Source organism: Castor canadensis, chromosome 8 (genome assembly GCF_047511655.1).
Source record: "Castor canadensis chromosome 8, mCasCan1.hap1v2, whole genome shotgun sequence".
Taxonomy (NCBI): Eukaryota; Metazoa; Chordata; class Mammalia; order Rodentia; family Castoridae; genus Castor; species Castor canadensis.
In genome coordinates, this window is record NC_133393.1 from 75,751,026 (window position 1) to 75,895,204 (window position 144,179).

The window sequence follows — 144,179 nt, forward strand, 5'->3', positions numbered from 1 at the left end:
AACAGAATAGGACCCACTTCAGATAAACTTCCTACAGAATACGTCTGAGGGCTATATACACTGCCAGGTCTTTTGCTTAAGAACAGAAAGATTTTTTAAAACAAAATATAAATTATTGGGTTTTCATGAGACAAACCTTACATTCATTCAACAAAAGAAGCACAGTCCACGAGGGTGCACATGAAACCTTTGGAAATAGGTTCACAATTCTTAGCAACTCCCTGTTGAGATATATGTTAGTCTGGAAGAAAAGGTAGCTGACAACCACTGACCTCCTTCCACACATAGCCTCCTAGTGGACCTTCTAGGTGAGTCCCAAAAATTCAGGTTCCATTCAGTCTGTGCCATCAAAGACTGCAGACAGCCATTTTTAAATACCCTTGCTGAATTGATGCCAATTCATCTATCTACAAGGAGTAGAAAGGACATGTGGAAATGACCTTCAAGGAAAGAGCAGGAGGGCATTCCCTGCCCTCTCACTGCAAATGGCCTCAAGGAAGCAACCGTTTGCTTGCATTTAAAGTGCTCACAGCAGCCTGGGAAGCAATTTGATAAAGTGATCTGACCCAGCAGTTTAAGATATTTGCACAGGTGACCTCTTCCCAGGAAGAGAGCTCCAGAACCCATTTCTGAAAGATAAATATCATTAAATCCCCTGTCTCTACCAACCCAGAAGTCTAATGTGTTGCCTTCCCGTGTGCTCTGGGTTCTTCTTTCCCAAAGTTGTCCAAAATCTTTACATTCCATTTCAGTAACTCACATTATTGCAAAACTCACATCTTTTTAGTCATTACCAATTGGACCTTTTACCCAAAATGCTGGGGTGTGAAAGACAAAAGAGATGCTGCACAGAAATGTTTTCATACATTTTAAACATATAGGCAAACTGGCTTGAGGTTTCCTTCAGGAGAAAGATGGTAACATTATGATGATACGGGGAACCCACAGATTGGAATCCATACTACTGCATTGCCCCAGAGAGAGAGCTTGGTCTACATGGTGCCCTCCCTGACCCAGGCTCCTGCTACACAGTGTCACGTGGGATGCTGGCAGCCAAGAAGTCACCTAGTGACTTGTTCCTACTGCCCATTCCAGCACTGTGAACCAACCAGATGACCTTGCCACCTTATAAAGCTGTAAGGTGTCTTGCCTACTCACCATGGCCTCATTCTCCATCACCTCCTAAGGTACTAAGACATCCTATCTACCCACCTGCAGCCCCAGAAAGGGGAACACCTGGGCAGCCCCACCCAGCAAGCAGCCAAGTAGCTCTACCTAAGCAGAATAGCCCACTGAAATCTTCAGGGAGCAACTGGGTACCCATCCTCAGCCCCGGTAAGCTGCCAGGCAGCCCAACTTGAGTGATAGGCATGTTGAGACTCTAGGAAGCAGCTGGGTGGCCCTAACCCCACACACTAGGCCCCAGGAAGCAATGAGGCAGCCCACCCTAGCAGTTCAGTTCCTCAAGGCCACCTGAAGTCACTTGCACAGCTGTTGGACATCTATTGGCACCCCATCTGCATTCACTGGTGAGGTCCAGTTTCTGTGCAGCCCTCAGACACTGAAGTGCCCTGATACTACTCTTGGGCAAGCTGAAATATGGGCCACCAAAGTGGTCCATCCCCACATGGTGCTCAGAAACTGGCAAGTCTTACCCCAGCACTGCCACACTAGTGGCTCCATTCCCATGCAACCCTTGAAAATTGTCAGGCATATCACATTGGGTATGCACCATACCCAAAAAAACTGCACTGGTTGACACCTTTATTCCACTTGGAGAAGTAATCCCACAAGGCCCTGTAGCCTAGGCCACTGAGATACCTACAAACATTGCCAAAATTGAAGATAGAATAAGAAGATACACCAACACAACACTACTGCACCCACCTAGAACAAAAGCTGACTCAACCAACCCAAATGACACCCTAAGACACATATCCAAGAGATTTATTACCATATAATATTGGTACAGGCAATTTGTCTATGTAAGGAAATGAGACGCATAAAAAAGCAATGTAACACAATACTTCAAAAAGAATACAGTAAATATCTTACAATGACCCCAAAGAAAAGGAAAGTGACAAACTGCTTTAAAAAGAATTTAAAATCATTTTAAACTCAGTGAGAAATAAGGAAATGCAGACAGATAATTCATCAAAAGTAGGAAAATGATTTGAGTGAGAAAATCAGCACAGACAGAAATCATAAACACAATGAACCAAATAGAAATCCTGGAACTGAAACACTCAATAAATAACATAAAAAATAGTCAAGATCCTCAACCAACAACTAAATAAAGCAGAAGAATTTAACTATTGAACGATTAATTTATAGCTTGAAAATATGCCTTCTGAAATAACACAGGCAAAAAAGAAGAAAAACATGAAAAGGAAAGAAAATGAAAAGAAAAGGAATGAAGAAAGCACATGAGACTTAATCAGACACCAGTAAGTAACAAATGTTTTTTGGATATGGCCCTGAAAGTACATGCAATGAAAGCAAAACTGAACCAGTGAGGTTATATCACACTAAGGAGCATCTGTACAGAAAAGAAAATTAACAGCAGAGTGAAGAGATAACCTGCAAAAAGGGAGAAAATATTTGCAAACTATCTACCAAGATTAATATCCAGAATATGCCAGAAACTAAAAAAAAATTCAACAATAAAAATATGAATATGTAATAAAAACAGGAAAATTATCTGAATGGATATTTCTCAAAAGGAGACATGCAAATGGCCAATACATACATGAAAAAAATACTGAATATCATGAGTTATCAGAAAAATGAAAACCAAAGCCAGGACAAGATAGCCTCTCACCCCAGTCAGAATGGCTATGTAAAAAAGATGAAGAATAACAAATGCTAGCAAGAATGTGGGGCAGGGAGGTTCTCATTCACTGTTGGTAGAAAGGTAGACTAGCACAGCCATTATGAAAAACAATATGGAGGTCCCTCAAAGTATGAACAATAGAACTACCATATGATCAACTCTTCTACTACTAATATATCCAAAGGAAATGAAATCAGTGTGTCAACAATATACCTATTGTCTCATGCTTATTATAACACTATCACAATAGTCAAGATACAGAATTAATCATGGTGTCAATTATCAGATGAATCAACAAAAATTGTTGTATATACACAATTGAATATTATTTATCCATTAAAAAGAAGAATATCCTAACATTTGCAGCAAAATGGATGGAACTGGAGATTATGTTATATGAAATACACTTGAAACAGAAAGACAAATACTGCATGCTCTGTCGTAAGTGAAAGCTAAAAAAGTTTATCACAAAATAGGAGACATTATATTAGTGACTATTATATGCTAAGAAAGTAAGAAGGGAGTGGGACACAAGGAGGTTGAATAATGGGCACCAAAATACAATTAAATAGGAAATAAGTCCCAGTGCTATCCAGCACAGTAGGGTGACTATAGTTTATAACAGCAAAACTATAAAGAGAGAGAGAGAGGAGGTCTAATTACCTTGACTTATCTGTTTCACATTTTATAACTAAATTATCATAGTATATTTGTACAGTTATTTTATATCAATTAAAAATAAATTTTAAAAGATAAAATGAAAAGAAACTAAAACTTTAGAGTGCTAAGCCAAATGCCATAAGGTAAGCAACAGCTTCTAAGTGGCAGATAGACCTTCAAGCAGACATCTCTCTGACTAGATTCTTAGCTGCTCCTGCTGCTCAGAGCAGGGACCTCAGAAAGCCTAAGAAGGAGACAGGCTGAAAAGTCTTGGAGGAGGTAAATCTTTAAAGATGCCTAACAAATTTCTTTTGGACTTCCATTGCTGTACAAAAAATGGAATAATTGGAACTGGATTTATCCTCTTGCTTAAAACAATGAAAGATAAACATAATGTATAAGCAACTGCTCAAGGTTCTATGTGCTGGGCAATGAATGACAGTGTCTTGAGAGATGGAAAACAAATAGGACTAACCTATGATTGTCCCAAGTATATACCATGAAAGGCATGGCACGGCACAGAGAGGGGGAGCCCAGTCAGATGTCAGCAGATACAGGAAAGCTATAGAAAGGTTAGAGAATCTAGACTCCAAACACTCATAATAAAATCTAAGGGCCTACAGGATACAAAACAACTTTGAAAAAGAACAAAATTGGAGGACCAACTATATATGATTTCAACACTAATAGTACAAAAGGCAGTGTGACACTGGCATAAAGACATACAAATACAATAGAGATTTCAGAAACGACCCAACACATATAAATGATTGACTTTCGACAAAACACATGTGCAACTAGTTGAAGAAAGGAGTTTTCAACAAATAATTCTGGAAAAATTAAATATCCAATTACTAAAATGAACTTCAATATACACATCATATAATACTAAGATTAACTAAAAATAAATTGTGTAATTGAATGCAAAACTCAAAACTGACAAATTTCTAGAATTTCTGACAAGAAAAAACATTGAATTAGGCAATGGTTTATTAAGTATGATATCAAAAGCACAACCAATAAAAAAATTATTAATTGGACTTCATTAAAATTAAAATTGTGTACTTTTCAAGAGATACTAATATAGGAAAAATATTTTAAAAGCATATATCTGGTCAATAACTGTATTCAGAATATACAGGGCATTTTTTTTCTTAATAAGAAAACAAACCAATAAGAAATGTGCAAAGATTTGCAAAGACATTTCATCAAAGAGAATATATAAGTAGTATATAAACATATGATGAGAAGACACTCATCATTACTCATTAAGTAAATACACATTAGAACCACAATGATATACTAATAAATGCTATTAGAATCAAATAAAAATGGTTGTTGTATCAGCGAGTATTGAGAATGTGAAGGAACTAAATTTTTCATACACTGTTGGTTATAATACAAATCAAGTACTGATATATGACAAAATGAATTAATCTCAGAATAATAACACTGAATGAATAAACCTATGCAAAAAAGAGTACATATTGTATTATCCACTTCTATAGAATTCAAGAAAGTACAAACCCATCCACAGTGACAGAAAACAGAACAGTGGTTGTCTAGAGAAGTAAGTAAAGGAGGAAGGACGGGCTATAAAGGAGCCTCTGGAGTCAGTTGGAGGGTGACGGTTGTGTTCACTATCTTGATTGTGGTGATGGTGTCATGGACCATATTACATATGCCAAAACTTATCAAACCATATACTTCATACGGTTGCACACCAATTATACGCCATAAAATCTTAATGAAAAAGAAGAAGACAAAAAAGAAGGAAAGAGATTTAGTCAGAGAAATGTCCTGGTGAAATAGATTAGAATTGCAATTTGATCGAGAAATACAGAAAAGCCTCAATAGCTATTTTGTAATTGCTATTTCAAGTAGCTTCACTGGTTCTCACATTATTTTGATTCTAGAAAATACCTACATTTTGAATACCTTTTCAAAATAGTTGCTCTGATTTATATCTAGAAAGATCGAGTTAAACTGAATATAAACCAAAGGTTTTCCATGGTTAGCTTCAAACCAGATTATAATTGATCCAAGCCACTCTATTGCAAGGATATCGCTTGCACCATTGTGTGAAATTTACTGGGATGCAAATTAGCTACCTGTTTCCAAGAGAGTGGTTACACTGGCTTGTCAACTTCAAATTCATAGCAATTTCTTGGGATGGCCCATTTTAGACACCCAGAAGCTAAAGAAAAAATATATAGAAATAGCAAAAGGATTTCAAATTTCTCAGCCTTTACCATCAGTTATGGAAGATGTCAGAGACCTTTAGAGAGGCAGCAAATATATTTATTGTTAGAATAAATGCTGAGAATTTTATTATTCTGTTTCCATACTGATCTTGTACTTCGTGCCTTATTTTTCCATCTGCGCTTTTTTACACTATCCTACACAATTCTGTCCACTACCTAATCCTTTGCTGTGGTCAAAATCTCAGTACAAAACAATATGATCTCTACTTATCTATCCTTCAAGCCATAAAGGGTCAACCCTCCTGAAGAAAAGATGGGTCAAATCATTAACTGAAGGATAGAGAAAAGGAGAGCTTTTGAAATATCTGTAATGGTCTCAATAAAATGTAATATTTATGAGATTATATAAAACATTAACATTTTCAAGCAAATAGAAGATGGAGTATAAAAATCTGTTCATGCATTGCCCAAGCAAATCATTTAGTTTTGACAGAAAACTTCCTTGCCTACATGAAAAGCAGACTGATAGAAAAATCAATCCTTATGATTTAGAATCCCTGTCCATGGGATTATTTTTTCTCACATTTTTGTCTTGTAATTTTAGCTCATTGTTTTTCTGGGCTGGGAGATTTAATACATGTGGTGTGTCTCTTGACATTCACACTTTTCTCTCTCACTTTATTGAAAGATGCCTGTCAGCTATTTGAGGTTCATACTCCTAGGCTGAATTCACTATGTAGCCTAAATATTAAGTCAGATCATTTGAAACTTAGGATCTAAATCTGATGAAAACCCAAGTAGGTATTTTCAACCCTGGTGGTATAAAATGCAGACGGAGATCCGAGTTTTATTTTTTCAAGCGTATTAGTTTGATGGCAGATCTGAGGGGTGTAATGATGATGTACCAACTGATCTCATGTATGACTGACCATTCAATACCAGATGGGCAAGCAAGAAGAATAAAAGTACCAAACAAATATGATAGACATCCCAGAAGGTACTGAGGGGTGAGACTAGATATCCTAAAAGGAGAGCATTCTTAAAGTTAAAAAGGAATTGAAAGAAATCCATGATGCCAACCAGTGATGCACTCCCTGGTGAACGTTCCTTACTCAGCTCTCCTGTGAGAAGAGGTTCAGTAGCCACTTTTATTAAGTTTGTTGTGGCTGCCATAACTAAGTATCACAGACTGGGTGGCTTAAACAGAAATGTATTTTCTCACAGTTCTAGGGCTTAGAGATAAAGTGTGAACTACCTTCTCTCTGTGTGCTCACGTAATCTTTATTCTGTGTTTCTCTGTTTCCTAATCTCCTCTTCCCATAAGGACACCAGTCATAGTGGATTAGGACTCACTTATATGACCTCATTTAAACTTAATTACCTTAAAAGGCCCCATCGCCAAATACAGTCACATTCTGAGGTACAAGGGTAAAGATTTCAACAAATAAATTTGGAGGAACACTATTCAGTATACTACACCATTCAATGTGCTAGCCCATCCCATCTCCAAACACACACATCACCTTCCCAGTCAGTCAACTAAGCCACACTCCATTACTACAAATAATATAAATAATGCATAGTGCTATTGATAAACAGTGCATGGTAAATATTAAATGAATGAATCACAACAAATTTAATGCACTGAATAATTTGGCTTTTTTTCAGTAAGTATATGATATTTTTATATGTCTTTGAGAACCTCTCCCTTGTTAATGGTCAACAAAGTCAGAAAATTTATCAATGTATAGAGAAAGCAAGAGGAAGTGTCAAATAATAATAATAATACTAACAGTAATAATCAGCTCAATCACATTCAGTTTATTCTGCCAAACTAAATCAAGTCTATAAAAATTATGGGCCAGGACTGGAGGTGTGACTCAAATGGTAGATTGTCTGCCTAGCAAGTACAAATCCCTGAGTTCAAATCCTAGCACTGCAAAAAAAAAGTATAGGCCAAAACAAAACTGTTGATTTCCCCTCTCTTTGAAATCTGACCGTGTGTCTCTTAGAAAATAAATCTAATATTTTTATTAATCTCAGAATTGTCCCTGAATTCCTGAATTTTCTCACTCTCAACATACCTTCATTTTATCAGTGAGTTTCACCAACTATATTTCCAAAATGTATCCCAAAACAACTTGCTTACTGCTTCTTATTTCTACCACTTTTGTAACATAGACTTTTCAAATCATTGTCCCTCACTCAAAATCTATTATTCACCTGAGAGCCAGGTTATCCTGCTAAGTATTAATCAGGTTATGTCTCCCCCATTGAAAACTCCCTAGTATCTTAGATAGAATCCAATCTTATTTAAAAGAAAAATCTTTATCCAGCCTCTGCCTTCCTCCTAGGATTTCCCTTTCCATAATATGCTATAAGAGTACACAATGACCTTTCTCTTATCTACTGTGTAAGGTGAACTTTAGGGTCCCAGTTGCAGACAGAACAAATCCACTAACTGTTCTCTCCAATCAGAAACTTCTTCTACTGAATCTTTGTAAGTCAGAGGTCTTCATACCATTAAGATCTTAGCTTAAATATTGCCTCCTCCAAGAGGTCTTTTTGTCATAGCCTCAAATCACTATACATATCTTATTACAATTTTCTACACAGCACTTAACAACTGTATGATATTTTTCTTATCAGTCTTTAGTTTGTGCATCTTCTATTTTACCTTACATTGCATGAAAATTTGAGCATCTCAGAACAGAGAACAATGCATAACTTTTTTTTATTTTTTTTATTGAAAACATGCATGTCCAGCTGCTCTTTAGAATGATAATGTGAGACTCTTGACCTTTTAAGATGATCATTAAAAATCACCCTATAACTTCATCTCTGTAGCTGCCCTAAAGTGTCTCCAAATCACCTACTGGTTCCCCAAAGGAATGAATAAAGGTATGCCAGCTATAAATATCTTTATTTCTTTCCCTCTTGAGGGAAGGCTTTGCAGCACACAGGAAGATTATTTTTTATATTTGACCCTTAAGAGCTCTGATTAGAATCCATTTTGCCTGATTCACTGACTTAGTCACTAATGACTTTTGGCAGCACAGACAAATGCCCTAAAGGACAGAAAACTCAGGAAATCATCCTTATCACACTGAATATTCATGAGCTGCTTGTGAAAGTAACTATTAAGGGCTGGACAAATGAAAAGGAACTTTGTATACAAAACCACAGGAGAGACGGGCTTGGTGGTACAGGCCTGTCTGTAATTAGTCCCAGCACCCTTGTCACATGGGAGGCAAAGGCAGAATTATGAGTTAGAGGCCAGTTTGAGATACATAGTAAGACCAAAATTATGCAAGAACAATCACAACTCAAACTAGAATAAGAGATTTAACTATTCTGGGGCCAGGCCCAGTAGTACATACCTGTAATTCTATCTATTTAGAAGAAAGAGACTGGGAAGATTGCAGTTCAAGGTCAACCAGGGCAGAAACTTAGTGAAACTCCATCTCATTCAGCAAGCAGATCATGATGATCTGCATCTAAGCTATGATCCCAGCTAAGCAGGAGGCATAGATAGGATCATCATGGTCTGAGGTTAGCCCTAGGTAAAAGCACAACACCTTATTCCAAAAATAACTAAAGCAAAAGTGGTCTGGAGACATGGGTCAAGTGGTAGAACACAACAGGTGTGGGGCCCTGAGTTCAAATCCCAGTATTGGGAAAGGGAGACTGGGAAGAATTTATTCTGACTTCTTATAGACATTTCTCCTACAACTTTTTGACTATGGTAGTATATTAATAAGCTTGAGGTAGTGAAAGAAAAAAATTGTATTCTGTATAGATTTACTTCTTTAGAAAAGTATAAGGAGTCAACAGATTTCCCTCCCCAGAGACAAATCATGGCAAACTTCAATAATCCAAGAGAAAAGTGTCACATGACCCTCTCAATAATACCCAAGCTTTTCCAGGATACATAGAATATAAGGAGCTCTTTGAAAAACCACAGAAGAATTAAACTTAAATGTACTGGAACATCAAAAAAAATTATTTGAATTGGCAAGACATGTCATTTGAGGAAGAATTGGCGTTTTTTGGTACTTAGTTTGGAGTACAAAGTTGAATATGCTTTAGTGTTATTGATCCTTTTCCAATTGATAAATCATTTCCTGTCTCCAGTCAATTCACTTTGCTTTGTCTAATCAAAGGGCATCATGGTGTATTTTACTACCAACTAAGCCATCAATATCAAATAATGTAAGATTCTAAAAGCTTTCTTTATTTTTAGGTCAAATTATAATCTTACAGAACTAACATTACAGGCCAGTCAGCCATTATTCACTATCCTGCTGACATTTTCTGGTAATGAATCACCACTATCCACTTTTGGCTTTCCTATTCTATTTTAGTCACTCTGCATCTTTACATTGAAGTGCGACTTCTGTCTTTGTCTAATTCTCCATTCCCTTTACCCATGGTTGCATTTTTTGTGTGTGTCAGAAATATGTATTAAGATTCATTCTTTGTTTATTACACAGAAAGGTGGATGTCATTGGTAAGAATGTTCATAGTGCTATTTTCATAGACATTCTTGTATTATAAAGCTTAAGATACATGCAAGGAAATTCTTTATTTATTATACCCATTCATTTAGCTTTTCTTAGTCAAACAATATGAAATATATGGATGACACTAAATAATTTTGGTCAGTATTTCAATTAGAAATTTGTTACCCAAACAAGGCTTTCAGGTTTCAGATATTAATTAGCTTTCAGGAAGTAACAGTGACTATACACACTAAAGTGTTTAAGGATTTTTTAAGGAAAGAAAATCTAGGCAGCTGGGCTCTCTACCACTTAACAAAGGTCAGGCCTCTGTCTCTAATTCAATAGCACAACTTGACAGGAAAGACCTTATTGTCACAATTGCTCATACTTGGTGGTGTTTTTCTAACAAAATTAGCTTTTCACCTGAGGACATGTTATTTCACATGAATAGTACTGACTCATAGGAGCTGGGGAAAAAGGGAAGCTGATAAATTTCCTGAATACCTCTGCCTATTGCTCACATAATTACCATTCTACTATACACATCATTTTATATTCAGGTGACATTTTATTGAGCACTATTATAAAATGATGGGTGACCAAAAGGAGGTAGCCCTTAATTTGTGCGAGAAGTAGAAAACCAAATGATATGCAAAAGCTTTAGAGTCAAATAGTTTGATTTGAAACCTAGGTCTCACAAGTATTAACTATGTTTCATTTTGAAAATAATGTAATTTCTGAGTTTTAAAGCATGGATAACAGTAAGAGTACTTACTTTCTTGAGTTCTTGAAGGGATAATGTTTTAAAAAACACAAATAATCCATGTTATGGCACATTGTAGAAGTTTTTTTACATATTGTTTTATAAATAAAGTTTTTCTGTTATTCTTATCAAGAATGTTGACTACTAGCTCACTAAGCTATTTAATGGTATATAAAATGAAACTAAGAGGATTAAATGATTTGTCCAGATCACCTATAGTTAATAATAGCCAAGATGAGATCCCACACTCAGAGTTTATGATTCAGTATTTCCAATTTGGATCCTAAGAATTTTTATAACTAAAGAAATTTTCTGGTAATGCTGATATCACTGGTCTAGGTACTAGATTTTGAGATCTACTCATCTGTGATGTTGAATTTGGAATAGGTAGTTTAAAAAATGACAAAGAACATATCAGATCATGGCTCTGTTCACCATCCAAGGCTCAAACCAATCAAGCTTCACTAGAGAAGTTAACACAAATACATTCTTTCAGGTATCACAAGTACAAATCAACTGTATTGACTGAAACATTCCATTGATATGGTGGGACACAGTAGCTTCTTAAACCCAGTCTGCAAAAGGTCTCATCAGATAGATATTGATTGAAGGATATCATTTGCTATTAGTCCCCAGAAACTGAATACACTAATTTATTGGTATTATTTCAGATGTACAAGGAACATCAGATAATATAGTAGCCATTTTTCAAAATAGAAATTCAGAGCCAGGGAGGTTGCTTGAGATCTCACAATTGGTTGGTGTTACAATTGAACTCCACAAGATCCCCTTACTCCAAGGATGTAAAATAAAATTCTCTAGCACATAACAAATGCACCCTAATGTTTCCCATTTGAAGCACATGTTCTTCAAGATGTGAATTACAGCATGCAATTGGGGGAGAATTCCTTCAATATTCTTCTAAAATTACTGAAGCAGCAGATGAATTATTTCTTACCAGAGTACTTAACTCACTCAACTAATAGAGGAAAAAGAGATGGAGAGAGAGAGATTTTACTGAGCACTTCTTTTTCCAGATACTGTTCTATATTGTCTCTCCCATATCGTTATGTTTCATCCTTATAACACCCTATAAAGATGAAAACCCTGGACCCAAAAAATCGTATCACTATTCCAAAGTCAAACAACTAAGAAACAAGAGAATTGTTTATTTTATCTCCAAGTACCAAGCTTTAGCACTGTTCTTAGCAAGTGAAACATTGGGGAAAGTAGTGAAATAATACCTGAGTGGAGAAGTCTTCCAAAAATTTGGAAGAAAGACTTGAGATTGACTTGGTTTGTCTGCTCTGTAGGACACACAAAATCAGCCTCATCTTTACATTGTACCTGAGCTCAAAGTTCAATTACCTACTAGACTGACCTATAAGTATGTACCATAAGCATACTGTACCAAAAATGTAAACGCTGAAATTGTCTTTCCTCCAAAATGTAATCCTTCTCTCTTAGGTCTTATTTTAGTAAATGGTACCTTCCCTTTAAGAAATGCTTGAACCTGGGAGTCATATTAACTCTTTCTTCTCCCACACCAATAATCCACATCTGCTACTAACACCTTTCAACTCTACCTTCTACGTCTTAACACATTTATTCCTCTCCATCTTAGTTTTTTTTTTTTTTTGCCAAAATTCAGAGTAATTAACTGCCTTTTACCTTGATATATTAGAATGTTTTGCTAACTGGTCTTCAGATTTCTAGTCTCACCTTCCTATAATCATCCGTGGTGCTACCAAAATATTTTCTTTAAAGTCTCATGATCCCTGTTGAAACTATTCCAGGAACTAACAGTTTTAGGAACTATTCCAGGGGTACTAAAAGAGAATAATGGAGGGGGTGAATTCAACTATGATATATTATAAGAACTTTTGTAAATGTCACAGTGTACCCCCGGTATAACAATAATATGATAATAAAATAAGTTTTAAAAAGAAAAAAAATAAAGTTTCATGATTCCCTGACATAAGGGTCATCTCTACAAATTCCAAGCACCCTAAACAGATTATTTACCTTTTCATGGTCCAGTCTCCATACTTTCTCAGCCTTGATTCTCTGGTCTTTACTAATCTTACTGAAGCACACTAGGGTCTTGTACACAACATGCTACTTCACACTGTTTTATCTTAACTAGCCTTCCTGAAGAGCATGAAGTGTACTTCATAGGTCTTGGGTAAATGACTTTTTTGTTCTCTGGGAAAAATGGACCCTAATCAAATGCATTATCAAAATCTCATGAAAGATTTCTCAAGAGAAGTTTAAGTCTGCAGATCACAACAAACTATAGTCATAACTCCAAGCAGAGGGTTCCTATCAATTCCTTTCTTTTGTTTTCTTTCTTATTTAGAAAGGTTATCTACAGCTGAGTCCTCAGCTCTGGAACTGATAGTAGAGTTACAATGATTTTGAAGGACCTCAAAATCTATCAGAATAGAAATAAACACTAAGTGCCTACCTTTGGCCAGCACTCTTAATGCCTACAGTCTAAAGGAACACTTTGCAAATTTTTATATGCATAAGAGTCAGCACTAATCAATCTGGAATAAGGCCGAGAGTTTGCATTTTTATCAAGCTTTCAGGTGATAGTATTGTTATAGGTCTACAAGATATAATTTGAGTAACAAGACTCTATTACACATGTCTTGTGGATGTGACATTGAAATCCTCACAATTATTATCCCTCAGAAAACACCCTGAGGCATTCAGTGTCATATTTAGAGGTGATTTATTCATCCATTCAGGTACAAAGTAAATACTGGGGCAGACAGTGGAATATGTACATTTTGATTGGCAGGAACAAAGGTAATGGAGTTAAGATAGGAAGGGGGCAACAACGCCTTACAAGAGGACATCTGAGGAATGCAAGGAGAACATGGTCACCTATTACTTTGTGAACATCTGCTACGAACCCAGGTATGAACTTCGCATATATCTCATAACACACAGAGCATTTTTAGAAAAACTACCACATTGTCTACTTTGCAATATGGCCTAAGACAGGCTTTGATTAAAACATACATGAATCATTTTTCTTTACTGCTTCTATTTGGTACAGAGAACATTTAGAATGTTTTATTTATATAAAATAAGTAAAACTATCCTTTCAAGGCTAAGCTTCAAACATACTGTTTTGCCTCAGAAATGCCTTTCATCTACTGACTGGATTGTAAGCATGATATGCTGCTTGTCGGATTTGCTGCTTCATGACTCCCAAGAGCAGATGGTTGGCTATTTTTGCCCCAGGGCTGAAACACTTTGATTCCAAGGAGGTGCATCATGCTTGGATGGCATTTTATTTTTCTCACTGACCCCAGGTTGAGTACCTTTTTTCAAAGAGCACACTATATTCTTCATTTTCAGTGAAACAGAAACAGACAAGATGCAACATTTGTGCCCCCATCTAACAAAGATCACTATAGAGATGAATGCATTCTAGTCCTTGCTGGTTTTTTTGAAAAAGCATATGTAGACATGTTTTTTCTTAAGAGTTTCCAAAACGCTTCTTGGAAAATCAAATACCGCTGGCAGTGACAGAGCCCTGAGGGAAAATCAATAAACTAACATAGTGGCTGGAGTGTCTTCTAGATGCATTTCCAGTCCCTTCAGCTACTCAACAAATATTTAACAAAGTCTAAGGCTGTGCAAGACCCTGAATCTATATCTGACTTTGGTTACCTGTCAGAATTCAGCACCTGCACACTGGTCCTTCTTACAATACTCTAGCAATGTTATGCAACTTGTTGTTTCCTGAGTGTTTCAGAAAATTTATTCCTCTGCCCTTATATGTGGCCCATCCTCTCCTCCTGGAATGTCTCCATATTTTTTCCTGGGTAGATTATTTCTTTTCATCTTTCTAACTGTAGTACCTAATATAATACTCCAGAAATATTTGTGAAATGTAAATTGAACTGAAGGACCTAGCAGAAACTTCAGTAGAATCCAGTTCACTGTTCACTAAGCATATTTTATTTTTATTTTTGCTTTGTTCTGTTGGTGTGGTGCCAGGGAATCCAACCCAGGGCCTCATGCATGCTAGACAAGTGCTCTACCACTGAGTCACATCTCCAGACCCCAAGCATCTTTTAGAATGGAAAAAAAAAAATTAGCAATCATTTAATTCAGCAGTCTAATTATACAAATAAAGAAAATAAGGCCTAGGGACATTTGGTGATTTGGTAAAACTCAGTTGTTTAATGATGTAGTCAGAAATAGAATTTACTTCTAGGTGACTCAAGTTCACCACAAATAGTTTTTGAGTGTGCAAACAAACGCAAGAATATTTATCTATCGATGAATATATCTTTTGAAGTGTCTCACACTTTCATGGATTTGGTGCTATAATTATATCTTGCCTTATGTAAGCAATGAGCTTAAATCACTTATATACAATGTTTTCCCATGTAACAATAAAGTGGTAACATTAATTTTGGTTTTATCCTGAATAATGTATATAGTGCGCCCACATAAAGTGTCAAAACTCATAAATCAATGCATATATTCATTATAAGCAATACATGCTCCTTTCTTATTCAGTGCTGTGTGACTTTTTGGTTCCATTTATCACACTATGACAGAAATTACCTTCATATTAATTGCTAAATTGTGAGTATCTACAGTAATGTCTCACTAATAGTCTTAGACTCCAGTTAGGCAGAGCAAAAAGAGACGTGTGACATTAAAAGGCCATCAAAAGCAAGGTTCCCCCCTTTCTCTACAGAACCAGGCACAGGGCGGCAGAGTGGCTCAAGTGGTAAAGATCTGCCTAGCAAGCAGGAGGCCCTGAGTTCAAACTCCTGTACCACCCTCCCCCACACAAAAAGAAAGAAAGAATAAATAAGAACAAGGCTCACAGAAGAGAGGGAAGGGATCTGACAACAACAGCACATCCCACTTGCCTGGCAACTCCCTGAGCAGAGGTAATACAGAAAAATAAAAAGGTACAAAAGGTTAATCATCTATGGAAATCAGAAAACTAGTTCCTAAGTCCTAGAATCTCTAGTCATGTGCATAAAGTACCCCCTCATTTTCAAAATTTCTCACATGTAAAATAGAAAAGTCAGACGATATAATTGCGAAAGATCATGGGATGTCACAGTCATTATGTATCGTGCTCGTTGGGTATTTTTCCATTTAAAAGTATGATCACCTCTGATAGTTCATATGAATGTCCCCATCTTATCCTGATATCCTGAAGATGTGCTGGAGATAGGACTCAAGCCCAGGTTTGTCTAACTCCAAAGCCCACATTCTTAACCATTATGCTTTACTATCTCCAAAAAATATATTTAAATGGAACTTGCAAATCAGCCTGAACGTATATTAACAGGGACATCACAGATATTCATTAGTGTTATTCTGGGGAGGTAATCCCCCATTCAGTACTCTAAGTTTATACAAATTACATCAAACATGCTGAGTATACACATAGAAATATGTACAGCTGCAGCTTCACTCAGCAGCACCAGGCAACCTCGTTCTTAGAAATCTCTTTTGACTAAAGTATAGCTGTTGCCCAGTTATGTCATGAGTGCAAAAGGAAGGGAGGAAACCAAAACCTGAATTGGGAGCTGAGAAGTCTTTCTTTCTTTGTGCTTAGATTCCTTACTTATGTGTAATCACATTTAAGCCACAGCTTTTCTTTAGACCTGGTTTCTGTTCGTTATGTTGTGTTATATTTGTATTGTTTTGTTTTGTGAGACAGGGTCTTACTATGTAGCCCAGGATGAACTCAAATGGAGATATTCTGCCTCAGGCTGCTGAGTGCTGTGATTACAGGTAGGTACCACCACCCTGGGCCCCATTTCCATTTGTAAAATGATGAGATAGTCTAGATGATTTGTAAAGGCTTTTTCATTTGTACTTAAAGTAGGTGTTACATTTGTGTTAAACAAATGCACAGTTAAGTGTGAATACTGAAGGCTGCTTATGTGTTGTGATTTATTGATTCATTCATTTCAAAACTACTTACTGAAAGCCAGCTAGGCGCTAAAAGCTTTCTTATATTATCAGATTAAGAAAATAAAACAATTTATGTTTCATTTTATGTTACTATAGCCTTTATTTTCAAATACTTCACAGAAATAATAATCTATGTGTATTACTTTTGGAAATCAAAATGTATCAAACAAATGAGATCCCTTCCTAAGTATCTGGACCATTCTATTTCAAGAAACTGGTTTTAGACATTCAGTTCCTGAACCTCCTGTCTATGCCAAGGGAAGTGAGTCAAGCCGTAACGTGCACTTCCCTCAGAAACAAACTATCTTTCAACTTCCTAACAACAGTAGAGTTTGCACCACTCTGACCGACTGGGGCCGCTGTCTTACTTGTAGTGGTTTCCTTTTTCACTGGCTGACCGGGTCATCTCCACCCAGGTCACCCAATTCCTTCATTTGTCCACTGTTAGGATTTTGGTCAAAAATTTTCCTGAAACTTTATCAACTCTGCTTTAAAATTCTCTGCTATTCATGTCTTATCACATGAAGAAACCATTCACATCAGTCAGTCAGTAGCTATCACTTATGAAGGAGAAATTTTTTTATAAGAAAGCAATGATACAAGCTCTTTCTAAGGGATTAAAAAGCAGTGTTGGTGAAGAAGATACCAAGAACTTGATCCAAGCCATAGATTCACCACTCTCCCCTCTACATGACTTTGGGTGTGTTGATCTTTCCAGAGCCATGTTTTTCAGCTACAAAATCATCTATAGCTGCTTTCTCTTCCTTTGCAAATTGTATGTAAACCTCATACTCTTTAGCATTGTAAATGTGTATTTTTTTGGATATAAGTGATATTATTTCCCTTACTAGTATACTTGAATATATTCAAATAAAGTGAAAATAGTAAAAAAAAAAAAAAAAAAAAAAAGAAAAGTAAAGAAAAGAAAGAAAGAAAGAAAAAAAGAAGTACCATAGAGAGAATCAAATTTTCAAGCTGTGAGAAAGCAATCAATTTTTTTCTCTCTTGATACTGGAAAAGCAGCAGACAGAGCCATCCTGAGACAAGCAGGGTAATTGCACTATTTGCAGAGCTAAACTTGTTTGTCGGAGGAAACCATTTCTGTCCCCAATAAAAGATAAATTAGCAATTTGTTTGCATAGAGCATTATTTTTAAAATATAGCTCTTCTGTGTATCTCCTTCCACTTCCACCCTAGCACTTTACTTTGAGAACTCTTCCCTTTTCAATATCCCAGGTTCTCCAGCTTCTTTTCTAGACCAAATGTGTCAGTTTTACTTTTTCTGTTTTTTAATAAAATCATAAGCTACATTATGGAGCTGATGAACTAATAAACCTTTTTTCTCTATAATTAATTACCCAGCAAACGTCACTGGAAATGTAAGAAGGGGGAGAAAATACACTTGTTAGAAATCCTTTCTAAGTGCTCCAAATGTAATTGTATTAATGCTCCTTTACTGCCATTTAAATTGGAAGGAAGGGAGCAGAGTGAAGCCAACTATCCCTCCTTATACCCTTCTGAAAGTCTTTCTCCTGAAAGGGGATAGGAGAATGGGCCCTAAACTACCATGTAAGGATGCCATCAAGTATCAACAGGATTATATTCTTTCAGGAGGCTTTAGGAGAAAATCCATCTCTGTGAACTTTCCAGAGGTTCCTGCATTCTTTGCCCCTGTTCTCAAGTCCTCTGATGTCTTCTTTGTCACCAGGTCCCGTTCTCTCATTCTCACCTTCCTCTGTCCATCTTATAAGGACCTTTGTGAGTATGTTAGCCTACTAAATAATCCAGGGTAATGATCCCATATCAAGATTCTTTACTCAATCCCATCTGCAAGGTACCTTTGCCATATAAGGCAACCAGTTCACAGATTCCAGGGATTAAGTGGTGGACACCTTTAGAGGAATCATTATTCTTTCTGCTATGCTCAGTGGGCTATTCTGGAGTAAAAATAACTTGGATTTATATCCAGAAACTGTAAGCAAGTTGCTAAAGCTAGATTCTACTTCTGTATCTATAATAATGGTGACTATAGTTTTATATACCTCATTGGAAGTGAGAATCAAATAGTTGGATTAACATAAAGACTACATGTTATTTGCTAAAACAGTATTTTTCAAGTCAGAGTGATTATTGACGCATTTTTAAGGAAAAATAACATCTTCTAAGCATGAATAAAATGTTTGAATTACAAAGGCACAACATAAGCTGGGTAAAACTCCCTTTACTTATAGTTCTTAAACAAATATACAAAGCAAATTAATAGAACTAATCACTACTTGCAACCCAAATTGCATATTTGACACTATGCCATTGACATTTTCAGTAAGAACTTCTTATTTAATAAGGACAGCTGTATTATCATTTGAGCTTCACATGTTGCAAGTCTCATGAGAAACACAACATAAAATCCAAAAAAATGTTTAGATCACATGGCAGTACTCAATTCTAAGAACAGTTGAGTACAGTATTGGCTACTTGGAAATGTTTAAGCTTAAACTTAGTATCTTCAAATAGCACTGGTTTACAATACAATTATTCTTTTCAGGTTATTGTTCAAACACAAAAAAATTTTTAAATTTATAAAAAATTCTTCCTCCTTAGAATACATCCATGACCTTCAGGGGGTTGAAAAACTGCCACTTAAGAAACACTATTGTAGATAGCAGGTATTGAGAGGAGTTACTTCTATTTTATTCAGTATTTTTCTCCTAGTACTTAGCACTTAATAAACACTTGTTGAAAGGCTGAATTTCTAATTTAAAAAGCAAGCAATGTATATAAGCTGTGGTTTAAAACTAAGAAGTTCTATGATAGAATAAACATATTAAGGATAGAAGATAGGACAGGTAATATAAAGTTACTAAACTTTAGGTTAATTTATTGAACATAAATCCTGTTCACATACCTCCTTATCCCTCCCACAGTGCTTATTATAAATAATGATAAACATGAAATTAGAGGTCTGAGTAACTTTTCTTACTTATGACATTATATTTCACATAATAACCAAAAGATCACACAAGAAATCACCACATAAATTTGAGAAGCAAGTTAAAATTTTAATTATTGATATACTATGAAGATTGACCATCAGTTATGAAGATTGATTTTGTTTTCTTATTCTTACTTGAACAGTTACTATGACAAAAAAAACTGCACAAACTCTAGGACAACATCAAGGGTACAAAATACATGTTTGTTGTTGATACGAATGCCTTTGCATACATCCTAATCTTACTGTCAAGAATCACTGTTTCCATATTACATACAAATTGAAATTTTAGATATTGAATCCCTCTTTAATCAAATGAGAGCATTCACTATGTAAAGGAACTATAACTCTTTCTTTTCATAGTACTCATTTTGTTTGCACACAGTGAAACTATTATATAATTTGAAAAATTACCTTTATGCTCTTTGTGTCATAAATACGTGGTTCAAAAACTGTTTTATTCCTATACTGATAATTGTCTCAACATTTCATCTTTATCTTGTCATTCATCTTCACATGTTGCCATTTTAAGAACCTTCTTTAATCGACACAACTCCAAAAGATTATTAATGCATGTATCCTACTTCATGGAAAATAAGGTATTTCATTACTTAGTTCTTTGATTTACAAAAATTACAGATTTTATTGGAGATCCCGTAAATGTGCCTAGTGAAAAATAATGGAATACTTATATTTCTCTTGAGTAAACCCTAATATAATATATTTGTACTGTGAATCTGAAGGGAACAGTCTAAGACTGTATGCTATCAAAATGCAAATGTTAACATCATTTTGCCAGGAACCTACTCTCTGCAGCAGGAAATATAGACCACAATAATTTAATTCATGCTGGACAACTATGCTTTCCATTTGTGCAGATTTACTTTCGAAAACAGAATAAAGTGTTGATTTAGAAGTAACCTCCATCCTCATCTTTTGAAAGATTCAGTTTCCCTTATTTAGAGTTCAAGTGCTTCTGAAAAGTATGTTAAGAAATAGCTATGCCTTACCTACCCACATCAGTTTCAGTCAGCACAGTTTGATGTGAAAGAGTGGTAAAGTAGGCTTGACTGTGGGTAATAAAATATGGAATACATGAATATTTTTGTGAACCAATACCTCTTAAAGAACTGATATGCCTTTCACTCATCTTAGAACCAGGAGCAGTATAGATATCCTGGAACAAAGTGATATACTTAAGCAGATGGCTGGCTGCTATGAAGATTTAAATGGACTATGACTTTTAAAATTCTATTTGTCTATAATTTTCTTGTTAACATATAATTTGGATGAACTTCTTTGACCCTCTCGTGGTTTCTAATCTGTTTACTTTCTCGTGTGCTGATCTGTAGATAGAGAGCCTCTTTCACCTCCCGTCATTTTGTTGACATCTAGCTAGATGTTCTTTTTTAAAAAATAGTCTAAGCATCTTTGTGAAGCTTTGTCTAACACTGAGAATAAAGAAATGATTCTCATTTGTGACTGTTTTTACAGGTGCATCAGCTTTCTCAAAAATATGTCACATGAAAGAGCAGAAGATTATAACACAGTGGTGGATTACAAGAAGCTTTTTTAAAACAAAATGCTCTAAACTGACTTTCTGTAAAGTATGTTCTTTGTGTTTTATTTGTACGTTTCATTGATTAGAAAGCCAGTAGTGTGGTGTTTTAGAATTTTCTTTATGAGCAGGCCAATCTAAAACTTAGAAGAGCATTTTTGAAAAGGCCTGAGATGCAGTTAAAAGTTCTCCTTTTGAAATGCAAATTAAAACCACGCTAAGATTCCACCTCACCCCTGTTAGAATAGCCATCATCAGCAACACCACCAACAACAGGTGTTGGCGAGGATGCGGGGAAAAAGGAACCCTCTTACACTGTTGGTGGGAATGTAGACTAGTACGACCACTCTGGAAAAAAATTTGGAGGCTACTTAAAAAGCTGGACATCGATCTACCATTTGATCCAGTAATACCACTCTTGGGGATATACCCAAAAGACTGTTACTCCAGAGGCACCTGCACATCCATGTTTATTGCGGCACTATTCACAATAGCCAAGTTATGGAAACAGCCAAGATGCCCCACCACTGATGAATGGATTAAGAAAATGTGGTATCTATACACAATGGAATTTTATGCAGCCATGAAGAAGAACGAAATGTTATCATTCGCTGGTAAATGGATGGAATTGGAGAACATCATTCTGAGTGAGGTTAGCCTGGCCCAAAAGACCAAAAATCGTATGTTCTCCCTCATATGTGGACATTAGATCAAGGGCAAACACAACAAGGGGACTGGACTATGAGCACATGATAAAAGCGAGAGCACACAAGGAAGGGGTGAGGATAGGTAAGACACCTAAAAAACTAGCTAGCATTTGTTGCCCTTAATGCAGAGAAACTAAAGCAGATACCTTAAAGCAACTGAGGCCAATAGGAAAAGGGGAACAAGTACTAGAGAAAAGGTTAGACCAAAAAGAATTAACCTAGAAGGTAACACCCACGCACAGGAAATCAATGTGAGTCAATGCCCTGTATAGCTATCCTTATCTCAACTAGCAAAAACCCTTGTTCCTTCCTATTATTGCTTATACTCTCTCTACAACAAAATTAGAAATAAGGGCAAAATAGTTTCTGCTGGGTATTGAGGTGGGGGGAGAGGGAGGGGGCAGAGTGGGTGGTAAGGGAGGGGGTGGGGGCAGGGGGGAGAAATGAACCAAGCCTTGTATGCACATATGAATAATAAAAGAAAAATGAAAAAAAAAAGTTCTCCTTTTGGTAACAGTAAGTGGTCTAGGTGTGACTGATAAGTTCTTTCAGGTTTGGAACAACTATAGTATCCAGGAAAATTACTACTAAGATACGGTAAATGATGTCAGGCTATGTTTTTCCAAAATTGTAGAAATAGTACCTGCTTATATTACTGAAAAAGCAAATCCCAAGAGGACTGATTTTACATCACCTGTTCTGCATGCAAAGGATCCATTCACAAGGGGCTTAAAGTCACTACAATAGAAAAACAGTTGTTTGGACTATGCCACTTAATGCTGCCATCTCCACAAACTTGATTTCTGATTTAGTTGTTCACATTAATAACATTAAGACCTCCCAAAGCAAAGATTTATTATACATTCCAAACAAGGCAATAAATTTGTTGATCATAGTTAAAACCATCATAAATAATTAAAGTTAAAATTCAACCTTCAAAATAAATAAACCAAGAAAATTTGTAGAACTGTGACCTTGGTTTAATAGCATAGAATTTTTTAATCATGTATTTGCTAATCAAAAAACTGTTATAATCTTTGATGGGTTATCTCTCAGTTCTAGTTTATTTCCTTATTTTAATAAGACAGGATATATTTGTATAAAATGTTATTTAAGTTGTATTAAATATTCATTAAATAGCAACTGGGTGCATGTCCAGTCAAGGACTCACTATTCAAATTTCACCAAGCCTTTTTCTAGACTGAATTAGTTCCAGATTCCTGGGCAAAGGGTATTGTAGAACTGAGCTAAGGCCTCCATGGAGTTCCCATTTTTGCAAGACCCCAACCTATTCCCATTTCCTCAAAGAGCATCTGGTGATTTTAACTACTTTTTCTCCTTTCCAAACAAAATCTGGTGATACATCCCATGATACCTTTCAATTTTCTCTTATTTATTCATTTATCTATTTATATATTCATTCAATAATTACAGCATGCTACTGTGTGTTTGATGCTAGGTTAGGCATGGAACATGTCACCTGCTATCAATGTTTACTTGATGCTTTATTCGCTTTTGTGCTACTATAGCAAGGCACCTGAAACTGGGGTCTTTAAAATGAGAAGGGGTTTATTTAGCTCACAGTTCTGGAGGTACAAGAGCATGCATGTGCTCAGTTTCTGGTGAGAACTTCACTGTGGTTTAACTCATGGATGCAAAGCAGAAATGGGGAAGTGGCCATTTGTGGGAGAGTGTGTGCACTAGAGAGAAGAGTAGGTGCTAGGCTCGGTTGATAACAAATCACTCAACCAGTTACAAATCCAGTCCCATGGAGTATAACTTATTCTCTCAAGCAAACCATTAGTCTCCTAAATGCTCAGCTGCCCCTCAACAGTTCTGTTGGAGACCAAGTCTCAACATAAATCTGGTGGGAACAAACTATGTTCCAACTATAGCACATGATAAAAAAAAATATCAGCACCACAATAAATTAGGTAGTATTACAGCAGTAACAACTTTAGCCATAGGTTGGCTCTACCCTATATGAATTCCTAGCCCAGAACCAGGCTGGAGAGACAGCTGTTGTTTATGACCTAACATTCTCATGGCAAAGGAAAAAGAGTTGCAGCTAATTGTACAGAGGCTTTTAACATTACTGACTGGATGTAACACACAGTTGATTCTCATTATTGGCAATAGTGATGTTCTATCGAGAATATCACATATCAAAGATACATTATGAACAAAGAAGTTGGAAAGCTAATGTATCGCCACAGAAATTCTCATATTCCCAGAGCTTCGTCTCAGCCAATAACATTCAGTGTAATCTTATTACAAACACACACACACAATTGGTCCAAATGCATTTGTCATGATTGAATATTTTATATTAAGGAAAGCATAAGATATTCTCAATAAATCTGTCATTTTTATCAGACTGAGAAACAAGAGGGTTATAAATAAGTAAGTTGAATCAAAATCACTTGGCATATTAATTAGTTCAACTTGATCCAGCTGCTTGGATTTGACTAATTAGCAAATATAGAAAGTCTGTTTGGGAGTCTTGCACCCATATCCATGAAGGATTATAAATAGAACTGTGCACACTTAAAATGAATGAATTTTTTTTGCTTCAATTATAGTTCAATAAAATTAATTTATTTAAAAAAAAAGAACCTGTATGTAAACATTTTAAGTTGTAGCAATGAAATAAGTTTTATAAAAGGTCTTGGTGGTCAATATTATTGCTGTCTAAATTAAGTGAAGAGATGCAAGTGGTATAACATGGCATTAGAGGTGCAGAAGTATTAATTCAGTTTCTTTTCACTTCAAAAACAAAATCTTGCCTCCAGAGTTCATTGCCAGGTTTGACATTTGAAATGTAATAATAGTGTTATGGTTTCAATAGGAAATATCTCCCATAGGTTTATGTTAAATGCTTGGTCTCCAGCTGGTGGCCCTATTTTGGAAGCTTCTCAAAACTTTAAGAGACAGGGCCTACCTGCAGCAGGTAAGTCACCAGGGGCGTGTCTTTGAAGGCTATTCCTGGCCCCCCTCTCCATTCACTCCCCCTTTCTCTGACTCCTGTCCACCATGAGGTCAAGAAACTCCTGATGTCATGCTCCCACCACCATCATGTTCCGTCTTCCCCTTCCCTTCAAGGTCACTGGATACAGTGACCTAACTTCCTCCCACCAAGCCCCACCTATTAAGATTTCCACTATCTCCCATGAGTGACTGGCTGGTGAAGGGCTGGTGCTCAGACTGTTAAACCCTCATGTCTGATATCTCTCCTTTTAGCTTCACTGCCTGCCTACTGCTTCTGCATTTCATCCCTTGTGTAACCATGAAAGCAGCACACATGTCATTCTTTTCCATTTTCCAGCTAGAGAAAATGAGCCTCCTGTCTGGTGTTGGCACATGGTAATAACCTGGTTGTTATAGTAACATGCAGCAATCTCTTCACTTATATGATGAGATTTATATGATGTAGGGGTCCATGTGGTACAGGCACCCTGTGGAACAGCAGGTGACAGATATTCACATCCACATCACACTCTACCCCAGCATCCTGGTATTTCCAAGTCAAGCAAACAGGCACTTATCAGTACACCATAATGACATGTAAGTCCTCACCTCTGGACGCCTTCCTTGGGATGTCTCCTTTAGACTGTGGCTTTTTGTCCATCCTGCTACCTTAAAAATTAATCTCTAGAGATCAGAGCCCATATTCAATGTCTTCATAATTTCTGTGTTTCCTGAGGTTTTCATATAGCAGTTAATTAGGAGAGAAAATAATAATACAGACACAGAAAAGACAGATTTAAGTTCCATTTAATCATTTTTCTAAAACAGCAGTTTTTGGGACTGCATGAAATTTAAAAAGCTTCTGTACAACAAGACATGATCTCTAAATCAAAGACACCACCCATAGAATGGGAGAAAGTCTTTGCCAGCTATACACAGACAAGGGATTGATAACCAGAATATACAGGGAGCTCAAAAAACTAAACTCCCCCCCCCAAAAATCAATGACCCAATAAAGAAATGAGCAAATGAAGTGAACAGAGCCTTTTCAAAGGAAAAACTTCAAATGGCTAAAAAACATGTGAAAAAAATGCTCACCATCCCTGGCCATAAAGGAAATGGAAACCAAGGCCACACTCAAGTTCCACCTCACTGCTGTTAAAATGGTTATCAAGAACACAAACAGCAACAAATGTTGGCAAGAATGTGGGGGAAAGGAACCCTAATACACTGCTGGTAGGACTGTAAGCTAGTACAACCACTATGGAAAACAATATGGAAGCTCCTTAAAAAACTAAAAATAGAACTGCCATATGATCCCGCAACGCCACTCCTAAGGATATTCCTGAAGGAATGTGAGTCAGGTTAGAACAAAGGCACCTGCACACTCATGTTTATTGCAGCACTATTCATAATAGCTAAGCTATGGAAACAGCCAAGATGCCTCACTGCTAACAAATGGATTAAGAAAATGTAGTATTTATACACAATGGAATTTTACTCAGCCATGAAGAAGAATTCTTGTCATTTTCAGGTAAAAGGATGGAAGTGGAGAACATCATCTTAAGTGAAGTTAGGCCCAGAAGGCCAAAAGTCACAATTTCTCCCTCATATGCGGACATAGACTTAAAACAAATGTAGCATGGATCACACTAAGGGGAGGCTATGCACAGGAGGGATAAGGCAAGGAAAGGAAACTAAAATTGTGGTCGATGTGCTCACTATACAGGAATGAATATAGAAATCTTAAACTGGTCGGGGCCACCATGGGAAGGGGACTAGGGAGGAGTGAAGAGGAGTGGAAGAGATGAACCAGTTGGGGTTATAATACATATAAGTATGGAAACAACACAAGGAAATGCCCTGCGCAGCTATCTTTTTATTTCAAACTAGCAAAAACATCATGTTTCTCTTTTTATCTTTTATGTTTTTCTTCTACAAAATCGGAGAACAGGAGGGCAGAACAGGTTCTGTGGGGGAGGGGGGTGGCACTAGTAGGAGGGGGGAGGTGGCAGGGAAAGGGGTAAGAGGATGAATATGATGCAAATAATGTGTACACATGTATGTAAATGCGAAAATGATACCTGTTGAAACTGTTCCAGAAATTGGGGGAGGGGGATAAAGGAGAGTGGTGGAGGGGGTAAATTCAAGTATGATATATTTGATACATTGTAAGAACTTTTGTAAATGTTACAGTGTACCCCACCCAGCACAACAATAAAGGAAAAAAATACTGCATTTTTGAAAGCAATATAAGTAGTTAGAGAAAAATTAAAGTTAAAGGGAAAATATGTTCAACCATGTCATGCCTCATACCAAGTACTCTGCTACTTAATATTCATGTTCTCAAATGGTGTTATGCAGCAGAGACTGACTTCTGATGGGGTGTGAACGCTGAAGGCGGCTCAGTCCCATAACTCCTGTGATCCACCTGGAGTAATGACAATGACCTGAACACATCAGTATCCACCCACTTGCCCACTGAGCTCTGTTGCCTTCCTTGCCTCTAGGGTTTGGGTTGTGTCCCTGACCTGGAAGAAGAGGGCCTGTTGTTTGCTTCTAGAAGATGATTACCAGTGTCCAGGGGGTTGGAGGAGGTAGGGTCTGTTCACAGAAGAGGGACCTGTGTGTGAGTCTGTGGCCAAGACTGGTTCCTACTCCAGCCTGAGCTCTGGGTGTTGTCCCTGGGTTCTGGAGCCACTGTCATGGGGGTGTGTTCATGTGTCAGTTGTAAGTTCCACAGACTATGAGGACTAGAAATGAGACAGGATGGAGGGAGCAAGGGTCAAAGGGAGCCTTCGAACAGATGTTGGCCAATGCCAGTTTTTCATGGGAGGTCATTAACCATGAGCGTGTATGTGCGAGAGTGTGAGTGCATGAATAGGTGTATTTGTATGCATGTGTGAATGTGAATGGGTAACAGACAGTGGGTGTGTAAAATTGAGTTTGAGTGGGTTTTCTGAGTGAATGTGTGGATGGCTGTATGAGTGATGTGTGTAAGTGAAAATGTTTGGTGTGAGTATATAATAAAGGTAGTGGTTGACTGTGGATGGTGAGGCTGTGTGAGTGTGTGCATGTGAGTGCAACATGCTTCTCCCTGTCCCTCTCACTTCAGTGAGCAGGGATGAGGCAGGTGACTATCGATCCCTACCGATTTTCCTCACTAGCTCTATGGGAGCAACCCCATGGAAGCCAGCACACCCTCTTACCCAGACCACAGAACTCTTTAGAATTAATTACCTCCTACATATCAGTCTTATGCCCAGTGTTACAGGTGAGTGGAAGTGTGTTGGGTCCAGTCCCAGTCCTGTTTTTGAAGGAACTAAGTCCCCTTGTGGATAGACACAAAACTCCACAACAGAAAGTGGTAGTTGCAGAAGGGTAAATGCCCACAATGTAAAGTTTTAGAGGGGAGACCAGAAAACTCAGATGATGAGAGACAGTCAAAGAACAATGTTAGAAAACTCCCCCATATGAGAGTACAGCAAGCATTTTAAACGTGCAGGTATAAGGAAGGTGGCTGATTCATCCCATGGTGATTTTCCTTACCAGGGCACAGGAGCACTCATATAGTTCAGGAGAGATCGCTTCAGGCACACGGTTGCCAGGGTCACTGCCAAGGCTATGATGACCACAGGCAGTGACAGTGGGCATGGTGTAATCCAGGTGGGTAAGGCACAGAATCTTCTCCCCATTTCAGTGACGTGAAGGTGAGACCGAGGTGGCCAGGAGAGCCTATGGGAGGCTAGAGATGGGGGCTTCAGCCCTCCCATCTTCGACACCCCCCAGACATTATTATTAGAATGACTGTCAAGCTGTCAGGCTTGTGCCCATGCTGGAGGCAGGTGAAGAGGTGATGGGTGCAATCTCAGCCCCACTGGGTCAATGGTGCTGGGTCCCGCCCACAGTGGTCGCCTCACTTTTGACCTCCTTCAATAAAAGAAGGACCCCAAAAGTCCTTTGCCTGGGCAGGTTATGGAGATCAGTATTTAGGTTTTGAGAAATTAAAATCTGTAAGATGCCACAATCCCATTTTAGATTCTAGTTGAAGAATTTGCAATTCATTTACCCTCAATGATCACTTGAAGTCTACACATAACACAGATTACTTTCTGTTAGACTTATATATGCAATATATTGCTTTTGCTTTACATTCTGACTGGCCTCTAAAGATGGTATAATCTACCTGACCCTCACTATAAGATAGTGGTGTCCTCTTTTAAAAGATAGTAAAGCACATTACTAATTTCCCTCAGAAGAATTGGGTTTCTCTTCCCAAACCTGGAGGTCAGCAGGAAATGGGGGAATAGATTCCTGTGGTGATTTTCCTCACCCTCAGGGCCCAAGGGCACTGGAATTTCAGGAGAGATTGCTTGAGGCACACAGTTGCCAGAGTAACCACCAAGGCTGTGATGGCCACAGTCAGTGACAGTGTGATCTAGGTGGAAAAGACACAGAACCCTCTCTAAATATCAGTGGTATGAGAGTGAGACCTAGGCGGCCAGGGGAGCCCTTAGGGAGACTTGGGAGGGGGGCTTCACCTTCCCTTCTTTGCCAGTCCCCAGGCCTCATTATTAGAATCTCTGTCTAGCTGTGAGGTTTATGTCTGGGTCAGAGGCAGGTGAAGGGGTGATGGGTCCAGTCCCAACCCCACTTCAGAGGGACTTGTGGTCCCATGGAGTGTAAATGTGACACTCCACACCAGACAATGGCAGGGGCAGAAGGGCCAGTACCCACAGAGCAGGGATTTTGAAGTACACAACAGAGAACAAGAGAGAGTCATGGAGCAATGTTGTGAAGGTCCTCATATCCAAAACATCTGAACCTCAAATGGTGAAGGTCTCTGAGGTCTGGGTTGTGAATTCATAGATGAATGCAGCTCACAGAGAACAGAAGGCTTCTCTTGTCCCCTCCCCTGTCCAGGTGCTAAACCGGTGACCTCTGTACCAGTCTTGCCCTGGGGTTGCACTCTGGCTCATTGGGAGCATCTCAGTGGAGATAGACAGTGGGGTGGTCACCTGCAGCTGAGCCTCTGTCAGTCCCATGTCTAGCTGACAGTTGGTCTGAGCTTCCCCTTTATGACTGCATTTAGGGCAGAAATTGCTGCCCCAACATGCCTCAAGATGGTTGTCCCTTCACTGGGAATGTTCTCACCTCCCAGACCTAGCCTGGCTGCCTATGACAGGGCTCTCAGGTCTGAGCTCCTCAGTGACATCTCAAAGAGGCTTTCCCCAACCACTCTGTCCTCTTATGGGGGTGTCCTCAGTGTCCCCCACCCCAGGGCATTCTGAGGACCACCCTCACACTACTTCTCTGGTTCACAGGACTTCACCATGCTATTTTAAGGGCTCCCTGGGCATAATTAGGACAGCTGACAGCAGTTAACATTCCCCCTGGTCCTGCTTCCCATGATACCATTGCTGTCTGAAGGACACTCACAGGGTTTCCTTGTCTGCAGCTCACCACCTTGCCCCTTATATGATTACAGCACTTGTGATCATTTGCTGCTGTTGAGATGGCCTTGAAAGTCACTTTTGGGTTTACTGCTGGTACCGCATCACTACCCACTGTTCAACTGCAGATACAAAAGACAGAAGCACTTCAGATCATTTTTTTCAGGGCATCAATTTATTATTAGATTTGGGAGAAACAGAAACTTATTAGGAACCATGAGAAAAGAGGACAGAGAAGAGCAGGGCAGGGGAAGTGTCCCAGCAAAGTCTCTGAGGCTGCTCCCAGGTATGGCAGAGCGGCTTCCATTCTCCTGGTAGCTTTGGGAGTCTTTCATCTCATTGTGCCCATTATTAAGTGTTGCATGAAAAATAAGAACTGGTCAATCAATAATTTTACATTCAGCGTAACTGTCCTTTAACAATGAGGGAGAAATTAAGATAGTCCTTTGTATAAACATTGAAGGAAATGTGTGGGCTTGTTACTTGTTGTGACATTTTGTATACTAAGTTTCTCTGTTACAAACATCAGTGTGGTTTAGCTTTAGAACTTTACATTTTATCCTGATGGCCTCCCCAAAGAAAAGATATAGAATATACCTAAGTGGAGGTAAGAAACTCATCCATAAAAAGCCCACTAAATGAAAAAGGTATAGGAAACAAGGACAAAAGCTAAAAATTGAATAGAAAAGAGCAGAAGGACAGACGTAAGCTCTTCCTTTTCAGTAATAACTGTAAATATCTGTTTATATCCCCCTTCATATACTCAGAGAAGGAATGGTTCTTTGCTTTTGTGGCATGTATGTTTGATATTAGGAGTTAAATAATTCACTGAAATGAAACAAATGAAAGCATTTGATGAAGTAATACATCTGTGAATGACCTTGAATAGCACACTCTGGTAAGACCTGAAGGAGATTCGTGTGTTTTCTTTCCTTTTCTCATTTTGTTTGCTTTTTGGTGGTGCTGGGGTTTGATCTCGAGCCCTTGCTCTTGCTAGGCAGACACTGTAGCACTTTGAGGCACACCTCCAGTCCAATAAGGGGTTTTTTGGATGGAGAGGTCAGACCTGGTCTTCTCCTGAGTGAGCTCCAACTGAAACCTCCACTCAGATAAAGAAACAGTACCAGTACCAGTACCAGTACGGTGTGGGGTTTTGTTAGTTTTGGTGCTGAGAACTAAATCCAGTGCCTCCTACAAGCTCTGTCACAGAACCACACCTGAAAGTGCTTTTTATCCTGTATTTCACAGTCTCTAAGAGGAAGGAGGAGTGGTGACTGACCCTGTCTTACAGACAAGGACATTGAGGCGCAAGGTCATATGATTGCTGAATTCTATGGTTCTTTTTGGCCTCTAAAAGATACACACAAAGTAAACAGGTCTTGGAATGTCCAAGAAGGAAACCAGCTAACTGAAAAGAACACGTGCTGGTAACAGAAAATCCAGCCTAGACCAACTGAGACCCTCAGGAAGGTGGTTGGGATGAGCTACCCTAGGCAGGTCCAGGATCCTGACAAAGAAAGGTAAAACCTTTGAAAATGGGGGGATGAGTGGGGATGGCTCCATCCTGTTTGAATACTGGCTGGCAGACTAGTCCTCAGCTATTTTGTCTCAGTGCTCAGTCATTTGTCATAAGGGCCTTTGTGGCAACTCTGGAGCCCCAGCCCTGTTTCCTGATGGTAGAGGTGGGAGAACCCCATAACCTTACCTGCAAGCTGCAGCAAGCAGGTGCTATCTTCAACCCAGAGAGCCAGGCCTCACCAGTTCCCAAGTGTGAAGACAGCTTGATCTTGACCTTCATAACTGTGAGGAGTCAATGTCTGTTGGTCACACACTACCCAGTTATAGAATTTTTTACAGTAGCTCAAAGAACAAATCTGTAACTCTGAGTACTGGAATGGTGTCCAGCACTATGTGTCAGAATCATGATATTTGGGATGGGTTAGGTTAAAGAACATGCAATATGAAAAAATCACCTGTTACTTAAAGAAAGTACATCTATGATCAGAATTCAAACGTATTATCAGAAACCTGTAACAGATTTTCAATGTTTTTTTTTTCTGATATTTTAACAGGTTGAAGGCTGTTAACATTTTAAAATATGGCTTTTTAATAGTATTGAAATAGAGATGAAAAGGTAGAGCACAGAGGATTCCTAGGGCAAGAATGTTATTCTGTATGACATTATAGTGGTTGGTACATGTCAATAGATTTGTCCAAACCCTCAGAACGTGCAACACCAAGAGTGAGCCCTTAAGTATGAACTCGGATGGTTGTAATATCCATGGATAGTCTTCCATCATAACAAAGGGACCTCTCTGGCAGGATGTTGATAATGGGAGAGGCTGTGAGAGTGTGTGTGTGTGTGTGTGTGTGCAGGCTGGGAGGAACTGCTCACTTTTGCTAGGCACCTTAAAGCTGCTTTAAAAAACAAAATCTGTTCAAAGTAATTTCAACTGAATTGTTTTGCCATAGCAACTAGAAAATGAAAATGTGGCTCATGTTGTATTTCTTTGTATGGGGCTACTGAGACCTCTGTCTGTCTTTGGCATAGCATTGTCAAATAGTGTGTGTGACATGAAAGGGTAGAGTTTGCAGCCGGGCTCTGAAGGAGGCTAGGCCATCTCAGAGGCAGCTTATGGAACAGTAGGAGGCCCAAAGGGAGAATTTCTGACCTTTCCAACTTGGACCAAGGTAACTCTACTCTTGGTCTGTATTTATTGAGACTCTGTCTGAGATTAGTTCCCTGCTGAGAAGGAGCTAGACAAGAGGTGACTGTCTCATTGTCCCTGTATAGAGATTTCATAAATTGAACTTACCATAAAGGAAAACACTGATAATTCTGAAGACATAAGCATAATAGTTTCATAATTATTTTTAAAAAGCAAAAAAAGTCACCACATGAGAAAAAATATCTTTAAAATATCAAACTAACAAATGGTTCATATCTTAATATCATTAAAACCTCTATAAATCAAAAAGTAGAAAACAAGTTGATTTTTTAAAAAATGGGCAACTGATTTGAATAAAAGCTTCTTAAAAAGAGAATGTATATTCACATAACCTGGGAATAGATGAAATGTCCTTATTTTCATTAGTCATCAAAGAAATGCAGATTCAAAACACAATGAGATGCCATTGTCTATGTACCATGATGAGTAAAATAAAAAAATTATCAACACTAACTATGTGCAGGGTAAGACATGAAAAACTTTCATACACTGCTTGAAGAAATGTAAATTAGTACAACCACTTTCAAAAACCATTTGTCAACATTTGAACTGGAAAATGCACAGGTTTATGATGCAACATTACAACTTTAGGGATTTACTCTACAATGTGTATTTAGGTTATATAATGAAGGAACACACACACACACACACACACACACACACACAATTGCATCAGCTTCAAGTTCTAGTAAAGGTCTGCTTGTGCTTTGCACTAAATATTAAGCCATGGGTGCCAATGGTTTTCCTCTGTGTCCCCGCTCTCTTCTCAGCTTTCAGCAGACCTTCCTGCCTGTGCCTCAGACAGGAATCTCTCCATGATTTGCCCCTTGGAAGCAGTGGACTGCTTGTCACTCAGTGCCACACACTGTGGTGTGAGGTAGGAGATGGGTTTACTGCTCCTGGCCCACCTTTAGTGGTAAGCTGCCCTGCATGTCTGTTGGTTGTGTTGTCCCAGCTCCTTCTGTTATGACCGTTTGCCTCTGCTGTGCAACTGTAGAGCCAGCAGAATTTTCTGCCTCTTCCCAGTAGCACAGAGCTCTGCTTTGATTAGCGCAAAATCCTGGGCCTGAAGGATTCCATCAGGGCAGAACGTTTTCATTTCTCTCCCTCCTTCAAGATCATTACCTGAGTCCTGGGGTGGAAACATCTTTTCACCTCCCCCAGGGGGTCTAAGGCTTTCACATCACGTGATTGAAGGCACCAGGAAAGAGTGCAGTGTTATCTGCCTCCCCCCCCCCCTCACATACTTGAATCTGCCAGGCTTTCTAGACCCTTTCCTACTCCCAGTATTTTTTGCTTGATAATTTGACTGTGGTAAGACATGTTTAATACAAAAAATAATAGTGGTGAATTAATATGATAAACTTGTAAAACTCACACACTCAACCATCCTGAATAGCAGCCTTATTAAATAGATATTTGAGCACTGACCAATAAGCAGGACTAAAACACAACTGGAATTAGCATAGGAAAGGTAGCAGATTGGTCCTGATTTTGTTGAAGACGTCAGCCCCCTCTAGTGGAAATAGGTTTTTAAAAAACACTTTAAAAGCATAGATTTTCTAAATAGTCTTGTCTCCATTGAAACTAGCAGTTACAGAAACTACATCTTAGGCAGTAATAAAGAGTTGTATTTCATTTTATTGCACTACATAAGTGTAAGTTCCTTAAAATAGCTTGTTCCACTCAGAAAAGCAATCCAAAACAAATCAAAAGCAAAAAGAAATATGAAAGAAGTATAAGGATCACAGATTAGAGAATTCCCATAAAATGTGTGTGCTTTGCCTGGTGAAAATGAAATCTATATGAGGATTTTGGGATTTACATTTTATTAACGAAAAGACCCTCTAAGTCATTTCATACAAATATTTAGACATAGTATTTGGAATGTATTTCAAACTTTAACTCTGTTTCTAAAACAAAAAGGGAATTAAATTCCCCTCAGTAGTTCACATCAACTTGGGTAAATATTGTATTTCAGTGATAACAATTGTATGGTTAATCTCAGTCCAAACTCTGAGATTTTAAAATTACTCAGATTGTTAATGGTAGTGATGCAGCCTATGACCAGAAGACTTCCAAATTCTTTGTGTCCCCTGTAAAAGAATCCATAGTAGGACAAGTAGGTGTGATGGAGTTTATTTAAAGTTAGGGAGAGAAATTACAAAAGGGGGCATGGTGGGACTAGGTGGAAGCTGGAAACAGAGAGAGAGTCTTTCTCTTTTCCAGGTGCTTTTAAAACTTATGCTAATGTATGGGAAGGGAAGAACCTGGTGATTCCCAAAGAATAATCAATAAGTGGGGAGGTAGGGTATGAATAACCTATGCACATTTGCAATTGAAAAGAAGTCTCAGAGAAAGAGGACTGTCCAACCTGAAATACAATATTAACTCATATTTTCTAAAAGTCCCAAACTTTCCCTCAAGATCTTATTACTGCCTGCCTCAAGATCTTATTACTGTGTCTATTAAAATGTAAAAATTACTTTTAAATTAAAATTAAGCCAATGTCTTCTCTTCTCACTCTTCACTTTGGCTGATTTAATGGTACTGCAATTTCATTATCTTAATAGCCCAATTCATTTAATAAACAATTCATGATACTCTTAAATTTTATGTAGCTTAAAGGCAAAGGACCTCACCACGTTTCTTTTTCCTGCAATGTTTCTGATCAAGCTGATGACAATAGCTATAGAATGACTATGATTCATGTACCTATTTTATAAAAAGCACAATTTCTCTTCATATAAAGATTTTTTTGAAAGAATATAATCTGTCCAAATATATATATGGCAAAAATATAAAAATGTAATATTAAACTCCTTTCTGCCTGAGGACAAAATAATCTATACACATGTTGCTTGGCAATAAACTTTGTGTTTTGTAACAGGGTAAAGCCTGGTCATGAAGAGCTAGAGAGGCCAAATTCCTCCACATGAAGAAAAAAGGATGGAAAAATACCAAGAAAATGTTCTAAAGAGGGGCCAAGCAGTTTGGATGTTTAGAAAAGCAAGGGCAATTTAGAGGACTGAGTGTTCTCAAAATTTATGTGCATCAGATTCACCTGGGAATGTCAGCGAATCATAACTGATTATTAAATGAATGCTGAAACACAGATTGCTTGGCTCTATCCCCAGAGTTTCTGTTTCATTTGGTGCAAGGCACTTGGCTTAATACTTTGCATTGCTAACAGGTTCCCAGCTGAGTCTAATGTTGCTGGGCCAGGGAGGGCACCTTATGGAGGAGGATGTTTTAGAAGCTTTCCTTTGGGTTATATCATGTTTCTTTCTAGCTGGCTAGTCATCCCTGTTTATTTGAGACTAGGGGATTTCTCTGGCCTGAGACTTTTCAAGCTAAAACTGGAAAGTCTCCAGAAAACCAAGAAGATTTGTCCACCATGGCTTATTTTCAACATACTTATTGTAAAATGTTTGCTAACACTTTTAAACCAAATTTTGGTGTGTGCTTCCTTTTATTTAAAACTTTGCTGTAGGTAGAATTGTCATCTAAAACCGAGAAACATCACTGTAATTATCCAGTGGTCAAGGTTTTGTTTCAGCAACAAGTAAAAAAGGGCTCAGTTAGAGACAGGATGTTACTTGGACTAACACTTCAAAGTCAGAAACTACTCACTCAAATTCCTCGGTTGTCATACTAGCAAGCTTTGGGGAAATCCACTATTCAAGAATGGTTGTTTCACAGGTTGAACAGTGCTATGTAAATTCATCAATTTAAGAATGTCTAAATTGGTCAAGACAGGCTGACTTACATGGTGCTAATAAAAGCAAAATCTTGACAACTTCAGTCAAACAAAGCTTTATTTCTTGCCCATACTACCTATTCTGGAAATCCCAACAGAAATGATCCATTTGGCCATCACTTTTTGTATCATAATTCAAGTAGATAGCACAAAATAGAGAATTTACTTGATGTTCAGTGATGGGGAGATTGTTCATCCTAGTGATAATTCCTTTCTCACAAAATAAACATCCAGGGGAAAAGGGCATGAGAGGGTGAATATAGTGCAAATACTGTGTATACATGTGTATAAATGAAAAAATGATACCTGATGAAACTACTCCAGGAATGGACATGGTGAGGAGGGATAAAGGAGAATGGTGGAGGGGTAAATTCAAGTATGATATATTTGATACATTGAAGGACTTTTGTAAATGCCACAATGTGCCACCACGAAGCACAATAATAAAAAAAAGAAAAACAAAACAAAATAAACATGCTTGGAAAATGGGGTTGGAATCCTTAATGGAGAATATAAGTTGAATGTTTTAGAAGATAGATCTAGTGAGATATAACTTAACTTCATTAAAATAACCAAAGGTTGCTATTATAATGGGAAGTCTTGATTTAAGGGCAAAACTTGGGAACATTTTATAGGTTTTGAAGGATGTGGATAAGTGACTATAGCTTCATCAATTTGTAGATTGTAACAGTAACTCACTGACAAACTAGGAGAGCATTCTAGGAGGATCTTCTTATTAGGCCCATAGGACTTCTTATAGTCTTAGGTGGTAGGTTTGACTTGGATGGTTTCCAAGTTTGATGATGATTATTCAGTGGTTTGAGAGAGTACTCAGAATCTAGATTCTTTTTTTTTTTTTTTTTGCAGTCCTGGGGATTGAACCTGGGGCCTTTTGCTTTCTACCACTTGAGTCATATCTCTAGTCCTTTTGTTTTTATTTTGCTTTTGGGATAGGTTCTCTTCCTAGGCTGGCCTTGAATCATTACCCTCCTGCCTCAACCTCCCAAGTAGCTGGGATTACAGATGTCTACCACCATGGCTGTCTAGAATCTAGTTATTTTACAATGCTCTGCAGCATGTTTTGATGTGAACATTTTTTTTAATGAAACTTGTATTTTTCTACTTGGTTGATGAAAGCAGAGGAAGATAGAATGTAAACTTAAATGTATTGAGACTAATGAAAAAAACCATTCGGTTCCATATAAATTGTACATTATTTTAAATCCTAAAATTATGGAGCTATTTTAGTATTTTTGGTCTGATGTTCTAATTCCTATTCCTTGCTCAGACAGTAATTTCAGGCAAATCACTTATTTAACTTTAGCTTTTTCTGTAAAACGAAGTTAGGTATATAATTAATAAAAATCCCTAGCAGTTCTAAAACTTCATACTTCTTGAAACTTTCCAATTAACTCAAACGAATATATGGAGTAAGTAAAGGGCTCAGAAGTTTAACATAAGGTCTTGGTAGCATTTATTATGAGAAAAATGTATAGCCTGAATGTCTACCCTTCTTCTCCTGTTACTGGAAAGTTTAGCTCTGGTGTGTACCTTGATTCTTGTGTCTGGCAACAGAATTCAGGTGAGACATGAAGATGATAGTAAAGTTTATTAGGAAAGTAGTAACTTTACTAGACTAAATGCTGGTCATCTCTAGAGTGAGAGTGACAGTATCAGCATTTGAAGCTGGGATATTTACTGAGGAATCCTCAGCCCCAGGTCCATCTGGGCCCTAGGATGAGCTCCTGGGCCTGGTTCTTAACCCTTGATCTATCTGTGTGAAATTCTATCTGATGGAGATTACCTGTGTGAAACTCTCAGCCCCTAGTCTATAGCATGCCTAGGATGTAGTACATGGGCCTGAGTCTTAATCTTGTTAAAGAGGGAGGGGGCAGAGTGGGTGGTAAGGGAGAGGGTGGGGGCAGGGGGGAGAAATGACCCAAGCCTTGTATGCACATATGAATAAAAAAAAAAAGAGATTATGGGTGTGAAACTCCCAGCCCCAGGCCTAGTTGATGTTTAGGTTGTAGTTTTACAATGGATAAAGAAAGGACAGACTTCAAAACCTCCTGTGATATCCCTGGCCTTGACTGGCTACTTTGATCTTAACAGAGACTTCACCAATAGAATCAGGAAATTTAATTATAAGGATTTTCTTCTCTTGGGCCACTGCTTATGTCTACTTATCTTAAATAGATAAGTATAGCAGGGATTCAATAATCAAACGGAAGATAATGTCAGGAAAGCTAAGCATCACAGAGTAGGAACCTAACATAGTTTTATTCAAATATTTTCTTATTATTATTGAGAAAACTAAGTAGAGACTAAATGGGGAATCGGTTACCTTTGAGAAAAATTTATTTAAATTGAAAATTTCCTTAGCGTTGAGGGAAAGAACTGAACTGAAAACCCTGAGGTTTTCAGGAAATCCTGAAACTCTAAAGCAAATCCTGACTACTTCCTGATGTACTGTTGCCAAACTCAACCTGGTCGAGGTTCCTAGAGATCACTTTTCTACAAAACACTGCCAACTCTGCTCAAGGCAAAATTACACAACATAATTTATCTTCAAATAATTCTTCACCCCTGCCCCCAACCCCAATCCTAGAATACAGAACTGTGCCAGATCTACACAGACTACAAAAGTCTACACCTTTATGTGAACACCAAGGCTCATATTCATGATTAGGAGAAAACGGACGCTGCAGTGGATATTAATGACAACCGAATTTACACGCACAGAATTCTCCCTTACCTAACTTACCTCTAGTTTTAAAATCGAATCCCCCTCCACCTCCTAGAGTGCTGAAATCTGGCTATCAGAATGCACACTGAATGCTAATTTAGCTAAATTCTGTTTGACAGCGTCTACATTTTGAAACCGTCTCTTTTAACCTAAAAAGTCCTGTAAGTGGTGAAGTTCTTTCGGTAGTGAAGTTTCCAGTTCCTCCAGTTTTCATCTGAAAGTATCAATCTTTGCTCTCAAAATCTTTGCTCCTTTTCTGCTCTCCAAAGTTGATGGAATGAAATGTGGAATGAAGGTCTTAGACATTCAGATCACTGGAGAAAGGGAACAGAATAACTGGATGGGAAATGCAAAGTTCTAGAGCTTGGGGATTGCAAATGTGGGGCAATCTCGCCATCTTCTGGTGAGGCATGGGAACCAGTAGGAAAAAAAGCGGATCGCGGTTTTAGGACTTGATTTCTTTTCAAAACACCAAACCCGCAACTCCCTCGCCCAAGAACCGCCCCCCAGCACCCGCCCCTGCAGGAGGCTCTGACCACTCCGTGCGCCCTCGGTAATATGATTGACAAGGCAACAGTCCGGTCCGTTACATAAACTCTTCACTCCGGAAACAGTGACCGGATCCTTCCGGCCCGCGCTCTCCCGGCATCCTTTGCCTTCCGGCTCTGCTAGGTCCCGTTCGGCCAGTCCCGCCTTGCGCGCCGGTTTCGAGCCGGAGTTTCAAGCTCTGCTTTCGGGGCAGGATTTTCCAGGCCTGGGCTCTTGGACAGTAGCTGTGGGGGCAGGAATGGCGCAGCTGGAGGGCTACTATTTCTCAGCTGCCATGAGCTGCACCTTTTTAGTGTCTTGCCTCCTCTTCTCTGCCTTCAGCCGGGCGCTGCGAGAGCCCTACATGGACGAGATCTTCCACCTGCCGCAGGCGCAGCGCTACTGTGAGGGCCATTTCTCCCTCTCGCAGGTGGGGTCCCCACCCTGTCCCCACCCCGCGACAGCTCAGAGGCCCAGCATCCCCAGCACCGCCCATCCTTTATCCTTAGTTCTCTCCCGGTCCCACCCTCTCAGCCTCGGAATGGGAAAGGAACTGGGTAGTCATGTTGTGCCTGAGATCTGTGAAAAATCTGAACGGAATCAGTGACAGGTGACCAGTCTCTTAGCAAAGAATGACGTGAGAGAATAACCAGTGGGGAGCGCAGCCATGGCTCCTCCCTTTGGCAACTGACAGCACCTATCCCTTTGGCTTCCCTTGTCCCAGGATTAGAGGCTTTAGGGCGGTGCTTGAAAATATCGGAAAGCCGCTTTAGCTTGCCTGTAAAGCACCTCAATCTTGAGTAGTGTGGAAGTGGAATGCGAGGATCTTCAGCCACCAAAGAGTGACAGTTACACTAATTTCGTCCCTGTAAACATATCTCTCCTTCTGATGACACAGTATGGGGTAGTGGTTTGAAATATGGTCGGAAGAAACCTGATTTAAAATCTTAGTGCTGTTGACATTTACTAGTTTAGTACCCTTGGAAATTTTGTGAGTTTCAAGCTATTCACTTGGAATATGACAGTAATAACAGTATCTAACTTAGGATTGTTGCAATATTAAAAACAGAAGGTTTAGTACAATTCCCGGAATAGTATGTGGTAGCTGTCATTATGGAGTCTATAGTGCAGTCTCTTCAAACACTTATGTGTCTCTAAACCCACCAGTATTCCAACTGATGTTTGCATGGTTTGTAAAACTGGAGCCGTTGCAATTTACTCATCAAATACAGGCTTTCTAAAGAGCAGATGTGGGAAAATAGAAACATATTTTACCCCATTATCTGTTGGTTGCTGATATCTTAGCAATTACAAACAGGTTGAGGGTCAAAAAAATAAGCAAAACTTTCCCTTAGTGGAGGCATCTAATCTGTCAATACTTATTTAACCATGTCATAGAATAAGGTCTCAAAATTCTTCATCGTTGGTACATAAGAAACTTGAATTTCACATATTTGTGTCTATTCTGTCAGCATGACCTCTTGCTTCTTCTTCATTGTTGGCCTTCATTTTTAAGTGGGATCCCATGATTACTACATTACCTGGCTTGTACCTGGTGTCAGTTGGAGTAGTCAAACCTGCCAGCTGGGTCTTTGGATGGTCTGAACATATTGTCTGCTCCATTGGAATGCTCAGATTCGTTAATCTCCTCTTCAGTGTTGGCAACTTCTATTTGCTATATCTGCTTTTTCGAAAGTTACAACCCAGAAACAAGGTATGTCTCAAGATAATTTATTACAAGTTTATGCACAGCCAGGTCAACAATTATAAATTGGGTTTATGAGATTTATTAAAAAATGCCTAACACTTAACATCTATATAATTTTGTAAAGGTAAAGTGAATCCTCCATCTCTGAAGAAATTTGTATTTAAATACTTGAGTAACTGTTTATAAATCTAAAGTAGATATTTGCTAGTGAGTTAAACCAGTTAAACAAATATTTACTGAGCTTACTCCATGTACTAGGCACTTGGGCCACAGAGACAAATGAGACAGTCTCTTCCTTGTGGAATTTTTATCTTATTTAGGGGAAACAGACATTATCTGAGGAATCTTGATGTGACTTAATAACACAGGCTCTAGAGGTGGATTGCTTGCTTTTGAATTCTATCCCTGCCACTGTTATGTATGTTATCATGGACAGATTACCCTTTTGTGAATCTATGTCTTCATCTATAAATAGGAATAATAGAGTTTACCTCATTAAATTGTTATGCAAAGTAAAGGAGCCAAATAAATGGAAGGTGATTAGGCTAGGACTGCCTGACATAGTAAGGATGCAGCCTAAGTCATTGCTTATTGAAGATACTAAGACTTAAGCTCAGGGGACGGAGCCACCCACATTGTGTCCTGGTCATCTTTCTGTTCCTCAGAATACTCAGTTCAGTGTTTTCCACCCAATAATTTCTTAGGTATTTGTTGAGCGATTCAAAATATTTTAAGCCTTAAGACCTTTGGCACAACATGCATTGTTTTAGTGCTTTCAGCTGACAAATGTAACTAAAAAGTACTAGAAGATGTGTTCTTATAAATATATATTGTGGTTTCGCAAAGCCAAAAATAGGATTAATATCGCACAATTTTCTTTAAATAGGCTGGAGTAGTTTTATTTTTTTTAATTTTTTCATTTGTTCAGCAGGAATACTATATTTATTTTGTCATGAAATAATTTTAACTGCTGTGTGTGGTTTTCTTTTCCCCTCCAAGGCTGCCTCAAGCATCCAGAGAATCTTGTCAACATTAACACTAGCAGTATTTCCAATACTCTATTTTTTTAACTTTCTTTATTACACAGATACAGGATCTGTGTTCTTTACTCTTTTTGCCTATTTGATGTGTCTTTATGGAAATCATAAAACTTCAGCCTTGCTTGGATTTTGTGGCTTCATGTTTCGTCAAACAAATATCATCTGGGTTGTCTTCTGCGCAGGACATGTCATTGCACAGAAGTTAACTGATGCTTGGAAAACTGAGCTACAAAAGAAGAAGGAAGAAAGACTCCCCCCAATTAAAGGACCATTTTCAGAATTCAGAAAAATTCTTCAGTTTCTTTTGGTATATTCCATGTCATTTAAGAACCTGAGTATGCTTTTCTTTATGACTTGGCCCTACATCCTTCTGGTATTTTTGTTTTGTGCTTTTGTAGTAGTTAATGGCGGAATTGTTATTGGTGATCGGAGTAGTCATGAAGCCTGCCTTCATTTTCCTCAGTTATTCTACTTTTTCTCCTTTACTCTCTTTTTTTCCTTCCCTCACCTATTATCTCCTACCAAAATGAAGACTTTTCTTTGTTTGGTTTGGAAACGTAGAATGCAGTTTTTTGTGATTACCTTAGTCTCAATATTTTTTGTTTGGAAATTCACATATGTTCATAAATACCTGCTAGCAGACAATAGACATTATACATTCTATGTGTGGAAAAGAGTTTTTCAAAGATATGAAATTGTGAAATATTTGTTAGTCCCAATCTATATTTTTGCTGGTTGGACTATAGCTGACTCTTTAAAATCAAAATCAATTTTCTGGAATTTAATGTTCTTCATATGCTTGGTCACTTCTACAGTTCCCCAGAAACTGCTAGAATTCCGTTACTTCATTTTACCTTATGTTATTTATAGGCTTAACATACCTCTGCCATCCATATCCAGACTTGTTTGTGAACTGGGTTGCTATGTAATTGTTAATTTTTTAACTTTTTATATCTTTCTGAATAAGACTTTTCAGTGGCCAGATAATCAGGACAGTCAAAGGTTTATGTGGTAATATAAGAATATTTTGAATTTTAGAAGCAGACTTGATATTTGTACTGTTCCCACAATGAATAACTGAATACAGAGAAATTACAGTATTTCTTTTAGGCACAATGGTAATCCTCACATCACATCAGATTTTTTGTATATGTTTTCCCATATATAAGAAATCTAAGATAGTTAAGTGTAAAGAGCTGAGAAAATTTGCATCCTGCCTCAAAAGCCTGAAAAATGGGAAAATAAAATGTTTACAATTATCTCACGATAGCTCTGATATTGCTAGCTACTCAGAAGGCTTGAACACTTTTTGTATATACAAGTTTAGAAAATTGGGTATGCTTCATAGTATTGTAACTAATGTACTGATGAAGAAGGAAGAGCAAAGTATTTGAAAAATATTTACAAATGATCCAGCAATACTTGTGATTGAAAAGTTGTTTGACATTTCAGTAAATATAATTTTAATCATGTTATAATAGAGTTGCATCAATAGTAACTTGTAAACTAGAGGTTGATGTGTTTATTTATGAATCAAGTTGTTGGTTTTTATTTAAAAATCTAGAAATGATGAAGCTGTTTCACTAATTACTAATATGAAATGTATAAAGGCCAAAGATAAATTGTGTTGATTATAATACCACTTAAAGAGATTTTCTTTCTGAAATACATTACTATATTAGTTTACTAGGGCTGCTGTAAAAAATGACCACCAACTTGGTGGCTTAAAATATTTTCTCTCACATTTATATGAACCAGAGTGTGAAGTCAAAATGTCAAGCACAGGTTTGGGAACCATCTGGAGACCCAGGTAACTTCATTATTTTTATTTATTTATTTTTTGCTATGGACACATCAATCCAGGCTCTTTCTCTACCTTGAATGGCTTTCTCCCTCATTTTCTTTCTAAGGATGAGGTCATTGGTTTCACTCCAATACAGGGTGATCTCATCTGGAGATCCTTTATTAACTATAATGACCTCTTCCAAATAAGGTGACTTTCATGGGTTCTGTGTACACATCTTTTTGTGGGGCAAAAAAGGATATTTTAGGATAAATCTCATGAGGTTTTTAGGAGATAGTATCTTTGTTGAGATCTTCTAAATAAAATTTTGTCTTTACTGAGATGTTTAAAAAAAAGACTTCCAAGATTATATAAATGTAAATCAAATTGATACTTGATTCTGTTATCAAAAATGTTAGAATTGAAAGGTAAGAAATTATTTGATCTAACTTTATTTTGTAGATTAGATCATACAAAAGGGTAGATTTTTTTATGTCATATTTTGGGTTCTGTGTTTACTAATTTCAGTGCACTCATTAGGTTGTCATTTTATTATAGGAATTCTATAATACAATGTTAACTTTGACATGTAAACTTGCAGCTGTGAATGCAGCTCATCTTTTAACTTAATTTTACCTTTCTGTACTTTAAAACCATATCTATAGATACAAACAAACCACTTCTACCTTTCATTGTTGGATTATGCTTTCTCTGGGTTTTAAGTAATATGTAGACTTAGAAAGTATTTGGTGTTTATAAGTATAAAATTGTGTGCAGGTAAAAATTGCAAATGTAGTCTTGAGTAAAACATAGAGAGCATTATTTTACGTACTTTACTTAGAAAGTAGATTGACTCAATTATAACTGATTATAACGACAAATGTATGTTCTGAGAGTAGGAGGTCAAAATTGAAAAAAATATATATTTTAGGAAAACCAACTTTCTTGTCTGATACTATTAAATGCATGGCTTTTGTATTTAGAAATATTTCTGAGAGGAAAAGCTTTCTACTCTAACCTTCTCCAGCAGATACAGGGAGCCCACTTAAAAACTCATGGTTGGAGAAGACTACTTTATTCATTTTTAAGTGTTGAGTCATTTCTGTTTTAAGAGATGTTTTGGACAAACATTATGAGGTAAACTGGTGAATCTTCTCCATTTTCCATAGAATATGTAATAAAATATAGTACTTAGCATTTTATAAAAGATTGCCATGAGTTAAAAGGTGCTATTTTAATTTTTAAACAGGGATGCTTATCAGTACTTTTGAGTTTAAGATAGATGTTTTGGTTAGGTTTTCTTGACCAGTTAGAAGATGACCATTTACTGGTGAATTTTTAAGATCTGTAACAGATAAATGAGTATGTGTGAGAGGCAAGCTCACTGTACCAAACTCATCCCTGTGAGATCATTTCACTGGAAAAGACTCAGAGGCTTTACATCCTTGCTTTTATAAACTTTCTAAGTTATGTTTCTGTTTTAAACTTTTTTCAAGAGTTATCAGGTAAATATTTTTGTCTTGAATTTTAAAAATTATACTTAATTGAATTTCTTGATTAAAAAGTGGTTATGAAAAGTATATTGCCCTGCTGGAGAGTATGTGAAGCCTTATAGTCATTGTTCTTAGTCTATGAATGGGATTATTTTAGAGTTCATGGAAAAATCTAGTCCATAAATTGTTTCAGGCTTAGTAATCATTTTGAGCTAGTTCTGCTCTATGTGAAAATCTATAAATATAGACTATTTTAGCATTAGTAAGATTCCAGTATACTGTATGTTTACTCACATTTATGTATTGTCTTAGTAGTTACTCAGAAATCTTTTATAACTGCACCCAATTATATATCTAAATGATTCAGAAATACAGTGCTTCTTACTTTAAGGATAATGTATCACCTTAGCAAGACAAATTATTTTAGTTTTCTGGCTTGTTCTCAGATTCCTTTGTGGAATTTGCTTAGCTTGTTATAAAATACCTTACTATAAGTAATGTAATTTATTTTAATAAATAAATTACTTAATATACAATGTATTTCGAGTTTGAATTTAACTGCCATTTGGCTTGACATTATCTTCTTCATACCTGACTAAAGAAAAGAGATCCACAATTTTTATTTATATCCTGTAAATAGTGGGCTAATATTTTGGACCCACTTATAAATAAAAAATGTGTTCCTATAAAGACATAAACTCATGTTTATTAGGTTAGAAATCATTTTCATCCTTGAAGCAATTAGAATTTCATCAAGTAGTAAAACAAGAAGTGTGATGTAAATATGACAGTATTTTTTCTAATAGAAGTCAAAATGAGCTTGTGGAAAAAGCATCTAACCTGTGGGTTAGGATTTTTGTATTTGACTATGGTTCTGGAATCAGTAAGGCATGTTGTTTAAGACTCAGTATTTGGTTCTCATTTCAAATGAGTACTATTTGTCCCAACTCTGGTTAATGTTTGTCATGGGTCTAGCCTTATTTCAAAATAAATTCATCCCCTGCTATGTATTCATAAAGTTTATAGACATGTCAAGTGATAAACATTGAGTAAGTGTATACAGAATGGAGTTTTAGAATAGAATGAAGCAAATATCCCAGGAAAAATAGCCTGTAGAACCATAGCTAATTTTAGGAAATAAATCATTTCATAATGAGAACCATATTTCCACCTAATTTTCTGACAGTGTTAAAATTTTTTCCTATAGTATTTAATACTTATGCATATGTTAACTTGTAAAAATGTTGTATGTGGTTTTTATAATAGGATATGCTTTCAAAGTTATTGCTATTTAAAGTATGAAAAGTAACTTAATCATTAAATTACAACAGTTGAATTTTTGATGGTTTATAAAACTCAAGGGAAAAGAAATTTCAGCCAATTTTAACTATTTTGTGTTGTTTTGTTAACCTGCATTTACTACCCTAAGAATAACAGTTTTCTTTTATATAGGGTTTTTTTAATGTATTTAAATGTTGATGACACACATTTTCAGTATATATATTGAGAAGATTAGAGGTCCAGGATGTATTTTTAACATATATCCATAAGCTCAACACTAAATTCTTTAAGGTTTGAAAATTATTTCTTAGGTCAAGTGTATTTGATGATCTTGCCAAAGGAGCATAGATTTGTCTGACTTCCCAAACTATGAGTTTTTGACTATGCTGCTCTGCCTCATTGTGACAGTTGTTCATTAATAGCAACTTTTTTGTACTGTATGTCATTGCTAAAAATGCCAGAAACTTTTAAAAGGATTCTGAACAAAATTATGAGTGCTTATAGTTTTGTTGCAAGATAAATGGTGAAAAAATATGTATGGGATGCTGCCAAGCGCCAGTGGCTTAGACCTGTCATCCTAGCTACTCAGGAGGCAGAGATCAGGAGGATTGTGGTTGGAAGCCGACCTGTAAAAATAGTTTTCAAGACCCTATCTCAAAAATACCCAACACAAAACACGGCTGGTGAAGTGACGCGAGTGTTAGAGTGCCTGCCTAGCAAGTGTGAGGCCCTGCATTCAAACCCCAGGGACCACCAAAAAAAAAAAAAAAGAATATGGGATGTTTAACTTGGAAAGGCAGAGATTTGCTGGCTTAATAAACTCATATTTGAAAAGTAATTCTTTGAACGGATTGAACTTATTTGATATAGCTTGAAGTATAAATCAAGGGCCAATAGATTTCAGCTCATGAAAGGAGCACCCCAAATGTAAGTTCCCTATTTATTGGAGATAAAATTTTAATTATCAGAAATGCTTTAGCAGACAGATTCAAATAAGTTGGGTAAAATAGCTCTTAAATATGTCTTAAACCAGTTTTAAATTCGTAAATTTGTTAAACTTTTTATTGATCGGTAAGTCGTGGTAAAGTATTTCTGGTTACTTGCATTCTGTCTTTGATATAATTAAAATTTCTGGACAAAACTACTTTCAACTGTTCAGAGACAAATTTGAGGTAAACAACCTAGTCAGAAGTATCATAATGTTTCAATGTACTGGTCATATAGTATTTATTTTACATGTATTTTTTAAGCCCTCTTAAATCAGTGGAAGAATATGCTTTTTGAGAAGGTTCTCTTCACCCTATTGATAAATAGGCCAAGCAATATTTAGGAAATTTTAATGCAGTGTTCACTAGATGGTGATATTGTGCTGCATTTCTGAGTATTCTTGTATTAAACTTTTTTATTATTCTGAATTAAGCTTTTTTTATAGTTTTTTAATTGTTTTGAACCTGAATATTTATAATCATCCATGTCTATTGATTATGTTGTACTGGAAATTTTTCCTGAAACTAAGGTAAATGTAAAAAAAGCAAAAAGTTTTGTAATCATATATTAGATGATGTAACCTAACATATATTTTCCCATGTAACATTTTATATAAAGCATCTAGGATCATTTTCCACAAATAACAAGTGACAATTAGGATAAATTTCAAAAGTGATATAGCAATGTATTGTCCACTATATTCAGTGCTTTGTCCACTTAATCTCACTTAATTCTCAACGATAATTACTGTTGTCAGCAGCCCTGCGCACATGAGGAAACTTAGTATACAGAGAGAAAACATTTGCCCAAGATTACAAAATAATTGGGTATTTTGAGCTGAGATTCATGCCTAGGCAGCCTGACTAGAATCCAATGTTCTTACTTTCTCTGAATCTGGGGGAGAAAGGCATAAAGTATGCCTTCAAATTTTTGATACTTTAGAAAGAAAAACTGTCATGGAGAATGTAATTATACTTCCCACTTTTCTAGATCAGAAAAATGAGACCCACACTAATTTTGGCTCTTCCAGAGGTAGACAGTCTTGCATCTTCATTGTGCTTTCCTCCTCTGTTTTTGACACAATGTCTCAAATTGGTATGTGTGTGTATTTGTGGATTTGAGGGAGCAAACAGCAAAACAACTCAGTACTGAAGTCTTTGGCCATCTTAATTTACCTGCAAGTAAAGATCTTTGTTAAAATTAGAGGGTGCAGGTGTTTGAAAATATTTAGTTTCTAAAGAGACTCCTACTTGGAAGTAAATTGTTGGTTAAACATGAACTACTTTGGATTTTTAAACTTCTGTCTGGAAGAACGTACTCTTTTGTTCTAAAAATACATAAGCATATGTTCTGGATACTTCTCTGAAGTTTTTCATTTTGTTAGATACTAGACTCTAAAATGGAACTATTTATTTGAAAATATTTCCAAAATTATATTGTTAGTTCATGTCATTGAAAACTCTTTTTAAGTAAACTTTATAAGAATAAAAAATGACTTTTTCCTTTTAAAAAGTTTGTTTGAATGTTTTAATTTGTAAATAAATTCATATTTTATAATATTTTATATTGTGTCTACTTAGCATTTTTCTTGCTCTAAACTGAGAGCTAATAGCTTTCTCCCCCTCACTGTATACTACTAGCCATTTGTTCCTGTCTATGTCTCATCTAATCCTAATGTATTAGTTTTCTTGAAATAATAGAATTGAGTATGTTTAGGGATCTGTAGTGAGTGCCCATCACTAGCCTGGGTATGTATCATTTTCCTTTTAATTTCACAGTAATAGAGGATGTTATCACCTTCATCTTGTGGGAGCATGGGTTTCTTTATTAATCTAGCTTTATAGAAAGCCTACAGTACTTACCAGCACCTCTAACATGGGAGAACTTAAACCTCAAACTTTGGCGTTTGTAAACAGATGAAGGTCTCTGTGTTTTTGACTTGTAGCTCCTCCCATTGGGGATGGAATTTCTGCTCATACACAGCTCAGAGGTCAGCCAAGAGCTTACATAGTTCACAGATTTGGGGATCCCTCAGTGAATGGTCTTTTCTGGAATTTCCCTTCAATATTTACAGCCACTCTGGCATCCCAAACTCCATTCTCTCACACTAGTCGATCATTGAAAGTTTGTAACTCTAGGGTACCATGTAAACATGAGTCCATCAAGTGAGATCTTTGAAGTATCAATCCTGTCTAGTTCCTGCCTGCTTTTTTTTTATTTTATTCATATGTGCATACAATGTTTGGGTCATTTCTCCCCCCTTCCTTCCACCCCCTCCCTTCTCCCTCGTCCCGCTCACTCCCCCCCAACCCCTCGCTACCAGGCAGAAACTATTTTGCCCTATCTCTAATTTTGTTGAAGAGAGTATAAGCAGTAATAGGAAGGACCAAGGACCTAGTTGAGATAAGGAGCTATACAGAGAGTTGACTCACATTGCTTTCCTGTACATGTGTGTTACCTTCCAAGTTAAGAAAGGTTAGTTCTCCTCCAACTAACCTTTTCTCTAGTTCCTGGTCCCCTTCTCCTACTGGCCTCAGTCGCTTTAAAGTATCTGCATTAATTTCTCTGTTGAGGGCAACAAATGCTATCTAGTGTTTTGGGTGTCTTACCTATCCTCATACCTCCCTTGTGTGCTCTCGCTTTATCATGTGATCAAAATCCAATCCCCTTATTATGTTTGCCCTTGATCTAATGTCTGCATATGAGGTAGAACATACGATTTTTGGTCTTTTGGGCCAGGCTAACCTCACTCAGAATAATGTTCTCCAGTTCAATCCATTTACCTGCGAATGATAACATTTCATTCTTCATGGCTGCATAAAATTCCATTGTGTATAGATACCACATTTTCTTAATCCATTCGTCAAGAGTGGGGCATCTTGGCTGTTTCCATGACTTGGCTATTGTGAATAGTGCTGGAATAAACATGGGTGTGCAGGTGCCTCAGGAGTGACCTGTGTCACAGTCTTTTGGGTATATCCCCAAGAGTGGTATTGCTGGATCATATGGTAGATCTATGTTTAGATTTTTAAGAAGCCTCCACATTTTTTTTTTTTTCAGAGCGGTTGTACTAGCTTACAGTCCCACAAGCAGTGTATGAGGGTTCCTTTTTCCCCCATATCCTTGCCAACACCTGTTGGTGGTGGTGTTGCTAATGATGGCTATTTTAACAGGGGTGAGGTGGAATCTTAGTGTGGTTTTAATTTGCATTTCCTTTATTGCTAGGGATGGTGAGCATTTTTTCATGTGTTTTCTGGCCATTTGAATTTCTTCTTTTGAGAAAGTTCTGTTTAGTTCACTTGCCCATTTCTTTATTGGTTCATTAATTTTGGGACAGTTTAGTTTTTAAGTTCCCTATAAGTTCTGGTTATCAGTCCTTTGTCTGATGTGTAGCTGGCAAATATTTTCTCCCACTCTGTGGGTGGACTCTTCAGTTTAGAGACCATTTCTTTTGTTGAGCAGAAGCTTTTTAGTTTTATGAAGTCCCATTTATCTATGCTATCTCTTAGTTGCTGAGCTGCTGGGGTTCCATTGAGAAAGTCCTTGCCTGTACCTATTAGTTCCAAAGTATTTCCTACTCTTTCCTGTACCAACTTTAGAGTTTGGGGTCTGATATTAAATCCTTGATCCATTTTGAGTTAATATTCGTACAGGGTGATAAACATGGATCTAGTTTCAGTTTTTTGCAGACTGCTAGCCAGTTTTCCCAGCAGTTTTTGTTGAAGGGGCTGTCTTTTCTCCATCATATATTTTTAGTACCTTTGTCAAAAATAAGTTTTTCTAGTTATGTGAATGCATATCTGGGTCCTCTATTCTGTTCCACTGGTCTTCATGTCTGTTTTTATGCCAGTACCATGCTGTTTTTATTGCTATTGTTTGTAATATAGTTTGAAGTCGGGTATTGTGATACCTCTGGCTTTGTTCTTTTTACTGAGTATTGCCTTGGGTGTTCGTGGCCTCTTGTGTTTCCAAATAAAGTTAATGGTAGATTTTTCAATCTCTTTCATGAATGGCATTAGGATTTTGATGGTAATTGCATTAAACATGTAGATTACTTTTGGGAGTATAGACATTTTTACTATATTGACTCTACCAATCCATGAGCATGGGAGATCTCTCCACTTTCTATAGTATTCCTCACTCTCTTTCTTCAGAAGTTTATAGTTTTCCTTTTAAAGGTTGTTCACATCCTTTGTTAGGTTTACACCTAGGTATTTGATTTATTTTTGAGGCTATTGTAAATGGAATGGTTTTCATATATTCTTCCTCAGTTTGTTCATTATTAGTGTATAGAAATGGTAACGATTTTTCTATGTTGATTTTATACCGTGCTAACTTGCTATAGCTGTTGATGGTGTGTAGGAGCTTTTGAGTAGAGTTTTTTGGGTCTTTAAGTATAGGATCATATTGTCTGCAAATAGGGATATTTTGACAGTTTCTTTACCTATTTGTATTCCTTTTATTCCTTCTTCTTGCCTAATTGCTCTGGCTAGGAATTCCAGTACTATGTTGAATAGGAGTGGAGATAGTGGGCATCCTTGTCTGGTTCCTGATTTTAGAGGGAATGGTTTTAATTTTTCTCCGTTAAGTATAATGCTGGCTGTAGGTTTGTCATATATAGCTTTTATAATGTTGAGGAACTTTCCTTCTATTCCTAGTTTTCTTAGAGCTTTTATCATGAAATGATGTTGGATCTTATCAAAGGCTTATTCTGCATCTATTGAGATGATCAAGTGGTTTTTGTCTTTGCTTCTGTTAATGTGGTTTATTACGTTTATTGATTTTCATATGTTGAACCACCCCTGCATTCCTGGAATGAAGCCTACTTGGTTGTGGTGAATGATCTTTTTAATGTGTCGTTGAATTCGGTTTCCCATTATTTTATTGAGGATTTTTGCATCAATGTTCATTAAGGAGATTGGCCTATAGTTCTCCTTTGGGGAGGTGTCTTTGTCTGGTTTTGGGATAAGTGTAATACTGGCTTCATAAAATGTGTTAGGCAGTTTTCTTTCTCTTTCTATTTCCTGGAACAGTTTAAGGAGCGGTGGTATTAGTTCTTTAAAAGTCTGATAGAATTCAGCAGAGAATCCATCAGGTCCTGGAATTTTAGGGAGACTCTTGATTGCTGCTTCAATTTCATTTTGTGTTATAGATCTATTCAAGTGATTAATGTCCTCTTGGTTCAGTTTTGGATGATCATAAGTATCTAGAAATCTATCCATTACTTTAAGATTTTCAAATTTATTTGAAGTTCTCAAAGTAGTCTCTAATGATTTCCTGGACTTCCATGGTGTTTGTTGTTATCTCCCCTTTTGTATTCCTGATTCTAATTTGGGTTTTTTCTCTCCTCATTTTAGTAAGGTTTGCCAGGGGTCTGTCAATCTTGTTTATTTTTTCAAAGAACCAAGTTTTTGTTTCATTAATTCTTTGTATGGTTTTTTTTGGTTTCTATTTCATGGATTTCAGCTCTTATTTTTATTATTTCTCTCCTTCTGTTTGTTTTGGGATTTGCTTGTTCTTGTTTTTCTAGGAGTTTGAATGTATCATTATGTCATTGATTTGGGATCTTTCAGTCTTTTTAATATATGCACTCATGGCTATAAACTTTCCTCTCAGGACTGCCTTTGCTGTGTCCCATAGGTTCCGGTAGGTTGTGTTTTCATTTTCATTGACTTCCAGGAACTTTTTAATTTCCTCTTTTATTTCATCAATGATCCATTGCTCATTAAGCAATGAGTTATTCAGTTTCCAGCTATTTGCATGGTTTTTGTCTTTACTTTTGTTGTTGAGTTCTAGTTTTAATGCATTGTGATCAGATAGAATGCATGGTATTATTTCTATTTTCTTATATTTGCTGAGGCTCGCCTTGTGCACTAGGATATGATCTATTTTGGAGACGGTTCCGTGGGCTGCTGCGAAGAATGTGTATTGTGTAGAAGTTGGATGAAATGTTCTGTAGACATCAACTAGGTCCATTTGGTCCATAGTATATTTTAGATTAGGATTTCTTTATTGATTTTTTTTTGGATTACCTATCTATTGATGACAATGGGGTGTTAAAGTCTCCCATGACTACTGTGTTGGAGTTAATATATGTGTTTAGGTCCTCCAGGTTATGTTTGATGAAACTGGGCACGTTGACATTGGGGCATAGAGGTTGATGATTATTTCCTTTTGGTCTATTTCCCCTTTTGTTAGTATGGAATGTCCTTCTTTATCTCTTTTGATCAATGTACGTTTGAAGTCTACTTTGTCAGAGATAAGTATTGCTACTCCTGCCTGTTTTGGGGGGCCACTGGGTTGGTAAATCTTCTTCCAGCCTTTCATACTAAGCCTATGCTTATTTCTCTTGGTGAGATGGGTCTCCTGTAAGCAACAAATTGTTGTGTCTTCCTTTTTAATCCAGTTCCTCAAGTGGTGCCTTTTGATGGGGAAATTAAGTCCATTAACATTAAGTGTTAGTACTGATAGGTATGTTGAGATTCCTGTCATTTAGTTGTCTTAGTTATTTATAGGTTTGGTTGTGTGTACCTAAATTGATGTTACTCTCTACTTTCTTGCTTTTTCTTTTCCTGTAGTTTGGTACTGCCTGCCCTTTCATGGTTGTGTTGGGTTTCACTTTCTGTGTGCATAATCCTTTGAAGAATCTTTTGTAGTGGTGGCTTTGTGGCCATATATTGTTTTAGTTTCTGCTTATCATGGAAGACTTTTATTGCTCTATCTATTTTGAATGATAGTTTTCTGGGTAGAGTATCCTAGGGTTGAAGTTATTTTCATTCAGTTCTCGGAAGACCTCACCCCAAGCTCTTCTTGCTTTTAATGTTTCTGTTGAGAAGTCTGCTGTGATTTTGATGGGTTTACCTTTGTATGTTGTTTGTTTTTTCTATCTTACAGCCTTCAGTATTCTTTCTCAAATATTTGTACTTGTTGTTTTAATGATAATATGCCATGGGGTGGTTCTATGTTGGTCAGGTCTGTTTGGTGTTCTGGAGGCCTCTTGCATCTGTATGGGCATAGATTTCTGTAGATTTGGGAAATTTTCTGTAATTATTTTGTTGAATGTATTATGTATTCCCTTTGCTTGCACCCCTCTCCATCTACCATGCCCATGATTTTCAGGTTTGGTCTTTTGATGTTCAGTAAGTTCTTGCATTCTTGCATTTTCTTTTCACAGGTCTTCAGTTGTTTAACTAATAGTCTTCAATTTTTCCTTTTATTACCATTTAATCTTTGAGTTCTGAGATTCTGTCTTCTGCCTGTTCTATTCTGCTTGATTGGCCTTCCGTTTTGTTTTGCATTTCTGTTTCATTCTTTTTTCTGAGATTTTCCATATCCTGAGTCGCTTCCTCTTTAATTATTTATTTTCATCCTGAGTATATTTATCTCTTTATCATGTTCTTTGTTTCACTTTGGTGTTTATACAGTGCTTTTATAGTTTCTTTTGTTTGTTCTTGTGCTTTCTCAAATTCTCTATTTTTGTTGTCTAGGAATATCTTGAGTGTCTCCTGTACATTTTGGTTGACCATATCCAGTATCATCTCTATAAAATTCTCATTGACTACTTGCAGGATTTCTTCTTTCAGGATGTTCTTGTGCGCTTCATTGGGTTCTTTGGCATAATTTATCTTCATTTTCTTGGAGTCTGGATCTGAGTATCTGTTTTCTTCATTTCCCTCTGGTTCCTGTACTAATTTATTACTGGGGGGAAACTGGTTTCCCTCTTTTTTCCATCTTCTCATCATTGCCCTTGCTATTGTTACTGTCCCTGTAACAATTAAGTATTTTCTAGCTTGTAATAATAACAATGGTAATATCTAGAATGGAGGGTGAGAGGGGAGAGAAAGCAAAGAAAGTAAAGATAAAGGGAAAAAGAAACAAACAGCTAAAAAGAAAACAAAATAACAAACACCAATAAAAAAATCAGTGCCAAAGAAATAAACAGGGAGAGATAGTGTACTAATCAATAGTAAGCTAAACAGGCATTAGAGAGACAGAGAGAGGATTAAAAAAAATCTCCAAGTTCAAATGCAATAGAGTTTCAGGCTTAATAATTTTGGTGTTAGTCCCTCAGCCTCCAGTCCTGGAGATGGTATCTCAGATGTAGTTCTGTCATTGTCTCATCATAGGGAAAAAAAAAAAACCAAAACAAACAAAACAAAATATCCCAAGTTTATATGCAGTACAGTTTCAGTTAGTCCTTCAGCATGCAGTTCTAGTTCAGTGGCTGTCTCATTAAAGGAAGAGAAAAAAAGAAAAGAAAAAGGGTGTGGAGACATTCTGTGAATGGCTATCTGAGGCTGCAGCTCACCTGCCCGCTGCTGTCAGCCTGCTGTTGCTTGCGACGTTATTTATGCAGATCTCAGGAATGAGGTTAACACTCACCTGGCCCCACAGGCTTTGTTTACTCAGAGTTCTCCTGTGCATGAGCCACTGTTAGAAGCTTTCCCCTTTCCAAGCACACTGGGGGAGGTGGCACTACACCCACCTTCTCTGGACAGCATGTTTATTTACAGTTCACGTGGGAAATGTCCTTTCCCACCCTTTCCAGTGGCGCTTTCCTCATGACAGCCACTTTTACAAGCTTTCCTACTCCAAGGTTGCTGGGCATGTGCCACCACTCCTGCCTTCTCTGGCTGGCTTGTTTATTTACAGTTCTGTGAGGGATTGCTCCTCCCTCCTCTTCAGCTCTCAGGGTGCCCTGCCCTCTTTGTTACATGTCTTTTTGTTGTTGTTTATTATTCAGTTTGGTTTTTCTTTCTCTTTTTTCCCTGAGTGGAGGTCAGTCTGTCCAGGGAGCTATGCTGATCTGGCCCAGGGTTGTTTGTGGGAGTACCACATGCCACTTAGCTCACTGGTGGTCTGCTTCTCTCAAACCAGTAGGAGCTGGTGTCTGGCGGTGCAGGAGCCCTCCTGGTTTCTCCATTTAACATGGAGTGGGGATGCTATGTGTGGGCTGGGGGTGTGGAGGAGTCAGAGTTTTGCCTCTTCTCGGTGGTTTTTCCTGCAAAGTGTTTCTTCAGTGTCTCTCCAAGATTTTACTTTAGGAAGCACGATTTCTGCTTCCTCCCTCTCTTCGCCATCTTGGAATGCTCTACTCTCCTGCCTGCTTTTATTTTCTGTTCAGTGCTTTCAAATATTCTCCCTTTAAAATATTTAAACTATGAGAGTTAATATGAAAGTTCTTCTGCCATTGCCTGCTTTGTCCTGACTGTATCTGGCGTGTATTGTGTGTAATCTGTCTTTATGGATGAGAAAGTTGGAGTTGTTACTTTTGAGAGACTAAAAGAGTTCCTGAAAATGGGAACAGTAAGGTTTTAGAATATGGACTTCTAAAATTTGGTCCCCTACATACTGTGTCATAATATTTATAATGAAATCCTGTGGCCACTTGAAGTTACCTTGTGAAAAAACTGGTGTCAAACAACCCAAAAGTGACTCACTCCAGACAAGAGAAGTCACTATTACTGGGTTACTAATAAAAAAGATAATATTATCATATCATGAGGAGGAAGGTAAGAACTAGGGTATTTACATGGAATTGCAATTCTCATCTGACTGAAAGGAAAAGGAAATATTCCATGGAAGAATTATAGAGATCTATGGAAATATTATGAATAGCATTCCAGTTTTAATAAAGGGACATAAATACAAATTGCACAGTAAAATTACCTTACACTTGAGAGGTAGTAGTCACTCTGGCCACACTAGTCTAAGCGTTCAACATGGATTAATTTAAGTCCCACTAAGACCCCATGAGGCAAAAATTAATGTGTTATATATTTTATTGGTGAAAAGTGTAAGGAACAGGTAATTGAAACAGTTTGCAAACTTTGAAAATGTGGCTCTAGAAAATACTCTCTTAGGTCAGGCATGGTGATAACTGTAATCTTGGCTACTCAGGAGGCAGAGGTAGGAGGACCATATCACCATCCAGGTCAGCCCAGGAAAAAGCACTGGGGATATGGCTCAAATGGCAGAGAATTTGCCTAGCAAATGAAAGGCCCTCAGTTCAGTTCCCAGTACTGAGAGAGGAGAGGGTGAGGGAGAGATACATGAATGGAATGGCTTTGTGACTCCTCACCCTCTATTGTGGGTGGGACAAGGACCTGAGGAAGGGCTCTCTTGATTAGGCCTGTGAGCAGTTCTGGGGCTTCCCTATAGCATGTATCCTGAAAGGTTCTGAAGTCAGAAGGAGAGATGTCTTCTGAGGAAAGGCACTTCATCCAAGGAAACAGGTACCATCAGCCTTTCTTAGTAAAGACTCTTGTATAATTTTCACAGTTTCTTTGACAGCTTATCACTCTCCAAAACATCTGATAAGAAAATCAAATTCAAATGAGGAAATGTAGCCTGAGTTGGCATTTTAACTCTTAAGTGATTCCTCTGCATCTGTTGGGGCTTGTGACCAAATGTACTGTAAGGTTTTGGAGGTGTTATCAGGTCTTGGGCTTGGGAACCATGGAAGGGGATCTAAGTAACTTTTAATTAGCTCCACTTGGTAATCTGTCTTGGTCATAAGATTTTTGTCCCTCTTTGTAATAGAGAGGAAAATAACCTATTAATCAATGAAATATTTTAATACCACACATAAGTTCAAATATTTCTTGAGATAATGAACATGAGAACATTGGGAGTGTTGCTAGCAAAAGAAGACAGAAAACTGAAGACAGAGACAGAGCCAAACAAAAGAGTAGTTGGGGACCAGCAGCATTCTTTTCATATAGTGATGACTCTAAGAACCATTTTCTACATTAAAATATTATCTCACTTGGGATACAGTTGGAATGAATTACAATACTGAAATGGAAAGATGGAAGAGTATAAATAGGATCTGGCTGCAAGACCATGCTGCTCTCTGCTTCATTTGCTTGTATGATAAGAATTTAGAAGCCAGGAGCCAGTGCCTCATGCATGTAATCCTAGCTACTCAGGAGGCTGAGATGGGGAGGATTGCAGTTCAAGGCCACCCCAGGAAAATATTTTGCAAGACCCCCACCTCTACAAAATAACCAGGGCAAAGAGGACTGGAGGTGTTGCTGAAGTGGTAGAGTACCTGCTTTGCAAGTCCAAAGCCCTGAGTTCTTAGACATCTTTTCTAATTGTTAATCTGACAGAAACTTTGTATAATTCTATTTATCTTTATAATGTCTCAGATGGTAATGATTTTTTGTTGTTATTTGAAAAGCATTCTTTGAACATGTTTGGCTTTAAGCAAATCGATTTGATTTTTTCCACTTGAGTATTTTGAAGCTTTTTAAAATTTTTTGTATTTTTTTTATTGTTTTATTATTCATATGTGCATACAAGGCTTGGGTCATTTCTCCCCCCTGCCCCCACCCCCTCCCTTACCACCCACATCACCCCCTCCCTCTCCCCCCCACCCCCTCAATACCCAGCAGAAACTATTTTGCCCTTATCTCTAATTTTGTTGAAGAGAGAATATAAGCAATAAAAGGAAGGAACAAGTGTTTTTGCTGGTTGAGATAAGGATAGCTATACAGGGCATTGACTCACATTGATTTCCTGTGCGTGGGTGTTACCTTCTAGGTTAATTCTTTTTGATATAACCTTTTCTCTAGTTCCTGGTCCCCTTTTCCTATAGGCCTCAGTTGCTTTTAAGGTATCTGCTTTAGTTTCTCTGCATTAAGAGCAGCAAATGCTAGCTAATTTTTTAGGTGTCTTACCTATCCTCACCCCTCCCTTGTGTGCTCTAGCTTTTATCATGTGCTCATAGTCCAGTCCCCTTGTTGTGTTTGCCCTTGATCTAATGTCCACATATGAGGGAGAACATACGATTTTTGGTCTTTTGGGCCAGGCTAACCTCACTCAGAATGATATTCTCCAATTCCATCCATTTACCGGCGAATGATAATATTTCGTTCTTCTTCATGGCTGCATAAAATTCCATTGTGTATAGATACCACATTTTCTTGATCCATTCATCAGTAGTGCAGCATCTTGGCTGTTTCCATAACTTAGCTATTGTGAATAGTGCCGCAATAAACATGGGTGTGCAGGTACCTCTGGAGTAACCTGTGTCACAGTCTTTTGGGTATATCCCCAAGAATGGTATTGCTGGATCAAATGGTAGACCAATGTTTAGCTTTTTAAGTAGCCTCCAAATTTTTTTCAGAGTGCTTGTACTAGTTTACATTCCCACCAACAGTGTAAGAGGGTTCCTTTTTCCCCGCATCCTCGCCAACACCTGTTGTTCGTGGTGTTGCTAATGATGGCTATTTTAACAGGGGTGAGGTGGAATCTTAGTGTGGTTTTAATTTGCATTTCCCTTATTGCTAGAGATGGTGAGCATTTTTTCATGTGTTTTTTGGCCATTTGAATTTCTTCTTTTGAGAAAGTTCTGTTTAGTCCACTTGCCCATTTCTTTATTGGTTCATTAGTTTTGGGAGAATTTAGTTTTTTAAGTTCCCTATATATTCTGGTTCTCAGTCCTTTGTCTGATGTGTAGTTGGCAAATATTTTCTCCCACTCTGTGGGTGTTCTCTTCAGTTTAGAGACCATTTCTTTTGATGAACAGAGCTTTTTAGTTTTATGAGGTCCCATTTATCTATGCCATCTCTTAGTTGCTGTGCTGCTGGGGTTTCATTGAGAAAGTTCTTACCCTATACCTACTAACTCCAGAGTATTTCCTACTCTTTCCTGTATCAACTTTAGAGTTTGGGGTCTGATATTAAGATCCTTGATCCATTTTGAGTTAATCTTGGTATAGGGTGATATACATGGATCTAGTTTCAGTTTTTTTGCAGACTGCTAACCAGTTTTCCCAGCAGTTTTTGTTGAAGAGGCTGCTATTTCTCCATGGTATATTTTTAGCTCCTTTGTCAAAGATAAGTTACTTATAGTTGTGTGGCTTCATATCTGGATCCTCTATTCTGTTCCACTGGTCTTCATGTCTGTTTTTGTGCCAGTACCATGCTGTTTTTATTGTTATTGCTTTGTAATATAGTTTGAAGTCAGGTATTGTGATACCTCCTGCATTGTTCTTTTGACTGAGTATTGCCTTGGCTATTCGTGGCCTCTTGTGTTTCCATATAAATTTAACAGTAGATTTTTCAATCTCTTTAATGAATGTCATTGGAATTTTGATGGGAATTGCATTAAACATGTAGATTGCTTTGGGGAGTATAGACATTTTTACTATGTTGATTCTACCAATCCATGAGCATGGGTGATCTCTCCACTTTCTATAGCCTTCCTCACTCTCTTTCTTCAGAAGTTTATAGTTGTCCTTTTAGAGGTCATTCACATCTTTTGTTAGGTTTACACCTAGGTATTTGATTTTTTTTGAGGCTATTGTAAATGGAATTGTTTTCATACATTCTTTTTCAGTTTGCTCATTGTTAGTGTATAGAAATGCTAATGATTTTTCTGTGTTGATTTTATAACCTCCTACATTGCTGTAGCTATTGATGATGTCTAGAAGCTACTCAGTAGAGTTTTTTGGGTCTTTAAGGTATAGGATCATGTCATCTGCAAATAGGGATATTTTGACAATTTCTTTACCTATTTATATTCTTTTTATTTCTTCTTCTTGCCTAATTGCTCTGGCTAGGAATTCCAGTACTATGTTGAATAGGAGTGGAGATAGTAGGCATCCAAGTCTCGTTCCTGATTTTAGAGGGAATGGTTTCAGTTTTTCTCCATTAAGTATAATGCTGGCTGTAGGTTTGTCATATATAGCTTTTATAATGTTGAGATACTTTCCTTCTATTCCTAGTTTTATTAGAGCTTTTATCATGAAATGGTGTTGGATCTTATCAAAGGCTTTTTCTGCATCTGTTGAGATGATCAAGTGGTTTTTGTCCTTGCTTCTGTTAATGTGGTTTATTACGTTTATTGATTTTCATATGTTGAACCACCCCTGCATTCCTGGGATAAAGCCTACTTGGTCGTGGTGAATAATCTTTTTGATGTGTTGCGGAATTTGGTTTGCCATTATTTTGTTGAGGATTTTTGCATCAATGTTCATTAAGGAGACTGGCCTATAGTTTCCTTTTTGGAGTGGCTTTGCCTGGTTTTGCGATAAGTGTAATACTGGCTTCATAAAATGTGTTTGGAAGTTTTCCTTCCCTTTCTATATCCTGGAACAGTTTAAGGAGGGTTGGTATCAGTTCTTCTTTAAAGGTCTGATAGAATTCAGCACAGAATCCATCAGTTCATGCACTTTTCTTTTTGGGGAGACTCTTGATTGCTGCTTCAATTTCATTTTGTATTATAGATCTATTCAGGTGATTAATGTCCTCTTGGTTCAGTTTTGGATGCTCATATGTATCTAGAAATCTGTCCATTTCTTTACGATTTTCAAATTTATTTGCATATAGGTTCTCAAAGTAGTCTCTGATGATTTCCTGGACTTCAGTGGTGTTTGTTGTTATCTCCCCTTTTGCATTCCTGATTCTACTAATTTGGGTTTTTTCTCTCCTCATTTTAGTCAGGTTTGCCAGGGGTCTATCAATCTTGTTTATTTTTTCAAAGAACCAACTTTTTGTTTCATTAATTCTGTGTATTTTTTATTTCTATTTCATTTATTTCAGCTCTTATTTTTATTATTTCTCTCCTTCTATTTGTTTCGGGATTTTCTTGTTCTTGTTTTTCTAGGAGTTTGAGATGTATCATTAGGTCATTGATTTGGGATCTTTCAGTCTTTTTAATATATGCACTCAAGTATTTTGAAGCTTGAATTAGATAATCACAGCTGCATACCATTCCCCATAATTGAGAATATAAAGAAAACTTTACAGTTTCTATTTTTCTTTCCAATTGGAATACCAGCCAAGCCTGGAGTTTATAAATAATTGTTTCACATGGAACGTAGTATGAATGTACAATGCAGAAGGGTTCCCGAAAGCTTCTGCTGATGGAAAATACTTGTTCTGCTCCTTCTGGCCTTTAGAAAGGCAGCCAGCCATTCTCTGACAGCAGTAATATACAACAAGTTACCAGATAAGGAAAGAAAGCAAAGTAATTGTGTTTGTAATGCTACGTGAGTGACATTGAAGGTGTATTTTAAAAAATAGCCATCCATTTTTCACCTGAAATAAATGTAATTTGGGAGTTTCCAACCAGTCACTCAATGGTTTTGAGGTGTGCACTATGTGACTTGCCATCTAGATTTTGATATGCTCAAATTCTGTGTAGCTAGAAAGCTGACAGACTGTGGGTCTTTTCTGTTTTATAAAGTTTGGTATTACCATGAGTCTTTTCTGGTGGTGTTTTGTTTTTTGTTATTAATATATAAAAAGTTCTGTGGACTATTGATCATTCAGGGAGATTTTCTCAGTCTCAAAGAGATAAATAAATCAGTTTGGGAGCTCCTAATTTGCTTGCATATAATCTGTGAATCTCTGGATGTACTCTACTCTTTTTTTCCATTAGTAAATTCTCAGTTAAATGTTTGTGATTCAAATGTAAGCAATTAGTGTAACTTTACTTTTTTCTAACCTAGTTTTCCACTATCTGAAACAAATTCTTATCAAATTAAAATAATGGTAGTTTGGGGAAGAAAACTACTTCATTATGAGAAGTAATTAGCAAGCATCTACAAAAGAAAAGTTCTGATCAAGTTTGACCTTCATATTTCTTAAAGGTATGGCAATTTGAGCTTAAATTTTGATAATGATAAATTAACATGATTATCAGACTAAAATGTTTGAGTTTATAACACCATTTTTGTAGTCATTGAAATAACTTCTCTCTAATAAATAAAAAAAATGGAATAAAATAAAAATAAACCAACTTTTTACTCTTCACTAAATTCTGATAAACTGTCTTTTGTCTGCAGGAGTAAGGCAGCTATAAAATATAGACCTCTGGAGCTGGAATCAGAAGACCTGGGTTCAAGTCTAGGCTCTGCCACTAAAATGCTATTCAAAAGTAAGAAAGTGAGGCTATCAAGATCAAATGAGAAAACACATTTGGCAATTATGTGACAGCTGTAATCACACACAGCGCATAGGTAAGGTATCATTTACTAAACGGATCTCAGTCTGTTCGTCAAATTGTTTTATTAACTTGTAAGTTTTGTATTAGACAGTGTATTTGTAGAACTTGTGAAAATATTTTACATTATTTTAGATGGAAATCCCTCCTTTAATTTGAAAAGATATGTTTTCTTAACTTTTTTTTATTCTTATAAATTATTGGAGTTAACAAACTTGTTATCTGTGGTTGAAAGAGTAGTTTCAAGTTAATGACCTAAAAAACTATTATATGGTGCCTTATTTAGAGTTACATTAGTTGGACTTTAAATTATACAAGGAGAAGATAATGGCAGTCATTGAGAGCAGACAAACATGAGTAGGGAGAGTGTGTTAGCTTTTCATCATTATAACAAAATACTGACATAATCACCTTACAGAGAGAAAAGGTTCATTTTGGCTCACAGTTTTGGGGCCTTTAGTCCATGATTGGTTGTCCCCATCACTTTGGACCTGTGGTGAGGGAGCACTTCATGGCAAGAGCATGTGCAACCACTCCCTTATCTCTAGGAAGCAAAAGATAACAGAGGAAGAGACTGAAGTCCCATAATCCCTCTTGGGACCATAAGACCAGGCCCCACCTCTTAAAAACGCTACCACCACCCAATAGTACCATCCTGGGAACCAAGCCTTTAGCACATGGGCCTCTGGGAGACATTCTAAGACCTACACTATAGCAGGGAGCATATCATCTTCCCATCTATCTAGTTCCCCACTGTGGGACTGAGTATTACAGGCCTAGAATGTATAAGAAAGTTCTGCGATAAAATCTTAGTTCAAGATTCCCACCTTCCTTTTACTTTCTGTTTCTTCCCCCATGTCCAGACACACAGAGGTCCTAATTGGATTTGTTATGCTCCCACTCACAACACACTGTAAGGAGGCTTGCATTCTCAGCCCTGTGCACTCCATGTAACCCATAAATATCTTCCCTTGACGGGGAGGACAATTGCTTGTCTCATTAGTCATGACCAACACTGCAGAGTAAGTTACGTGAAAAACTAAGTCACATGTGGCTTCAACCTCATGCAGAGGCACCCTCTTACAGCTGCTTTCACAAAGGCAGTATGAAGAGGCATGACATCCATGGATACATCACATTTTATTATATCAGGAACATTTTAATGTAATACAGGCAGGTACAGATGGTTTGACTTTTCTGCTTTTCTTCCTATGCCTCCACAGAAATGCAAAACTGAATCCAAAGCTCCACATTCACTAGAAGAGCACATATAACTTAATGCATGCTGAGAAGATGGTCTGGAAGGGATAGATTCAGGACAAATACTATTTCACTGAATGTTTTCCTGCATTTGAGCCATAATCACACCAGGTAAATTACTACCTTACTTGTCTGTATTGATTTTATTATTTATTCATTTGTAGTACTGGGGTTAACTCAGGGCTTTGTGCTTGCTAGGCAAGTACTCTATTGCTTGAGCCACACCTCCTACCCTTTTTGCTTTAGTTTATTTTTCAGATAGGGTCTTGCTTTTCCTAGAACCGTCTTTCTACTTCAGCTTCCTGCACTTGGGATTATAGGCATGAGCCACCACACTAAGCTTGTTTTCTTGAGATAGGGACTTGCTAACGTTTTCCCCAGGCCAGCCTTGAACCATGATCCTTCTATCACCACCTCCCAAGTAGCTGGGATTACAGGTGTGTACCACCACATCCAGCTTGTTTTTTGAGGTAAGGTCTTGTTAACTTTTGCTTGGACTGGATTTGAACTGCAATTCCTTATCTCCACATACTGAATAACTGAGATCACAGGCATGTGCCCCCACACCTGGCCTTATTTCTCTATATTCTTTACTAGACTATGAGCTTCATGAAGTTGAGGATTGTGTCTGCCATATTCACAAGTGTTGGACATATAAACATAGTAAATGTCAAGAGATAGTTCTTTAGTGGCTGCATGAATGAGTATGAAAAAATGACCAAGGAGACTGAGCTAGAACAATTCTACATCCTTCAAGTGTAAAACTGTAGTAAAGTGTAAGTCTGGAAACATTTTATGAAATTCTCATTTCCTTTCTTTTTTTAAAATCTGGGACTCAATTACTTTTATACTCAAATATATTTTTCTTATAGAATGCCTTGATTAAAAAAAAAAGAGCAGGGAAGTTATGTGTTAGAAGAGACTATTTAAATTCACCAAGGTGCAGATCTTTTCTGGATACCGGTATAAGCAGATAAACTTCAAAAATTATAATTCATTATAGGAAATTTAAAACACTGATAATATTGAAGAAATACTGTTATTTTTAGGCATGATAACAATATTTTGGTTATCTTTTCAAATATAGTTCTCTCATAAATAGATACTGAAATGTTTACCAAAGCAAGAATGCCTTCTCAGCTTAAAATGAAAACGTAAAATTTCCACAAATTTAACATATAGAGATTTTATGTTATTAATGCTTTAAATATTCCTTTTATATAAATGTGTTGAAATATTATTTAGAAATGTCTTATTTAGAAACATTTAACATTTAGATATATTTAAATAAACATTAATTTATAAATATGTATGTGCAGTTTGTGTGTACATGCACTCATGTGCATGTGTGTGTCTTGTGTACAGTAGCTATAAAAAGAAAATCCTTTACTTTGTATAATAATTACAATTAGTTATCATAACAGTTTGGTGATTCATAGCAATATCAAACATTTGGCAAAAATAAGTGGTAAATATATGAAAGTATTTAAAATATTCTCACATATAAGGGCATATCAGAAAATCAAGACACTGGTTTGTAGAAAGGAAATTAAGGTTATGGATAAAAGCCATCACTGTTTGCAAGACCAGCAGTCACAGGTGCCTCTCTGTTCCCATCCTCTCCTGCTCAAAACTGTGCCCTTGCAAATATATTGATAAATTCTGAAGGCAGTCAATTCCAAAGCAGCTCTCTGAGGATGTGTTGGAGCTGTGAATCACTAAGGTTTAATTTGAGTTTAAGTACTTGGTGTTTATTTTACACAGTAATGGAACATTATTTTAAATAATGGAACATTACATCTAAATGTTTCTCTTAAATCTAGGTACATCAAACAGTAAAAAATACAGCATTTATTTTGTTCTCATTTGTTTTCATAAAGACCTTATATTGCTTAAATGTAACTTTTGTGGTTATTTTTATTGATGCAGAGGAAGGAACTAGTTCATGAACTCCTACTTTTCTGTCTTTTAAAAATTAATTAATTCATAACTACAATTGATATTGAACACCAGCTGGTATGTTAAACAGCAAATGCTTCTGCTCTCTTATGCTGACACATCATTAATACTGGCAATTTAGCTCACATCCACAGTGTTATGTACTTTGTTTTTTATAATATATGAGCTTATTTACTACATTTCATTATTTACTCATGCACTATTTTTTGACTCATTGAGAATTCAGGCAATTTTAAACATTTATTTCCAGTGTATTAACAAAATACAGAATGAAGTGACTTATAAAATCCCCCAAGTATAAAAGAATAGCATGTTAGCAATAAGCCTTGAAATTGATTTCAAACGAGTTGATTTGAAATGTTACCAGAACCCTAAGTTTTCCTTTTGAGGCATTTTAAATTCTTCATTACACTGAACTTCTCAGTAAACAACTGATAAATATATATATAAATACACACACACACACACACACACATGCCAAACAGTCCCCTTGTGAGTCTGACTTTATTAGAATGATTTATCTGTTTTCTAAATATTTTGGAGTCACCTCCTTGGAATTGTTTTCAGAATTCTGAAGTCAGACATTGGGGTGAAATAAAGCCAGCTTTTGTTTTTCTTACAGTCAGACTCCCTTTTTTCTGTGGTTCTTTTCCTTCTTACCTCACTTTCCTGAGCTCATCCAATATCACCATCCTGCCCTTGCCAATGTCAGAGGATCCTTGGAAAGGTCAGGTGGAAATAAACTAAGCTGGACCAGAGCTCAAGGGCCCAGCAAACCATGAGTGACCATGTGACCTGCCTGTTTCATCCAAACGTCACTAACTTAGTTACAGTTTCCAGGGAGAACTTGTTAGTTTAAGTGGCAGAAAAGCACCTCCAAGTTAGCAAAATAAATAGCAAGGAATTTATTAGATGATCAAAGAAACAGCTGTAAGAACCTGAGGCCTTTCTGGGACCTCAGGGCTACAACTGGCCCTCATAATATTTTCCCTGCCTGTGTCTCTTGTCTCTATTTCTCTTTGCTGTTGGTTTTTTCTCTCTTACTGCAACCAGATTTTCCCCCATGCAGTCAGAAAGAATGGCCAGCAGGAGTCCTGTGCTCATATCAGATCAACTTAGCAATCATCAAGGGAAGAAAGATCAGGACTGTGAATTTTTCCATTCATTACCTTTGATTACTCTAGTTCCAGAGCTGAACAAGCTTATTATCATCATTAAAGACAAATTATTGAAGTTTACTGCATGCCAGATACTGTTCTATGAGTTTTCATGATTAACTAATTTAATTCTCACAGGAACTATTAGAGACAATCAGATAAAGTAGATATAATTCCATGCTAAGCACATTTTACAGGTGGAGAAATTGAACAAAAAGATTAAGTAACTCTTTCACAGTTGCATAGCCTAGTAAATGGCATAGCCAGAATTCATTAAAGAAAGTCTGCAAGTTTACTCAATGGTTGGTTTAGAGTTTGGGGACAAATAGTAGCCAAGTGTTTCTGAAAATTCTTCATAGTCCCCTCCCAGGAAAGGGTGATTCATGTTCTAATGATACCGTTCTATATAACCAATAACTGATCCTTTCCGAAAAGATCATAGATTTGAAATATATTTATAGTATGGGTTTCTTTTGTTTCTTTTTTTTTTTTTTGCTATGTGAAATTCATAACTCTCATGAGTTAGAAAACAACCTCAGGTTTATCCAGGTAGCTGGAGAATGAAAGGAGCAAATGGAATTTTAACTGGTGAGTAAATAATCATGCATAGCAAGGACCCATCACAGATCTTATATTGGTTTTTTTCCACCTTCATTATGATTAGCCTTGTAAAGCTTTGCACTATTCCTTGTTCTTTATATGGAAATTAGTTATCAACGTTATAGAATATTTATTTTAATGTAAGTTTTTGAAGAAATACAAGTACTTTGCACTACAGGATATAAATAAAACATTTAGATACATTGAAGTGACACAGTAATTTATAAATTAAAGTTCCATACTGTAGGGCAAATTCTTTGAATTATGCTGCAGGAAGATTCTATGTCTTCTGTAGTATGGAGCTATAGAACAAGCTAAATTTCCATAGACCATAATAGACCTTTGTGTCTTTGATTCTTTAACTGGTGTTCAGCTTCTTTTTTTTATTTGAACTTCATAGAACATCCAAGATCCTTACTCTGAAAGCTCTTGTTGGTGAAGAGGCTAAAAAGAGGTTGTGTAGATTAATGACTCTGATCTCACCTCTTGGGCTATTTCATCAAGTCCAAGAGAAATTATTTTTGTCCTGACTACAGCCCTTAATAAAAAGTAAAAGAAATTCCTTCATAAGTCTAGTCATCTCTTTTAAGTTATCATAAACCAAGATAAAAAGCAAATGCTGACCATTCTCAGTTGGGTGTTTGGCTGAAGACTTTAGTTATCTGTAATCTCCAGAGAAGTTTTCATCTAATTTAATATAGAGATGGTGATTTATAGCCATACCACCCTGAATGCTTCCATCTCATCTGACCTCAAAAGCTAAGCAGAGTAGGACCTGGGTAGTATTTGGATGGGAGATGGTGGTTGTTGAAAACACCATACTGAGTAACACTCAGCAGAGATTTTTGCAAACTACAAGAGCTACACACATGGTATGATGTTAATCTGGCTCATCAACTTGATTAGATTGAGAGATGCCTAGGAGAGTTGTAAAGCACATTTCTAGAGATGATTAGCTGAAGAGAAAAGACTCTCCCTGAATGTGGTCAGCACCACCCAATCAGCTTGGATGGAATAAAAAGAGGAGGAAGGAGGAAGACCACTATTGTACAGGCATCTCTCTCTCTCTCTCTCTCTCTCTCTCTCTCTCTCTCTCTCTCTCTCTGTCTCTCTCTCTCTTTCTCTCAACCTCTCCTCTTTCTCTCTGGCCACATGCTCCCACCACCATGATATTCTACCTTACCTCACGCCCAAAGCAATGGGTCAGTAAATTTCAGAGAGTAGTAAGTACCACGAAAAGTATTTTGGAGTGATGTGATAGAGAAAGATCAGGGAAATACTTTTGTTGAATCCTGAATAATAATAAGGAAACATTAAAGTAAGGGTGGGAAGAAGAGTATTCCAATAAGAGAAAATAGAAAAAGCTTGACATTTGATCTATACACATATACACACATATGATCTCCTTCAATCCCCACTAGGGTTTGTAAAGAAGATAACATCATAACTTAATAGATGACAAAACTGAGAACCACAGAAGTAACTTAGTCAGGACATTTACTCAGCTGGAAAGGAGGAGGCTATGACAGGAACTCAAAATTCACCGTACCCATACTGCTCAAGCTGCTTCTTGGGTCTACAGCTCAAACACACACATCAGTAAGGAATTCCAAAGAAAGACATATTCTTATCCCAAATATAGATAAATCTAGATTTTCTTGATTCTTCATTTTCTTTCTACTGAAAAATGTTCAAGACCTGGGTGTGGCAGTGCATATCTGCAATCCTCAGGAGGCTGAGGCAGGAGGATCATGAGTTCTAGCCAGCTTGGGCAACATAATAAGAATTTATATCACAGTCCCCTCAACCTCCAGAAAGAAGTATGAAACAGAGACCTAAATGTCTTCTCTGTTTATTGATTCATTCAACAGGTATTTTGGGTGTCTGCAGTATATCTACATTATTTGTGTAAAAGGATTGAAATACAGTAAGTATAAATAGTATTGAGCTATTTCCCTTCAAGGAATTGACAGTGTTTTTTTATTATATTGTTTGGGAATTCTAACAGTGTAATCTGTTCTGCTGAAAAGGTACATGGAAGAACCTAAATCTTGCTACAATCTAAGAGTTGGCTAAGAATCTAATACCTGACTTTATATTTGGAAAGACATAAAGTCAACCTTCTTTGTTTCTCTTTTGAATGTGATAGGAAAAATATAGTTGTAATCTTTTCATTGCTTTTAACAATAAAACAGTATTTTCTAAGCCATTGAGTTATTTTATTACTGAGACTGTCTCTGAACTCTGGTAATTTTCAAGGGGAAAAAATAAAAGATCTTAGATTCATCCTAGCGTAGATCTACTATTTTCAAGAATTTTTTTCTGCATTGCTCTCTGGCTTATCTTCTTACTGGTTAATGGCTAGATAGGATAATGATGCAGCAAAAAAGAATGTATGTTTATCCATTTCCATGACATATATGAATGATGTTATAAAAGGAAGCATTTGGTTACCTAAGGCAATGCTTATACTAAATGCTCAGTCATAACTGTTTTCTTATCTGGAGTGTATGCTATCAACAGTGATCTGCACATATAAGTACTTAATATTGCTGAGTAGAAAGATAAATGCTTCCACATATTATTCTGTTGGTTTTTAAATAGTCTTTATAACATATTTTAATTATCATGTACTTCCACCACATAAGGAAACTAAAATAAATAGGCCTTTTGATATCATAAACACTTGGGTTTCATAGTAACACAAACAGCATGGTACTGGCACAGAAATAGACACATAGACCAATGGAACATAATAAAAGACTCAGAAATAAAACTACACAGCTATAACCATCTGATCTTTGATAAAGGAACCAAAGACATTCACTGGAGAAAAGACAGGCTCTTCAACAAAATGTACTGGTCAAACTGGTTATCTACATGCAGAAAACTGAAACAAGACCCCGTCTCTCATAATGTGCAAAAATAAACTCCAAATGGATCACTGAAGTAAGAAGTGAAACTACTACAGGAAAAAAGTAGGGAAAACTCTGGAAGATATAGGTAATTATTTTCTGAATAGGCTTCCAATGGTTCAGGAAATCAGAGCAAGAACTGACAAATGGGACTGCATCAAATTGAAAAGTTTCTGTACATCAAAAGAAACAATTACTAGAATCAAGAGACAACCCACAGAATGGGAGAAAATCTTCTCCAGCTTTAACAGGTAAAAGATTAATACCCAGAATGTACAAAGAACTCAAAAAAACTAAATAGCAAAAGAACAATCCAGTTAATAAATGAGCAAATGAATTAAACAGTCCTCAGAAGCAATGCTAATGGCTAATAAACACATGAAGAAATGTTCAACATCCTTAACCATAAAGGAAATGCAAATCAAAACTACACTAAGATTCTATCTCACCACAGTCAGAATGGCTGTTGCCAAGAAAACAAACAACAATATCAAATGCTGGCAAGGATGGAGAAAAGTCACCCCCATACACTGTTGGTAGGAATATAAACTAGTGCAACCATATAGAAATCAGTATGGAGGTTCCTCAAAAAGCAAAATAGGGCTGGAGGTGTGGCTCAAGTGTTAGGATGCCTGCTTAGCAAGTACAAGGCCCTAAGTTCAAACACCAGTACCTCCAATAAAAATAAAAAAACCCTAAAAAATAGACTTATCTTATGAGCTCACCACACCATCCTTGGGCATATATATGAAGAAGTGTAAATCGATATACAAGAGAGAGACCTGCATGCCTATGTTTATTGCAACTTTCTTCATAATGGCTAAATTGTGGAATCAGCAGAGGTACACAACAACCAATGAATGGATATGACAGTATAATATATATCATGTAATATTACTCAGTCATACAGGAAAAAGGATGGCAATGGAGAGATTGTGTTGAATGAGTTAAACAAAGCACAAAAAAGCAAATATATATGTTCTCACTCATTATGGAACTTAGACCTAAAATGGTGTTGATGATAATAATGGGACATGAATGTGTGTACACACACACACACACACACACACACACACACACACACGCACCACATGAAGAGGGCATAATTAAACCCATCAAACACTGTTTGAAAAAGGAAGGAAGAGGAAGGAGGACAGGAATATAATGGAGGGGTGAACTTGTTCAATGTACACTGTATGTATGTATAAAATTATCACAATAAAATTTCCACATTAACATGATAATTCAAAAATATAATAAAACTTTAAAAAAAAAGACTTTTGCTTCTACTCATATGAGAGAAGAAGCTGTTGGGGGTGTTGTGCAAGGATTCCATGTTTTTATCAGAACTAGTCTGGCTACTATCTCATGTAAGACTTAAGGAAGGATGGATAGGAACAGGATGATGAGGTAGGGAAAGCAATAATTTGTGTAAGAGGTAATGTTTACTAGAATGTAGGCACCACAGTGGTATGAACTCAATCTATTCCCATGTTATGGGAGGCCTTTCTGGAGCATAGTGGGAGGTCAGTAATGCTTGCTGCATGGAAGAAAGGATGGAAAAATGAACATTAGTTTTTCTAGCTCCTATCTTCTTCCCATCCATTTATTACTTAATTTAAAAAAAATCTATGCTGCTCTACTCATCTCATTTTTTTTAAATTAAAGGAGAAACAAAATCAACACAGTCAAGTTTCTTCTTCAGTTTAATTGAATTCAATAAGTTTCTTTAAAGACACTTTTATGTAATGACTTCTTTGGGATATTAAGGACATCAAATGCCAAGAGAAGGCTCCAAGACAGTGAGATGAGATTATTGCTTAGGGTCAGGACTGTGCCACAGCACCATCATTTACTTTAAAGTTAAAATAGCTACATAGGATTTAATTTCCTCCTCAGAAGGGCAATAACCTTTCCAATGAATCAGACTTGGCTTTTTCTGCTTACTATAAAGGGGAATATGTGATCATAACATTACCAAGTGCCTAAATGGCCAGCTATATTAGAAAAGTTTGAGGATAAGGGGCACAAGAGTATATTTAGGATTCAACTTTTTATGTGAGAAAAGAGAAATAAGACACATGGATACAATTGCTTTGATATACATAAACAAAACACAGAATAGGTACAGAGTGGCATGATATGACTGGTTGTCCAAGGCAAGAGACAAACTTGAATCTATAGGAACAAACTTTTGTGCACATGTTAGACAAATGCCCTACTTCTGAGCTACATCCCTAGCCCTACACTGGCTTGGAACTCAAGATCCTCCTACTTCAGCCTCTCAATTTCTAGGATTGCAGACGTGTGCCACCATGTCCAGCTTGTTTTTGAGATGGGGTCTTCCTAACTTCTGCCCAGCCTGGCCTCAAATGGTGATCTTCCTGTCTCTGCCTCCTGAGTAGCTGAGATTACAGGCATGCACCACTATGGCTGGTCTCCAGTGTTCATTTTGTCACTTTCCCAGCCCTTGTAAATTGTATTTTGAGTGGAGTATTTTCAGGTAAAGTGTATGCATGTAAACATTAGTAAATAATAACTGACCCTGTTATCTTTTTCCTTAAAGAATGAAGAAGTCATAGTCCATAAGACTGATGATTCTTAAACAGCTGGAAAGGCCAGCTGAAGAAAGCCAATCTGTGAAGATGACTGGGGGGTTACTTTGATCCTTTCAGAAGCTAAAAGGAGCAAAATTCTGCTATGGAAATGTCCTATTATATTTTTGCTTTTAAGAAAGGGCTCAAAGATTCTAAAATTTTGCAGCATTCCAGTCCTATCCCTGTGTGCATAGCTGAAAAGACTCCCAGGCAGCCAGGCCACAGCTGGCATTGTGACTCTTCGCAGTGGTGTGAGTGTGAAGTCCCTGGCCCTGCAGGGCCCAGCTGAAAGCAGCATGTCTGCCTGCCCATAGACTCTCCACTTGTCAGTAACAGCTGTGAAATCCACTCCTGTTCTTCAACTTAACTAAGAAATTTTACCAATCAAAATAACACTTGCCCTCATATCAAGTCTTATATTTTTCACAGCGTTTTCCTCTATGTTATTTCATTTTAAGGATTCATAGAAACTGAAAGATGGAAGAGATCTCAAATGTTATAACTCCCATGTAACAGAAGGCAAGTTGAATCCAAGACATGAAAGTGACCACTTTGTCTAAAATCAAATAGGTAGCCACAGAGCTGCAAATAATATTCAATTCTCCTGAGTCTTAACCTCATAATTTTCTATCATATAGCAACCTCTCTTGTCTCCTTCACCTTTTGTGCCTTATTATTTTATTCCTCTTCTAGACCCATCCATATTAGTTTTACCATTTATGCATTAAAGGTAAATTTAATCAAAATGTAATCTTTGCATTGTATTAGTACAACTTATATAACAATTTAATAATTCCTTATTTGAGGAATGCTTTCAAAAATTGCCAGAAAACTCATTTTATTCCCACCAAGCAGTTATAGTTTCACCTTCAGGTTCCCTGTCTCACACACTGAAAAACTAAGAGTAAACAGCAATGCTAATGGGGGTGGTTTTCTTCAGCAATGCTATGATTTATACTTGAGTTATTTCTATTAGACTTGCCACAAGCTGGAATCTTGCTAGCCAATGCTCCCTCATGAATATTTTCTACCAGTGGTTCCACACTAGTAATGGCTCTGTCTAAAGTCTGACAAGAGAATGTTTCTTAAAGTCATAGCACATGCCAGGCATTAACTATTTCAAGATTTCATTCCATGTTGAAAAAAACCCCCCAGCATTTATGTCTAAATTCAATTTTAGTAAAAAGGGAAGAATTATATCTAGGTCACATTCTATCCAGTGAGTTTTAAATCAATTCAGATATTATATATTAGATTTCAGTGCTTGGCATGCTTAAAATTCAGAGATGTGCTGAAAAGTTAAAACAGCAGCACAGAGTTGGAATATCATTTTTCAACGATGACCATTCTCAAAGGATTTTGAATCTATTTTGTTTACTTTCCTCACCCAATACTCAAAGGTTCCACAGTTGATGAAGGACTGCTTGGTACCACAGGACCAAAAGGCACATCTCTTGGTTATTAAAAGAATGATGGAGAGTGTCACCTCGGGGCACTCAAGAATTTCCTGTAGGTTGAGAAAAGGCATGGTGTTTTCTTCCTTCACTGATACCTCACTCCATGCTGCCAATATTATAGCAATTTTGAGTAGGATTTCTTACTTGTGAAAATGCTATGGTAGCAGTCAGAATCTGAGGCTTTTCTGGCTAACTCTTCAATTTATCCCTGATACCTCTGTTCTGTTTCTAAAATGAGAGAAAATTATAGCTCCAAGTTCCAACTACCTGATGTGGATTGAGTGAAAGTTTTTTCTAATGAAAAATTTGTGTATGTTAACTGGTATGGGAAATGTATTTTTTTTAAATGAAAAAGGATGTCTTAAGGAAATCTTATTCTATCAATGACTATATTGTGATCAATAAATATATTTTTATTAAACTTCAAATAATTAAGTATTGATTCAGAATTATATTTTTCTTGGTTCAAGAAAAATATCTTTCAAACAAGGTATTGTACATTTCAGAAGTTTTTTTTTTTCATTTTTAACAAGACAGCTGTCATCTATTTTTGGTTACAGAAAGCCAATACAAAAATGAAAGCAACAAAAAGATTTAAAGGGTCCAGTCCTTCTAGAAATGCTTTTGTACTAAAGTTTAAATTACAGAGAGGGATTGTACATCTAACCTTTATCACTATTTAAGGAGATTGCAACATGAGCCAATCACATAAGCAAACTCTTTCATAATAGCTTTGTACTAATCTTATACCTTAAAATGCACCCAAGACTGCTATGGTTTGAATGTTTTTTGTTTCCTTCAAAATTAATGTTGAAACTTACCCAATCTCAGGTGTTTTGTTACAGCAGTACAAATGGACTAAGTCAGTGCTGTGGTTTGGATCTTGAGTGTTCCCCAAATATCCATGTGTTAAAAGACTTGATTGCCAGCCAGCCAGTGTCACTATTGGAGATGGTGAAACCCTTAGAGTTGGGGCCTAATGAGAGGGAGTTAGGTCATTGGAAGCATACCCTCGGGGGAATGTTGGGTCCCTAGTCCTTCCCATTTCTCCCTGGCCACCATGAAGGAGATGGGTTTCCCTGCCACATGATGCTGCTATGGTGGACTCCCTCACTACAGGCCCAGAGCAACAGGACCAAGTGACTGTGCGCTCAAACCTTTGAAACCATAAACCAAAATAAGCCTCTCCTTCTTTTGAGTTTTTGTATCAGGTATTTTTCCACAGCAATAGAGAACTGACTAACTTTAAAATGTAAATCTATAAATTTTCTAGAGGAAAAGAGACTAAGAGAAAATCTGTTTGACTTTGAGTTTGCTGATGAATTTTTAGATACAAAAGCACAATCCATAAAAGAAAAAATTGATTTATTGAATGTTATTAAAAGAAAAATTATTGGGCTGGTGGAGTGGCTCAAGTGATAAGAGTGCCTGCTTACTTAGCAAGCATAAGGTTCTGAGTTCAAACCCTAGTGCTGCCCAAAATATAAACAAATAAAAATAAAAAATTCTGCGCTGCAAAAGACACTGTTAAAAGAATAAAACAAAGCATATACTGTGAGAAAATACGTCCAGCATACATATTTGACAGAGTACTTGTATCCAAAACATACAACAAAACCCTTCAAAACTCAACAAGAACAACTATAATGACAAAATAACCCAATTAAAAATTGGGCAAAAGATGTGAAGAGACATATCAAAGATGATAGATGACAAATAAGTATATAAATAGATGTTCAACATTATGTGTCAGAAGATAAATATAAATTAAAACAAGATACCACTACATACCTATTAGAATGTCTAAAACACATAAAAACTGGTAACACCAATTGGTAGCCAGGATGAACGAAGCACAGACTCATTTATTGCTGGTGGAAAGGCAAAATGGCAAAGTCACTTTGTAAGACTATTAGTGTTGTTACAAAGCTAAACATAATCTTGCCATATCGCCTACCATTGCATTCATAGATAACTTACCCAACTGGCCTAAAAACTTACATCCATACAAAAACCTGCATGTAAAAATATATAGCAACTCTAGTCATAATGGCCCCAAACTGGGAACAACCATGACATCCTTCCATAGGTGAATGAACAAATGATAATGCAGTGGTATAATGTTATACAATTCCATGATAAAAATGTAATGAGCACAGATGCCTCTGACATGCACACCTCAAAATGAAAAAGAAAACAACCAGGAAAGGCTATGTGTCGTACTATTACAATTATGTGACACTCTGGGCAAGGCAACATTATAGACAGCAGTAATGTGGGTGGCTGGGGATGTAGCTCAGTAGCAGAGGACTTGGCAAGCACGCACTAGACCCTGGGTTCTATGTCTGGCACCGAACAAAATAAAGCAACCAAACAAAAACCAAATCAGGATTGGATAAGGGGTCAAGAGGGAGGATGATTGAAAAGTAAAATACAGGGGATTGTTTTTAGTGTAGGAAAACTATTCTGTGTGATATTTTGATGGTAAATGCCTGGCATTATGTGTGTGTCAAAAACCACAGAACTTTATAGCCAGAGAATGAATGTTATTGTGTGAAAGTTTAAAAAAAAACATTTAGGAGACCAGGAAATCTTAGAAGAGAATGCTAACTCTATTACAAGTGTATGAAAGAACCTCACTGAGGGGAACCAGGGGAAATGGTTCTGAATTTGGAAATGAATATGGTTTGTCAGGCTAAAGCCAAAATGTAAGCACTGTACTGTAGTTGAAAAAATTGTTTCCCACTGAGCTATGGTTAACGATTCTGAAACCACCAAATGCACACTGGAATTGAGAAATTAAGTGGATGGGAGACAGTGGGAGCAAAGTTTTTCGCAGTGGGTGTGGAAGGTTACAAATAAGCAAAGGAAGGAAGCCAGATGATCCATGTCACAATGGATTCAGGGTGGGATATGCTGGTGACATCAGTATAAACTCATGCTTGTTTAATAGAAACACAGATGGCTACATATAATATGTAATTGGTACAGGCAGATTAGTATACACACGCTTCCTGACCCTGTCACCTGAGGAAGCCTAGAAGCAATGACACTCCAAGAGGAGTGAGCATGCTGGTTCCCAGATCTTGGTTTCTAATACGTTCTCCAATAAAAGAATCTACTCTCTTTGGAGAAATGGCTAATTTTAAGACCTGGATAGGAAGTATACAAGATACCCTTACAGCATCTTATACTACCATAAGGAAATGATCAAACCCAAGAAATTTCACAATGATAGGGACAGTATATCTTTGTGTCGAGAGTCACAGCAGCCAACAGAAAGAGTTCCCAGTAGGAAAGGCATGGTGGCACACATCTATAATCTCAGCTATGCTAGACATGGAGGGAGAAAGATTTCGGCCCAAGGATAGTTTACCGAAAAGTAAACTAAAGCAAATGGGTGGCAGAATGGCCCGAGTGGTAGAGTGCCTGCTTAGCAAGTGCAAGGCCCTGAGTTCAAACCCCAGCACCCCTCCTCTGTCTCTCTCTCTCTCCTTAACTATGTGCTAGCAATACTGGCTCCCTTCTAAAGAAGACAGAAATTGGGGAAGAGTAGACTTGCAGTGGAGAAACTCCCAAAACTATCTCAGCCATGTGATCAAGGTGAATGAGGTGGTTTCTCGTGTTGCCAGCATGGACCCCTGCCATGGTATGATGAGACTGGTTCTTTACTCTGGTGGTTTTCCTCCTGAAAAATCCATAACCCTAATCTATTCATGACAAAAGCTATCAAGCAAATCTCAGCTAGAGACTATCTTAGTCCATTTGTGCAGATGTAACAAAATATCTAAGATTAGGTGGCTTATAAACAACAGAAATGTATTTCCCACAGTTCTGAAAGCTGGAATGATAGATTTTAAACAATTCTGTTTATTTAAAAATTATGTATGTGAAAATCCACATGGGCCTTACTGATGTATTTGACTATCAAAAGTAGATTGTGGCAGAATTAGTTATACATATGTATTAAACTAAGAAAATTAAAAGGAGGAATATATAAATTCCAGCTTTAAAAAAGACTCAGTCATATGTAGAGACATAATGTCAACAAAAATTTTAGCCTAAACTTTTGCAAGAATGAGGACTTGAGTAATGTTTCTAGAGTAGAGAAAAATTTTATATACAATGCAGCTGAATTGAGAATCAAGGAAAAAACAGTGTATTTGTTTGGAGTTGAGATACAACCAGCAAAAGGAAAAGCTCAAGTCATTGAAACAATTACTTCTGAGAACAAAGGCTCAGTATTAAAGCATTTGTCAACTATAAGAACAATAGGACTTTTTAATTTTTAAGCTATATATATTTTACAAGATGCTAAAAAAATTAAAAATAACAAGATAGCGTGCTTAGTGTAAAAGTGTCAGGCCAAAATTTTGGAACCTCAAGTTCTGGGCATTAGCAAGTTATATGACTGAAAGCCCAGCATCAGTCAGGGTCCTCATTGTCTAAGAATAGAACTGAAAGCTTGGACTATGTGATTCCTAAATAGCTTTGCTCTCTAAGATGTTATGACAGTGAACAAATGCCAATTAAAAATAATGAAAGTATTTGTACAAAAAATAATTTATTCTTTAGGAGGAAGTAAAATTTGACTGACAGGTTTTCAAAAGCACAATCCCCATAAAACCAATCATGTAAATGTTTCAAGTCATTGCAGTTACTTTAAAGAGGAACTTAAGCTGCAAAAGACAAGTGAGCAGTAGCCATTCCCGGGGTGGTAGGAGATAAACCATGGAGATTCTAGAGTGTGTGTGCTATATTAAGGAGGGAGTGAGTGCATCAGTTTTTCCAGATGACTAAAATAACTTGGAGAAATGGTGGAAGAGGTAAAACAGATATGGTGACTTTGTGGAGGAAAAAAACAGGTTGACAGATGACTTTAGACTCCCATGTGTCTAGGTTGAAATCCTGGCTCTGTGTGACAGTCAATGAACTAAACTCTGTAAGCCTTAGTTTCTTCACAGGATTTTTATAAGGATACATTTTTATAGTACCTGACTCAATAAACAAAAACTTAAAAATAATGCCTTACAAAAAGCGATTGAAGTAGTGAAGAAGTCAGAGTTTGAAACATTATTTGAGAGATCATTACAGTACAATAATTTCAAGGAATGTTAATGAGAATAAAATTAAGCGAATCAAAGAAATAATTGACCTGAATGACTAACCAAAGGTATGAAAAGAGCAGGTAGACACTCTTGGCTATACTGTTTGGTTTTTGAGTTCCTGGAAGAATCTGGCCAATACTATCAGAATTGTTAAGTCCAGTAAGGAAGGCGGGGGATGGGAAAATAGAGAGAGAATGGTGAGATCTGTTCTAAATGCATTAAGTACGAGGTGATGATGAGATATCTAAGTAAAAATTTTTAACACGGATAGTTGGGATGTAGGGTTTAAATACTCCATCTCGCCACTAGGTGGAATCAAGGCTCTGTTCTTAATTAGGTTGTATCTGTCAATCAATTCCATAATTTTGGCAATCATTGTTTGACTGAAGTCTGAGGACTACTGGAGATCTCCCCTTAGATGTTTCATAGATACTGTGTCTCAAATTCAATGTGTCCAAAATCAAAACAGCATTTGTTCATAAATAGACATCTCACTGACTTACCTTGTAAGTATTACCTCCAGTTCAACCAGAACAGCACACTTGGAATAAACATTTTTATCTTCTCATTTACTGGTAAAATTTTGTAACTGTGCTTTTTATGGAAGAAGTTAGAATTCTTGAAAAGGAGAAGATTATAGTCACTTACACAACAAGATCCATGGCTAAAGTATTGCTATTTAGTCTGTGTCATCTGCTATGCTTTCTGCATTAATTATAGAAGATAAAATTGATACATTAAACTACACTAACTTAAAATTAACAACTTTTCTTCATCAAAAAACAAAATTAAGAGTGTGAAATGGTGATATAGAGTGGGAGAAGTTATTTGTCACTTGTATCTCTGACAAGGAATTATATCCCAAGTCTTAAATTTTTCATAAGAGGATATCCAAATGCCAAAAAGAAAAAAAATGTTAATTTTACTAGCCATTTAAAGGATATGCAAATTAAACTCATCAAGACAAAGTATTATACAACCACCAAAATTTTTAAAATGTTAAAAACAAAAATGCCAAATATTGGTAAGAATATGTAGCAGCTGACACTCTGATATACTGCTAATGATATTAATCAGTACAACTACCCTGGAAAACTGCTTACCATTAGATGGTAAAGCTACATATGCATGTAACCCAGTAATTCTATCCCTAGATATATATCCAACAGAAATTGTTTATGTCTTCACCAAAAGACACGGCATGAAAGTTCATACCAGCATTGTGTTATGACTACTGCGAACTAGAAACTTCCCCAGTGCCCACACACAGTTGAAGAAATAAATGAATTATAATTCCTCTACATAATTTAAACCAACACACACAAATGTGGGTAAACAGCACAAGCAAGAAGTAGAGTGAAAGAAGACAAATACTAAAGAACATCAGAATTATGTTTATATGAAGTATGAAAGCAATTGAAAATAATCTGTATTGTTAAAGGTAAAGGCAAGAGTGGAAACAGAAATTTCCTGTGGTTCTTAGTAATATTTTCTTCCTTGATGTGATGCTGATTGTTGAAATTAAATGAGTTGAAATATACTTCAGAGTAAACCAATGATATGACCCTCTGGGCTGTGTCTATTATACCTTAGAACTATTAACAGTTCTGTAAATTTTGCCTTTTCGGTATTTCTCACTTTTGTTGCCTCCTTGTCATTTCAGTATTCACCTTTTTGTGTGCCAGCATACGCAGTTTTATTTATTGGGTGAGATAGATTCTCATGAACTTTGTCCCTGGGCTGGTCTCTAATCATAATCTTCCTGATCTCTGCCTCCCACATGGCTGGGATTACAGTTATGAGTTACCACATCCAGCAGTATTCAAATTTTAAATTTTAAATATTAAAAAAAAATTTTTTAGTTTTTAAAAATTTTAAATTACCTTTTTTGGATATAATGGTTGTATACAGGGGGATACATTGTGACATTTATGAATGTGCTTACAATTTATCTTAATTAGATTTACCCTCCTCCATAGATCTCCCTCATCACCGATTCTTAGAACAATTTCAACAGAATTCATTGCTCTATTTTCATACATGAATACAAAATACATCCACCATATTCAGCCTGCTCTACCCTCTTCTTATGCTCTCTCCCCTCCCACTGAAACCCATCCCTGGACAAGACCTGTTTTACCTTCCTGTCTTTCATGTTTTTATGTGTACATTGATGTCTAAGGAGGTTTTGCCTTGATATTTCAGACATGTATACATCATGCTTTAATCAAATTAACCCACATTATCTACTCTTTAGCACACTGCTTCATGATTATTCAATAGCTTATAGTGCATTACATTATATTATCTTCACACACAGATGCAATGTTTCAATATTTTTCACTTTCTAATGTTTTCTTTCCTTCTCCTGCCTCCCGTAGTCCCCTCAGACAGACCGCTAAGACAATCATGTTCTCTCTCTCTACATATATATGTATGCATATGCATATAATATCATATATGTATTTATGTGTACATTTATTTTATAGGTATAGCTTCCACATCTGAGGGAAAACATGCAAACTTTGACCTTTTGAGCCTGGCTTCCTTTGTTTAACATTATGTTCTCCAGTTCCATCCATTTACCTGCAAACAACATAATTTCATTCTTCTTTATGGCTGAATAATACCCTACTGTGCAAATATATCCCATTTTCTTAATCCGTTCATCAGTTGGGCATCTGGGCTGTTTCCAAAGCTTAGTCTTTGTGAATAGTGCTGCAGTAAACACGGGTGTACAAGCAGCTCTATCCTACCCTGGAGCACATTCCTTTGGATATATGTCCAGGAATGGTATTCCTGGAATGTATGGTAGTTCTAATTTTAGTTTTTTGAGGAACTTCCATACTGCTTTCCATAGCAGTTGCACTAATGTACGTTCCCACCAACAGTACAGAAGTGTTCCTTTTCCCCCAACATCCTCAATGGCATTTGTTGTTGTGTGTGTTATTGATGATAGCCATTCTGACCAGAGTGAGGTGAAATTTCAATGCCATTTTGATTTACATTTCCTTTATGACTAGTGATGTTGAGCATTTTTTCATGTATTTATTAGCCACGTGTGTTTCTTCTTTTAAGAGTTGTCTATTCAGTTCATTTGCCCATTTATTCTGTGGGTTGTTGATTTGTTGAGGTGTTAGAATTTTGAACTCCCTGTAAATTCTGGTTATTAATTCCTTGTCAGATGTATAGCTGGAAAAGATTTCTCTCCCATTCCGTGGGCTGCCTCTTCTGTCTAGTGACTACTTCCTTTGCTGTGCAGAAGCTTTTTAATTTTATGCAGTCCCATTTGTCAATCCTCTCCCTAATTGCTGAGCTATTGGAGATTTCACACAAAAAATCAGAAGAGATAAATAAGGTCACTACATACTAGTAAAGAGAACAGCCCAACAAGAAGATATAAAAATTCTAGATATATATGCACAGAACATCAATGCCCATGTTTGCATTCACCTTTTTTTTAAAGATCAGAGCCTCATTCTCTTAACCTACACAATTGTTAATTTTCCATGCCTCTCTCCCTTTCATTTTAATTGCAATTGGTCGATCACTCTTAAAAAGAAGATTCAATTATGCGACATCTTACTGGCTATGAAATTATTTAAATCCTTAATATAGCTTTCAAGACCTCCCTACTTTGCTTCCAAAAAAATTTCTCATCCAATCTTGCCTTAAATTGAAATAACAGTGAGTTATTATTAATTGTAAACATGATTTTTGACCCCTTCTAGTCTTAGACTAATCTTGAAATGTTTCTGCAATATTCTCACTATTGAAACAGTAGTTTCAATATTCTGATTCCTTCTTCTGATTCCAATAAATGTCCCATTCTCAATCAGTACTCTTTATCATTGTCTCACACCCCATTTCATAAGGCAGTCTCTCCTTTTAGTAAGAGTTACTTGATGGTTTGGGCATGGGACCTTTGGATGGATTGGTTATCTTCTGCTATGTGTTATATTGCTATGTGTTATATTTTTTATGTTATTCTACTCCTTTTGACTCTAACCTTCAGTGGAAGAAGAGAAGTTCTTCCCTTATTTTTCTCTCCACCACCTGCATCACTTTATCAATTTTGCACAAAGTACCATCAGTAAACATTTAAAAACTTCATGCAATCAAAATTTCTTAAAACTGCTTTTTTCTTACTTTTAAATTAAATTACGTTTCCCCTATACCCTATAATATCTGTTTTTATATTCAATGATTGGGATATTTTCTTTGATCAAATGATTGAATTTAAGTGGGCAATCTGCAATATATAAATTGTGTTCCTTTCTGTATTTTTCTTTTTTATTGTTCTACTAGGGGTACATTGTGACATTTACACAAGTTCTTATGGTGTATCATAGTTGAATTCATCCTCTCCATCATTCTCCTTTACCTTTCCTCCCCCCAGTCCTAGAACAGTTTCAACAGGCCTCATTTTTCCATTTGCATACATGTGTACACAATATTTGCATGGTATTCACTCTCCTATCCCTCCCACATCCTTCCCCCTCCCAGTGGTACCAACCCCTCAGATAGGACCTGTTCCAGAAAATGAAATTGAAGAAAAATTTATCTTGATTAGTAATGCCAAAAAAACCCTCAATGAAACTAAAAAAGAGATTTGTTCAGGAAAGGATGCAACAATTACAGATGTTTCTGCCTTTTTTTAACCCACATCAAATAAAAACACTTGAAGTGTAGGCAACTCTAAAATGCCAATTGTGAAGCTGCCTCTTTATTTTCCAAACTACTCTGGGTTGTAAGCTACTAGTTGGCAAGAGCACTAAGTATCTTTAGTTACATGGAGTCGATAATTTTGATAAATCTATTATTTGTATGATGGTTCAACTATTATTGAAAACGACCCACATTTAACTAAAGGAGGGCATGGAGAAGGGGAGCATGGGCATTTTTACATAGGTTGCTCTTTCAAGAGGGAAAGGAAAGGGTAGGCTGGTTGTGCAGGTTGAGGTGGGGTTACTTGAGAGAGAAAAAAAAGAGGGGAATATGATACTGATGCTAACATCCTAAATCCCATTATGTCCTCACAAATACCTGTCAAGATAACACTATCACCAACCTCATATAAGAAAGTGTGATTCAACTAAACAGTAGTTACAAGAGAAGAAACTTTATTTCAGAACAGTAGTGGGCACTGCAGGCTTGCTGGTGAGACTCGCCTGTCAAGTCTTATAGTTTGTTAATGCTAATAGCCCACTGAGTCTTCTATCAAATTAGAAAACTTAAAACCAGAAGAAAGAAAACGACAAAGTGTAACCTAAATACACACACACACACACACACACACACACACACACACACACACCTAAAGAAAAACTTCTCAGAACCACATCACTGTTTGCACAAAAATGATAGAATCTATCATCCATTTAGGGATTCTGAAAGAGGACGCTGAAGACGTAATTTTTGTTTTCACTCTACCAGTTGTTCTGTGCATGTTTCCATGAACTTGAGGAAGGTAGTTGGCCTGTATGAGTTTAGATTTTGTAATTCATAAAATGGAAGATGATATATGTCTACATAGTTTGGTCAACTATTTAAGGATGAGTAATGTTATGAATGGATACCATTTTCATAACCTACAAAAAGCAATTTGTGTACATGTATTATAATTATATGCTACAGATAATTTAAGGCATATTTCTAGGTAATAAAGCTAAAGCTGAAATGCATTTAAATTCCATAAAAGTAGTAAAAAGTCTGTGAATCATGCTACTGCAACCAAACAACTCCTTTGCAAAAAATAAAACAACAAAATGCAACAACAAACAAAAAAACTGCTTTGGAACATTGTCATTGTGAAACCTCAAATGATACTATGTGATGCTCAAGATTCTCCTGACATCACATTCAAAGAAATAATAATACAGCATAAACAAATCTGAAGGCAATTTCAGATTTGTACTGCTTTCTGTTAAAAGATCACAGGGTTACAGTCATAGCATATGACTAACTTGCTTGCATTTTTCTGATCCTTCTTCATTGTCTATCCCCAATATCTCATAAACATTTTCTTAAAAGATGTTTTTTCTTTCTCTACTTCAAGTTTCTAAAAACTACCTCAATTAGTCCACAAATGTTTTTCATCTTTCTCAACTCATCCTATTTTTCCCTTTCTCATGTCAATTCTTACCTCTTTTTTTTTGGTAAATAGTTGTGCAGCTCTTCCCAGATTAATGTCAATAGTTTCCAGACAATCTTCATTTCTCTCTTATTTAAAACTAACGTAGAAAGGAGAAAATAGAGGTGATGAACCAATTTGGGTTATGATATATATATATATATATGGAAATGTCATAATGAAACTCTCTGTATAGCTATCTTAAACAAACAAAAATGTCTTTTTTTTCAAAAATGAAGACCAGGAAAGTAAAACAGGTCCTGTCTGGGTGTTGGTACCAGTGCGTGTATGGGAAATAAAGAAAGGGTGTGGGAAGGTGAGTGTGGTGGAATTATTATGTACTCATGTATGAAAATGGAAAAATGAGACGTGTTGAAACTATTCAAGGAATGGGGGAGGAGGAATAAAGAATGATGGAGGGGGTGAATTCAAGTATAATATAAGAACTTTTGTAAATGTCACAATGTACTCCTAGTACAACAATATAATAATAAAAATAAATAATAAAGTGAAAAATAGGAATTGAGTATACATACATATGAAATATAAAAACCTACATAAAATGTATCTTTACGTTTTTGCTTTTTGTTAATGCTTTGAATAAAGACATTGGTTTTGGCTTTTTAAAAAAGAAAAAACTTAACGAAAACCTTATAGTCAACACAAGATTGTTCTTAGAAAGTTTATAGCAGGAAAAGGTCATGGACATTAGCTGACTAAATCTTTCTCTTTGACATGAGTACTTTGTGCATTGCACTGCCTAATTTGTGGTAGATTGGGGAAAAAAACTAAAGAGAGCAATAAATTGTAATATTTGGCACCATTCTTAAGAAATATTTGCAAAGTAAACTCTAAAACCACTCAAAAGCTATTGCCCATTAGAGTGGTCAAGTTAGTACAGTTCTGCCTGTGTTTGTCATCATTTATTTATGCTTTCTATTACAGTTAAATTTGGTCAAATGATTTTAAATGTGCTTGCTATATAAGATTGTTACACAAGTACTGACATGAAGAATCAGTACAGAAAAAAACTAGATAAGAACTGTGTTAGTCATGAAGAAGACTGAAAAGACTTTGTAAAGTAGGATGACTGTGGTTAGAACAAGAAGAAAAACAGGAATGTAAGAGAAACTGTAAGTGAATGAATATAAATATACAACAGTATTTGGAACCAGATGCCATGAATGTAGGAAAAAGGTTTCAAAAACTCATTCCAGGGAGCAGCTTTAAAAATGAAAAAATTATCAAAGGAATTAAACTTGGAGGCAAAGATGATGATGGGTTTGCTGGATCACGTGCATCTCTAGAAAGATGGAAGGAAGGCAAGGAAGACTTGGAAGTAACTCCCTTATCAATGACAGCAGAAGAATAGACAAAAGTAGAAAAAATTAGGTGAATAAGATTATGGTGCCTAATTTTCTACAGATTTTTTGCAATGAGATTCTGAACTGCTTTCAGAGAGAACTGCTTTTTAATTGATGTTCATGGTCATAAAAGTGAGTGTCCTCATTCCTCTAAGCCTCTATTCTTCATAAAATATCATTTTTGTGTCTAAATTGTTTTAGCATCAATAGTGAGACATTCCAGTAAGCATATAAAAGTTTTACAAAATAAAAAAATCACTATTTGTATTTAGCTTCCAATGTTATAGTTGATAAAAATGACTAAATTTGAAAGTTTCTAATACCTTGAAGAATTAATTTAGAATGGGGACAAGAATGAAACAAATTTGATCATGAGCTTTTCTTGCTTGCTTTTTTTATTTTAAACAAAACCTGGCAAGTCAGTTTCACAATGGCTGTCATTAAAGAAGCACACATATGCTCATTTTGGAGTCATAATCAGACTGGAGATGTTAACGTTTGGTCTAAGTTGGGAGTTGATTTGAGTGGAAGGCATGGGAGTATGGGAATCTGAGAAGGGGAGACACAGTAGGACAGGCCAACCCCTAAGGAGGAGACAATCTCTGATCATGATCCAGGTAAATAACAGAATTGGGATCCTGGCCTGGGAGGACCTGAGTCTGAAAATATGCTGATGGTCAGTATTAGTTCATAGCAAAATTTAAACTGAGACCTGAAAGAAGGAGTTAGTCAATTTCAGAGTAAGGTGAAAAGACTTGCCAAGTGAAAAGTTCAGTGTGGAAAATGGGTTAGCTTTATAGGAGTAACTGCCTAATATATAAGCTGCCTTGGGCATTTCCTTGGGCATTTTGATGTTATTAAAGTGTTATGAGGAAACACTGGAGGGTTTTTCAGCATGGAAATAGTTGTGATCTAATGTAGATTTAAAAAACAACCTGTGGCTGCTTTGTGGAGGCTAAATTGAGTGACTATAATATGATGTACTGGAAAGGGTAAGAGTTCATGGCAGGTTGGTCTGAGATGGCATCAGTGGAAAGGAAAGAAGTGGTTGTTTAGAAATAAGGGCAAAATAGTTTCTGCTGGGTATTGGGGGGGAGAGAGGGAGGGGGCCGAGTGGGTGGTAAGGGAGGGGGTGGGGGCAGGGGGGAGAAATGAACCAAGCCTTGTATGCACATATGAATAATAAAAGAAAAATGAAAAAAAAAAAAAGTGGTTGTTTTATGGGATGAATTGTTTTTCCTCAAAATTCTTATGTTGAAGTCCTACCCCAGTACCTCAGAATGTGGCTATCTTTGTGACAGGGTCTTTAGAAAGGTAATTTAAAGTGAGGTTATGTGGGTAGGCCCTAATCCAACATGAATTGTGTCCTTATAAGAAGAAGGGATGAAGCCACAGAAGCACAAAGGAAAAGCCAAGAAAGACAAAGACAGCAGTCTGAAAATCCAAGAGAAAAACCTCAGAATGAAACCAGCCCTGCCAACACCATGATCTCAGACTGGTAGCCTCCAGAACTGTGAAGATAATTAAGCCACCCAGTCTCTGGTACTTTGTTGTGTCAGCCCTAGAAAACCAATATAGAATAGATTAAAGATTATTTGAAATATAAAATGCTAAGATTTTGGATTGTATTGGATGTCAAAGAGGGTAGGTTCACGGGAGGTAATGTTACAAATATCTTAAATGTTACAAATATCTTAAAGTAGAAGTGCTTTGAGTAATTGCCTGAAGGATACTGTAATTATTTTATTCCTAAACTGAACCTTATATAGGTTTCAGAATTGTCAAATTCCCTCAGCTAGAAGGAAGTGGAAGTTGGACTTGAATCCAGGTTTGTTTGACTCCAAGCTGTAATCTGAACCTCTATGTTGCTATACTCCTCAAATTCCTCAGAGTCCCCCTCCCTGGGAGTAAGGAGTGGGACTTGGTTTGAACTCAGGACTTCCTGCTTGCAAGCACACATCAGTCTATTTTCTCTGGTTATTTTGGAGATGGAGTCTCTCCAACTACTTGCTGAGGTTGGCCTGGAACCATGAACCTCCCAATCTCACCCTCCCAAGTAGCCCATGTCCAGCTTCCTCACAGTTTTTAAATACCGTATTCTGTACCTCTAACCTTCTCAAAGCAAAACTGAATGATGAGAATAATTAATTTCACCCCTTCATTTTCCAGTTAGAGAATTGGGGCCTGAGAGAACACATGACAGACCTCTCTCTTTCAGTAGAATAAATTCTATTTTTCCTTGTATGATAAAAGAACTGAAATAAGCACTTTACCTGCTATCTACAGTAACAGAACTAATTTTCTCTGCTGATTAGAGTGCCCCTATGAATAGTGAAAATCAAAACCATTAGCATTTCAAATAATAGATTTAGTTAAGCTTCTCTTCATCTGGTGATTTTTGTTTAACGAAACACTTCCATGCAGGAAATTTTACATGATTAGAGTTAGCTGAATCTAACTTTTAAACCTTGACTTACTGGAAAGAATTTCATTGTCAAACAATGGAACGTGCAGTAGTAGTTACCATGTTTATGCTTGTTTGTCCTTACATATTCTTTTTCTCTTTTCCCCCAACCTCTTCATTATTTTCAGGATTTTCTCATATCATTATATCCACCTATGGAACACACACACACACACACACACACACACAGACACACACACACACACACACGAATCTCAGAAGCACATGTTGGAAATGACCTCCAGTATCAAAATTCTATTTGGAATTATGTCAATTAAAGTGAAAACCAGGGTAAATTTTAAATCCTGGGGAAGAACAGGCTGCACTGAGAGAATTAATTTCCCACCATCTCCCTCCCATCACCACCATCATTGGCATCATCACTACCTCTTCCACCCAAAAAAATATACTGATATCACTCTTTAAATTCTGTTCTTTGGACCATGATAAGATGTGAGATGGAGCATGTAGAAACAACAGGATGCATCATTCTTGTGTTATTTCCAATGGAAATGCCATTGATTGCTAATCTGGAAGTTAGAAGTTTAGTAATGAATATTAATCATTCATGTAGTTTTAGACAGCTAAAAACTATCTCTAGTGTTAAATTCTCTTATCTATAAAATAAGAGAGATTATTTCTAAAAGTTACAGGATAGCACAGTGGGGAAAACACAGTCACCAGAACGAAACAAATTTGGTTCAAATCTCAGCTCTGCTATTAACAATTTAAGTTTCTCTGGAAGATGTTTTATCATCTATAAAATGAAACTTCCATTGTTTAAACAATCCTCATGGAAGATTAAATATGAGATAACATACATAAAGAGCTGGTTACTTTGTAGAATCTCAATAAATATTTACTCAATCAAATTCCTCCCAAGCTCCAGGACCTTCTTTAGCATATTGATACATTGATTGGTGATGGTGATAGTGATAAGGTTTCATAGTAAATTAAATGAGAAAACATTCATTGAGTGTCAGACATTTGAGTTGGTATTTAGGATGCAAAGATGTCCATTATATAAGTGATGCTGTCAAGGATCAAGGAATTCACAGGGAGATGAACACATAACAAACATTACAAAGCAGCATGGTTAGATCAGTGATAAAGCTCAATGGAGAAATTAGGATATTACAAGCACATCAAGGATGCATGTAGCCAAACCTGAGTAGATTCCATGCTCATGCAGCTCTTACTATTATCTGATAAAGTGATTTCCTTTCCTGGAAGTCATTAAATATTAAGTGCCTTGTTGAACCATAATAGCTTCATACCTGATAAAATAAAGAGCACAGAAAACACCCTGATTTACAAAGGATATTCTTAGGATGTTTTGAAGCTTAATTCTATTTTGGGAAGTCCAGTTTTGAAAATTTCATTACATATAATTGTCAAAGATATTATTTGTATCTTTTAAGAGGTCTGTTCAGAGATCATATTATAATATCACCTTACAAATTCCCTAGACAGATATATGACTCCATTGCACAAGGTAAAAAATGGCTTTAATTATGACTGTGCTGAAACGAAAGGGATCTCACACTGACTGAAGGAAAAGGAGAGAACACTGCAAGGCTCTGGCTACTGTATGATGTTATGTGGAGGTGTAGTCCTGACAATCATTTAAACAGTGGAGAACCATGCTTCTTTCTCCGGAGGTCCGAACATTTTTAAATTCTCTCTCTATTCTGAAGCAGCGTATCTCTGAATTGTTAGCTTTTTTTTTGCCTCAGTCTTCCCCATTCTGGAAAGAAAGGGACTTAAAAAGGAAAAAAAATCTGTTTTATTTCTGGCATATGTTACAGGATGTAGGAATTACATTGTAATTGTATTAAAAAAGAAAATATTAGGGTTGGTTAATTAGGCAAATAAATACCATGAAATACTTGAGATTGTTAAACTGGAAACCTAAATGTTATACAATGCATCTTGATAAGCAAATTAATGAAGCATTTGAGTGGATGCATTCATGCAAAAAAATCCTGTCACAAAATATTCTGGAGATATTTTTATTTAAACTGGCATAAACTTTCTAAAGAGATAACACTCTCAGAAAAATCTGTGAACATGTATAATAGGACTATATTAAAGTTATCTTGCCAAAATAATTTCAGTCCAATTTTTAAAATAATTGTCATCAGTGTATATGTGCATGTTCACACACATGTATACATAGAGAGAGAGCGGGAGGGAGAAAGAGAGAGGGAGGGAGACAGAGAGAAATCTATTAGCTTTTAGTTATTTAGGGCCAACCAATTGGAGATACCAACCTCTAGGAGTGTTTAATGCCTGGTGGATTGATTTTTGTTGGGCTTTAGCATCTAGTACCTGTGGCTTTGGTAGAGACTCCTTAGAGCACCCATCATGGTCCAGATAAAGCTAGACCTATAAGACTCTGAAGACTAACTACTTATAAGTCTAGAACCTTGTAAGTTAAGATCTTACAACAAGCCTGGCACCAATGGCTCATGCCTATAATCCTAGTTACTTAAGAGGCAGAGATCAGAAGGAAAATGGTTTGAAGCCAGCCCCAGGAAAATACAAAAAGGGGCTGGCAGAGTGTTTCAAGTGGTAAGAGTGCCTGTCTAGCAAGTGTGAGGCCCTGAGTTCAAACCCCAATACTGCCAAAAAAATTAAAAACTCTCAACATACATCATCAACACATGTTTATCTTTCAACTATTACCTTTTACTACTTTTACCTTGATATACACAATGTTCACTATAGAAATGAATGGAAAATAAGTCCATATTTACAAAGTGTGACAAAGGGTTTTAATATGTCTTATAAAAATAACCATAATAAAAGTTGAGAACACCCTGTATTAAACAAAGACAAGCATTCTGTGTACTTAACGAGTTTTTGTTGTTGTTGTAGTGTTGGTGATTGAACCCACAGCCTTGCATATGCTAAGTTAAGATCTATCTTAATTTAGTGTCTATCACTGAGTTATACCCCCCAAAAAACCTTTCAATTTATTGACATGTATCACCAGACTATAAGATAGCAAGGAATATAATATGGTTCTTTTATAGGGGAAATTGATTGGTAACAATAGAGGTAATTGATTGGTGACTGGCAACTCACACTCCATTTCCTTTAAAATAAAAGTGTAGTCTTAGCTTCTGCTGGCATGTGGTTTAAATGGATTGGTTAAAAGATATTAGATTCTGGGATACAATTATGGTTACAACTTTTATAGTCTTGAGAACTATTTCTTTTGGATGTTCCATTATATTTTTTATCAAAACTTTAAAGTGTAATCAAATATCATAGTAATAAAATGTTTTGCCATAAAGTCGTCTCAAAGCATTTCATAGGTAATTGTTCTGACAGTAAAAAGATAACATTTAAAAACTAACATAGTGCAATGCAAAACTTGCATTGGGCAAAACTTGCATATGGGCCAAATGGCCATAATTGGAAAAAAAAAAAAAGAGTGTCAAGAACACATCTCTGGTGGGGTGCATTAAATATGATTTAGGAAAAAGGCTTCCATCATCACCACTCTTGAGCAGCTCCAGGAGGCATAATTTACATGAATTGTCATGTGAATTGTACCCAAGAAATTGTGCTACCTGGCAGCCCAGAAACAAACCTATCCTATTTGGAAGGCAAGTGCTTCTCTGGAAGTGAAGCACTTCTACCTGTCAAGCCAGGAGACCATCAGGCACTGTAATCAAGGCATCAGCAACCTCTGCTCTGATTTCAGGATCACAAAGCAATCTTCTGATTATAATTTGACTTTCTATGCAGCTTTCTACAGAGAAAGATATGATGGCCAGAGAAAAGAATATCTGTTGCACTTCACAATTATTTTTCTTATTGTAAATGAACTAAACACTCTGTTATCATTCGTTAGTCCATTTGTTATAGTGAATAAACATCTTCTAGTTTGATCCAGTCTTAGAGACAGACAAAACCAAATTTTGAGTTTGAAAACCAGAAGATCAGATCCTGGCCTCACAAGATTTTGAAAATATAGCACAATTTTATGAAACTTCTTAAGGTCAGCCGATGGCATCACTAGGCATTGTAGTGACTCAGATACCCTTTTTAACTTAAAAATGGATGAGATCTTGAGAAGTAAGTAATTGACTATTTTCAAGTAGAATCTGAGAAATAAAAGCAGCTTATAAAGCAAATTAATATGAATTATATATAATGCTTTACAATTACATCATTTCACTTGTCTCAAAATATTATGAAATAAGTTTGTATTATTTTCTATGTAATAAAGAAAAGGAGATTTCTGATCTTTCTAGGGAAACACATGTTGTACTACACCACCACATATGTAGAGTGATTTGATGAACCTGTCTGTCTGACTGGAGAAAGCAGTGCCATCTGAAAAGAGTGACAACTGCAGAATAATAACAAAGCTAGTGCTAGCTGGAGAGAGTATTCAAATGATTAGTGATGGTTTTAGACTATTTTAATGAATGGCAACAAATACTGAATGCTGAAATAAAAATAATATCTTCCTTTGTCAAGAAGCCAAGAAGTGCACAGTAACTAATTTATTTAATGTATGTTGGACTGTTTGTATATTTAACCACATCTGTGGGCATATTTATCCCATTATAAATAATGTTTTGCTTACCAATGATGGGAGACATTATCCATATAAAACAACAGAATGTGGTTTGTGGGTAAATGGATTTGGAGGATATGCAGTTATGTACATCAAAAGGAATTATTTCAGCTACCAAAAATAAATTTTAGCAAGTGGTTCAGTAAAAAATAGCCAGGAGATTACATATATTACCACAGTGGATAAGCTAGTCAAACCTTTGTTGATTTTAAAGGAAATTTGGGGCATTTTCAGTGTCAGAGAATTGTCTATAAAGAATGCTATACCAGCTGGGTCTGTCCTGTCATACAGTAACCAGAAACTTGGCAAGAGTGTGTTCACACTAGTCGCTTTTGACTGGAAATGTTATTGTGGTAGTTTAAATTAAAGATGTGTCAAGTAATTCAGTGTTAACAGTGGTGTGGGTGAACCAGCATTGGTTACAGTTTGAAAAACTGTTTGGAGGTTTACTCCATGTATGAAAGTCTCTTGGCAACATTTTGTGAGCTGAAAATAATTCATACAATATCTGCTGGTCATTAAGTCAAGTCCCATTGTGTTAATGCCATGACTAACTAGAAAAACAGATATGGCAATTTAAAACTACAAGTGATACCCATTTATTTTTGGCCAGAGAATTACTAGACCTAGCAGCATTTTCTTCTTCTTTAGACAAAGAGATAGCATATACAGAGTAATCATTATTTTTCTGCTGTTTATGTATAGTTCATGAATCATGACCAATATCCAACCACCTGCATATTTCTATTTTAAGTCATTTAAAAATATGCTTATATTCATTCATTGAAACTTTCCTGAACCCCTGGAAAATAGCTAATATGTGTGTTGCCATGTTTCTTATTTTTTACTTTTAAAATCCAATTTGGCTAGAAAGCAAAGAGCAGTTAAATAACTAAAACAAAAATAGCAGCTTTGAACAAGCCTTATACTTAAAGTGGAACTTACAAGCATCAATGTAGAAATGAAGAATAGCACTTCCCAAGGTATCTTGTACCTATTATAAGACAAGACTGGCTGTACCCTTATCTGACAGTAATTGATCAAATTAATGATTTATATAAATCCACTATGAAGAAGACCAAGGATATCATATTAACTAGACTTTAACTTGTCCTAGTTTTAAAGATTTCTGCAAGTTAAATATTTTTAAATATCTGCTTTTTTCAAAGATTTTTGAGGACATTTGAAGACTCAGACTTGCTAAAGAATAAGGGACAATTTCTACTGTCATAGAACTTGTAATCTAGAAAGGGGAAAATCTCTATATTATATATAAATATACTTCAAAACAAACTGTGTTGAGTATCACATGAGAGGTGAAATAAATTGCTATGTGAGACCATGGCAATAAAATTACAACCAACACAATCCTGCAAAAATCCCAGCTGTAGTCTTTGAATAAATTGGCAAGTTGATGCTAACAATCATCTGAAAATTCAAGGAGTTTAGAAGAAAATTTAAGGACTTTAGCCAAACTAGTCTTTAAAAAGAAGAACAAATTTGAAGAACTCACTTTTTAAATTTCAAAACTGACTTCAAAGCCACAGCAATAATATTGTTACATTGAAAAACTATACTTCTATGATCTTTAGGATTTAAAGTCCAGAAATACACCGTTACATTTCATGTTCAATTGATTTTGAGAGAAGGCATCAAGATAATTCAATGGGGAAAGGAAATTTGATTCAAAAATTGTATTGGGACAACTTGGGAGGCACATGAAAAAGAAAGAAGTTATAATTATACTTACATCATATAAAAATTAATTAAAAATGAATCAAAGATCTAAAAGTAAAAGGTAGCATGATTAAAGTCTTAGAAAAAATACAGGCATGAATATCCATGAGTTTGAATTAGACAATGGTTTCTTACAAAAATTCATGAGGGAGGAAGGATGGAAGGAAGGAAAGAAGGGAGGGAAGAAGGGAGGGAGGAAAAAAGAAAGGGTAGGAAAAAGTAGGTAAAATAGACACTGTCAAAAGTAAAAGCTTTTATGCTACAAAGAACACCATAAAGAAAGTAAAAGGGCAATCACAGAATGGAAGAGAAAATTATAAACATATCTCCTAACAAGGGACTTGTATTTAAAGAGTATATAAAGAGCTTTTATGCCTCTATAATAAAAGACAACCCAAATTTTAAAAAGATATAGATATCTGAACAGACATTTCTTTAAAGAATGTATAACAATGTTCAATAAACACATGAAAGATGCTTAACATTATTAGTCATCAGAGAAATGCAAATCAAAATCACAAGGAGATATCACATCACACCTACTCAGTATGGCTACAATAAAAAGAGACAGATACTAAGAGCTGGTGAGGATACAGTAATGCTGGAACCCATATACACTACATTCTGTCAGTTCTTCAAAAGATTAAACATAGAATTACCATATGAATCAGCAATTGTACATTTAGATATCTAAGAGAAATTTAAAATTTTTCTTCACAAAAAGTTATATATGAATATTCACATCTGTATAATTCATAACAACCCCAAATGGCAAACAACCAATTTTCCATCAATTGGTAAAAGGAATGGTTAAATGAAGTGGTATGTCTATACTGTGGAGTATTATTGGGCAATACAAAGAGTAGTAAAGAGACCTTTGGCTTCTCATTCCACATATAATGAGCTTGGAAGTCACCACTCTGTCCTAAAAATTAAAAAGCTAAAAAATCAACAATTCTTCTTAGGTTCATAAAAGAAGTGAAGTAACAGGGCAAACAACTGCCTCCAAACTGGAAAGGCAGACAGGCAGATATAGAGAATCATAATGATAAGGGAGTGAAAACTCCATGGGGACCAATAGAAAAATCTGAATTGTAATTGATGAAGTACTGGAGGCTTAGTACATATAAATCTGAGCATTAAAGTCTACAGGAGGACCCAGTTAAAGAGGAGCTTTTTACAAGTTTTATTTCCAGGAGCTTGACCAATTCTCACAGTAAAACTAAAGAAAAATTCCTCCTATTCCCAGGAGGAAGAGGTGAAAAGGAACCATTTTAAAATATACTGCTTTTCTTATCCCAAAACCAGGCAAAGACACCTCCAAAAAGGAGAACTATAGGCCAATCTTCCTAATGAACATTGATGCAAAAATCCTCAACAAAATAATGGCAAATCGAATTCAGCAACACATCAAAAAGATTATTCACCACGACCAGGTAGGCTTCATCCCAGGGATGCAGGGGTGGTTCAACATACGAAAATCAATAAACGTAATAAACCACATTAACAGAAGCAAAGACAAAAACCACTTGATCATCTCAATAGATGCAGAAAAAGCCTTTGATAAGATCCAACATCATTTCATGATAAAAGCTCTAAGAAAACTAGGAATAGAAGGAAAGTTCCTCAACATTATAAAAGCTATATATGACAAACCTACAGCCAGCATTATACTTAACGGAGAAAAATTAAAACCATTCCCTCTAAAATCAGGAACCAGACAAGGATGCCCACTATCTCCACTCCTATTCAACATAGTACTGGAATTCCTAGCCAGAGCAATTAGGCAAGAAGAAGGAATAAAAGGAATACAAATAGGTAAAGAAACTGTCAAAATATCCCTATTTGCAGACGACATGATCCTATACCTTAAAGACCCAAAAAACTCTACTCAGAAGCTTCTAGTCATCATCAATAGCTATAGCAAGGTAGCAGGATATAAAATCAACATAGAAAAATCATTAGCATTTCTATACACTAACAATGAGCAAACGGGAAAAGAATGTATGAAAACAATTCCATTTACAATAGCCTCAAAAAAAATCAAATACCTAGGTGTAAACCTAACAAAAGATGTGAAAGACCTCTACAAGGAAAACTATACACTTCTGAAGAAAGAGATTGAGGAAGACTATAGAAAGTGGAGAGATCTCCCATGCTCATGGATTGGTAGAATCAACATAGTAAAAATGTCGATACTCCCCAAAGTAATCTACATGTTTAATGCAATTCCCATCAAAATTCCAATGACATTCATTAAAGAGATTGAAAAATCTACTGTTAAATTTATATGGAAACACAAGAGGCCACGAATAGCCAAGGCAATACTCAGTCAAAAGAACAATGCAGGAGGTATCACAATACCTGACTTCAAACTATATTACAAAGCAATAACAATAAAAACAGCATGGTACTGGCACAAAAACAGACATGAAGACCAGTGGAACAGAATAGAGGATCCAGATATGAAGCCACACAACTATGAGCAACTTATCTTTGACAAAGGAGCTAAAAATATACGATGGAGAAATAGCAGCCTCTTCAACAAAAACTGCTGGGAAAACTGGTTAGCAGTCTGAAAAAAACTGAAACTAGATCCATGTATATCACCCTATACCAAGATTAACTCAAAATGGATCAAGGATCTTAATATCAGACCCCAAACTCTTAAGTTGATACAAGAAAGAGTAGGAAATACTCTGGAGTTAGTAGGTATAGGTAAGAACTTTCTCAATGAAACCCCAGCAGCACAGCAACTAAGAGATAGCATAGATAAATGGGACCTCATAAAACTAAAAAGCTTCTGTTCATCAAAAGAAATGGTCTCTAAACTGAAGAGAACACCCACAGAGTGGGAGAAAATATTTGCCAATTATACATCAGACAAAGGACTGATAACCAGAATATACAGGGAACTTAAAAAACTAAATTCTCCCAAAACTAATGAACCAATAAAGAAATGGGCATGTGAACTAAACAGAACTTTCTCAAAAGAAGAAATTCAAATGGCCAGAAAACACATGAAAAAATGCTCACCATCTCTAGCAATAAAGGAAATGCAAATTAAAACCACGCTAAGATTCCACCTCACCCCTGTTAGAATAGCCATCATCAGCAACACCGCCAACAACAGGTGTTGGCGAGGATGCGGGGAAAAAGGAACCCTCTTACACTGTTGGTGGGAATGTAAACTAGTACAACCACTCTGGGAAAAAATTTGGAGGCTACTTAAAAAGCTGGACATTGATCTACCATTTGATCCAGTAATACCACTCTTGGGGATATACCCAAAAGACTGTTACTCCAGAGGCACCTGCACATCCATGTTTATTGCGGCACTATTCACAATAGCCAAGTTATGGAAACAGCCAAGATGCCCCAGCACTGACGAATGGATTAAGAAAATGTGGTATCTATACACAATGGAATTCTATGCAGCCATGAAGAAGAACGAAATGTTATCATTCACTGGTAAATGGATGGAACTGGAGAACATCATTCTGAGTGAGGTTAGCCTGGCCCAAAAGACCAAAAATCGTATGTTCTCCCTCATATGTGGACATTAGATCAAGGGCAAACACAACAAGGGGATTGGACTATGAGCACATGATCAACGCGAGAGCACACAAGGGAGGGGTGAGGATAGGTAAGACACCTAAAAAACTAGCTAGCATTTGTTGCCCTTAATGCAGAGAAACTAAAGCAGATACCTTAAAAGCAACTGAGGCCAATAGGAAAAGGGGAACAGGTACTAGAGAAAAGGTTAGATCAAAAAGAATTAACCTAGAAGGTAACACCCACGCACAGGAAATCAATGTGAGTCAATGCCCTGTATAGCTATCCTTATCTCAACCAGCAAAACCCCTTGTTCCTTCCTATTAATGCTTATACTGTCTCTACAACAAAATTAGAGATAAGGGGAAAATAGTTTCTGCTGGGTATTGAGGGGGAGGGAGCGGGAGGGGGTGGAGTGGGTGGTAAGGGAGGGGGTGGGGGCAGGGGGGAGAAATGAACCAAGCCTTGTATGCACATATGAATAATAAAAGAAAAAAAATAAAAAAAAAATAAAATAAAATAAAAAAAAATAAAAAAAAAATAAAATATACTGCTTTTGTTAGCCAGGTCTGCTTCAGGAGGAACTGTTAAACAAGTTGCTTGGAAGTCTACTTACTGGTAGGAAGGAAAATATCCAATTCTAACTAGTGCTAACCTTCCACTTGGTAGAAAGAAAATAACTCAAGCAGCCAATTTATCCCAGCTACATTGAGGGGACTGAAAAGCACTTACAAAGTTAACAGCCCAGTGGTACAGGCTCAGTAAAATACTGAACCTAATCATGGGACTATAAAATGTTTCTGTTCTTCCCGCATCTTACCAACACATACCTGAAGGACTATTTACAGATTCTCTTTTTAACCAGCACATCAGGTTCAACTATAAAGAAATAATTATCAGACACACTGAAAGGCAAAAACACAGTATGAAGAAACAGAGCATGCATAAGAACCAGACATGATAGAGATGTCAATATTACCCAATCAGTTACTTAAAACTAAAGGCCTTAAGGGAATATCAGGTAGGCAACACAAGCAGAAATCAAAATCTTAAGGAAAAAATAAAAAGAAATGCTAGAGATAAAAAAAAATACTGTAACAAAAATGAAGAACACCTTTGATGGGCTTATTAGTACACTGAAAATGGCTAAGGAAAAAAAATCTCTGAGCTTGAAGATGTATCAATAGAAACTCCCCAAAAACCAAAATGAAAGAAAAGAACAAATATTCATAACTGCAAGACAACTATAAAAGTTGTAGAAAATGTTTAAATAGGTATTTTCAGAAAGTAAAGAGAGAAAGGAACAGAAGAAACACTTAAGACCACAATTTCTACAAATGAATGTAAGACATCAAAATAGAGATCCAAGAAGTTCAGAAAAAAAACAAGCAAAAAAAATTAAAGCATTACATAAAGGCATATTATCTGCAAACTACAGAAAACCAAAAATAAAGAAAAAGTTCTAAAAGAAGAAGGAAAGAAAACCATATTAACTGGAAAGGAGCAAACATAAAAATTATATCTGGTTTCTCAGAAACTATGTCAACAAGAAGAGTGAAATATTTCAAGTGTTGAAGGAAAACATACCAGCCTAGAATTCTATACTATGTGAAATTATCCTTCAAAAATAGATGAGAAATAAAGATTTTTTTCAGACAACAAATAAGGTATAACAATATTTAATGTATATGTATCTAACAATAGAGCATCAAAATATCTTAGGCAAAAACTAAATTGCAATAAATGAAATCACTATTATAGTTGGAGACTTCAACCTCTCTATCAGAAATGGATAGATCCAGTAGGCAATCATTAAGGACACAGCTGTGCTCAACATCACCATCAATAATTGGATATAATTGACATCTGTAGACTATTACATTCAATAACAACAGATTACACATTATTTTCAGGCTTATATAGAACACTCCTAAGATGGATCACGTTCTGGTACATATAGAACAACTTGGGCTGGAGTCATGACTGAAGCAGTAGAGTGCCTGCCTCACAAGTGCAAAGTCTAGAGTTCAAACCCCAGTACTAGAAAACAAACAAACAAAAACCACCTTAACAAACTAAAAGAATAGAAATCATATATTGTCTGCTGTCAGACCACATGAATTTGAATGAATAATAAATAACAATGATAAACACAAAAATCTCTAGAAATGGGAAGATTAAGCTACTTACTTCTAATTGACACATGGTCAAGGAGGAACTCTCAAGAAAAATTTAAAATATTTTGAATTAAATTAAAACAAAAGCACAGTTTATCAAAATTTGTGGAAAATGGCAAAAGCAGTACTTATAGGGAAATTTTTAGCCTTGAATGTATATTAGAATGTATACTATTTTTTATTAATATTTAAGTTGATGTTCAATGTATCCCTGCTGTGGATAAACTTAACTTTGGTCCATTCAATCCTTTCCATTACTCTCCCTTACTCCCTTACCTCCCACCCCCCATTTTTCAACAGCTTTCAATACACATCCTTGTATCCTATACCTTCACAGATGTTATGTTTTACGATACTGATAGCCTATCATTCTCTTTTCATTTCCTTCTTTCCCCATGTTCTATAGAGTAGTTCCACTATTATAAACATATTCTACGTATGATTTTGTATATGATCATGCTTATTTTTGTGTATGTTTATCTTTTTGATATCTTTCATGTATGAGAGAAAACATGTAGCCTTTGTCTTTCTAAGCCTGACTTACTTCACTAAACATGATGTCCTCCAAATGCATCCCTTTACCTTCAAACCACATGTCATTATTCTTGAGTAAAACTCCATTATATATATATATATATATATATATATATATATATATATATATATATATCACATTTTCTAGATCCACTCTTCAGTTCTAGGGCAGCTGTGTTCTTTCCAAAGCCTAGCTATTGTGAATAGTGCTGCAGTGACACCAGTGTACAGATGTCTCTATTGTATCCTGACTTATGTTCCTTTGGGTAGATGCCCAGGAGTGGTATCACTGGATCTTATGGTTTCCTAATGAAACCAGAAAAAGAAAAGTGAATTAAATCAAAGAAAACAGAAGAAAGAAAAAAATAAAAATTAAAACAGAAATCAATAGAATTAAAAGTAGGAAAGCATTAGAGAAAATCGATGAAACCAAATTCTGGGTCTTTGAATAGGTGAATAAAATTGACAATATTCTAGTCAAGCTAAGAAAAAAGAGAAATATCAGGCATTACTAAAGTCAGAAATGAAAGAATGGAAGTTACTGTAGATCCCATGGACATTAAGAGGATTATCAAGAACACTATGAGCAGTCTATGACTACAAATTTTATGAACTTGATGAAATGACCAATTCCTTAAAATATGCAATCTGTGAAAGCTACATAAGAAGAAATAGCCAATCTGAATAGGTCTAGATATAATAAAGAAATTGAATCAATCAATAATAATCTTCTAAAACAAAAAGCATGAATCCTAGATGGGTTTACTGGCAATTTCTACCAAACCTATCAGAAAGAAATTACACTAGTCCTCTAAAGTCTTTTTACAGAAGATGGAAACAGACAAAAACTTAATTCTACAAGGCCAGGATTGCCCTTAATACCTGAATTAGACAAAAACTTTACAAGAAAAGAAAAAGATCAGTTCTATCATGAATTGTCTCTCACCTCTCTTTTTCAACAACATACTAGAAGTTCTAGTGAATGCAAGAAGACAGTAAAGGAAATAAAAGGTGTATTAATTGTGAATGAAGAAATAAAACTGCTTTTGCTTTCAGATGACATGATTGTCTATGTGGAAAATACCTTCTTGGAAACTAATAAACAATAACAACAAAGTTACAATCTCAAGGGTAATATAAAAAGTTAATGACTTTGGGTCACTGATCACTTTTTGGATATAGCCCTGGAGGAATGATCCATGAGTGAAAGAACTTGTAAGCTGGACTTCATTAAAACTAAAAGTTACTGTTCTCCAAAACACACTGTTAATAGGATGAAATATAAGCCACAGACTAGGAGAAAATATTGATAAAAATCTCATCTGAAAAAGGTACAAGGAACTCCTAAAACTCAGGAATGAGAAAATGAACAACTAATATAAAAATTGGCCAAAGCTCTTAACAGACAACTCATCAAAGAACACATATAGATAGCAAACAAGCATATTAAAAGCTTCCTTACATTACATTTCATCAGAGAAATGTGAATTAAACAACTATATGGTACCACTAGCTAATTATAAGAATGGTCAAAATCTGACAGGTGGTGTACACCTGTCATCCCATCTATGCAGGAGGCATAAATAGGATTGTGGTCCAGGCTGGCTCTGGGAAAAATGTGAGACCTTATAAAAGAAATAATTAAAGCAAAAAGGGCTGAGGACATGACTCAAATGGTCTAGTGCCTGCCTAGCAAGCATGAAGCCCAAGTTCAAACTCCAGTACCATGCCATAGTCTATTGATAGGCTTAGAAAAATGCCTTGCTTGCCATCATGCAATTCCACACAGCACTGCTTCTGATCAAATAACTCACTCCCAGCAAATGAATTGTGGCAATAAGCACCTGATCGTAGAACTCACTGGGTTGCCAGGCTCCTGATCAGTTTGAAATATCTGGCCTTAAAGAGTGGTGGGATGGCTTTTGAAGACTTAGTTACAGTGCCAGGCAGGTGGCAACAGCTCACCTCCTGTTCCTTCTCTCAGGGAAAGTTAGTAACTTGGAGTTGTGGGTTAGAGGCTGAAGGAAAATGTTTACATTCAGCTCTACATCTGTATTTTTAATGTTTTCGGATTATGACACCTCATAAAGTTTTAAAATCTTATATTACAATTTTCTTCAAACCATATAGCATTCTGGTAGTGGTTAATTAACCAATTGGTCCTCCTGCCAGGACAGAATTATACTCAGTGACTTATTTTTACTGTTGATTCAATCTATTTTGAAATGTCACCACTTGTATCATTTGTCACATTGCCCAAGCAGTAAGACTGACCTTTCTGTGACTGATCAGCTCAATTAGTTTGAGTCCAATGCTAAAAAAAGTTGGATATGATATTTAAATACATAATTTCATATTTGCTTTGTCCCTAGAAAATAGGCTATGCTGGTTAAACTCTACCGTACTTCAAATACATTATCAACCTAGGCCATATTACTATCATGTACCATTGGTCTCAAAAAAAGCCATGGATGATTAATACAATCTATCATGTGATAGATTTCACAATACTAGAGAATAGATGCTTGATTCTGGGTACACAAAAAGCATATGGCTCTGCCCCCACTGGTTGTGGGTTAGAGGACAAGAAACAAATATCATGTGTAGGATTATAGTAAAGAAATATACAAGGAGACCTGAAAATTCCAGTATAATCTGGGAATACAAATAGTCTTGGATAGCAGAGAAGGACTGGCAGAAAAAAATCACTTTTAAGGTGAGACATGGAGAATGAATGAGATTTACAAGTGTTGGGAAATGCTCTAAGCATCTCATAGAACAACTGTTTCCTACCGAAACACAATAAAGACATAAACTTAGGTCTTCACAATATTGCCACAGATAACCACACAAATATACTACTGGAAAAATTATTATAGGATAAGAAATATACTGATAATTTATATATGAATTCTTTAAAAGTCTGCACATACAAATAGACAATTATTGAAAGATAACTAGCAGGAATTGTATTAATACAATAATTTGAGAAAGACTTCTAGAAAGAAGAAGAGCACTTTGAATACTTTCACTGAGTAATTGTGCTTGTCTGAGGAGTGTATGTACAGTAGAAAGGGATTATAAAAGACAGAATAGCAAGTGATTTGTTTCTTTTATTCAGATTTATTCATTTCATGATTTTTCATTTCCAGAATTCTAAAATGTCTGCCACGTTACCAAATATTTCATAACATTTTCTTGTTACTGAGGTTCCTATTTTCTGAAAGGCCATTCCTCCATTTTTCTTTGTTTCCCATTTTTATTGCATATATTTGTTGTACAGGGGGGATTCATTGAGACAATTCTGAATAGCCTTACATTGTACATTGATTAGATTGCCTCCACCATCTCCCCTGCAACAACTCCCTCCCCATCCAACTTAAAAAATTGCAAGAGGTTTCCTCATTCTATTCCTTAAATGTATTCCCTCACTTTCACCTCCCCATCCACAAGTACCCTCCACATCATACCTATTTTATAGTTCTGTCTTTCATTCTTAATTCCAAAGCCAATGTTCAAATGGGTGTCTTGATGTATCCCCACTTTGAGTATACTTTACTTTGGTCAGTTCAATCCCTTCCATTACTCTCCCTTACTCCCTCCCTTCCACCCCCATTACTCAACAGCTTTCAATACATATTGCTATATCTTCTACTTGCACAGATGTAATGTATCTCAGTATTGTTGACTCTCCATCATTCTCTTTTATCTTCCCTCTCCTATTCTAATTGGAAAGTTCCATTGATACTTTCAAGGCTGAGCTCTTGAGCAAAGGTTTTACTCATGGCAAAACTGCTCTCTTACCAGGCTCCGTGGTGCTTCCACACTTGTTGACATCTTTGTGTTCACTTCTTCTGTTAGATGATGAGTTTCTGTGACAACAGAATCCATGTCATTAACATTTCAGTCCTCAGAGTCAATATGTTGCCTGGAATGAGACAATCTATGAGGAAGAAAAGCAATTGTGTTCAAGTTTAGATTACCTAAGAATCAACTTAATGACTATAATCTAGAAGCTGTTATCCATGCTCAATATCTTGCTATTGTCTTTGGACTTTTGCAATCACCAAGTGCACTCTAGCTGAGGCAGCTATCTTGTAGCCTCTATAAAATGAGTCCCAAGAGCCTTCTAATTTTAAAAGCACCATACCTGCTTTATGAGACATGGCTCAGTCCAGAACTGCAGGCATCTGTCATGCAATTGAAACTCTCAAAAATCTGTTTTTGAAAGTTGTGAATTCTTCTATCTTCCTAATACACCAGGGCATCTCTAAGCATAAGAAATATATTTCTCATGGAGTCTGTCTAGATGTCTGAAAGGTTATTAGAACATTTATGTTTCATGGCCTATTCTTTCTTTTTCTAGACACTTGTTTCCAAAACAAACAAACAAAACCTGATTAGTTTTTGTATCCACATTATCCATGTTTTTTCATGAGACAATGGCAGACAGTAGATAAAGATAGAAGGCAGTTGCAAATTTGACTCCTAAGCCCATCTTCAGTAGAAGTGCTGGTTTCCACACAAATGTGCTGCCTCCATAGTAACATTCTTGGTTTTTGAGGTCTACACTACAAACTTAATACTTTCACTGTAAGCAGTAGAATAGGTCTCCAGTCTACCAATTTTATGATCATTAACTCCCAACAAATGCTTCTTAATTAATATATTTTATTATTGAAGTATTCTGGAAATAATACAAATGTCTAGCTTTAGAAGATTAATTAAAGTACAGCATATCATGTAAAGAACACTGTTTACTCTTTTTAAATTGAAGTTAGGGATCTCTGATTTTCAACTGGGAATATTTATCATATATCTCCACAATTTTTTAATTTTTATTTTGTCAGCACTGAGGTTTGAACTCAGGTTCTCAAGCTTAGTTGAGCCACTCTGCCAACCCATATTTGACATAAAAATCAAATGCTACTGTAGGACATACTTCTTTATACATTAAAATCTTTATCTATTGTTGTGCTGTGTTGTAGAACATCCTTATATCACATTATATTTTAAATGTTTTCTGATACTTATATTTGTGCATTATAATACTAGGATGATCAGAAAAGAATAAAGAAAGAAAAAATCTCAGATGATAGGATTTGGGATACATATGAAGTTTGTCAAATGTTGATCTCAATATAATCCAACATTTACGGTGCATACTATATCAGATGATGCGTCATATTACATGTCAGGAACTTTGACAAACTAATTACCTTTATTAATCATCATAAAAGTTGTGAAATAGTTACTATGATGTCACCATTTATAGAAAAATTATTGCTTAGAGTTGGAATTTAAAACAAGGAAATCTTGTTTCAGAGCCCAAACTATTTTTTTTTTTTTTGGGTGGGACTGGAGTTTGAACTCAGGGCTTCATACTTAAAAAGTAGGTGCTCTATTGCTTGAGCCACACCTTCAGTTCATTTTGCTCTGGTTATTTTGGAGACAGAGTCTCAAGAATTATTTTCCCAGGCTGGCCTCAAAGCATGATCCTCCTTATTTTAGCCTCCCACATGCCTAGGATTACAGGTATGAGACATTGCACCCAGCTTAGAGTCCAAACTCTTTTTTATTTTTTGTTTTTTAACATTATTTCAAGTCTTTTATATGGATTTCTTCCTGTTTCCTAAAGTTTATTTTTATTTATTTATGTTTTATCTTTTTATTAGGATATATTCATTGTGCAAGGGTGATTCATATTACCATTCTGAATAGCTTTACACTGTACATGGGCTAGATTGCCCCCACCATCAACCTCTGCAAAACTCTTCCAGCCCCAAGTAAAGCAATTGCAAGAGGTTTCATCATTCTATTTTGTATATGTATATGAAGTCCATCAACCATAGTCCCTCACCTTCATATCCTCCACTCCTCACAACTACCCCCCACTGTACATATTTTATAGTCCTGTCTTTCATCATTAATTCCTGTCAATGTTTAAAGAGGTTTCTCAATGTGTCCCTGCTGTGAATATACTTTACTTTGGTCAGTTCAACCCCTTCCATGCCTCCTCCCATTTTCAACAGATTTCAATATGTATGGTTATATCTTCTATCTGTGCAGATGTAATGTATTTCAATATTGTTGACTCTATCATTCTCTTTTCCTTTCCTTCCTCACTCAGGTTCCATAGAGTAGTTCCACTATTACAAACATGTTCTACACATAAGTTTGTATGTTATCATGTTTGTTTTTGTGCATATGTTTATCTTTTGGATCTATCTTCCACATAAGAAAGAAAATATGTGCCTTTGTCTTTCTGAGCTTGGCTTACTTCATTTAACATGATGTCCTCCAATTGCATCCATTTACCTTCAAACTACTTGGTTTCATTCTTCCATATGAGTGCATAAAACTTTATTGTATACATACATACATACATGTATATGTATATATCACATTTTCTTAATCCATTCATCAGTTATTGGGCATCTGGGTTGTTTCCATAGCTTGGCTATTGTGACCAGTGCTGCAATAAACATCAGTGTGCAAGTGTCTCTATTTTATCCTGACTTACATTCTTTTAGGTATGTATCCAGGAGAGTCCAAACTCTTAACTACAGCTCTATACTGTGTCAATTATGAGATGGTAAAAGTTTATATAATCACTCAAGGAGCTTTGGCTGAAGGTCCAGGAGAGAACTTTGGAACACATTACAAAAATGTAAGCAAAGAAGAGGTAATACACAAAGTAATCAATAACAAAAAGAAAAAAAACTGCTAGAAAAGTATGATGAAATCTAGCTAAGTGTAATGACAGTGATTCCAAGACAAAGGAGATTTTTCAAGAAAGGAAGAACTCACTTGCCCGATGTGGTTGAAAGGTCAAGAAGCAGATGGAATTGCCCATTGATTATGTGTTGATGGGCACAATTTTTGTTTCAATGTTTTTTTGATGGAGGGTTAAGGACAGAAGTTAGACAGCTTTACTTTGAGGAGTAAATCGAGAAGAATAAATGGGGAAAATAAACTGTTTGCTAAATTAAAATTAAATAATCATAGTAGCAATAATAATAACAGGTAATAAGGATAAGTAAAATAGCATCTACAATAAGCATGCTCAGGCCTGATTTTCTTTACTTTCTTTTTTAATTCTCCTCAAAGTAGCTGATGATTGCAGACTTCAAGATAATGAGAAAATAATTTAAATCAACCCATTAATGTAATATATTATAAAATAGATATTTCTCAAAAATTAAATGACATACAAAGACAAAACTACAAAGGCAAGAAAAAGAAAGATATTTAGAAGTAGGAAATGGCCCAGGGTGATAACTGACTACGAACTGAATCTAGTCAAAAATGTAATGCCATTGTTAAAAGTCTAATATGATAGCTTGGATATATTAAAAGGTTTATGAACTTGCAAAGTCAGAAAGCAATAATTGTAATATTTTCAGCATCAAACATATTCTTAAAGTATCTATCATACTCCCTGTAAAGATTAATAAATAAACCTAGATAGTGACAGAGTGTGCAAAAATTATCCACTGCGCTCATGTGAAATTTTTTTCAATACTAGAAATTGAATTCAGGGCCTTGCACTTGCTGAACAATTGCTCTAGCACTTGAGCCACACTAAGTCTTTTTTGCTGACCACCAAACTGCCATTCTCTTACCTCAGCCTCCTGAATAGCTGGGACCACAGGCATGTACCATCATATCCATCTGTCCTTGAAATTTTATGGGTCCAGTGGTGAGCTCTGACCATACTTAGGAATAATAAAGTATAGAGTAACTCAACTCTCTTGGAAATTTTATATGTAAACATCGGAGCTATCAAAGGCTTATGTTGTTTCAGTCATGTGGTCTTCTCATGAGAAAAAAGAGGAAGCTTTCTGCAGAGAGAGAAATAGAATGAAGCTGACTTATGAAGTCTAAAACTTCCTAAGAAATCTAAGAGATGGGTCAGTGTGCTAGATTTAGGATTCAATTCACTTTTGTAGCAATATCTTTGGACTGTATGAGCCACCTATGTGTTTTAGTTAATAAAACTTCTTTTTAAAGCTTATGTTAGTTCAGAAAAGTGTCATTCCTTTTAATGGCGTTATTGTGGATCCAGCAAAGGATCTTTTAATTGTGTGAGACAGTTTTGTAATCAATGTGAGAATAAAGCCATCTCTATAGGTTCTTTCTCCCAACCTTGCCTTCTCTCCACCTGGGCCTTTCCATTGCCTCCTCCTCCATCTTACTTTGCCCATTTTGAATATTGCAGGAGTTTCAAAATAATCACAATGCTATTAATCACTCTCCAAGCCAACACTTTGTCAGGCAATGGCCATGTTAATTCTCTTTAGCTGTGATTTCTGTCCACAACTAAATCCTGAACAATGGTACTGCTGCTCAGCCTTTCCTTGTTCCAGCAAAACTGGACTGCTTGACATCTCCATAATATGCTTACACTTGTTCTGATTTCATGCTTTTGTTTGAATCCTTTTCTGCATTAAAACACTTCTTCTTGCCAACCTCAGCAAATTTTTTACATCTCACTTTAAATACTAGTTCCTCCACTCCTCTTTAGTTATCACACTATAAGACATTAATTAAAATCTCATTACAATTCTCCATACCAGTTCTTGCTACTGTTTGTTGTAGAAAATTTGGAAATTACATTCAAGAGTCTTCAGCTGAATTAGCCAGACCAGATTGGCTAGCCTTGAGATAAAGAAATGGCCCTGTGCATCTTCTGTGCAGACAAACATCCTAACAGACCTAGAATGTCCAGGGGCCATCTAAAATGTTGTAGGGCATTTAAGAGTCATTGCAAGATTTAAAAATAGCATTATGTGTTTTGCACAGGTCCGAAATAACCAGTAGAACTGGAATTTTACCCACTGGAGCATAAACAACCTCGGACTGGGCATGGCTTCCTTTATCTCTAGTGTCTAGGACAGTTTCCAGCATATATAAGGCCTTTAAGAAATAGACAGCTAGGCATGGGAGTTCACACCTATAATCTGAGCTACACAAGAGGTAGAGGCAGGAGAATCATGAGTCTGCAGCCAATCCAATGCAAAAAAAGTACTGAGATCCTATCTCAAAAACAAAATAAGGACATAGGGGTTGGAGGGAGGTGTAGCTCAAGTGGTAGAGCAGTTGCCTAGCATATATGAGGCCTTGGGTTCAATCGCCAGTATCACAAAAAAGAAAAAAATACATGAACAAACAGGCACACATATATTTGGAGAGATAGAGCAAAAGTGAGAGGAACAGATGGGGAAAAGGAGGATGCAAAGAAAGAGGGAGAAAGAAATATAATACATACATGCCATATACACACATACATGATATACAATTATTTGTATATGATATATATGTATGTAGCATGTATACATACTACTAAGTTATATAATATTATTGATTTTGTTTCTTTTCTTCCCAAACTTTCTTGTTTTATGTGCCCATTTTGTCCTAGATGTGGTGTTTATTCCTTTGCTGTATAATCTCTTTCTATATGAAGGAGAATAAAACATTATATCACACATATTCTAGATATATTTCCAAATTTGTAATTTTTCTTATAATATTTTTAGGGTTATTTTCATTTGAAATTAATTAATACATAGTGCAGAATTAGATCCCTTCCCCTTCTTTGGGAATTAGAGGGTATTATATTGTAATTATTGTTTCTAGTTAACTTTGCCAAAGAGCACTCTTCCTATGTTAGCTTAGCTGCCCATTTGCACTGAGGGAGCATGAGTAAAATATGCAAATTCCATTGCCTTATTTAAATCTATTTAGAGAGAGGATGTGTTTAGAGAGAGGATTTGTTTACTTTCTAATAGGATTGCCTAGATAGGAACTTTGCATAATATAATGGGATTAATCCCTATGAAAGCTGTGAGTGGATTTTATTATCAGTCACAACCTCTGCGAAATGTCCCACTCTGCAAAATGTCTAAGAAAGAGATTAAGACAACCTCTCCAGTTGCATGAGAAGCAGCTTAGCTACACACTGCTGCCCACACCTGCATGTGCACCCACACTCAAAACATGGACTTACATGGCATGTAACATCTTTTGGGGGCTGTCAATGTCTTTCACTATAAGAAGCAAGAATCCAGAAATTTATTTGTGTTTGCATCCAAGAAAAAAACGAAGGCAAAGTAGGAATATGTAAAAAATTGGGATAAACTGGTATCTCTTATACTTATGAAATATCTAATGCCCTGCAATTAACATGTGATTGAAACCAAAGTGCAAAGGCATCTTTATATGGACACACTCAAACTTCCATACTTAACAAGGGAAATTTGACAGAGGGAAGAAAAATAGGTAATAAGTTTTCATAAACATCAGTACTCTATTTTGATTTGTCAAATAACAAAATAAGCTCAAATTTATGTGGCCTTAAAATGTATCTAATATTAGTCTGAGTTCTTAATCTATCAGTTAAGTCTCAAAAGAACCCTATGATGAAGGTATTATTGTCCTCATGGAAGAGTGAGGCACATAGACAAGTTCATGTTCAAAGTCACAGTGCAAATAAGTCTATTAAGGTTTTCCTCCTATGCTATTATTTTTGGAAAGAGCTTTCTCCTAGATCATGTTCATATTCACTTCTGCTTTCTCTGACTCTCTTGCCTTCATTATTGCATTCAAGTTTTTTCCACCTAGAATTTATCCCAGATGGCGATGAAAGTTCAACTCTATTTCATTAATTACAAGACCTACCTTTTTCACATTTTAGCATCTCAAAGCAGAATTCCTCTTACAATGGAAAAAGTCTTACCATCCCTGTCTGTCAGGTACAGTCCGTCTGATTCCTTCTGGAAAATCAAGGCAGTGTCGCGTCAAAACTGAGATATGAGAGTCAAAGTCTTAGGAGAAAACAAACAAACAAACAAAAGGAAAACTAGCTTTTAAGAAATACTCTGTCACCAAAGTTCTAGATGGAAAAAGGACACCACTGTGTGACAAAACATAGACAAAGATAACAGTGAATGAAAAGGTGAATCTGAAGAGCATACTTTCAACAGAAAGAAGGCTTGTTCATGTCATAAATTTGTTGAACTTACATGTTACTTCTATATTTATAGACACGAGTGATATGTGATTAAAATTCATACATCTAAGTAAGTCTAAACTAACTCTTTTAAACAAACAAATAAACAAACAAACAAAAACCAGCCAGGCAGGTAGCTTCTTTCTGCAATCCTAGCTATTCAGGAGGCAAAGATCAGGATCATGGTTCAAAGTCAGCCCCAAGCAAATAGTTTGTGAGTTTCTATCTCAAAAATACTTAATACAAAAAAGAACTTGTAGAGTAGTTCAGGTGGTAGAGCATCTGTCAAGCAAGTGTAAGGCCCTGAGTTCAAACCCCAGTGATGACAAAAAACAAATCAAAACAAAACCAAATGGGAAAAAAAAAAAGAGGAGCTGTCACATTTCTGTGAGGGGTAGATAAGAAATACATTAGGCTTTGTGAGCCTGGCATGTTCCATCACAACTATTCAACACTGAAACTGTAGTACAAAAGGAGCCATGGACAATATGAAAATGAATGAACATAGTCGTGCCAATAAAACCTTATTTACAAAAACAGAGGCTCTCAGTTTGCCATATGCAGACTAATAAGACTAAATAGTAAGAATTCATTTTTTAAAGTTTATCTGATATTTTTCTCTTAGCAATATATAAAATAGTGGTGCATCCTAAGACATTGATCCATTGTTCTTAATTTTTAAAAATAAATTAATAAATTGGCAATTACTATTTATTTAACTATACCTCTTTTCTCTATGAATTTGAAGAACCATCTCAAACAACATCAGAATTAAAAACACTTACATTCAAGGATTTATTTTGGTGCTTTCCAATTTGACTCATTGATGTCATCCTCTATTCTCATCATGTTATGTCTTATGATAGGTTTTATTGTCCCTTCATATCTGCTTCAGGTAGAAATCGTTTTTAGTATTATCACTCGTTCTTTCAGATGAACTACAGAACACTTTTAAGTTACAAAAACGGGATCATTAAAAACATGGTTAGAATTACATCAAAGTAACCGGATTAATTTGAGAAGTATCTCAATTTTTATGGAGGATAGTGTTTGTATGCAGGAAATTAAATCTTTTTAAAGACTTTGTAAAGTTTTATACTTTATTAATATTTCTTGTGAGTCAGTTCTTAAATATTTAATATTTCTATGACTATGAAAAATGGAATTTTTGTTTTCATTATATTTTATAGCTTGTACCAGTTTTTATATAATAAGGTTAATTATTTTGATAAAATGTTTCATAGCTATCTTTCCAGTAATTTCTATAGTTGGTTATCTTTAGTCATCTAGAAAAACTACCACATTAAATGTCAACTTAAGTTTTTCCTTCTTAATTTTTTGTTGTTATAGCTCTTTTTTTTCATTTTGTACATTAATTGAAATTCTAAACAATAGAAACAGCTAAAATAACTTATTAGGTGTGACGTTGACTGCTGATTTATTATATCAAAGAAGTACTCTTCTATTTCTCCTTTTATGCAAGCTTTTCGATCCTAGAAACAGATGCTGATTTTCAGTTCACTCTCATTCTCTACCAGGTCTCTATGAATGCGGCCGTATGTTTCTTCTTTTACTTATCTATGGAGAGTATTTTAGCAATCCATTTCCTAATTTCAAAGCATTCTTGCATTGACAGAATTATTCCTCCTTGGGTATCTTATGTGAGTGATGAATAATTTATTAGTAATTCATTTGTATTGTTGTATCAATAGTAATTAGTAAGTTTTGTCTATATTTTTTTTGAGGTATTAGGGATACTATGGCTTCAAAGTTAATCGGAATTATTTTATCTTTTCCTAGGCATGTCAATAGCAGTAGAATTGACATTTCTTTAAAGGTAGAATTTATTGGTTATAATGAAACCCACTACTTTGTACAATCAACATGTACTAAAAAGTATAATCAAGTCATCATAGTTTTTTGTAACAATAACATCTTTATTGATGTTTAATTTCCATACCATGTTAGTCACCCATTTTAAGCGTGTAACTCAGGGTTTCTGAGTATATCCTGTGAATGTCTAGTATTTTCTCAAAATTGTACCACCATAATCACAATCAATTTTAGAATATTTTTCATCCCCCTGGCAAGAAAACCTGTATCCATTATCAGTGATTTACTCCCAATCGCTGCTCATCCTTAGCATGAGGCAACCACTAAGCTACTCTCTGTCTCTATGGATTTGGTGGCTCTGAACATGTCACATAAATGGAAACATACAATATGTGTTCTTTTTTTACTATCCTTTTTCACTGAGCATAATATTTTCAAGGTTTATCCACTTCAAAACATTTATCAATACTCTATTATTATTACTTATAATTAATAATATAGATTATGATCATCATTCCTTTAAAAATGTTTAGATTTTATTTTTAGAACAATTTTAAGTTCACAGCAACATTGAAAGGAAGATAGAGATTTATCTAGTTCTGTGCCTCCCCCATATGTGCAGCCTCCCTCATTAGCAATATGCCTTACCTTACCAGAATAGAATAAGTGTTAGAACTGAGGAATCTATACTGACACATCTTTATACCCAAATTCCATTAGCGTTCACTCTTGAAGTTGTACATTCTATGAGTTTGGACAAGCATATAATGATATGTACACAGTGTTAGTATATCATAGAGAATATTTTCACTACCTTGAAATCCTCTGTGCTCTGCCTGTTTATCTCTTCCTCTCTCCCCAACCCATAATAGTATAAAACTTTGACTTTGTAACAGAACTGTTCTTTGAGGGAACCTGGTATCTTTCCTTCAACGAGTTCTGTATCTATAGATTGGTTTCTATGTGGAAACTGATGCAGAAGTCACAACTTTCTGTTTTCAGTAATTCAAATGAGACGTATGTTTACTGAACTTAGCACTCTTATGTTTGTATAGATCACGTAATAACTTATAGATTCTTGCCTATTTCTGTTCTAGAGACACCATCACCAACTAGCTGATGCCAGTTTTCTGCAGGTTATACTATTCTGATTACTGCTTGGTCTCCGCTTTTCATCATGGTACCCACATTACCATGATGTTTGCTGATTAAGTGTTGCCACATGGCCTCTGCCATTCCAGGATTCATGGCCTCCAATGCATTTAGAGATTTCTATTGAAAGTTGAAGTTTCCACAACAATTTCTGACCTATGACAATGGAGTTTATCAGAGATTTTGGGACTCCCCTCATACAACATATTTCTCACAATAGTGATGAAAGTTGTGTCCTGTAGAAATTCTTGGGATGGATGAGTGAGTAGTGCATGAAAATCAATGCTAGCTTCCCAATTTCCCTAATTCCTTGCATATATACCAAGGCAGTTCTGAACTTCAACTTCATTTACTGTATGCCACCTTGGAGCTACATTTCAACCAGTAAGTCAAACAAACTGCTAAAACCCCTTTTAACTCTTTGTGCCACAACAGTAAATCTGGTGGGCCTATATCAATAAATCAAATTTATATGCCTTCTACCATGATCCTAAACCATTAGTATTCATTCTTACACACCTTCTACAGATTTCTGTGATCTTGAAAAAATCATGCAGTCCTGTCATGGGTAGCATACCTTAAAATTTACATTTTATGCTTTGTATAGTCTACTGGGACTTGAATCTTGTTATAGGTCTAGTAGCAAAGAAAGGCAGTGGGGGGTAAGTGCTGAAAAAAATCAGCAGTGCATAGGAAGCCATTTATTTTAGGGGAAGTCATTCCATGTTGTTCATATAAAACAGGGGAATGGCACACAGGCAGGAGTGGAAGGGCTGCTCCTATTGGCAAAGAAGTCTCATCTGAATTTAGGGGTTTAATGTGCTCACATTAACTGGACTCTTCCTGAATGTCCCCATTTCAATTTTCAAGACCCTGCTTCTTTTTTTTTTTGTCATTATGATGTATTTATTTTCAAAATAACCATTAATGCATTTTGAACAGCTTTTCAGTATAAAACACATCATATGAAACACATCTCTACATAGGAACATCCAAACAATATATAAATCAGAAAATATTAGATTTCCTATTCCTGTCCCCTAAACGACAGAGGAGTTCCCTTTGAAAAGGTAAATAAACATGCTGATGGTATAGCTCAAGTGGTAGAGAGCCTGCCTAGTAAGTGTGTGTTCCTGAGTTCAAAGCCCAGTAATGCTAAAGTTCAGTAAGTAGTACTTTATTCTTTGCTTGAATGAATTAGTGAAATCAGCAAATTACTGACACCATAACAACTAAATATTCATTATTTTCCTGAATGTTATATATTTTGATAAAATTCTGTTAATATTTATTTTCTTCTATTAAAATCTTATTAATTACCATTCACACATATAGTCACACACAGAAATGAAAACATGTAGTATTCACATATGTGGACTCTTACACCCTGATTTCAAATAAAAAAGATTCCTGAAAAACTTAAAACTTTCTTTGAATAAACTTGATCTCATAGAAACTGAGTGGAATGGCAGTCACCAGAGGCTGAGAAGAATAGGAAGGAGACAGGGATGGGCAAAGTTTGCTCAGTGACTACTAAGTTCTCAATAAGACATTCTGGCTGCTATTCCCTAAAAGGGATACTCTAATAGACAGAGATCAATCTGGTACTGTGCACAAGACCCTGTTTCTATAATCAAAGAGCTCTCTTAAAGGAAAGACACTAATGAGACTGGAAATTCAATTTGCATTGTTATTCAGACATAGAGGATTAGGCTTTGGGTTTGTGTTTTAGGAATCTTGACCTTGTCACTATGAGAAATTAGATTTTTTTTAAGGGTAGTTATAGAAGTTTTCAGGTCATTAATGCAGAGGTTGAGCTGGAAATTTTAAGTTCTGGTCTTGTCTTTCTCTAGTTTCGCCCATGCAATTAAAAGAAACCAGGTAACCAGATTCTACTTTCAGTAAACTAGTTCCATCAGAAAAAAACGAAACCAGTAAGAGATATATATTAGAGATGTGTTGAATAATTGTGGGGCTGGCTAGCCAAGTGCTAAGTTTTTGAACAGGCTGCAGAAAGTATAGACTGGAACTCTCAGGTACAGGAAGAAGCTTCAGTACACATGCAGAATTTCTTTTTTTTTTTTTTTTAAAGAAAATCCTAGCTCTTCTCTTCAGACCTCTAGCAGAATGAATCTGGCCCATGTGCAGTATTTTGTATAATCTCACTTACTTAAGACTGATTATGGACTTTTTTTTTTTTCATTTTTCTTTTATTATTCATATGTGCATACAAGGCTTGGTTCATTTCTCCCCCCTGCCCCCACCCCCTCCCTTACCACCCACTCCGCCCCCTCCCGCTCCCCCCCAATACCCAGCAGAAACTATTTTGCCCTTATTTCTAATTTTGTTGTAGAGAGAGTATAAGCAATAATAGGAAGGAACAAGGGGTTTTGCTGGTTGAGATAAGGATAGCTATACAGGGCATTGACTCACATTGATTTCCTGTGCGTGGGTGTTACCTTCTAGGTTAATTCTTTTTGATCTAACCTTTTCTCTAGTACCTGTTCCCCTTTTCCTATTGGCCTCAGTTGCTTTAAGGTATCTGCTTTAGTTTCTCTGCATTAAGGGCAACAAATGCTAGCTAGATTTTTAGGTGTCTTACCTATCCTCACCCCTTCCTTGTGTGCTCTCGCTTTTATCATGTGCTCATAGTCCAATCCCCTTGTTGTGTTTGCCCTTGATCTAATGTCCACATATGAGGGAGAACATACGATTTTTGGTCTTTTGGGCCAGGTTAACCTCACTCAGAATGATGTTCTTCAATTCCATCCATTTACCAGCGAATGATAACATTTCGTTCTTCTTCATGGCTGCATAAAATTCCATTGTGTATAGATACCACATTTTCTTAATCCATTCGTCAGTGCTGGGGCATCTTGGCTGTTTCCATAACTTGGCTATTGTGAATAGTGCCGCAATAAACATGGATGTGCAGGTGCCTCTGGAGTAACAGTCTTTTGGGTATATCCCCAAGAGTGGTATTGCTGGATCAAATGGTAGATCAATGTCCAGCTTTTTAAGTAGCCTCCAATTTTTTTTCCAGAGTGGTTGTACTAGTCTACATGGACTTTAATCACATCTACAGAATACCTTCTCAGCAACACCTGGATTAGTGTTTAATTGAAGAGCTAGGGACTAAAGTTTAATGAAGTTGACAAAAAAAAATCACCAAAGTACTTTTACTATTTTTTCATTTAAAAATGAATGTATTTCAGGCAATAAAAAAGGAATAAGTCCCAAATATTATAAAATTATTTGCTTATATTTTTGTGTCAATCCTATAACTTTAAGCTATAATTTTAAGGTTAGACATATACTGCATTAAGAATACACTTTATTATTATGTATTACAAAGCTAACTGGCATATCCAGACACTAAACACTGAAATTGATCAAAAATTAACTATGTCATACAAAGGAATCTTAAACTACCACGCACCAATTTTGCAAAAATTATGATGTGTGTTTTATTCTGAATGTTGTGTCCTTCCAAAATGCATATATGGACATCTAACCTAGTATGTAGGCCTTTAGTAGGTGATTAGGTCATGAGGGCAGAGCCCACAAAAGTAAAGTTAGCACTCTTATGAAAGAGGCCTGAGTGAGCTTGTTTACCCCTTTTGTCATATGTGGACAGAGCAAAAGATGCCTGTCCACAAACCAGAAAGTAGGCCCTCACCAGTCGTTGAGACTGCTAGTCCTTTGCTTTTAGGTTTTCTAGTTTCTAAAACTGAGAAAAGTAAATGTCTGGTGTTTATAATGACCTAGTCTATATTGTTTTTGTTATAGCAGCCCACATGGACTGAGACAGCTTGATACACACAGTGCTTTTGTTATTATCAAGAATCTATGGAAAAATTTAACTGCCCAATAGCATAGTTCTAGAGGAAATAAACAATTTAACAACAATTATATTACTTTGCAAAAGAAGTCTTAGGGACAAAACCAAGCAGGTAACGGAACTAAGAGTTATGAGTGAGGGAGTGTGCTATTTTAGTTAATGTTAACAGGGTTCAGCTTTCTGATAAGGTGACATTTAAGCAGAAACTTGAAATGATGTGAAAAATGTGCCTAACACAGTACACAGCATGTAGTGAGTGCCAAATAAATGTTAGTGCTTATTATTTGCTAAGAAGATTCTTGTTATTCACTGTATACTTGAACTGTATCAAAATAGACTGATTTTAGAAGGAAATTTTCCTGCATTTTTAAACAAACAAAACTCTAAAATATTAAATTCTAGCCATGATTTCGTGAAAAGGAATCGTCTCCTTGCAGTATCAACAGAGAGAAAATAGCTAGCTTCATACTGTAATAATAACTCAGTAGAGAACAGAGAACAATTTACTGGTCTCCCAACTTCTTTTTTAAATGAAAAACAGTGAAGTTTGTCTTAAACAAAGTTTCCCTGCCACGTTGTCAGATGTACAACAAGGGAAGCTGTTGCTCAGCAACACAAGAAAACTGAACTCCCAGGATAAGCTCTTACATAATCTAAAAAACGGTACACTGGTTAACAATGCTATTCTGGTAAACAGAGAACTTTTTCTTCTTTTTAATCATTTTTAAGTTAAAGTCTACCACTAATTTTCATGCAATGAAACTTTCATGATGACACTATGTTGCTATTTATGGTTTATGATTTAAAGTACAGCTTACCTCATGCTAGTAAAATGCATTGTGACATTTCTGTCGGGAATTTGGCATTCTGTTTCAAAAGACCTTTCCTTGCCTTTGGTTTAAGACTTTGACTTGCTACAGGTCAATTAGATTGATCAATTTTTATTGCCTTTTTAACTTTCTAGAATAGTATAAATATGCAATGTTTAATTAGACTTAAATGAAATGTTTAAAAACAAATTTAAACAAGCCCCCTCCCAGAAGGCATTTAGGGAAGATCCACCACAGGGCCTTCATATTTTACAATGTTTTTGCCAAACTAAAGTCTTTTCTTACACCAATCCCTAATTCATGTCTTAACTCCTCCATATGGCCTTTTCCAGGACCTCAGCCCAAAAAGCGTTAAGCACTTATGAACTGTCTTTATGCCTCTATTTTCCCCTTAATCAGACACTGATTTGCAGTGTTGCTTAATTATTTTCTGTACAAAATTTTTGGTGCCTGAGTGCAGCAAACACATTCTATTTATTTGTGCTTTCCCTTCTATGCTTACAGTCACATTGTGCTGAGAGCTCATAATGAGATAACAAGAACCATAAACACTAACTTTATTTTGAGGCTTATACTTTTCATATTTTTGCATATGTTATCTACATGGAAACTACTAAGGATTGCACATGTTGAGTGAAGGCTTTGATGACAGCACATATCTAAATTAATCTCTATGGATGAGAAAATTTTACTTTTAACAACAGTAGAGATGAAGAATCTACACTTCCAATTAAGCTATTTTTTAAAAGACTTGTTGTAGCCAGGGGACCATACTCTGCATCATCTTACTCTAAATCTTTTGCTCTTTGTAGAAATCTGAAATTTCTTGATTAGTGAATGGTTGGAAAAGTGTTGAAATCATTGAATGAGCCTCTCCTTTTATCAGCATTTTTCATTCATCATTCAGTTCTGTCTGTTGTCTACAAATATCAGGTACCAAGCGCTCCATTCTTTTTCTGTTATTTTCCAATCTCCTTCCTGATACATTACTTTGTTTCAGCCATGATACCTGCCCCCTAGTATTCTTTTTTTCCTTAGGTTCTAAGTTATCCTTCTTTTAATGTATGCTATTCTTAAAATGAAAATCATTTTTCTCAAATTCTATATTGTCATTCATATCTATATACTAGAAAATAACAATATAATTTCATTGCTCAATAAATATGGTACAAACACTTGAGTCTCTTAACCACCTCCTTTTCTTCTTAAATTATCATTATCATCTGCTATCATCCAGGAAAGCAAATCTACTCTACCTCTCCTTTACTCATTATTTACTGCTTCTTTATCTTTTTTCAGTCATTCCCAATTAATTCATATCCTTTTTCTTCCATTGTTTACTGTTCGGACTCCCTTCTCAGGAAATAATTCTGGGCACTCCTTTGGGGGCTCCCAAGAACCTGCTTACATCACCTCTAAGATATCTTTTATATATACCCTTGGAAAAATAACCTGGTTCTTATAATTTGTCCTCTTTCTTTTTGGTTGATATGCAAGGTCAAGGGAGACAAGGATTATAATCTTATATTTCCTTTTATATGTACCTTAGCTGCCACTATAAAGTCATCATCAAAATATGCTGTAAAAAAGTATTTTCATACTTTGAATGCATAGCTCTTCACAAGGATGTTTTGGCCTTCAAACAATGTCTAAGTTTTCTTTCAATGCGTGTCCAGAGACATAAAATAATGTTCTTTATTTCCAAGATTTTACCAAGTTAGCAGTGGGTTGTATAACTCAGTAAGATGTAGCCAAAGGGACTCAAACAGAGGTGTGTTGTTATTATGTCTGGTAAAATGAGAACTTCTTGTACTACCTCAAGCTTTCTCTCCCTTTTTCCACAAATAGCACTTGGCTGTATTTAATCATAGGATAAAATCTTATGCTTTCCTTGATGAGAGCAAAATTTATATGGGGCCAGTCATCTTCAATTATAACTCTAAAATATATGCTGGTTAACCACAGGAGAGTATCTATAAACAAAACAGAAGAAAAAAACAAAGAGCGATTCCAGAGTTCACACAAGCTGGTAGGGGAAGAGAAAACACAAGATTTAAAGATCTTTGCTGGAAGATGTAATCCACAGCGAAACTAACAAGACTTTAGATTGCTTTAGGAGCCAGCAATGTAACAACAATCAAATAAAACTTAGAGAACATATAGGAAAAATTGCTGAAATGAATGCCAAACTGCTGAAATGAAAGCAGAGACTCATTTAGCAAAGGATTCTATCAACTAGGGTACATTAAAAATTAGCTGCCATGCGTACCTGGGTCAGTATATTGATTATGATGTTTCACTAATGATTAAACAACCAACCAAGTTCCCTTTCTTTCTCTTGCCTTGTCTCAGGGGAGACGAGAAAACTGAGGTGCTTAGCTAAGTCATCCTTTCAATCTGGCCACTCAACCTACTCTTTACTTTTTCCTTGAATTCCTTACTTTTATAAAAAGTTACTCTGATTATTTTTGTTCTCTAATATTTACAAGTAAAATTAAAATTTCTCCCGGCTACAGTGGCTTCTCTCTGTCTTAGTTTTACTCATTGAACTACATAAACAATAGGGGCTACTTTGTGAGAGGAATTTTAATTTCTTACATATCCACATCAAGTATATTTCCTATTTTCATTCATCTCTTCCTCCTCCCCATCTTAGTGGAAGGCTATTGTATTGTTTTTCAAGATAATCATTTAACTCAGCTAAAGAACCAGTCCCCTTCCACCAACTTGTTTACTCATTAATCATCTATATTTTTTTCTGTGTCTACCTTCTTTCTCCTTACTTGTTACTTTTTAGACGAAGTTCCTTGCAATGTAAACAACAGTAACACACAAATACCAATAAAACAAAAATACATTAAAAATCAAATACTTGCTGGGTGCCGGTGGCTCCTAGCTGCTCAGGAGACAAAGGTCAGGAGGATCATGGTTCTACGACAGGGCAAATAATTAACAAGACCCTGTTTCAAAAAATACATCACAAACAAAGGTTAGTGGAGTGGCTCAAGGTGTACACCTTGAGTTCAAGCCCTAGTGCCACAAAAAATAAATAAATAAATAAAACCAAATACTTTTCTTGTGCTTTGTTCCATACCATTACTCTACACGCTTAGGTACTTTGCCACTAGGTTATTTAATACTTACTATGTGTCCGGAGTTATTCTAAAATATTCTGTATGTATCAGCTTATCTAATTATCATAGTTAAATTGTTTCAGTATTACTTTTTACAGGTGGGGAAACTGAGGCACCGTGCAGCCATGTAAGTTACTCAAGTTCACAGAGCTTCCCTTCACAAAAAAGAAAAGAGTAGGGCTGGTAGAGTGGCTCAAAGTGAAGGCCCTGAGTTCAAGCCCCAGTACTGCAAAAGAAAAAAAAAAGTCACAGAGTGAGGAAAACGCAGAGTTGAGATCCAAACCTAGGTGATCTAAATCCAGTGTTCATGCTTTAAACTCCTCACATTCTCTTTCATGTTTGCTAAAGAAATTTGCGCAGTCTCAACTTCCTCACTCAATGCTTAATCCCTCTATGGTCTCAAGTTGTTGACAACTTCTACTTCCTAAACTAATGGAAGCTTTCCAATTTATCTAACTTGAACCCACGTGTAGCATTTGACACATCATTCCTCCCCGTGATCTTCATTTCTCTTCATTGCTCAATTTCTTTCATTGGCTCCTCTTTCTCTATGAATGCAATTCCATTTTTTTTAATGTTCTCTCTCTGGATAATTCTGTTGTTTTCCATGACTTTTCCAAAACACAACTATGCTAGTGATGGTCAAGTCTAAATCTCCAGTACAAAACTTTCCTTTTAGATGACGTTTGATTTTCTACTGAATATCTGTTGTTCTTCATAGGAAGTGTGAATTTATGTTTTCAGAATGAAACTCAACATCTTCCCCAGAATAATCGTCTTAACTAAGTTTCTCAGGCCAGAAAATGGAGACATTCTGGCTTGCTCACTTTCTATTTGTTTTCTCACTTTTTAAAAATTTCTTATAAGCAATTATTAAAGAGATATGTGGATTACATCTTATCTTCTCTTAAACCTGTAATCTTTTCTTTATCTCATTCTTTTAGTTCAAAGTCTTATAATTCCACATGCCTATATATTGCAAAAACCTCTCAGGAAATTTCCCACTTTACTCATTTCCTCCTAATCTTTTCTATCACTGGAATGATTTTCTTTTTAATTTTCAGAGACTTTCCTTTTTTTCCCTCTGTCCACAACAAAAATGCATTCACATTGTCATATTGTTTTAGTCAGATTTTACTCACTATAATAAATATCTGAGATAATCAAGATATAAAGATAAAGTGTTTATTTTGACTCAGTTTTGGAAGTTTCAGTCGATCATCAGGCCCTTTTGCTTTGGGCCTGAGATGAGGCAGCACATCATGGCATGAGAAGGTGGCAGAGGCTCACCTTTTGGCCAGAAAATGAAAGAGGAAACCAGAGAAAAAAAGAGTTCAGGGTTCCACTATCTGCCTCAAGGGCATACCCCAAGGACTTAAAGACTTCCCCATAGTCTCCACCTCCTATAGGTTTCATTACCTCTTGACTGCACAATGCTAGTGACTAAGATTTTACTGCATCAACACTTGGGGGATGCTTATTCAAACCATAGCTATATTCTAAGGTCCTGTTGTATCCAAGCCTACCTTCACTGCTATTGGATCTCCTTGCCTCCCAGTCTCTACTTATACCAAATGATTCATGTCTTTCTAGCCATACCGTAGATTTATTCCCTGTCATGCCTTTGTATATGTTATTCTCTTTGCTTAGAACATTTAGGCATAATCAATGTTCTTTTTATTCAATATTTTTATTGCAGAAATTGAATAAAATGCTTGTATGATTTACTGCTATCTTTCTTCAGCTTTTTTCATATTATCTCAAACATTAAATTATGGATAATAAAGAGACCATACTTATCTCCATAAACATTCTTTCTTTTTTTCCTATCTATAAAATTATTTTGAACTACTTTATAATTTATAAATTTCTTTCTTTTATAATGGTAAGGAACTTTAGATCTGAGTATCCAAATACATTTTATAAGCCAATTGCTTAAAAAACTTTTTAAAGTATTCTTATTTTTAATTTTTTTACTAGAGAAGCATAAAGAAATTCTAGGGAGGCAAAATCTCAGTAAGAATCTGAGATCTGTATAGTGGGCTCACTAACTGGGAACTTCCCAATTATCGAATCAGACTGTCTTCAAAAATAACCATTTTCTAGGATCAACATAACACTTAGGGTAGGCTACACACACAATGAATCCTCAAATTGGGATAAGATGACATTTAATGCAAGCATCACTTCCATATTGCCATAGGGTCCCTTTGATCCGCCTAGGTCATGCTGTGCACAAGAAGAATTGAACGAGCAATACAGTCCAAATGTCATGCTCCAAATCTGCCAGTCCTAGGCGGAAAGTCTTGAAAACTTGTATTTCTTAGATGTGTCTGAGAACAGTAACATTGGCACCTAAAAGCTGATTTTTTTCCTCCAAGGTATGTTTTAAGACTATAGTGAAAAAAATTTTTAAAAAACAGACGTGGAAAATAGCTACTTAATAGAAGAATGAGAATCTTTTAAAAATGTTCACTTTGTGTACTTTTTTGTACTTTTTTATGTACTTTGTACACAAAAGTACAAAAGAAAGTTGATACTTTTCCCTTTCAGGTGGTCAGTAAAGTACTCCATTTATCTGGACTGAAAGGAGTTAAGGATTGAGCAGTATTCCATTGAATGGGTTTCTATTATTTCTATTTTTCTCTTACGGATTTTGCTCCTAAATCCAAGTTCAGTTCAGTTGCCTTCCTCTTCTGTTGAGTGATTATAGTTTGCTATTTTATAGGATGTCATAAATGATACAGAAATGTGTAGCACATTAATCAAATTAAGTTTTCTGGAAATAAAATTTCAATAGTTTTTATTTTTTATAATAAAAATATATCCCTTCCATCCTACTCTGCAATTCTTCTCCTCCTTCCAGGAATTTATCTAATTCTAGAGCATTAAAGGTTAAATAATTGTTCTACTTATTTTAATATCATCTCTGCTTCTTTTTCCTTGCTTTTTTAATCTCCTCAAAAATTGTCATTTACTATAATTTCCTTGGAGGGACTTTAGATTTCTTAATGAAGATGTAATAGAATGAGAGATGATGTTATAATCAATCCTTATGGAAAGGCTAACATTACTCTATAGTCACTTTCATAACATTTATTTTGAAGGAGCTCAAAATATTCTTTTAAAAGATATTTTTAAAAATTTTAATTGACATAGTAATTATATATATTTGTGGGATATGTTGTAATATTTCAACAAATGCTTACAATGTGTAATAATATATCAGGGTAGTTGGCATATCCATTATCTCAAATATAATTTCTTTGTAATGGAAACATTCAAATTCCTTTCTAATAGCAATTTGAAATATACAATTAATTGTTGTGAACTAAAGTTATGCTACTGTGCTATCAAACATTAGAAGTTTTCCAGACTGAAAGTGTGACTCACATGATAGGGTGTCTGATTTGCAAACACAAAGCCCTGAGTTCAAACCTCAGTACCTCCAGAAAGAAAAGAATTCCCCCCTCCCAGTTAAACTCCTGTTAACTATTCTGTCTCTCTTTCTCCATCTCTCTTTCCCCCTTCCCCTTCTGAGCCTCTGGTAACCAAGTCTACTTTGTTCTATTAGATCAACTTTTAGTTTCGACATGTGAGAGCATGCAGTATTTGCTTCCAATAACTGACTCCAATTCCAATTCTATTTCACTAAGCATTATGTCCCTTGGGCTTACCCATGTTACTGCAAATAGCAGAACTTCTTTAATTTTTATGGCTGAATAATATTTCATTGTGTAGATTTTCTTTACCAGTTCTTCCATTGATGGACAGCTAGGTTGATTCCGTGTCTTTGCTATTGTGACTAGTGCTGCATTAAAGGGCAGAGACATCTTCACATGCTGATTTCCTTTCCTTTGGATATAATAAACTCAATAGCAAAATTTCTGGGTAGTATGGTGGTTTTATTTCTAGTTTTATGAGAAATTGTCACACTGTTTTCCAGGATGGATGCATTCATTTTCATTGCCACCAACAGTGTCTTACAGTCCAGTTTCTCTGCATTCCCACAAGCATATTTTTTGTCCTTTTGATTACATTTTGATGCTATTCTGTGATGAGATGATAACATATTGTGGTTTTGATTTGAATTTCCCTCATGACTTGTGATACTAATCATTTTTTTCATATACTTGTTAGCCATTTCTATAGCTCCTTTGAAAAATGTCTATTCAGAACATTTGCCTTTTACAATTGAATTTTTTTATTGTTGATGCAAAGTCTATTTTATTTGATAAATGTATGATTACATCTGCTTCTCTTTGGTTTGCATTTGTACAGAATATCTCTTTCCATTCTTTCATTTGCAGTCTATGTGTATTTTTACTGGAGTAGTGAGTTATTATAGGCAGTATATAGTTAAGTTTTTTTGGTTTTTAATTTCTTCAGCCACTCTATGTCTTTTAATTGGATAATTTAATTCATTTACATTCAAGGTTATTACTGAGAAGTAATTGACTACTCCTGTTATTTTATTAATATTTTTCTGGTGGTTTTGTATATCTTTTGTTCCTTTCTTTCCCATCTCTGTGGTTTAGTGATTTTCTGTATTGACAAATTTTGATTCTTTTTTCTTTCTTATAGTATATCTACTTTATCTGTGAATTATATACTTTTGTGTGTTTTCATACAATTCTAGATGCATAGTAGATTTAAACATTTCTTGTCAGGCTGGTGTAGTGGTTATTCATCCCCTCAGTTTGTTCTTGTCTGGAAAAACTTTCTTTCTTTCAGCACTCTGAATATATATTATCCCATTATCTCCTGGTCTTCAAGTTTGCTGCAGAGAAATCTGCCATTGGTCCAAAAGAGATTCTCTTACATATGAATCAATGTTTTTCTCCTATTGTTTGTAGAATTGTCTTTGTCTTGGAATTTTGACAGCTTTACTATATCTATTATAAATGTCTCTTTGGGGTGAATCTAATTTGGATTTCTTGAGGTTCGTGGATCTGTATATTCATGTCTCTTTAGACATGGGAAGTTTTCAGCTATTATTTCATTAAATGTTTTCTGTGCCTCTCTCTGTCTCTTCTCCCTAAAAAACTTCCATAATTAAAATACTTCTTGTTTAATTGTGCACTTTTGCCAAAAATCAGGTGAGTATAGCTGTGTGGATTTATATCTGGGTCTTCTATTCTGTTCCACTGGTCTTCATGTCTAGTTTTGTGCCAGAATCGTGCTGTTTGTATTGCTATGTCTCTGTAATATAGTTTGAAGTCAGATATTGTGACACCACCAGCATTGCTCTTTTTGCTTAGTATTGCCTTGGCTATTTGTGGTCTTTTGTGATTCCAAATGAACTTTAGAGTTGATTTTTCAATATCTATGATGAATGTCATTGGAATTTTGATGGGAAACTATAGTCATTTTTTCACAATATTGGCTCTGCCAATCCAGAGCATGGAAAATCTTTCCATCTTTTGTATTCGTCGATTTCTTTCAATGGTTTATAGCTTTCATTGTAGAGGTCTTTCACTTCCTTTGTTAAGTTTATTCTGAGGTACTTTTTGAGGTTATTGCAAGTGGAATTGCTTTCCTATATTGTTTCTGAGTCTGTTCATTGTTGGCAATAGACTATCTCTAACTTCTAAGTAATTGATTTTTATTCTTTGATAAACATCTAAATGCATAAATTTCCTTTTTAAGTAGGTGTGTGTATGGGAGGCATTAAATTCAATAAAACAAAAGAAAAATCTAAATAGAGTCATCTATGATAACCATAAAAAAAGAATGGAGAGTTACTGAAGCTATTGGCCGCCAAGGTGAGATGCACTATCAGTTATTTAGTTTTCAGCACTGAGTCATGACTGCTTAGGTAATAGTGGTTGGAGAATTTACAGCATGGTTTCCTACTCTGTGGTAAAACAGCCATGTGAACTCTTGCTAGTGCTCCAAATTGTCTTTAGGCCCTGAGAGGACTATGTACATTTCCTGTGTAGTACATCTTCAGCAGCACTGGGAGCCACTGGAAGTCTTCAGCTTACCTTTTCCCTAAAAATACTGGTCTATCTTGGCTTGCTGATCTGGATGGGGGTGACAGTGTGACAGAGGTAGGATACCTCACTCTGTACTTTGTGGTACTACGTGATGCTTGTGCTCCAGTTCCTACAGCCAGTATCCTCTCCAGCATGCTATCTACTTTAGAACGTAGCTATTTATTCCTTCCTTTGGTCTGCTTTTGAGCAAAAGGAAATTCCATTCCATTGGCTGCTGTGACTCCTCAAAATACTTTTTATCACATACCTTATTCACAAATTAGCTTTGGGTGTCCTTTCTTCCAAATAGTAGCTACTAGGGGTAAATTTGCCTCAGGATTATTATTAGGAGCTAACATTTTCTCCTGTCATCTCTTTGATCTTGACACTGAAAAGAAGGTAAGAGAGATCAATACTTAACTCAGTATATAAAAGTGTTAATGCTACCATAATTTCACTAGCATTTTTTCCAAGCAAGTCTTCTAAAGTCTTTATCTGTGCTTACTAAAGATTTTAAAGTCCCTCACGCTATTTGTTTGTTTGTTTGCTGTCCAAATCTTTGTATCATCCAAAGGCAAAATGATAGCTTATTATGGGGCCAAATATGGAGATAGTTAAAAGAAATGACAAGTAAAAATCTTTCCATCTATTTACTTAGCTGTAAATATTAAGAGAGATGTTTTGAAACTGCAAAGCCACTGGGAAATTTTTCAATGGGGTAAGATATTGACTTATGTTTTCCTCTATGTTTTATCTGTCAGATAGGTTTTCAATATGCAGTCAATTCTCAATTATTCTTTAGATCTTTATCATTAAAGGAAGTGCCTCAGACTGGGAGTGTAGCTCAGTAGTAGAGTGCTTGCCTAGCATGTGTAAGGTTCTGTGTTCAATCCCAAGCACCAAAAAACCAAAAACAAAAGAAGACTATCTGCTGAAAGGAAGGCCTCTATTGGATTAGCTAGGAATGTTTCTAAATCTGCAGTTCTAATTTTAAGATTATTGAATATACCATTCCTGAAAAAAATTTCCAGTTTCTTGCAGACAATCAATTAGTGTACTTCATTTAGTACTTGGATAAATAAAAGTTGTGCTCAAGGTAATGCAATTACCTTGCATGAATTACCTCCCTGAATTGACAAGGAGAAAGAAAGATCAATCATTGCGTTCATCTTTTACATTTATTTAAGAAGAAATACAATGCATTTCTGACAATGATAATGAATGCAGTTAAGGCAGGGTCAAGACAGTACACCCAGAACATAAAAGTCTTTAAAATTGTGTTTTAAAATTTTTAGCTAATTAGAGTTCCAAGATTTATACATTAAACTCTACTGAAAATGCACAAAGCACCTGAAAATCTAATATAAACATTTAAAAAACTTTTATCATTTTATTTTATTCTTAAATAGTGGTTCTTTTCATTATCAGAATTATGTAAGAAACACTGCAGAAAAAATGATTTAAACATGGGTGGTAGGGAATTCCAAGATGGCGGCTAGAGGTAGGAAGCAGAAAGCGACCCTCCTATAGTGAAATCTTGGAGAGACGCTGGAGACACACTTTGCAGGCATAATCACCGAGAAAAGGCATAACTTTGACTCCTCCACATCTCCAGCCGGCGCAGAGAATCTCCACTTCACGTTAAACGGAGAACCGAGGAGGGCCCCCGGGGCCGCCAGTGGCCGGCCCCCATACGGCTTGGGAAGACGCGGACCAGGTGAGCTTCACGGTACTGCGGTAGCCCCACAGACAAGCCTGGGCCAGAGCAGCATAGCCCCCTGGACAGACTGACCTCCACCCGGGAAAAAAAGAGAAACTGAGTACTAAGCAATAAGAACAGTTAAGACACGCTGGAAAGAGGGTGGGGCGCCCTGAGCGCTGAAGATTGGGGGAAGGGAATCCTTCCCGGGACTGTAAAGAAACGAGCTGGGCGGCCGGAGAGGCTCTGGCGGGAGCGGGGCGCGCCAGCAACCAGGAGCAGGGACGCTTGTGAGAGGAGGGAAGACCCACTTCCCACGTGAACTGTAAATAAACACGCAGGCCTGACAACGCGGGGCAGTGTCGCCTTTCCCAGTGCTTGGAAAGGGAAAAGCCTGTAGCAGAGGCCCCCCTCCCCCGCACAGGAGAACTCTGAGCAAACAAAGCCTGTGGGACCAGGTGAGTGCTAAGCTCACCCCAGAGATCTGCATAAATAACGCCGCCAGCTACAGGCTGAGAGCAGCAGGCAGGCAAACCACAGTTGCAGATACCACTCTCAGAACTGCCTCCAGACGCTTTTTTTTCTTTTTCTCCCTACCTTTGATGAGAGAACAACCGAATTACACCTGCAAGCCGAAAAACTTACTGAAACTATTGCATATGAACTGGGGACACTTGGTGGGGCTTTTTTTTTATTTTTTCTTCTGTGTGTGTGTGAGTGTAGTTTTGTTCTACTTTATGCATCCCCTTTGATGAGACAACTACAGAACAACATCTGAGGCACCAACTCCAGGACTGGAGATTAAGACGGACATCCAAATTATTAAGACTGAAATTGCATTGCATATAAACTTGGAAGTTTTTTGGTTTTTTTTTTTTTTTTTAATTTCCTATTTTCCATTTTATTTTAATTCATTTTTATAAATAGATATTACTTTCATATACTTATTTTTTATTTTTTTATCTTTGATTTTCAATCCTCTCTCTGTCTCTCTATTGTCTGTTCAGCTTACTGTCGATTAGTACACTAACACTCCCTGTTTATACCTTTGAAACTCTCTTGTCTGATACCTTGTTCTGCTTTCTCCCTCTTGTCTGTATATTTGTTTTCCCCTTTTCTTTAACTTCTTGCTTTCCATCTCAGCTCACTCTTCCGTTCTCAATATTACCATTGTTATTATTACAAGCTAGAAAATACTTAATTACACACAGTACAGGGACAGTAACAACACCAAGGACAATGACAGGAAGACAGAAAAAACAAGGAAACCAGTTTCCCCACAGCAAAAAATTAGTACAGGAACCAGAGGGGAATGAAGAGAACAGAAACTCAGAGCCAGACTCCAACAAAATGAAGATAAACTATGCCAAAGGACCCAATGAAGCCTACAAGAATAATTTAAAAGAAGACATACTACAAGTACTCAATGAGAATTTTATAGAGATGATACTGGATAGGGTCAACCAAAATGTACAGGAGACACTCAAGAAATTCCAAGACAATAAAAATAGAGAATTTGAAAAAGCAAAAGAAGAAATAAAGGAAACCATAGAAGCACTGTATAAACACCAAAGTGAAAGAGAGAACACAATGAATAAATGGATAAATGAACTCAGGACAAAAATAGACAACAATAAAGAAGAAAACAGCCAGGATATGGAAAACCTCAGAAAAAAGAACGAAACAGAACTGCAAAACAAAACGGAAAGCCAATCCAGCAGAATAGAACAAACAGAAGACAGAATCTCAGAACTTGAAGATGAAATGGTAATTAAAGGAAAAACTGAAGAACTATTAATTAAACAACTCAAGACCTGTGAAAAGAAAATGCAAGAACTCACCGACTCCATCAAAAGACCAAACTTGAGAATCATGGGCATCGAAGAAGGAGAAGAGGTGCAAGCGAAGGGAATGCGTAATATATTCAACAAAATAATAATGGAAAATTTCCCAAATCTAGAGAAAGATATTCCCATACAAATGCAAGAGGCCTCCAGGACACCAAACAGACCAGATCAAAATAGAACTACTCCACGACATATCATCATTAAAACAACAAGTTCAGAAACTAAGGAAAGAATATTGAAGGCTGCAAGAGAGAAAAAACAAGTAACATACAAAGGTAAACCCATCAAAATCACAGCAGACTTCTCAACAGAAACATTAAAAGCAAGAAGAGCGTGGGATGAGATCTTCCAGGCACTGAATGAAAATAACTTCAACCCCCGGATACTCTACCCAGCAAAGCTATCATTCAAAATAGATGGAGCAATAAAAGTCTTCCATGATAAGCAGAAACTAAAACAATATGTGACCACAAAGCCACCATTACAAAAGATTCTGCAAGGGATCCTGCACACAGAAAGTGACACCCAACTTAACCATGAAAAGGCAGGCAGCACCAAACCACAGGATAAGAAAAAGCAAGACAGTAGAGAGTAACATCAAGTTAGGTACACACAATCAAACCTTCAAACAACTAAGATAACTAAATGGCAGGAATCACCACATACCTATCAGTACTAACACTTAATGTCAATGGACTTAATTCACCCATCAAAAGACACCGTTTGACAAAATGGATTAAAAAAGAAGATCCAACAATTTGTTGCTTACAGGAGACTCATCTCACCGACAGAAATAACCATATGCTTAGGATGAAAGACTGGAAGAAGATTTACCAAGCTAATGGCCCCCGAAAACAAGCAGGAGTAGCAATACTTATCTCTGACAAAGTAGACTTCAAACCTACATTGATCAAACGAGACAAAGAAGGACATTCCATACTAATAAAAGGGGAAATAGACCAAAAGGAAATAATAATCATCAATCTGTACGCACCCAATGTCAACGCACCCAATTTCATCAAACATACCCTGAAAGACCTAAAAGCATATATAAACGCCAACACAGTGGTTGTGGGAGACTTTAACACTCCATTATCATCAATAGATAGGTCATCCAAACAAAAAATCAATAAAGAAATCCAAGATCTAAAATATGCAATAGATCAAGTGGACCTAGTAGATGTCTACAGAACATTTCATCCAACCTCTACACAATATACATTCTTCTCAGCAGCCCATGGAACCTTCTCCAAAATAGATCATATCCTAGGGCACAAAGCAAGCCTCAGCAAATATAAGAAAATAGAAATAATACTGTGCATACTATCTGACCACAATGCAGTAAAAGTAGAACTCAACAACAAAAGTAAAGACAAAAAACATGCAAACAGCTGGAAACTAAATAACTCATTACTTAATGAAGAATGGATCATCGATGCAATAAAAGAGGAAATTAAAAAGTTCCTAGAAGTCAATGAAAATGAAAACACAACCTACCGGAACCTATGGGACACAGCTAAGGCAGTCTTGAGAGGAAAGTTTATAGCCATGAGTGCATATATTAAAAAGATTGAAAGATCCCAAATCAATGACCTAATGATACATCTCAAACTCCTAGAAAAACAAGAACAAGCAAATCCCAAAACAAATAGAAGGAGAGAAATAATCAAAATAAGAGCTGAAATCAACGAAATAGAAACCAAAAAAACCATACAAAGAATTAATGAAACAAAAAGTTGGTTCTTTGAAAAAATAAACAAGATTGATAGACCCCTGGCAAACCTGACTAAAATGAGGAAAGAAAAAACCCAAATTAGTAGAATCAGGAATGCAAAAGGGGAGATAACAACAAATACCATGGAAGTGCAGGAAATCATCAGAGACTACTTTGAGAGCCTATATTCAAATAAATTTGAAAATCTAAAAGAAATGGACAGATTTCTAGATACATATGATCATCCAAAACTGAACCAAGAGGAAATTAATCACCTGAATAGACCTATAACACAAAATGAAATTGAAGCAGCAATCAAGAGTCTCCCCAAAAAGAAAAGTCCAGGACCTGATGGATTCTCTGCTGAATTCTATCAGACCTTTAAAGAAGAACTGATACCAACCCTCCTTAAACTGTTCCACGAAATAGAAAGGGAAGGAAAACTGCCAAACACATTTTATGAAGCCAGTATTACACTTATCCCAAAACCAGGCAAACACACCTCCAAAAAGGAGAACTATAGGCCAATCTCCTTAATGAACATTGATGCAAAAATCCTCAACAAAATAATGGCAAATCGAATTCAGCAACACATCAAAAAGATTATTCACCACGACCAGGTAGGCTTCATCCCAGGGATGCAGGGGTGGTTCAACATACGAAAATCAATAAACGTAATAAACCACATTAACAGAAGCAAAGACAAAAACCACTTCTCAATAGATGCAGAAAAAGCCTTTGATAAGATCCAACATCATTTCATGATAAAAGCTCTAAGAAAACTAGGAATAGAAGGAAAGTTCCTCAACATTATAAAAGCTATATATGACAAACCTACAGCCAGCATTATACTTAACGGAGAAAAATTAAAACCATTCCCTCTAAAATCAGGAACCAGACAAGGATGCCCACTATCTCCACTCCTATTCAACATAGTACTGGAATTCCTAGCCAGAGCAATTAGGCAAGAAGAAGGAATAAAAGGAATACAAATAGGTAAAGAAACTGTCAAAATATCCCTATTTGCAGACGACATGATCCTATACCTTAAAGACTCAAAAAACTCTACTCAGAAGCTTCTAGACATCATCAATAGCTATAGCAAGGTAGCAGGATATAAAATCAACATAGAAAAATCATTAGCATTTCTATACACTAACAATGAGCAAATGGAAAAAGAATGTATGAAAACAATTCCATTTACAATAGCCTCAAAAAAAATCAAATACCTAGGTGTAAACCTAACAAAAGATGTGAAAGACCTCTACAAGGAAAACTATACACTTCTGAAGAAAGAGATTGAGGAAGACTATAGAAAGTGGAGAGATCTCCCATGCTCATGGATTGGTAGAATCAACATAGTAAAAATGTCGATACTCCCCAAAGTAATCTACATGTTTAATGCAATTCCCATCAAAATTCCAATGACATTCATCAAAGAGATTGAAAAATCTACTGTGAAATTTATATGGAAACACAAGAGGCCACGAATAGCCAAGGCAATACTCAGTCAAAAGAACAATGCAGGAGGTATCACAATACCTGACTTCAAACTATATTACAAAGCAATAACAATAAAAACAGCATGGTACTGGCACAAAAACAGACATGAAGACCAGTGGAACAGAATAGAGGATCCAGATGAAGCCACACAACTATGAGCAACTTATCTTTGACAAAGGAGCTAAAAATATACGATGGAGAAATAGCAGCCTCTTCAACAAAAACTGCTGGGAAAACTGGTTAGCAGTCTGCAAAAAACTGAAACTAGATCCATGTATATCACCCTATACCAAGATTAACTCAAAATGGATCAAGGATCTTAATATCAGACCCCAAACTCTTAAGTTGATACAAGAAAGAGTAGGAAATACTCTGGAGTTAGTAGGTATAAGTAAGAACTTTCTCCATGAAACCCCAGCAGCACAGCAACTAAGAGATAGCATAGATAAATGGGACCTCATAAAACTAAAAAGCTTCTGTTCATCAAAAGAAATGGTCTCTAAACTGAAGAGAACACCCACAGAGTGGGAGAAAATATTTGCCAATTATACATCAGACAAAGGACTGATAACCAGAATATACAGGGAACTTAAAAAACTAAATTCTCCCAAAACTAATGAACCAATAAAGAAATGGGCACGTGAACTAAACAGAACTTTCTCAAAAGAAGAAATTCAAATGGCCAGAAAACACATGAAAAAATGCTCACCATCTCTAGCAATAAAGGAAATGCAAATTAAAACCATGCTAAGATTCCACCTCACCCCTGTTAGAATAGTCATCATCAGCAATACCACCAACAACAGGTGTTGGCGAGGATGCATGGAAAAAGGAACCCTCTTACACTGTTGGTGGGAATGTAGACTAGTACAACCACTCTGGAAAAAAATTTGGAGGCTACTTAAAAAGCTGGACATCGATCTACCATTTGATCCAGCAATACCACTCTTGGGGATATACCCAAAAGACTGTTACTCCAGAGGCACCTGCACATCCATGTTTATTGCGGCACTATTCACAATAGCCAAGTTATGGAAACAGCCAAGATGCCCCAGCACTGACGAATGGATTAAGAAAATGTGGTATCTATACACAATGGAATTCTATGCAGCCATGAAGAAGAACGAAATGTTATCATTCGCTGGTAAATGGATGGAATTGGAGAACATCATTCTGAGTGAGGTTAGCCTGGCCCAAAAGACCAAAAATCGTATGTTCTCCCTCATATGTGGACATTAGATCAAGGGCAAACACAACAAGGGGATTGGACTATGAGCACATGATAAAAGCGAGAGCACACAAGGGAGGGGTGAGGATAGGTAAGACACCTAAAAAACTAGCTAGCATTTGTTGCCCTTAATGCAGAGAAACTAAAGCAGATACCTTAAAGCAACTAAGGCCAATAGGAAAAGGGGACCAGGAACTAGAGAAAAGGTTAGATCAAAAAGAATTAACCTAGAAGGTAACACCCACGCACAGAAATCAATGTGAGTCAATGCCCTGTATAGCTATCCTTATCTCAACCAGCAAAACCCCTTGTTCCTTCCTATTATTGCTTATACTCTCTCTACAACAAAATTAGAGATAAGGGCAAAATAGTTTCTGCTGGGTATTGAGGAGGGGGAGCGGGAGGGGGTGGAGTGGGTGGTAAGGGAGGGGGTGGGGGCAGGGGGGAGAAATGAACCAAGCCTTGTATGCACATATGAATAATAAAAGAAAAATGAAGAAAAAAAATAAATTTTAGTGATAGCAAAAAAAAAAATAAATAAATAAAATAAATAAATAATATGGGTGGTACTCTAAATATTTACCAACTAATAGGTTTAAAAAATGTCCTGAGTTGCAGAAAACTCTTTTGAATAGGAATTTATTTGATTTTATTCCTGAATAACTTGAGGGTTACATAATATTATTTATAGAGTCCCCAAAACTCTTACTTTTGTTCAATGAATGTCTAAAAGTTCCAATAATTAGATATATATATTCATTTTTTCAGGTATTTGATGTAAATATGTTTATTTAGTCCCTAAAGTTATTTTATATCCTATGATATATAACAACATACAAAAGGTTGTGACAATTGATCTTTTCAATCATGCATATCTCAAGGTCATTTAATTATCATATCTTCTAAGAGCTCTTTTTTAGGTATTCAAATAGGAAGTAGAAAAAACATAAGGACTGGGGAGAGTTAAAGGGCACAATGAGAGGAGATCGTGAATGCCAGAATACAAAGTCAAAAGCTTCATGATTTTTTGTGTATACTTTCTGCAGGGAGGAGAATGATTATGATCTGCGAATAAAATTTGAGAGGTCTATTATGGATACTAGTTCTTTAGTAAGTAGGATAGTACAAATGGTAAAAGATGGCACATTAGAGAATAAGATGAAGCAAGGCACAAGCAAATCTTTAATGAAACAGACTTTTATTGTAGTCTAATTGAAATCCTAGCAATATACAATTACAGATATTCAAAAAGAAGCAATGTGACCCACACTTCCTGACACACATTGATTTTAATCTCTAAAAAGCACATTTTTAAAATTTTTATTTTGCTGTTACAGTTATTTTTTTGGAAAATTCAAAATAAACTCATGTTTTAAGTAGATTTACACAGAAATTCATAACACAAATCAGAGTAGTAATTATAAATCTTGTCTTCTGTTTCTTACTCTTTATTATTTCCAGGATCGACAAATAAAATCAATGTGTGTTTGGCATCTGAAAATAATTTTCAAAATGTAATGAGGGCTTTAAGGTACTCTCAGGTCCACTTTACAATATGGTAGGTTAGTCAGGGACTTGAGAGAAGAACATTGTGGACATAAAGAAAGATCAACCAAATGGGGATAAATAACCCAGAGGCTACTTATATGGTGTTTGCTATGGCTTGAAAGATAACTACCACACCCTGAATTTGATGGAAACTCAGCCAGGTCAGAGAGTACACAAATGCATTGTGGGAAAAAAAGTGGGGAGCTGGGGAAGGCTTCAGGAATTACTTAATTGGAGGCTGTTAAGATGAGAAAGCTTGTTCAAGTTAAACAGAAGTGGTAGAGGAGCATATTTGGTTTTCACTAGTAGAAAGTGGAAGCAAACTAGGAAAGCTGGTATTTACTGACCAAGTCCTCACTGTTCAGAACTGGTTGCTGTAGAGCTTGTGGGTCAGACTCCTACTGTCAGACAGATGGGCTTTTGTCCAATTGGCTATTCAGCCTCTCAGTATTTAAGAGAATAGATCAATAAATGTATATTTCGGTGTGTGCCATGTATTATCTGAGTCTCCATGCCACACTCTGTCATCAGTTTCTGAAAAGCAAAATGTCAGTTCAATAAATAATTCTGAAAAGGAATCATACAGCATTTATTTTGACAGCAACAATGTTGAAGGCCTCATGGGGTGGCAATTTTAAATTTTTTTATGCTCAGAGGAGAAGCAATAAAGGGCAGAAGTTCATGATTCTTCAATTCAAAAATGTACTTCAACAATGACACTGAGAGGAGTCTTTGAATTTTGGGCTGGAGACTGAAGTCATTTCAAAGGCTGAAATCAATAAATGTCAAAAGAATAAAGGAATGTGAGGTTTGGGGCCATATATTGTTTGAACATGCTGCTGATTTTGCACACCAGTGATCAAGGGGGCCCATCTGGGCTTCTGCAGTGTGTTTTGTGAGATCAGGTGGGAATAAAATGCTAATGTTGTAAGTCATTCTCTGGGTGAGCCAGGCCAGGATAAGCCAAAATCTGACATAAAACTTCCCTCTGCATATACAAACAAACAAAGGTTTTGTGGCAGTTTTGTTCCTGTAAGTTAAATCTATTCCCACTCCTTATGCACATCATCTAACACACACGCACACACACACCACACAATTATAGAGAAAATAAAGGTAGGATTAGTGTTTCTTCACCCCCACAATTCTGTTCTGCCTGTTTTGAGTTCCACAGGGCCTGTGAGTGTTTCTGAGTTTATTTCTGGGGAGCCATGATTGCCTCCAGCTTTCTTGAACTGAAACTGACCCTTGTTCCTAATTAGAGAAGCCATAAAGAAGCTATTCTACAACCACATGTTTCAGAAGTGATACACTGAAAATAAAAGTTTCTTGATGTTGGTATAAAAATACTGTGGTACCATTGGGAAGGAACTGTTTCTCCTTTTTTGATATCTTTTTGTTTTTAATATGCAGGCAGATCTCCAAAGTTCATATAATAGAGGAGAGAAGATGAATAAGTAATGTAGTATGTAGTATAGTATAAAATCCAAAACTAATTTGTCCTTAGCTTTGGAAGGGGTTATATATATTAGTGTTGCTAACTTTCTGGTACTTTGCTTATCTTTGAAATAAAAATTGATTTAAATATCTTGATTGTGTACTAAGAACTGAAGCTGACGACTTCTGTTGGGTAACAGAGAATCCTAAAAGTAATGAAAATGCACACCGACTTCTTTATATCTTTCTTCTATTAACCTCAACATGAGTTTTCTCTCTGTTGGATTCAAATTGTCCTTCAAACATGTTTTTCCTCTCCCAGGATTATCACATGCCATTGCTTGTTCTCTACCTCTTTCCATTTCCCACTAAATTCCATCTCTTCTGCAAAATACTCTTATTTCCATAGCCTGGCCTTAGTTATAAATAAGAAGTTTTTAAAAATATAACTCTATCCTAATAAGTTTTTGATTTCTTCACAGGGATTATCTCTAAAGAATTTTATTCTTGGTGCCCTACACATTACTGTACTGTAAAATGATTTTTTGTATTAATTGATAATATCCTCTTAGAAAAACAATGCTTGAGATAGCATTTAATTTTTTTAGGTAAAACATGAGTTATGCTTGAATACAGGGAACTCATACCTCTATTAAATGCTGAACTGGGTGAAGAACCATGCTGCCCCCACCAAATGGAATTTTATGTAGGTTCTAAGAACTTTTATCTTTATCTTCTTCACTTTTTTGAATATGGACCTTTCTATGGTCTAAGTGCTTATTTCCTTCAAAGCTGAAGTTGAAACTTAATCCTCAAAGTCATATGTCAGTGGTAAATGAAGTTGAGATCAAGGACATTACTAGGGCCCCATAATAACATTAGTATCTTAATCAGAAGAGGAGGAGATACCCAAGTTGGCAAGCTTGCTCTGTCTTGCCCTTTGATGTACTACACACCACCTTGGGACTCTGGGAATCCTCATCAGCAAGAAGGCCCTCACCATGTGGGGCCTTTCAATCCTAGTCTCCACAGCTATAAAAAATAAGCTTTATGATAAATTAACTAGTCTTGAGTATCCCAATTATAGCAATAGAAAACAGAGTTAGGCAGAATGTTGTGACAGTCCTTAAGATTTTTAAAGCATTTTTGAACATGGATCTTAGTCTTCTATTCTTCCATCCAAATAGTA

At 36.2% G+C, this 144,179-nt stretch overlaps 1 protein-coding gene and 2 long non-coding RNA genes across 5 annotated transcripts; 2 read left to right on the top strand and 1 right to left on the bottom strand.

Moving 5' to 3' along the window:
• The first annotated feature begins 40,484 nt into the window (after positions 1–40,484).
• LOC109698292 (dol-P-Glc:Glc(2)Man(9)GlcNAc(2)-PP-Dol alpha-1,2-glucosyltransferase) lies at positions 40,485–50,228 on the top strand. 2 transcript variants are annotated; one of them, XM_020182396.2, is made up of 3 exons: positions 40,485–40,802; positions 41,889–42,086; positions 43,080–50,228. In XM_020182396.2, the coding sequence occupies exons 1-3, from the start codon at positions 40,632–40,634 to the stop codon at positions 44,133–44,135; spliced, it is 1,425 nt and encodes a 474-aa protein (XP_020037985.1). In that variant the 5' UTR covers positions 40,485–40,631; the 3' UTR covers positions 44,136–50,228. The 2 variants fall into 2 exon arrangements, with proteins under 2 accessions (XP_020037985.1, XP_073939217.1); XM_074083116.1 differs by having other exon boundaries at positions 40,486–40,802; positions 43,303–43,473.
• Positions 50,229–60,069: 9,841 nt separating this feature from the next.
• Positions 60,070–77,211, top strand: LOC141425732 (uncharacterized). The gene is made up of 4 exons (XR_012450811.1): positions 60,070–64,268; positions 64,464–64,637; positions 65,845–71,524; positions 75,079–77,211. It is a non-coding gene; the product is annotated as an uncharacterized lncRNA (long non-coding RNA).
• A 13,231-nt stretch (positions 77,212–90,442) lies between these two features.
• On the bottom strand, positions 90,443–120,438 carry LOC141425733 (uncharacterized). 2 transcript variants are annotated; one of them, XR_012450813.1, is made up of 3 exons: positions 111,861–120,438; positions 108,040–108,163; positions 90,443–92,912 (listed from the first exon to the last, which is right to left on the bottom strand). It is a non-coding gene; the product is annotated as an uncharacterized lncRNA (long non-coding RNA). The 2 variants fall into 2 exon arrangements; XR_012450812.1 differs by having other exon boundaries at positions 108,040–108,178.
• Between the last annotated feature and the right edge of the window lie 23,741 nt (positions 120,439–144,179).

Excerpts from the sequence above, each read along its gene's own strand:
- LOC109698292 (XM_020182396.2), top strand. The coding sequence starts at position 40,632 with ATGGCGCAGCTGGAGGGCTACTATTTCTCAGCTGCCATGAGCTGCACC. Across the intron at positions 40,803-41,888 it reads GCCATTTCTCCCTCTCGCAG|TGGGATCCCATGATTACTAC; the intron begins GTGGGGTCCCCA and ends TTCATTTTTAAG. Across the intron at positions 42,087-43,079 it reads AGTTACAACCCAGAAACAAG|GCTGCCTCAAGCATCCAGAG; the intron begins GTATGTCTCAAG and ends TTCCCCTCCAAG.